The sequence below is a fragment of the Cetorhinus maximus genome, chromosome 1 (genome assembly GCF_964194155.1).
Source record: "Cetorhinus maximus chromosome 1, sCetMax3.hap1.1, whole genome shotgun sequence".
In the NCBI taxonomy this organism is placed as follows: Eukaryota; Metazoa; Chordata; class Chondrichthyes; order Lamniformes; family Cetorhinidae; genus Cetorhinus; species Cetorhinus maximus.
The window spans coordinates 127,266,005-127,410,183 of NC_135879.1; the positions used below are offsets into that span (position 1 = coordinate 127,266,005).

General features: G+C 45.8%; 1 protein-coding gene across 1 annotated transcript; it reads left to right on the forward strand.

Moving 5' to 3' along the window:
• Nucleotides 1-4,868: 4,868 nt before the first annotated feature.
• dthd1 (death domain containing 1) lies at nucleotides 4,869-69,131 on the forward strand. Its single transcript, XM_078559716.1, has 10 exons — nucleotides 4,869-5,160; nucleotides 14,910-15,633; nucleotides 32,860-33,190; nucleotides 33,327-33,506; nucleotides 39,389-39,630; nucleotides 39,843-40,007; nucleotides 41,302-41,591; nucleotides 53,035-53,279; nucleotides 60,493-60,544; nucleotides 68,851-69,131. The coding sequence occupies exons 1-10, from the start codon at nucleotides 4,869-4,871 to the stop codon at nucleotides 69,129-69,131; spliced, it is 2,802 nt and encodes a 933-aa protein (XP_078415842.1).
• Nucleotides 69,132-144,179: the final 75,048 nt, after the last annotated feature.

Sequence of the window (144,179 nt, forward strand, 5' to 3'; positions counted from 1 at the left end):
TGTAACCAGCTTGCTATCCATTCTGTCACTTGTCCCCAGACTGTAAATGTTCTGGTGTGGGGATGGGGGTGTGGTGGTATGGGGATTGGGGTGTGGTGGCGTGGGGATGGGAGTGTGGTGGTGTGGGGATGGGGGTGTGGTGGTGTGGGGATTGGGGTGCAGTGGCGTGGGGATGGGGGTGTGGTGGTGTGTGAATGGGGGTGTGATGGTATGGGGATGGGGGTGTGGTGATGTGGGGATTGGGGTGTGATGGTGTCGGGATGGGGGTGTGGTGGCGTGGGGATGGGGGTGTGGTGGTGTGGGGATTGGGGTGTGGTGGCGTGGGGATGGGGGTGTGGTGGTGTGGGGATTGGGGTGTGATGGTGTGGGGATGGGGGTGCGATGGCGTCGGGATGGGGGTGTAATGGTGTGGGGATGGGGGAGTGTGGTGGTGTGGAGATTGGGTGTGGTGGTGTGGGAATGGGGGTGTGATAGCGTGGGGATGGGGGTGTGGTGATGTGGGGATGGTGGTGTGGTGGTGAGGGGATGGGGGTGTAATACCATGAGAATGGGGGTGTGATAGCGTGGGGGTGTTTGCTGTAAAATCAAATTGAACTGTGTCTGCTGGCAGCGAGTGCCATGTAGGGTGGACATGTGACATCAAGGCAGTGGGACCGCAATTGAGGTATTTAAAAGGCCTATTAAAGGGAATTTTACAGAGTGCAAGAGGACCACAAGGCCTCAGAGCCCCCACCTGGTGAAATGAGATGGCAGCAAAGCAAAGATTGCAAGGAAGTGGGAGATAAGTGCTAGCTTCCCAATAAAATAATTGGGAGAGCCAGCACGTGGTGGCAGGGAAGGCAGTGTGCAAACAATACCGGAATATGTCAGCAAAAAAGGGAAGAAGGTGCCAGGAGAATGGGAGGTGTGTGGCCTGTTGGAAGGCTTGTTGGAAGGCCTAGGATTCAGGGACAGGACATCTGCCATGGGCTTCATTCCAAGGCCTCCTGGCCCCCATTGAGGAGGAGAGGCAGCTCAGAGAGAAGCAGGTCCAGACCTGGGGGGGCACATCACCAACTGCACAACCATCAGGAGAGCCAGCCTCATGGTAGGCATGCTGGAGAAAGGTGCAAAGGGCATGTAAAGCCATGTGTCACAGAAAAGCCCCACACCCAGGAGAGACGTCTATCCCCTGAAGCTGAACTAACTCCAAATGTCCAAGTAGCAGTGCCAGCAAATACTGCTGCTCTCCAGGGAAGCATTGCTGAGCTCTGTGTCAGCTGCAGGACAAGCTGAGACCCATGGGGGTTGGTAGACATGCTATGCCAGTGGCCCTGAAGATCTAATGTGGATAGATTTTGGATTTCCCAGCCTGTGGCCCAATGCTGCATCAAGGTGGTGACCAATGCCCTGTTTAAGAGGGCCAGCAACTATGTGCAGTACCGCACTGATCCAGATAGTCAAGCTGAGAGACCCATTGGGCTCAGGGGCCATCTTTGGATTCCCCCAAGTGGAGAGTATCATTGACTTTTTTAAAAATTTATTCTTTCATGGGGATGTGAGCATCGCTGGCAAGGCCAGCATTTGTTGCCCATCCTTAATTTCCCTTGAACTGGTGGCTTGCTAGGCCATTTCAGAGGGCAGATAAGAGTCAACCACATTGTGTAGGTCTGGAGTCACATGTCAGCCAGACCAGGTAAGGGTGGCAGATTTCTTTCCCTGAAGGACATTAGTGCTCCTAATGGGTTTTTACAACAATTGACAATGGTTTCATGGTCAGTATTACTGAAACTAGTTGGTAATTCAGGATTTTATTTTAAAAATTTAAATTCAACAAGCTGCTGTGGTGAGATTTGAACCTATGTCCCCAGGGCATTAGTCTGGGGACATAGGATTGTTAACCCAGCAACATTACCACTAAGCCACTGCTCCCCCTCTGATAGTGCACATGTAGCCATCAAGGCTCTCACAAACAACTGGTGACCTTCACTAAAGTAAAGGCTTTCCATTCTGTCAATACCTAACTGGTCTTTCACCACTGAGCACAGATCCTTCACATGTGTGCATGACTCCCTGCAAGTAGCCATGACGTCCAAATAATTCAGCAGTCCCAGGTCCCACAGCTTTTCCAAACTCCTGCCTGCCTTCAGGGGTGAGTACTGGGAGACTAATGTTACCCACAAGGGCATGTTTACTCAAGCCTGTGAGAAACCCATGCACGTTTGCAGATGGGAGGCACAACCCCTGCCATGGGTCGACCCAAGCGACAACGAGCTGGCCATTTACCTTTTAAAGATGCTATTCACATGCCTTAATCGATTCGGTGGAGCCCTTCAATATGTCCCAGCAAGGGTCTCGGGTATCGTGGTGGTCTGCTGTGCTTTGCACAGCCTGATACTGCAGAGGGAAGATACGTTGAATAATGAGGACATTGCTGATCGCGATGCTTCCTCTGATGATTGAGGGTGAAGAAGAGCCAGCTGACCATGCAATGCAAGATGAGGAACGCTTTGGATCACAGGCAAGGGGAAATGAGATATGTGCAAGATGACTCAGGATCTCCAATACACAGTCATTTCCTGTGACCCTTGTGCCTTTTCAGAAAGATTCAATTACAGCTTTATGTTTAATCAGCCCTACTGTCACCTCCTTCATTTTGCCTCCATCACCCAGTGCTCAGGTGCACAGCGCACTGTGGCAAGGCTAAGGAGCTGAATGGACATAGCTTTATCCTCCATTTCCAGGGCCTTGATGGAGGAAGGGCGTAGATGAAGTCGTACAGGGCGCCAAGAATTAGAATAAGAATCAGGAAGATTGAGTGAAAGACTTATTGAGGCACACACCAGAAAGGAACCTCAACATCCAATCACTTAAATTACCCATGACCCCCGAGTGCAGCGAGGTGCTCTTCCTAACTCTCTTACATGAGCTCTTATGTGGTGCTCCCGCTGTGCTTTCAGCTGAGGTGCAAGCAGGCTGCTGAGCTTTCTGCCCCTGGCTTGGGATGACCTCGGTGGTCTTCCTCTAGCTTCTTGAGGCCTGGAGAGCCCTGGCATGCTGAGGGGCTTATGCACGGGCACAAGACCCCCCTCCATTCTCATGGCAACCTGAGGCACTGGTGTCACTGGCAGAGAGGCTGTGGAGCCGCTTCGCACACTCTCACCCTGAGGGGAGCCCCGAGAAGCAGAAGGCAGCCACTCCTCCTCCCTTGCTAGTCGCGCTTGTACCATCCTGCTCATCTGAGCAGGACGAGGACCTGGCTCTAAGCACCTTTCCCCCTCTCACCTTGCCATTGCTGCATTGAGCTCATGGGCAAGGTGATGGCATGCAGGTGTGCAGCAGCCACCAACTGGCCTGCTGGGTCTGGCTCTCTATGGGGGTCACCAATCTCTTTATGGAGGAAGCTAAGTGCACACATGCTGGCGACATGATACACTCATGGCCTGCACGGACTCCTCCATCTTCCTCGCATGTCTGCACAGAGCCTCTGGAAGCTCCACAAGTTGTTCCATTTCCCCCTGCTGCAGCTGCAACAGTTGCCTTATTGCTGCCGATTCCAGAGGCCAGTCGTCAGCCTGAGGTTCAGCATGGACCTGGCCTCCGGCAGTCTGCTGACTGTAAGTGGTCCTTGGCTGTCACAGCCTCTATCAACTGCCCAGGCACATCTGTGATGTGTTCACCAGGCTCTGACCCTGGATCTACTTGCAGGAGCATACCCACCAATGTGAAAATATCTGCACTGGTGGAAGGTGCTTGGGAATGATGTGTTGCTGCACCCTCTGAGAATCTCTCCCCTTCCTCAGAGGTGGTGACTGTCCCCCAGCCTCCCAATGTCTTCTGGCCTCAGATTGAATCTGAGTTGCATGAGAGAACATCCACATACATGGGCTATGGTGTCAGCCATGGCTTGGGCTGTGCTCTTGCCTCTGGGTTCAAATCCACCTTCAGGGCTTGAGCACAAAAACCAAGGCTGACACTCCAGTGTATTGCTGAGGGAATTCTGTGCTGTCTTTTGCATGGGATGTTAAATGTTAATCTGCCTGCTTGAGTGCATACAAAAGATCCTATGGCACTATTCTGAAGAAGGGGAGTGTAGCTAACCCCGGTGTCTTGCCCAATATTTATCCCTCAAGGTGGGGGGTGCGGGATGTGGGATTCTGCTAGTACCAAGCAGCTGAGTGGGATGAAGACACCCATCCTCTTGCGGATCTCCTCCACCAGGACCTCTTCAATGCTGCATCCAATAAAAGGGTAGTCCTGGAAGCTTCACCTGCCATCTTCAGAATTACTTTGGCACAAAGGAGCTAAGTTGCAAAATGTCTTTAAATAGCGTTAGAAGTGTTTAATACTCACTGTCCTAATTAGGTGAGTTGCCAATTAGCAGCACGGTGAGTACTCGCAGCTTCTCTATTTAATGATAATGAAGGCCCATGATCAATGTCACCCTCTAATTGGTGCCCACATAATTATTTACATATTGTTCGCACAGTGCTGATTCTGGGCCTGAATTCTTACCCCAATTTATCGAAGGTTACAGGTCGAATGTTGTACTCATATCGGAACACTGACAATGTTTACTTTTTTCCTTTGAAAGAAAGCATATCTCTCTTCAACTATGCTAGGTTAATCTACGAAGCCTTCAAAGCCCAATATCAAGAGCCAAACCATAAAGTGTCCCACCTTCCAGTCACCTCGGTAACATTTATCTGCAGGAAGTAGAGCACAACAGTCAACAGCAAGGAAGAGAACCATTAAGAGGCACTTCAGTTAGTGAATATCACACTATATTTAGTAATTAATCCAAGTTATAGTTGTTTCAAGTTGTTGAGAGGCCCTATTTAAAAAGGTGACAACGATTCTCTGATCTTCAGTTCCAAGAGCTGTGAAGAATGGAGGAGGCTAAGTTTGGAAATGTATCCGAGCCAGGCAACATTTTCAATACAATTGGAATAATTCGGCAAAAAAATCGTGTCCTCAAGACTTTGCTTCAGGAGAAAGGGAAACTCTATGAGAATGATGAAGAGAATATTAAACAGAATCTTGATACCGTTTTGTTCCTAAGCAAACAGATTAGCACCGAACTGGTGGAAAAATTCAAAAGCGCGAAAGAGACACTGCAAACAACAACTGAAATCATCACTGCTCTATGTGATCCATACCGAGCAAATACGAGCCACAGAGGTAAGAACAAAACTATAAAATAGAACAATTTTGTAGTGACAAATGGAATAACTTTGTTTTATGTTTCATTCTTTGTTTGCAAAATAGGGTATTGCATTACAGTACAACACCTATTCCAGTTCCTCAAACTTGCTGTACTCACCAAAAATGATCTTATTGTAATCTACCAGTGCAGAGCATGGAAATGATTTGCCAACAGTTCTGCATGTCCCACCTTTGATAGCTATTGTATTGTTACCGCTCTGATGTGAGGCACTTATAGTGTTTCACTGCCAGTGGGTCTTTTCAGGGTAGATTCTATTCTGGGATAAAAACAAAGAAAGCTGGAAAACTCAGCAGATGATGTAGCATCTGTAAGAGAAACATAGTTAATGGGTGGAGTTGTCCCAGTTTTGCACTAAATGCAGTAGTGAGTGGGGAAACGATGTGATCAGTGATGCTGTTGGACAAAGGATCAGGTGCTTTGAAAGTTTCATGGCTGCATCTCCATGATATGACTCTGATCACAGAGTGCAAGCGAGCTGCCCTCGGCCAGACAGGAGTAAGATATTCACAGAGGCTGAGTGAAGATCTGTGGAGTGTCCTCACTGCATGTCGTCATCATCCTCCTGCAATTGAGCGACTATTTGGGCCTCCACTGTGTCTTCATGACAGGAGCATTATCACAGCGGGTATGTGCGCTGCCATAAGCCAGACTAGAGTCAAACGTTCATAGATGCAATGTGAGGATCTATGGTGTCCTCTCATTGCATGTCGTCATCATCCTCCACAAATCTAGCAGCTATAAAGGCTTCCTAAGCACGTCTGCCTCATCTAGCCAGTGCCAGAGCCTCATTTCAAGGACCTTCTCACCTTCATCCCCGTGGACATCCCCCTCATCCGTGGAGACCTCCAGCTCCTCCATCTCCTCCTCAGCCAGCTCATCTCCCCGTTGCAGCGCCAGGTTGTAAAGCAGCTGGTGACAACGATGCGTGACACCCTGTGTGGATTATATTGCAGGGCTCCACCAGACCGGTCCAGGCAACAGGACCTCATTTTCAACATCTTGATGCTTTGCTCCACCAGGTTGCAAGTTCAGCATGAGCTCTGTTGCAGTCTGAGGCCGCCGCACGGGTGTCATCAGCTATGGCCTCTGTGGGTAACCCTTGTCCTCGATGAGACCTCCCTGCAGCCTCTGTGGACGCTGGAAGAGGTCAGGGGTCTGTGACTGGCTAAGAATGTAGGAGTCATACATAATCCCTGGAAATCGTGCACAGACCTGCAGGATGTATTGGTGGTGGTTGCACACCAGCTTCACATTCAGTGCATGGAATCCCTTGAGGTTGACATAGTTGACCACGTGTTGCGATGGAGATGTGAACACCACATGAGTGCAGTCGATGGCACCCTGTACCTGTGTGAAGCCCAGGGCCTGGGCAAATCCAATCGTTCTTGCATCCTGGCCTTCCTGGTACTGGACGAAATGTACAAAGTTGTTGTCCTTGCAAAGATGGCGTCCGTGACCTCATGGATGAATGTGTGAGTGGAAACTTGTGATATACCACACAGGTCACCTATGGAGCCCTGGCACGGAAATTGAGTGCAGCTGTCACTTTCACAGCCACTGGCAGTGGAAACCCTCCATGTCCACGTGGTGTCAAATCCTGCAGTAGCTGGCAGGTGTGACCAACCAGTTCGCTGGACATGCACAGTCTTCAGCGACACTGGTTCTCGGTCACCTGCAGGAATGAAAGATAGCGTCTATATACACCCTGGGTCTAACGAGGCACTGACCAGCGAAGGCATGCTGAGGCTCGTCAGCAGCATGTGCAGGAGCATGTGAGGGTGCTGCTCATCTCCCTGCGCACCCAGGTGCCTCAGTCGCTCTCTTCCCTGTCATCTTTGCTCTCTGTATGCCACGAGGCATACAGCTAGTTCACTAGGCCCCATGCTCCTGAGATACTTCTCCTGAAGGATGAAGGCGAGAGATGCGCGGGTTAGCTTGGGTGTTCTAAGAACCTGCCCTGGTTAAATATGAAGGCCCCTTAATGCATCGCGGAGAGTGCTGGCCACCACTTGGATGGCCAAAGTTTAGTGTGCTGCATGGCTGCCTGAGACCCCACCCTCCAACTCCCCCCTCCACCTGACTGATTGGCGGTAGTTTTGCCCATTGCTCTCAGCTCAGGCGCAGACATTCTCCTAGCCTGCACTGCAAGGCTGCGCTGTTAGCTTGAATCATGGGGGAGACTAGTCCAAACTGGGATGATGACATTGCAAGGGGCTGTGAGCGCCTCCAGCAGCGACTGTTCCATGACCAGCTTTAGCAAGGAAATTGCACAATGTGCCCAGTTGTCCAATGGTTCTGCAGCCCACTAAAACGCTCATTAGTTTGCAGCCTGTGCCCGAGGGGTGAAAAGCTCTGGAGCACTTAGTGGCACTTTCATGCCTCTGCGATGCTTGAGTGGGCAGATAAGCTAGAGACCTGACTCCACACATGTCATTATGGTTGCGTCTGAACTGTCTCAGCTGTTGTGAAACACGCCAATGTGCAATCGCGCCGACGTGGCCGGGCAATCCAGTGTGGGGGGTTGACACCGGCGGGCTGGGGTTATAATGATGTGCAGATGTATTACAATAAGGTTCCTGACGTCTGATGGCAGGAAATGCGGCCCTCCATTGATTTGTGAGCGGACAATTGCAAACTGGTTTCATGACGTCGTGAAACCGATTTCTGGCCTTATCGCCATATTGTCCGCTCACGCTGCCGAACATGCCCAACACCAGCGGGCACAGAAAATTCCACTCAATGTTTCAGGTCAATGACTTTTCATCAGTACTCTTCTGATGAAAAGAGTTTTGATCAAAGGTTATTGACTGAAATGTTAACTCTGTTTGTCTCCACAGATATTGTCTGACCTGCTGAAATTCTCCAGCTTCTTTTTGTTCTTATTTCAGATTTCCTGCATCCGTATATTTGGCTTTTCTATTCTGAGGCCCCTGATTGGTCCCTTACCAATTGACTGCTCCTCAAGTATCCCATGTCTATGACAAGAAAGGTTCATACTATTTTCATGTCACGGGCCATTTGTATGACCTTCTGTGACCTTTCGGATAACTCCGCAGATCTCCCAACATCTCTACATTCGATTTATCCTGCATAGTATAGACCATGAAGGGCAAAAGGGGATGTGTAAGTGCAGGGTTTTATTGCTTTAAGTTTTTATTTGCATTTGCACTTGTGCCATGTATGCACATATTCCTTGTCGTGGAGGAGGTAAATAAGCTGCTTTGTTGCCTATTTGATTCCAAGCATTTTGGCAACGGAAGGTTGGAGCCAGTTGGACATTAATTGTCAGACCTGGTAACCTGATACCTGAGCAAAGCAGATTCACATTGTCTTGTAGTGCTGTTGCCAAGCAGTTTCATTGAAGCACCCGGAGAGATGGGACTGCCACTGGAGGTTAGGATACTTCAAACTTGAACCCAGATAGCCAATGCTGTCACAAACTTTCCTGGCTGAACAAGTAGCAGGAAGCTTCCTGTTTGTGGTGTACGTTAATGATTTAAATGTGAATATAGGAGGTATGATCAGTAAGTTTGCAGATGACATGAAAATTGGTGGGGTCGTAAATATTGAGGAGGAAAGCCTTAGATTACAGGACGATATAGATGGGCTGGTGAGGTGGACAGAGCAGTGGCAAATGGAATTTAACCCTGAGAAGTGTGAGGTGATGCATTTTGGGAGGACTAACATAGCAAGGGAATACACAATGAATGGTAGGACCCAAGGAAGTACAGAAGATCAGAGGAACCTTGGTGTACATATTCATAGGTCCCTGAAGGCAGCAGCGCAGGTAGTAAAGGTGGTTAAGAAGGCATGTGGGATGCTTGCCTTTATTAGCCGAGACGTAGAGTATAAGAGTAGGGAGGTTATGTTGGAGCTGTATAAAACGCTAGTTAGGCCACAGCTGGAGTACTGTGTGCAGCTCTGGTCGCCACACTATAGGAAGGATGTGATTGCACTGGAGCGGGTGCAGACGAGATTCACCAGGATGTTGCCTGGGCTGGAGCATTTCAGCTCTGAAGAGACTGGATAGGCTAGGGTTGTTTTCCTTAGAGCAGAGAAGGCTGAGGGGAGACTTGATAGAGGTATACAAAATTTTGAGGGGCATAGATAAGGTAGATAGGAAGACATTTAGCAGACTCCCCTTAGCAGAGGTGTCAATAACCAGGGGGCATAGATTTAAGGTAAGGGGAAGGAGGTTTAGAGGGGATTTGAGGAAAATCTTTTTCACCCAGAGGGTGGGGGGGTATCTGGAACTCACTGCCTGAGAGGATGGTAGAGGCAGGAACCCTCACAACATTTAAGAAGTATTTAGATAAGCACTTGAAACGCCATAGCATACAGCGCTACGGGCCAAGTGCTGGAAAATGGGATTAGAATAGATAGGTGCTTGATGGCCGGCACAGATACGATGAGCTGAAGGGCCTGTTACTGTGCTGTATAACTCTATGACTCTATGACTTTATGACTTAACAATGCTCTGTACTGACAAATTATTACAGTTTAGCCTGTTAAACATTAGCAGTGCACATATGCACGCTCAAGGAAATCTAATCTTGGCTCTTTCCAACTCTTGTCTAAGTTCTTTGAATTTAGGTAAGTGAGTGATCAGGATAGTTGGGGTTTACTCATAGAGATTTTGTTTTGGAGGCTCTTAATCATGGTAATAAATTGCAGTATCTGTTAAAGACCTACCATAAAATGTAAGGGCAGGGCTCCAGCACACCTGGCCAATCACAATGCTTTGTTTAGGTGGCCGGAGCAGCTTGCAATACATAGAAAGAAAGAAGTAACTTTCACTTATATGGTGACTTTCACAACCTCAGATGCTTTGCAACCAATTAATTACTCTTTGATGCATCAGCACTGTTATAATGTAGGGGAATGCAGCAGCCAATTTGTATATAGTAAGATGTCCAAACAGCAATGTGATAAATGACCAAGTACATTGTGCTGCTTCATGCTCTCGTCGGGACCTGGAAAAATTTATTAATTTTGCTTCCAATCTCCACCCCTCCATCATCTTCACATGGTCCATCTCTGACACTTCTCTTCCCTTCCTTGACCTCTCTGTCTCAATTTCTGATGATAGACTGTCCACCAATATCCATTACAAGCCTACCGACTCCCACAGCTACCTCGACTACAGCTCCTCACACCCCGCTTCTTGTAAAGACTCCATCCCATTCTCTCAGTTCCTTCGCCTCCGTCGCATCTGTTCTGATGACGCTACCTTCAAAAACAGCTCCTCTGACATGTCCTCCTTCTTCCTTAACCGAGGTTTTCCATCCACGGTCGTTGACAGGGCCCTCAACCGTGTCCGGCCCATATTCCGCGCATCCTCCCTCATGCCTTCTCCTCCTTCCCAGAAACATGATAGGGTCCCCCTTGTCCTCACTTATCACCCCACCAGCCTCCGCATTCAAAGGATCATCCTCCGCCATTTCCGCCAACTCCAGCATGATGCCACCACACACATCTTCCCTTCACCCCCCCTGACGGCATTCCGTAGGGATCGTTCCCTCCGGGACACCCTGGTCCACTCCTCCATCACCCCCTACTCCTCAACCCCCAATTATGGCACCTCCCCATGCCCACACAGAAGATGCAACACCTGCCCCTTCACTTCCTCTCTCCTCACTGTCCAAGGGCCCAAACACTCCTTTCAAGTGAAGCAGCATTTCACTTGCATTTCCCCTAACTTAGTCTACTGCATTCGTTACTCCCAATGCGGTCTCCTCTACATTGGAGAGACCAAACGCAAACTGGGCGACCGTTTTGCGGAACACCTGCGGTCTGTCCGCAAGAAAGACCCAAACCTCCCTGTCGCTTGCCATTTTAACACTCCACCCTGTTCTCTTGCCCACATGTGTGTCCTTGGCTTGCTGCATTGTTCCAGTGAAGCCCAACGCAAACTGGAGGAACAGCACCTCATCTTCCGACTAGGCACTTTACAGCCTTCCGGGCTGAATATTGAATTCAACAACTTTAGATCTTAAACTCCCCCTCCCCCCATCCCCACCCCGTTTCTTCACCCCCCCCCCCAACCCCCGCTTTTTTTTCAATAATTTATATAGATTCTTCTTTCCCCACCTATTTCCATTATTTTTAAATCTAAAACTAAAACCTTGTTAGTCTTTCCACCCCACCCCCACTAGAGCTGTACTTTGAATATCCTGTCTTCCATTCTTAATTAGCACTTTTCTTAGACAAATATCACCACCTTCAACACCTCTTTGACCCTTTTGTCTGTGACATCTTTTGATTAGCTGCTCATCTCCACAATCACCACACCCTCAATGTCTCTCTCTCTCCCCCCACCTCCCCCCACCACCCCCCCACAACCTTAAACCAGTTTATATTTCTCCCTTCTTCTAACTATGCTTCAGTTCTGCCGAAGGGCCATGAAGGCTCGAAACGTTAACTGATTTCTTCTCCGCTGATGCTGCCAGACCTGCTGAGTTTTTCCTGGTAATTCTGTTTTTGTTTTGGATTTCCAGCATCCGCAGTAGCTTTTAGCTTTTTGTTTTTACATTGTTTTTGTGATGTTGGTTGAAGGATAGATGCTGGTGAGCACATCAAGAGAATTCCTCTCCTCTTTGAATATTGCCATATGAGCATACATGATCACCTGAAAGGGTAGTTGGAGTTTTGATTTTCCATTTCAACCAAAAGACAGGACTTCTGGCAATGCAGTAGTCCCTCAGTATCAACCAGGATTATGCACTCAAGACCTGCAGTGGGGCTTGAACCTACAAACCTTCTCACTCAGAGCCAAGCTGGCACATATATGCTATCTCATAATATATGATAGAAGGTTTACTCCAGGCATGTGAGATAATGGCATGAAGTTTCCTGTATCATATTCATGAAAAGATTACACTGAAATTTAAGCTGGTTTCTGCACCAATCTTGCCTGTGGGAAATTCCCTGCATATCATTTACCTATTGCAACCTGAGCATCACCTATTGTTGATTATTTGTGATTCACTTGTAGATACTCAATAAGCAATTTTTAAGTGGTTTATTCTGCTCAGAAATTTTTTTAAAATTGGCCTCTATCTTTCGTCCTGGATGGAAACACAGCAAAGCTTGCTCCTGCTTCTAGGCTTATCTGCCTAGAAGCAGCAGTAAACAGGTGCAGATATTTTAATGAATCGACTTTTCACCCAAGGCAGCCCGCCCATTAAAATCATGCCAGTATTAATGTAAATGGATGTGTGCGAACGGTTGGGGAGGCAATTGGAAATGTCTTGGTTGGGAGGGGGTCAGGAGAGGCCTAGGTTTCCTTTCACAATCTGCAGCAGCACTCTGGTCTCCCTTGCTACAAGGAAACTGAAATAAAACTTAGCTTATTAGGCTTCTTCTGCTTTTGCCCACATTCACCTTTGTGGTGTTCATTCCAACAGAATTAAAGCAAAAAGCCAAAGCCCGAATTATTCAGTGTTAGCTTTTGAGGTTAGCAACTCAACCAGATGTAGTTCCACTGTTGATTTATATTGGCCGGGAAATCTCTCAAAGCAGCTCCTGCTCTGAAAAAATTCCCAGCCAGCGTGCTGCTGCACTGGTGTTTTCACTCTGTCAGTACCTCCTGCCATTGAGCCACTCTTCAGAGCCTCTTGTTTCTCCTACTCCCCTTCCTGCTCCATTATTAAGTAGAACAGGGAAGTGCCCAATGGGGACATTCCAGCTGCTTAGTCCTCCTAGATATTTTGTGGAGGGTGGGTAGCAGTGGCACAAAACATTTTGGGTGCTCTGAGACTGATAGCACTTTACATTACCGAGAATTACCTTGTGTTTACAGCACAGAAACAGGACCAACAGATCAATGCTGGTGTTTATGATCCTCCCAGCTTATTGCATCTAACCTGATCAGCAAATCATTCTACTCCGAATTAAGAAATTTCACTTGAACACCTTTCGTCAATTTTAGTGCGGATCTCAGTAAGAAATTTTTTAAATCACAAAGAATATTGGTGCCAAATTTCAGTTGCACTGATACCAGATGACCTTGAGCCTTGATTTGCCTAATGTCCAAACATAGACATATACCTGTGCATTATTTGTATAAGTGCAGGTCTTTAACATAGGGTGAAGTGATGGTAAAGGAGATATTTCACCGCACTTACCTTGGAAGCATGCAAGCTAATGAGGAAGTTTGCATATACCACTGTTTTGGCATTACTCAGTTATTCACAAATGTCCCTTGGAAAAATATGGCATAGGGTTGCTCTTATGTCATAATTATGCAGAAAATTCCAGGCAAAATTGCCCAAAACTGCTGTCCTTCAGCTACTGATTGTTTAAATCAAACAGGTGTCTGACTCAGTCATAACATTTAGGGAGTGTTCGGTGCAACTATGGCAACTTACTCACTGTGCCTGTAAACAGCCAGATAACATAATCCTCACTGGCAGGAGGTGACTCACAAACAACCTTGTAAAACTGACCGCAAACATATAAATAGAGTAGACTTGAGCAAATAGCACTACTCAGCATTGGCCTAACAAAGCCTGACACATATACTCCTTATTTGAGCCCTCATCTGTGACTAACAGGTGGTAATAACAGGGCCTCCTAGGTGCGACAATTCACTATTCCACACCATGCGACAAACAATGACCATTATTCAAATAACAACATTCTACACATAATAGTCGTGGTTTGTTTTTAATTTTTTTCTGCTTTAACCTAAGCCAAGGAAGTACTTTTGAAGTGTAGTCACTGAAATCAGATAGGAAACACAGTGGCCAGTTTGCAAAAGGAGCTCCCACAAACAACAATACGGTATTAACTAGATAATCTGTTTAGATGATAGACTCCCGAAGTTCCCAGATAATTCAAAAAAGTTGCAAGGCTTGAACATATTCAGATTGGGAGCCGATAGTTCCCCATTGCTTTTACCATGGCAAAGCCTCGGCCAATCAAGAGTCGACTTGCCAATCAATCAGCACCCTTCTTCTGTAATATAAATTGTTATGGTTGTTTGAAATTTGGCATTCTTGCATTTGTCCTGATGAGTGCAAGATGAAAATCTCCATCAAAATGTCTCCCTTTTCAGCAATATTCAAGTCCAGCCACTGCCCTTCTTCAAAATCATATCATGGGATCTATTATGCCAACCTGAGAAGGCCTTGGTTTAACATCTCATCCAGAAACCAGTGCCTCAGACAGGGCAGCACTCCTTCAGTACTACACTGGAGTGTCAGCCTTGATTTTGCAATCAAGTCTTTGAAATGGGATTTAACTTTATGACCTTCTGCCACAAATATAGAAATGCTACCAATTAGTCAAGGCTAACACAAGGACTGAATATCAGGGGTGGGATATAAGGATAGTTTACTACTTTTTATGCATGTGGTAATTGATTTGCAGGATTAGTTACCCAGAAGATGATTAAGAGGAACAATATAAGTAAATTTAATGTTTATGTTTCTTAATGGAGAAAAGATATAATGAGAGAGTGCAATTAAGTTTTGATTGATGAAAGTGAAATAGGATTGCCAGGGAAAATAGATCTTTTCTGTTCAAAAGGAAGTGTGGCCAGAAAGTTCCTGACAGCTGATCCTATTCCGTCACACTTCCAGCAAAGCTACAGTGGAAGAGCAGGAACAGCTAAATGGAAATTGATGGTTTATGTTCTAATTATGGGAAACAAATATCAATTGTCTGATTAACTCTTGCTTTTCCAATTGTCTTTTTACAGTAACTGCCGCTCATTTCAATTACCTGGAAAGGACTAATAATTTTCTAAACCATATTATCATAAGTTTTAAAAGTGCAGAAAACAATCTGTATAATATCAACTGCCGCACAAATAAGGATGTACAAACTCCCCGTGCCTCGGAACAAAATCGGGGATTATCCAACTCAGAACTTGTCCAGCAAAATGGAAATGCAAAAGGAGAGGAAAGTAGGAAAGTTGAAGGAAACCTTCAAACACCTCCTAGTAATTCCAAAAATAATCAGCTAATTGTTGAGGTTAAGAATTGCAGCTTGGGAAGAGAAAAGGGAAGCTGTCTTCAAGTCTCCAGCTGTAGCAATTTTCAACCAGTCCAAGATGAAGGAACTGAGAAAGGACACATTATAGGAATTAAAGATGATTATTTTCAGGCAGCAGATGTGTGCTCTCAAAGCCAAAAGGGAGTGAAGAACCAGCCAGGAATTCAGTCATCAGATGAAATGAAAGATCAGCGTAGAGTAACAAAGGAAATGAATTGCAGCATTGAAGTCAAGGACACTGATGAAATTTTAAAATCTGGGTCAGTAGGTAATAAATGTGGAAGTAAGGAAATTCATCTCACTGCTGTGTCAGAAACTAGTGGAGCCGATGAAAAAATATTGAACAAATTAAATGATAAAAATGAGATTACTGAATGTCCAGCTGAAGCTGTGAAAATCGAAGACCCAAGAGGCTGGTCCCAAAGAGAGTAAGCATCATTCAATCCAGTTCAATTACATTTCATTGACACTGTAGAAGTAATGAGTGTTTCTGGATGCTTAAGCATTTCACATAGCCTTTGGCTTGCCTACATTACTATAAAAATGAATACCATCTTCTATTTCATCAAAGATTTCCATACTTTTATTTAATTAAGATGGGGATGAAATTTTAAAATGAAATTTACTGATAAAATCTTAAGGTACATGATATTATTAAATAATTCTCTGCATCGTACTTTCTAATGAAATAATTGTAATCCCAAAGAAACCTCCAAAACCCTTATTTTAATGGACCAGTTTCCCCAGGGCAGTTGATTGCTCTGCCTGCATGTTGAGCCTCCAATTCAAGCTACACTGGATGCTGGAGAAGCAATGGTGTTCATTGTGCCCAGCATTGCTATGGATATAAATTCAGAAATAACATCACATGCCATCACTTCCAAACTTGAGGCTGCCTGCCCACAAGTAGCCCACAAATCATGACAGGCAGAAAAAATTCTGGCAAAAAAGAGCCGCCATAATGTTCACTCTCACCCACCAGAAATTCGACCTCAACTCTCTTTCCAGAATTTTTCAACTCAAGTATCATTATAATATGAAAGGTACACCTGGCACATCATGCGCCACCTTTGTGGTGACAGTAGGAGCACTCTCACCCCTGAGTTAGAATGGGTTCAAGTCTCAAAACTTGACTATAACATCTAGTCTGACGTAACAGTACTTGGGGAGTCTGGCACTGTCAAAGGTGCTGTCTTTCAAATATGTTAAACTGAAGCTCCACCTGCCTTTTCAAGTGGAAGTAAACGATCTCAGGGAAATTTTGAATTAGCATAGAGGTGCCCTGCCAGAATATATCCCTCCATTAATCATTAAAGCACGGATTATCAGGTCATTATCAGATTGCTGATTGTGGGTGCATGCTATATGCAAACTGGCTGCTGTGCTTCCGACATGACAACAGTGACTACACTTCAAAAAATACTTCATTGGTTGTAAAACTCTTTGGAAAAGCCTGAAGTTATGAAAGGTGCTACACAAAGGCATTTTTCTTTCTGATTTGTTTTTCATTTTAACATTTTGACTGTTGTGCTTTGTTGTTCTGGCATTTTCTTTCTTTTTTAATTAAGAATCTTAAACTTAAACAGGGACAATTTCTTATATATGAGGGGAAAGATGACTAAGTTTGATTGGGTAGTAGACTAAAAGGTATGGCAATAAATAAACAGAGGGAAACATTTAAAGAAACGATTTAAAATATTCAACAAAAGTACATTCCATTAAAAAAAACTCAACAAACGCTTACTTGTTACGATCTCTTAGAGACCAATAACTTTAAAAAAAGAGATTATGAATTTCCTAGTGACGTACGCAATGATCACACAAGATTTTAAGTTGTAAGATTTTCACTGTGACAAACAAACTGAAATCGACATCGATTAAACATTGTATAGGAGGTAATTAATACACTAAACTACAGAAAAAGTATTTCTTAGTAACTTCTTAATACAACTCAAAACCCCGTGCTGAGTTTATACTCTTATCCTAGTGTCCTTTAAAACAAAATCCCCTTCCCTCAACTCTTTTAGCATACTTGAATGGGCTTCCCATTGCAAGGTATCCTTTGGTGATTTTGTGGTCTTATACTCTTCAATAGCATTGTTTCTTGAACATGGGTTCCATCCACACCAACTGTCTGCTTGGTGGTTAACCTAAAAGTAGCCCTTTTCTTCTGCTTGGCATTGTAAAACTGCTGTGAGACCTCTTCTCCAAAGCTTTGACTGCCTCTGGGAGTCTGTGAGTCTGTAAGCAGCAAGAACAGCTGCCTTCTCTTCTGTATTAAGGTATTAAAGCTGGCACCTTACCCTCAATAAGTTTTGACTTGGGCCCCTGTCCCCATGGCAACCAGGTTGCATGGGCTTGTCTCCAGGCAGGCTTCATATGAGGTCATACACCCCTCTCCACTACTGCATTATACCTTGAATTAGAGGAAATAGTTTAAAACATGACAGTCTTATAACACCCAGTGGTCATTGCAAGTTGAAGATCATATTAGATTAAAAGAAGAGGCTCATAATGCTGCCAAGAATAGTAGTATCTTGAAGATTAAGAGTGTTTTAGAAACCAGCAAAGGGCCACCAAAAAGGTGATAAAAGGGAATAGATGAAGTATGAGAGTAAAATAGCCAGGAATATAAAAAACAGTTTGTAAGAGCCTTCACAAGTATATAAAATGGAAGGGGGTATCTAAAGTAAACATTTCAACCTTAGAGACAGAGCACAGGAGAAATTATCCTGGGGAATGAGGCAATGGCAGAGATATTGAACAACTATTTGGTGTCTGTCTTCACTGTACAAGAGACAAAGTACCTTAAGTATCTGAAGTAGAAGGTAACCAAGGAGTTTATAGGGGTGAGGAACTTAAACTAATGTTATCAGCAGAGGTAAAAAATTAGAGATAATGGGACTAAACTCTAACAAATTCACAGGACCTGATGGCCTACAAGTACAGTCCTAAAAGAGGTGCCTGCAGCGAAAGTGAATGCACTGCTTATGATTTCCCAAAGTTCCCTAGGTTCTAGAACAGTCCCAGCAGACTGGAAGTTAGCAAGTGTAACACTGCTATACGTGAAAGGAGGAATAGAGAAAACCTGAAACTACAGACTCTACTAACTACCGTTATCCTGTTATCAGTTGTAGGGAAAGTGCTGGAATCTATCATTAAGGAATTCTTAACAAGGCACTTAAAAAAATCATAGTATGTTCAGACTATTGTGAAATAAGAAATTGTGATTGACAAATTTGTTAAAAGTTTTTTGAGGATGTAATTAATAGGGTAGGTAAAGGGGAACCAATAGATATAATAGATTTGGTTTTCCAAAAGACATTTGATAAGGTGCCACATAAAAGGTTATTATGCAAGACGAGGGATCATGGAGTTGGGGCTAATATATTAGCATGGATAAAGGGCAGGAAGCAGAGAGAAGGGATAAATGGGACATTTTCAAGTTGGCAGATTGTGACTAAAGGAGTGCCACAATGATCAATTCTGGGGCCTTAGCAACCTGTATTGATGATGCTGTATACATATATATATTAATAAGATATAGAACACCCAAACCTAGCAAGACATGTGGAAGATGTGGCCTTCTGCATGCACCAAGGAAATGCTGAACTTTTCATCAATACTACAAGACATGCGGCAGAAAGTGTGATTGGCAGTGGCAGTGCGGTAGAACAAAGGCAGATGCAGCTACAAAGAGCCGTGCACTGATCCACACAGACCATACACAACAGCTACCTTCAAGTAATGAGAATGACCATCCGGTATCCCATCAGAAACATATACATGACGTAATTGATAAGTCAGAAAATGGCGATGATGTGCACGATGAGATGTAGATGGTCAATCTCGTGGAAAACATATTTGCAGTCACGCCGTCTGAAGTGTTTGCCAAGTTTCAAATGATCTGTTCCAAGAAAGTTGGTAACTATTCGTTATTGGCCAAGATTGACACATGGCCAAGTGCCAACACCCGACCTCTGCGATTCTAAAAGACATGTATCCATAGACATGGAAAGCCATGGAGAAACCTACTGCTGTGAAACTCTCAGCGTACAATGGTTCACTAATTCCAGGTGCAGGATCCATAGTCCTGGAGCGCAGGTACAATCAATCCTCCTGGGTGTCACATTGTGGAAACTAAAGATCCAGTGATTGTAGGCCTACTGGCATGTTGAGACCTCACACTAGTGACAAATCCATGGAATCGGTCAGACACCATAAGGCAGATCAACCTCAGAAACTCCTCCTATCACCTCAGTTCATGACCTAACATTGAAATATCCATAATGTTTAGACAAACTTGCCAGTTTCAAGGGAGCCGCAACATTACACTTGCAAGACAATGCGAGTCCGTCAATTGATCTGGCACATGTTGTGCAATGCAAATGTCAGCAGCTGCAAGAAGAATCGGTAAATGATTCTACATCACAGAAACTGTAGAAAAACATCATTGAAGGATGGCCTAATTCAATACAGCATGTCCACGACCACAAGCCCACTTTGGCCTTATTGGGTTGAGCTATGCATCTCCCCGGGAGTCTTTTTTAAAGGCAGGCAGGTCATCATACTGGAATCTTTGCGACCTGATATTCTTCAACAATTTCATCACTCACACATTTACATACATCGGACAAGAAGACTCACAAAAGAGACAGTCTATTGGCCGGGTATGAACAATACCTGACATCAAAAAGTGCGAGGCATGTTAAGAGCATATGCCAAGTCAACAGTAGCAGCAGTGTGTACCATCTATAAGATGCACTGCCGGGATTCACCAAGGCTCCTGAGACAGCACCTCCCAAACCCATGACCACTACCATCTAGAAGGACAAGGGCAGCAGATAGATGGGAAGACCACCACCTAGAGTTTCCCTCAAAGCCACTCACCACCCTGACTTGGAAATATATCGCCGTTCCTTCACTGTCGCTGGATCAAAATCCTGGAACTCCCTTCTTAACAGCACTGTGGGTGTACCTACACCACATGGACTGCAGCAGTTCAAGAAGGCAGCTCACCACCGCCTTCTCAAGGGCAACTAGGGATGGTCAAAAATATGCTGGCCCAGCCAGCAAAGCCCACATCCGATGAATGAATCATAAAAAAACCACAGAGCACCATTGATTCTACATGAGGTTCCATCCTATCCTTGGTCCAAAATAGCATCCAACCTCTTTCATGTCCATGGCACTGACTTCATGATCAAGATTGACTATTTTACCAAGTAGCCCATTATTCGAAAATTGCACAGTACGTCAAGCACAACTGTCATGCACGTTTTAAGTGTTATTTTCAGTTTATTTGGTGTGCCTAAAGAGATCATTATGAATAGCAGTCCACAATTTATTGGTAAGCCATTTCAGGATATGTGTGAGAAATGGAATATCGATCACACTATCTCCTCTTTCCATTACTGTAGATCTAATGGACAAGCTGAATGGATGACACGCACTGTGAAATCCCTGATTCTCAAATATGGACAGACCAAGCAGGACTTGCACACTGCACTGTTACAGCTGAGAGTAACACCTTTAAGTGCAACTATTTTATCAGCGGCAGAGCTCTTATTTGGCAGACCAGTGCTTACAAATTTACTTAGTCTTACCTATTCGATTCTCTCAGAAACTAGAGAGCAACTTTTAAAACTACAAGGGAAGATGACCAATGTGCTGGATAAAAATGCGGGTACAAAATTGCCAAGTTTAAAGTTGGGATAACAAATTTGTGTCCAGGATCCCACAGAAGATTCGTGGCAACAAGCCAAGGTGACAAGGATTTGTTCAGAATCAAGGTCCTATGAAGTTATTACACACAAAGGCGCAATGGTGAGGCATAACCAAGGATAAATCAGATCCATTCCAACTCCTCCACCGTAGCATCCTGTTGCATCTCAGACAAGTTTCCAACTGCAGCCAGGAACAACATCCAAGAATGACAATCCTACAGATCACTGTGAGCAATTAAAGAAACCTCCAGACAAGGTTACTGTTATGAATAATATAAAATTTGTGTGTTAAGAAAGGTAAAATGGTTTGTTGCATTTAAATTATTTGTGAGCCTTGGTGCTTGGGAGTCTGGATAGGCTCCAGGCTAACAGATCAGGTCTTTTGGGTTTGCATATATATACATTTTTAGTAAGATTTTACAGTCCCTAAAGTTAAAGAGATGGGATGAAAGTATACTGAATGTGGGGAGTAAAACATTGTTATGACCCAGCAGTTGGTAAAGTTGAGTTATTGAAAAATCCCAGAAGGAAACTTTAAACAACTATCATAACCTATGTTTTAAGTGGCATGTTTGAGATGCAGCTCCAAATTCAGGAATCAGACCAGCAGATCTTGAGAGGTTTTTATATCAAACTACATGAGACATTTATTAATTTACACAAGTTATATGTATATACATGACTACAAATTACTACTAGTGTAACTTTTAACAAATTCCCAGACTAATCCCCACTAAGGCAACAGCAACCCATAGGCTTTAAGCAGACACCAGGCAAAGCATTTTCACCTTACAAGTTCAAAATGAGGTTCCTTTCACTTTGGTTCCTTTGCAGACACAATGGTAGGCTTACAGACTTTGATCTTACATTGCTTCTGCTCTACACACACAAAACTGCTATTTGTTATACCCAGCACATCTCATTGAATGAAAATTCTCATTATATCGCCAATCCTCTTGAACTCCACCTCTTCTAACAATAAAACCTCTTTCATAGTACCAATTTTATTAGTAATATACACATTGCTTGGTCTCTGCAAGCTAGGTGCCAAATTTCACCCCTTTTCTTGAATGCTGTATTCAACAAAATGCAAATGCATGCTACCTCTCTTAAATCTCAAACTAGTATTCATCAAAGCACCCAGATTAGCTGGTTTTAATCCAATTAAGACACACCCACAGACTAAACCTCTATTTTAAAAGAAAAATAATTTACAAAAATATACATTAATATCTTTATGACAAACACAAAGTTGAAAAAACTTTACTGTTGCCTAGGGACAGTGGCCAAGTGACAAGCCTATTGGGGACAGTAATTGACTGTGGTCAGTTATAGAACTCAGTAACGTTTAGCAGAGGCGCTGCTGGAAGACTGAGTTTAGGGAATTTATTTGTTTGCTCTGCAGTTGAAGAAACAGTGAGTCTGGAGTGTGGTTTGGGTGTCTCTTGGGGAGAGATCTGAGTTGGGTGAAAAGCATCAAGTGCATTTTTAGGAATTCACCAGAAAAAAAACGTCTGCTACTGTGCCAGTCCCAAGCGAGAAGCCTTTGTGTCAAGCTAGTGGCGACTCTTCACTGGTTTATGTGCCTGTAAATAAATTGCTGGAGTGAAGGAATAGCAGGAATTTTAAGTGTCTTGTGTTTGCATTGAGATATTTTCAGCCTTTATATCTGGTGTAATACAGTTCAGTTGTTCTTGTTTAATAAATGTTTTATTCTTTGTGTTAAAATTTCATCGGCAGCTTCCTGTGAATTTGTTCAGTAACCTTTCTCCACAGCTTCTAAAAAATAGTTAGGATCTATCAAGCCAGGTTTCACTCTGGGATCTAACTTGTCCAGTATTAACATTATCTGGGATCATTACAGTTACCATCACAAGATGTGGGCATACCAGTAGATTACCTTTACACTTCAGAGACTCATGGATTCATCAGTTCTATGCACTTATGTAATGATAACTAAACATGAACATTTATTGTAAATAGTTAAATTTCTTTGTTGGGGGTGGGGGGAAGTATCTTTAAAAAGAGAGGGGGATGTTGTAATATATCTTTAAGGGATATCAGCTTGACATCACTAGAAGGGAAATGTGTCATGTAATCCAGTCTTAGTTTCACTTTTGCTTGAGAAGAGCACACACACAGCTCTGATTCCTGCAAGGTTTAACTGTTGTAATGTGTAACTGTTCTCATGTGCCTGGTCTTAGTAAATGAACCCACAATCTATTTACCTAAAGCCTTATGAGCGATTGGTGCTTTGTGTCTTGTACAATAAATACACCCAATGTATTATATCTTTATAATAACAACAGTTCCTGCCTTGTTGAGCTCCCAAAGGTCAGCTCTAAAAACCAGTCCTGAAAATTGGTCACATAATCTTGTGATGCACAAACACTGCTCCTTGGTAATCTATCGAGCATTTGGTTGATACTGTTTCCTGTGTTTAGGCTGTTTGATTCTTGAGTGGCTGCGCAGAGATCAGGAAAGAAGATGAAATGGGGGAATAACTGGAAGACAGCATGAGCTGGTGTGACTGCCTCAATTAAAAAACACAGTTTTAACTGCTTAACTACAGGAGAATGATTACTCACTGGCTGTTAACTACAAGAAGTAGGGGTGCAATCCCGTCTTTCTTCCCCATTAGTGTTCTATGGTGCTTTTTGTTGGTGGGCTTGGGGGGTAGGAGATGGAGCCCACGTACCTTTAATAGCTGCAGATCAAACAGCCATTCATTACCTCATTACCCTGTTATGTTGCCAAGAAATATCTAATTAGAGATATGTCAAAAAGCAAAACAGGCCATAAGGCTTTTCACACAGTCTCCGTGGTTGAATGACTAAAAGTAATAGACAGAGCACCTACTGGCAAGTTGTTTTCATTAGGGGTAGGCCATTTAGTACTGAGTTGAGGAGGAGTTTCTTCATTCAGAGGTCGGTGAACCTTTGGAATTCTCTACCACATAAGGCTGTGGAGGCCCAATCATTGACTATATTCAAGACAGAGATTGACAGATTTTTAGATATTAAAGGGATAGTGCTGGAAAATGACGCTGAGGTAGAAATCAGCCATAATCAAGTTAAATGGCAGAGCACGCTCAAGGGGCCAAATGGCTTAATCCTGCTCCTATTTCCTATGTTCTTAAGTTCGTTGCAAGGATGTCAGGTTGGGAATCGGAGGAAGCCGTTAATAAAATCATAGGGCGGAATCATCCGCTCCCATTTGCAATGGGCAACATGGTGGGTGGGGTGTGGAGAATTCAGCAGGAGGGGCAGAGATCAGTTTCACACCGACGTGAAATCACAGCGGGATTATCGGACGGTGTCCGCCATGACGAACCGCGCTGGAGGCCGGCGTAAACCCGATTTGCATTCTGCTGATGGGATGCAAAGTAAGGCCTGACTGGAATTGTCCCCCCCACGCCCGATTTACCGTTACACCAGCAGGAAAACACACCATACGTCGGACAAGCGTGACATGCAGAAGCCGAAACTTACCTTTTGAGCCTTTCTCAGATCGTGGACATCCGAGGGGAAGATGCTGGAGACCTACAGCTACTAGACCCTGGAGGAACACATGCATCGCATGGTGAGTGGATCCTCATGCACATGGCTCAGCAGTGAAGCAACTCTCGGAAGGCGTGTCGTCTCCACACAGCAGCTTCGACTTTGCTGAGGCTTCGGAGCTTCACGGAGCTTGATATGGCCTTGCACCATCCTCCTTGGTCTCTGTTAATGCTTCGAGCCTGCTATGGAACTTCACGGGCTCTGCCATGGGCTGGGATGGATGATTGGCGAGGGGAGGCAGAGGAGAAGAAGGTCTAGGTGTGAGTGCAAGAGGAAAATGTACTCGGGGGCAGTTGAGGTTGTAAAGTTGGGGGGCCGGGAAGGTGTTGCAGGGGAGCGATTTGCAGGGGGAATGAAGCTGTCAGCAGGATCTGAGGTTGGAGGAGCGCCGAAGGTGTCAGGGAGGTGAGGTTGTGGGGAGGTGGGGGGGGTGGTGAAGGAGTTGGGGAGTGTGAGTTTGGGAGGGGGAAGGAGGGTGTCTGTGGGGTGGAGGGATTACAAGGGGAGAAGGGCATAATGGGGGAGAATGGTGCAAGTGGGGAGGTAGGTGAAATGTGGGGGAAGGTGTAAGTGTGGAGGAAGGTGTTTGAGGGTTGAAATGTCTAGGTGAACGTGCAAGGGAGGGGTCTGTGGAGTCAATATGAGCTTCCTGGGGAGTGAATTCAGGGTGGGTGTGGTAGGATGGATGGTGAGTGTGAGAGGGCGCAGAGGGAGCTGGTAGGGTGGGAGGGTGAGGGTGCATCGGTACTGGTAGAAGGGACAGCGAGGGTGGTTGGTGAGGACACAAAGGCAAACATGGACCCTGGGAGTGGGAAGGAAGAGGTCGGGGAGGTCAATGTGGATGGGGGTGGGATTTTCAGGGAGGTAGTGATTGTACACGTTCACCTCATCTTGTAGTAGAAGAGTTTGGGCTATAGGGTAATGGTGAGGAGGTTGAAGGTAATGCCATGAGGCAGACTGTGATGGGGGAAAGGGAGTGACTTGGGGAGGTGGAAGGATGGGGGAGATTATCTCAAACTTGACAACTGCCATTTCGCAGAAATCGAAAGTGAGCGGAGCCTCGTGTTGGACGGGCAGAGATGCTACATGGGAGTGTGCTCAGTGGGTGGAGATGCAGGTCAGCTCAGATGGACAACTGAAAGTGAACCCCAGCAGGCAGCATTGAAAATGCTCGGGACAGTGAGAAGATGTGTGTTGGATAAAGGCTCTGCTTGGGAGAGTGCTTGCACGAGGCTCCGAAAGGCCCTGCCACACACACACTTGTCCCTCCAGAATCACTCGAAGCCCGACTGCATGCAGCTGAACTGTTAGTTGTGGTGGTGGTGGGTGGCGAATGCAGGCGGAGGACTTGCGAAGCCTATAAATGAAGCTGAAAGATAGCACTACACATTATTCAGTGAAAGTGAATATATTTTCAGATTAAAAAGTGACAAATGTGTTCACCCGTGCAGCCACTTGCGGTCGGGATTTCTTAACTTTTTTAGGCCCATTACTTCTTCTGGATGATGCCCTGACATCCGCAGTAGGGGTGGAGACAGCCTGTGCAATGGTTGGCCCTGTTGCCTCTGATGACTTTGGCATCTGTCCTCTGGAGAACCAAGGCCTTGGGGGTCCCAACTTGCTTTGGATGTCCTCTTGTGGGCCAGCTGCTCCGTCTGCAGTGACAGCGGATGAGCTTGAAGGGGGTGACAGGCAAAGGGGAGCCGGAGGGAGCGGACAGCCTCTGAGATTCCTGAGTGGATGACCCAGGGGTGTACTGCTCCACCGCCCTTCGGGTGCCCAAGGGCCCTGGCCTGACTCCGTATGGGGAAGGAGAACCAGGAGGGACATCGAGGTGCCCCATTTCCACCTCGCGTTGCCACTGTAGGAATTCACCCATGGCTACCGCAATGGAGTGCAGGTCTGTGTGCATCTCCGCGTTTTGCTGGACCAGGATCTCCATAGCGTCTGCCATCATCCCCATGGGAACTTCCATACGGGCACTACTTTATCAGAGAGCAGGTGGACGCACTCCTCTGCCTTGTTTGCCACCCTGTTGAGGGCTTCCACCAGCTCTGCGTGATGTTCTCCTGCCTTACGCTGGCTCTCCACGATGAGTTGGAAGGGCGAATCCAGAGGCTCCTCATCTGACTCGGACCTGACAGCTGACTCTTGCCCAGCACTTCTCCGAGTACCGGGGAGCATGGCTGAGCTTGCCTTTTCCTGTTGTGGACAGATGTTCATGCAGTGGCCACCAGATTGTGAATCTGAGCCTGCTGTAGATCTAGATCCCACCAAGATGTGTGTCTCTGTGTTGGTGCAGGGTGTGGGTAAGCACTGTGACGGGTCTCCCAGGCTGCTTATTTCCACTCCTTTTTTTTCATTCATGGGATGTGGCTGTCTCTGACTAAGCCAGCATTTGTTGCCCATCCCTAATTGCCCTTGAGAAGGTGGTGGTGAGCTGTCTTCTTGAATCGCTGCAGTCCATGTGGTGTAGGTACACCCACTGTGCTGTTAGGAAGAGAGTTCCAGGATTTTGACCCAGTGACAGTGAAGGAACAGTGATATATTTCCGAATCAGGATGGTGTGTGGCTTGGATGTTCCTACGCATCTGCTGCCCTTGTTCAATGGAGGTGAGGACGTGGATGGAACTGAGGGACTGGCTGGCCGAGGGCATCAATCGCTTGGCAGAGCTCCCTGTGAACCAAAGTAGAGATAATTAGTGCAAGGCAGCAGAGTCAAAGCAGGAGAGAGAGCACTCACAGTTGCATTGAGAGAGGGATGATCTGCTGCAGGATCCTCAACATGGGTGTTTATCGCTGACTTCATCGTCGCCTCAGTCATGGTCCACGTTCTCACCAGTCAGTGTGTTGGCACACTCCTCAAAGTGAGTGAAGGGCCTAATGTAGGCCTCTCCACCCCCGGTTTTGGACCTCTCTTCCTTGTTCTGAGCCAGCTCCTCCTGCATGAAAACAGATGACGAGAGTGTGAGCAGGAAGCATGCCACAGCAGATGATAAGGATGCGTGGAATGTTTGTGTGCTGAATGGAGCCATGAACAGGATGAGGACGCGAGCTCCAGAGGATATGAGCCTGATGGAGATGTGAGGGTGTGTGTGAGAGTTAGTGGTGTTGTCCCATGAGGTGTGAGATCCCTGTGGATGTGCGATGGTTTTGGGATTGTGTGTTGAGAGTGATGAGGTGGTTGACTTACCCTGGTGGAACGGATGAGATCATTCATCCTCTTCCTGCACTGCATGGCTGACCTTCCCTGTGCTCTGTTGGTGTTGACTGCTGCTGGCGCTGCCTCACAGGCCGGAGTGATGACTCTGGTGGATTCTCTGCGGCCAAGGCAGGGGTAGAGGAGTTTGCGGCAGCCTTCCACTGCATCCAGCAGGTGCCCCAGAGAGGCGTCACTAAAGGGCTACCATCACCTTTGCTTTCGGGGCCATTTATCGCCAGGAGCAGTCCTGATCTGTAGACATAAAGTAGACTGCACTCTGGTGTGTTTTAAATATGGCACACAAAGTGAGGAAGTTCACATATGGGTTGTAGATAGGGCTTTAAACTAAATAATGGGGGGAAGGGTTCAGTTGCATGGAAATATAAAAAAATCAAAGTTTAAGGAGAGTGTAAGAATGCAGGTTGGTGACGAGGCTGATTGTTACCAAAAAGTGAAAGGAAGGGACAGAGTGTGTAAACACCATATTGCACCAAAGAATCATATAAGAGCAGGGAAAATTGACAATAGGACAAACTTAAAGGCTTTGTATCTGAATGCGTGTAGCATTTGGAATAAAACTAATGCGTTAACAGTGCAAATAGAGCTAAATAGGTATGATTTGGTGGCAAATACTGGGACGTGGTTACAGGGAGAACAGGTATGGGAGTTGAACATCCAAGGGTACTCAGTGTTTCAGAAGGATAGGCAGGAAAGAAAAGGAGGTGGTGTTGCTTTGTTAGTAAAGGAAGAGATCAGTGCTATAGTGAGGAATGATATAAGTACTGGAGAGCAAGACATAGAGTCAGTCTGAGTAGAAATAAAAAACAACAAGGGAAAGAAGTCCTTGGTGGGAGTAATCTATAGGTCCCCAAACAGTAGTTCAGCAGTAGGGCACAGGATACACCAGGAAATACTGGGAGCATGTAAAAAAGGTACGGCAATAATCATGAGTGATTTTAATATGCATATAGACTGGACTAATCAAATAGGCAAGGGTAGCCTCGAGGGAGAGTTCATAGAGTCTATTAGAGATTGTTTCTTGGAGCAATATGTTGTGGAACCAACCAGGGAGCAGGCTATTCTGGATTTGGGTTTTGTGTAATGAGATGGGATTATTTAATGATCTCAGAGTAAAGGATTGTCCAGGGAAGAATGATCATAGCATACTAGAATTTCAAGTTCAGTTCGAGTGCGAGAAACTTGAGTCCCACACTAGTGTTTTGGAGTTAAACAAAGGTAACTACATAGGTATGAGGGCAGATTTGGCCCTAGTGGACTAGGCAGGAAGACTACCAGGTAGGACAGTTGATGAACATTGGCAGATATTTAAGGGGATATTCAGTTCTTCCCAAGTAAAATATATTCCAAAGAAGAAGAAAGATGATGAGGGGGAAAAAAGCATCCATGGTTCAGCAAGGAAGTTAAAGATAACATAAAGGCAAAAACTAAGGCATACCAAATTGCAAAGGTCAGTGGCAGGCTGGAAGATTGGGAAACTTTTAAAGATCAACAAAGGATTACTAAAAAATAATAAAAAGAGCAAAGGTAAATTATGAAAGGAAACTAGCGCAAAATGTAAAAACTGATAGCAAAAGCTTCTACAAGTATATAAAAGGAAAGAGAGTAGCTAAAGTGAATGTTGGTCCCTTGGAAGATGAGACTGCGTAGTTAATAGTGGGGAACGCAGAAATGGCAGAGATGCTTAATTAATATTTTGCCTCAGTTTTCACAGTGGAGGGCACGAGTACCAACCCAATAGTAACAGGTAGAGCAGAGGGTATTGAGAAGGAGGAACTTAGAACAATCACTATCACTGGAGAAAAGTACTGAGCAAACTATTGGGATTAAAAGGTGACAAGTCCCCAGGACCTGATGGCCTACATCCCAGAGTCTTAAAGGAAGTGGCAGCGGAGATAGTGGATGTATTGGTAATAATATTCCAAAATTCCCTGGATTCTGGAAAGGTTCCAGTTAATTGGAAAAATGCTTATTCAAAAAGGGGGGAGGCAGAAAGTAGGAAACTATAGACCAGTTAGTTTAACGTCTGTCATTGGGAAATTGTTGGAATCCATTATTAGGGAAGTAGTAATGGGGCATTTGGAAAGTCAAAATGCAATCCATCAGAGTCAGCATGGTTTTATGAAGAGTAAATCATGTTTGACTAATTTTCTAGGGTTCTTTGAAAATGTGACAAGCAAAGTGGATAATGGGGATCCTGTAGATGTAGTATATCTGGACTTCCAGAAGGCCTTTGATAAGGTGCCGCACAAAAGATTAATACACAAGATAAGATCACATGGAGTTAGGGGTAATATATTAGCTCAGGTAGAGGATTGGCTAACTAACAGAAAGCAGAGTCGGGATAAATGGGTCTTTTTCTGGATGGCAAGCTGTGACTAGTGGGGTGGCACAGGGTTCGGTCCTTGGGCCCCAACTATTTACAATCTATAATAACGACTTGGATTCAGGGATAGCAGGTACTGTAGCTAAATTTTCAGATGACACCAAAATAGGTGGGAAAGTAAGTTGCAATGAAGAAATAAGAAATTTACAAATGGATATGGACAGGTTAGGTGAATGTGCCAAAATTTGGCAGATGGAGTTTAACGTGGATAAGTGTGAGGTTTTCCATTTTGGTTGGAAGAATAAAAAGGTGACTTATTATTTAAATGGAGAGAAACTTCAGAATGCTTTAGTGCAGAGGGATCTGGCTGTCCTCGTGCATGAATCACTGAAAGCTAGTATTCAGGTACAGCAGATAATAAGGAAGGCAAATGGAATTTTGGCATTTAAAGGAATAGAGTGTAAAAATAGAGAAGTGTTGTTGCAACTGTACAAGGCATTGGTGAGACTGCACCTGGAATACTGTGCACAGTTTTGGTCCCCTTACTTGAGGGAGGATGTAGTTGCATTGGAGGCTGTTCGGAGGAGGTTCACTAGATTGATTACAGAGATGCGGGGCTTGTCTTATGAGGAGAGATTGAGCAGTTTAGGCCTATACTTGCTAGAGTTTAGAAGGATGAGAGGAGATCTAATTGAGGTGTATAAGAAGCTAATGGGGATAGACAAAGTAGACATGGAGCGGATGTTTCCCCTTGTGGGGCATTCTAGAACGAGAGGCTATAGTTTTAGGCTAAAGGGTGGTAGATTTAAATCAGAGATGAGGAGGAATTACTTTTCTCAAAGGGTCGTGAATCTGTGGAATTCACTACCTCAGAGTGCAATGGATGCCAGGACGCTGAATAAATTTAAGGAGGAGATAGACAGATTTTAAATTAGTAATGGGTTGAAAGGTTATGGGGAGAGGGCGGGAAATTGGAGTTGAGGCCGAAATGAGATCAGCCATGATCGTATTGAATGGCGGGGCAGGCTCTAGTGGCTGAATTGCCTACTCCTGCTCTTAGTTCTTATGTTGTTATGTTCTCATAAAATTAGTCCCATTCCCCTGAACTTTGCCCAAGCCTGGCAAACTTCTTCTTTTCAAGTATATATCCAATTCTGTTCTGTTTAATGCAATGTGCAACAATTTTACCGGTATATTTTCCTGCTGTTACAAATCTGAAATCTCCCCAGCAGAAGTATAAAGACCCTTACTAAACAGTTTTTGACATTCCATCACTAAGTAGTTTGTGAATACAGCCACTCTGCTCAATTCACTGCTATGGGAATGAACTTCTTTGGCGTGACATCGGGGCAATTCTAACCCCGCCCACTCAACAGAGAGATTCTGGTTGAAAGCTTGTTTTACTAGTTGCCTAATGTTAATCCCCACTGAAGTCAGTGGGGCATAAAATCAGGTCTGATGTAAAATGAACCTCCACCCCAAACAAATCCTGCTTCCGTCAATTGTACCCTAACCTTCTCTGCCTTCATGCACAGTATGGTTGTGAGATAGTTATTTATGTTTTCTTATTCAACCGTTAGCAATCTATAAAATATTGAATTACATTAAATGGAGCTACAAATGGACAGAAACAGGCCATTTGGCCCAAATGGCGTGTGTTGAAGTTCAAACTCCACTGCAGTCTCCTTCCATTCCACCTGCTCATTTCAGCTTTTCAGCATGCCTTTTGATTCCTTTTTCTGTCACATATTCGTTTAGTTTTTTTTTAAGCATCTAGGCTAGTTGCCTCAACCTCTTCTTGTAGTAGCAAGTTCCACATTCTAACCACTCTATGAGTAAAGAAATTTCTCCTCATTATCCTATTTGATTTATTGGTAACTATCTTGTATTTATGGATCCTATTTTTTTATTCTTCCACAAGTGGAAGCACTCTCTCCATATCTACCCTGTCAATTCCTCTATCTAGTCACCTCCAAATCTCCACTTTTCCAAGAAAAAGGCCTCAATACTGTGATCTCAGTTCTGATTCAAATCTTATTTGTATTTGCTTCAGTGCTTCTAGCCCCTTTTTATAATATAGAGACCAGGACCGTGCACACCACTTACTTTAAGTGCAGCCAGACCAGGGTCCTATACAAGTTTAACATATCTTCACTCCCTTGGAGTTCTATCACCACAGAAATAAATCCCAGTGCTCTGTTAATTTTAATTGCTTTTAATGTTTTGTTCACCTGTATCCCTGGATCTGTTTTCCCATTCAGGTGTAGGTGATGAATCTGTTTTTCCTACCAAACTGCATCATCTCATATTTGACTAAGTTAATGTTCATTTGATAATCAACTGCCTAGTCTGTAAGTTTTCTGATGTTTTCTTATATTGTGCTGCATATTTCCTCATTGTTAGCGATATCCCCAAGTTTGAAATTTGATAGCATCTTAAGATTTTATATTGAGTTAATTATTCTAAAGTCCAAATCAGTAATGCAAATTATGATTAACAGTGATTCCAGCATTGATTCTTGTGGCACACTACTTTCTACCTTGCTCAATCTTGAATAGCTACCTGTTACCCTTATTCTCTGCTGTCTTTTTTTAACCAATTTAATTTGTCCCCTAACTCCACAGGCCCTAAACTTTGTCATAAGTCTAGCATTGTACATTATGAATGGCCTTTTGAAAGTTAGATAAGGGGACAACTGTAATATAATTTATACATAAATTAGCGTTAGCCCCAGGGAAGAAGAAAAGTTTTTTTTATATATATCTCACTTTAGACAATTCAGATCATAGGATAACAAGCTTTTCTTTCTGTTTGTTTTTAAGACTCCTTGCAGAATTGGATGATGAAGATGATCCTCAAATTGCCTGTTATGTCACAGCACCTTTTATCATAGCCCAGAAATTGTCGTGCAGAATAATCAATGATAGGAGCTCAATGGTTGTAAGTGATGGTGAAGAACTGGTTAGTAATGTGATCAGCATTGGATGTACAGATTCCAGGATAAAGATCCCATTTCCTGTCAGAGTTGCTATACCATTCACTGCATGCTACCAGGGGAATTATCGTGACATTATGGTAAAGGTGTCAGATGCCACACCACATTCAAGTTATATGAGTCCTATCTCCTTAGAGAGAATGTCCAGTGGACATAAGGTTGGTAAAGTGACATCAGTACACATGTTAGTCAAGTATTCAGTATCTCCTCTACTGTCCACTCTTAAAATATCTTTCTTTTTAAAAATGTAAATTAAGTTTTACTTCAACTAATCACTACTTTATTTTTTTTTAGGGATCGTATGCAGAGGTTAAGATATATAAACTTGGCATCTTTTCAGTTGTGTCTTGTTTTAGAAAAGAGACATTTACGATACCTAGAAAAGGTTTAACCTTGAAGCTGAGCATGGATTCAAGAATTGCACTGACTTACCTCCCTGGATCATTCAGTGTCCCTGTGGTAGTTCAGTCAAAGGTAGGGAAGAATTATCCAATTGTCTTTTCTTCTCCTACTTCTCTCCTCTTTACTCTGCCTCTCTCCTGATGATAATGGGTAGTTTTTATTTCCAAGGGGAGAATTTTCCCCATGAGTGGGAGTGGGCGTGGGCGGGTGCGGACCCGATCACTGCCTGTGATTGGGTCTGCGCCGCCATTTTACGTGGGTGGACCAATTAAGGCCCGCCAAGCGTACTTCATGACTTCTGTGCATAGCGGGAGTGGGCGGGCGGCGGCGGGCCACTCAGCCCGCCGGGTCCAATGACAACCTGGCGGCCTGTATAAAGGAAGGCCTGGTAGACTTGGAAAGGCTGTTCGCAATGGCTGGGCAAAGGGCTCTGCAGAGGGGCAATGGAGGTGATGCAAGTCCTGAGGGTAGGCTCCTCGTTTTTCAAATGAATGCTTAGATGCCCTCCTGGAGGAGGTGTCAGTGCGGTGGGAGGCCCTTCTTCTGTGGGACGGGAGGCAGAGGCCCCCCCACCTGACCAAACGTGTGTGGGAGGAGCTGGCCGAGAGTGTCAGCTCCCATGATATGGTGCGATGCACATGGGTCCAGTGCCAAAAAAGATTCAATGATCTCCTGCACTTGGGAAGGGTGAATACCATGTTGCCTCAAGTCACTTAATGCAGCCGTCACCCTTCCCCCCAAGCCACCCACCCCCACCCCCACACCTCTGCCAACTCTGAGCACAGTAATGGCATTGAATCCCTCATGGCATGTATCCCTCACTGGGTGTGCCAGCAGATATTGCCCATGCCCAGTTCACCCTGAGAGGGTTGAGCTAGGATGTGTTGTGCACCCGCAGCATGTGTGACACTGACACCCAGAGTATAGAATGGGGGTGAAAGTCAAGGATCTGCACCTAGGCAGAGTGCTGGAACTGGGAAGCATGTCAAAGTCAGGGTGGTAACATGCTGGGAGGGGAGCTTCCAGTTGGTGGGGCACCAATCCATCTGCTTGTCTTTGCGTTCCACGTGCTTGTGCCTCCTTGCTTAGCAATGTGACACCTTGTGGTGCCACATGTGAAGGAGGCAGCATTTGGCCAATGGAGTGGGGGGAATGGGAGGCGGGTGGGTGTTGCTCAGCCCTGGCTTGTTTGGGTGAGTGTGCGGCAACAGCTAGGTGACAAAGAACTGGAGTCCTGCAATGTCTCACTCTGGCTGGGTTGGCAGGGATGCGATGGGAATCCAGGTACAGGCTGGACTAATCAATGCTGCTCTCTCCTTTTCAGGAGAAGATTGCACACAATATGTCGGAGCGAATGCGGACTGGCGGAGGGCAGGCCCAGTTGGCCATCCTTACGCCTTTCGAGCAGCAGGCCATAGACCCATGGCTCCAGATCCACCGGTGGCGGTGAGGCTGGGGTGCCACGGGGAGGTATATTTGGCGAGCAGTCAGGTGATGATGGGTGTCACAGAAGCCATGACACGGCTGAATCCTCCGTGATTGAAGTCAGGAACAATGGTTTACCCTTGATTATTGAAGGATGAGCGCATAATGATCTGGGGGAGCGGCATGCACATTGACATTGTCTGCACTGTAACTAATCAAATGTCCTTTCTCTTCCTTTCAGCATCACTGGAGCAGGGCCAGGAGGAGGAGGCAGAGGGCCCACCTCTCACCCCTGAAGCCCCAGAGCAAATGCACTCTCCAGCGTCACACCATCTCAGCCAGGCAGGCACCAGTGCAGACGCTAGGACCTCGGTGGGAATTAGATCTTCGGCTAGTGTCCCGGGGCATGGCGGTGAGGGCACTTCGCACTCGCTTGAGGTGCAGACAGAGGTCATGGTATCTGAGGACTGCTGGGGACCAGGCACTTGCACAGTCAATGGCTGATGATGTGCCTCTGGAGTCGTCCGTGAGGCAGCAAATGCTGGAAGTGCAGCAGGGTATGTGGAACGATCTGGCGGAGATACATGAGGCTATGTGTGGCACGGTGCCCATGTTGGAGGAGTCCACGTGGAGCATCACCGATCCAATGAGCCTCATGGCCAAGCGCCATGCTTCCACCATGGAGATAGTGGCCACTCTCGTGGAGAGGCACCTCCAGGAGAACAATCAGGTCCTCCTGGGGTTGCGCCTGCAAGCGCTCAGTGGCATTGGGCACAGCTGGTCAGTGCCAATATGAGAGATGGTCTGGGCACCAAGTATCCCAGCTCGGTGTCCATCCATCTACGGTGAACAGGGAGGTCCAAAGCGACCTCACATCGATGGAGCAGCTGCTTGTAGTCTCTGCGGGATCCTTTCAGGATGCTTTGGATGAGGGCAGCAGCTCCCCTCCATCCCTCTGCCAGTGACTGTGGCATCCGATGAGGCTGCGGCGACTGGGGAGATGCCAGCTGTGGAGCTGGCCGCTCCCTCCCAGTAGGGCCATCAGATGCTCTGCGGTCCAGAGGAGGCCCGCTAAGGTCATCGAGGCCAACAGGACAGCACAGTGAGCAGGCTGTCTCAGATGCCAGTGCCAGTGAGGGGACAGCACCTAGACGTAGCACCCGTAAGTGTAAATTTAAGGCACCTTAGGCACACCACGGGTTTCTCACTGATGCTTTTATTTTGTCTTATAGTACTTAGTCGAAGGCTCAGTGTGACGTCCAGCACCATTTTTGCTTTGCTTTATGAATTTACTTTTGTTTGCTCAATAAATTTTGACATGTTGCCATGCCTCAGGGTGATTCCTTAATTCTGCAGGCGTATGGGAAGCCATGATGTTATGAGTGAGTTGTTGGACATTGAGCTTTATTGTCAAGGGCCTTAGTTAATGATAGTATCCAGACTGATTTAGCACTCAGGTATCGAGTGTAGAACCTGCAGCCCTGGTGTGTGCTGAAGGTCCATCTGTGGTGGGCTAGCTGAAGGTTCTTTGGATTAAAGCCTTCTGGGTGACCCTACCTCCCTGGAGTATGCCTGGTTCAGCGTCTACCCCCTCAGCATTCTCCTGTGCGTGCTCATCCTCGGACTCACTGCTGGACTCATCATGTGTATCTGGAGCAACTGCGTCTATGCCTTTCTCGTCCACTGCGTCACCCCTTTCCAGCGCCAGATTGTGGAGAGCACAGCATGTAACCACTATCAGTGACACACGATCTGGGGGGTACTGGAGAGCACCCCCTGAGCAGTCCGGGCATTGGAAGCGCATCTTGAGAAGACTGATGGCTCTCTCCGCCACAGCCCTTGTGGAGGCTCCCATTGTACCGCTGCTTAGCTTCTGTTCTTGGATGGCGGAGAGGCGTCATGAGCCACCTTCTGAGGGGATAGCCCTTGTCACCCAGCAGCCATCCATCCAGCCGGGCTGGAGCACTGAAGAGCCTTAGCACCTGGGAGTGTCTGAGTATGTAAGCGTCGTGGGAGCTGCTTGGGTACCTTGCACAGACTTGCAGAATCTGCATCCTGTGATCACACACTATCTGCACGTTCATGGAGTGGAAGCCCTTCATATTGATGAAGGCACCGGGCTCACCCACTAGTGCCTTGATGGCCACATGTGTGCAGTCTATAGCACCCTGGACGCGGGGGAAGCCAGCAATCGCTGTGAAGCCTCTAGCTCGCTCTGCCTGGCTGGCCTGGTCCCAGTGGTAGTGGATGAAAGTCAATGCATGCCTGAACAGAGCGCCTGTCACCTGCTTGACACAAGTGTAGACAGCTGATTGGAAGACTCCACCAACCCCTGGAAAGAGCTGGAGGCATAGAAGTTGAGAGCAGCTGTGACCTTTAGAGCCACTGGCATGGGGTGTCCACACACACTGTTAGCGGAGATCTCAGGCCCAATCATCTGACAGATGAAGTTGACTGTCTCCTTTGAGAGACAGAGCCTCCTTTGGCACTGGACCTCAGACATATTGAAGTAGCTGTTTCACCACCTGTATACCCTGGCAGCAGGATAGTGGTGTCTTCTGCAGCCCCTTCTGCCTTGGACTACTTCTTGGCCCTGCGCCCCTTGTGCCTGTGCCTGTACTCCCAAAGGTGGCTCCCCTGGAGGCTGAATGTGGACTCCTGGCCTACTTCCCCTTCTGGCCCTCCCTTCCTCCTCAGAGGGGGTGCCTCCAGTGGAGAGCACAACTCCCATTCCCAGGCTAACGGAAGGCTTCCTGAAAGCTGCAGGTTCCAGAAATGATTTCTACTGTAGAGTCCTGACCAAGGCTTTCATTTCTGTCCAAGCAGCTGGCATGAGTTTTGAAGTCTTCCTGCTTGCTCAGGCAAGTAAAAGTTACTTTCACACTGAAATACCTGAAAGGTCACATTCGCGACCCCGTTCACTCCTCTTACCCTGCCCGTGGATGAGGTTTATACAAATGTCTCCTACCCGCCTGCCTGTTGCGCCCGTGCGACGTCCTGAAGATTGCACGGGCCCCGAAAAATCGAATTCAATTGCTGTCTCAAGGGCCTTAACTGGCCTGTCAATTGATGGCGGGCGCGCATCTGAACTTATAGCGCGCCCGCCTTCCCAAATATCGCGATGGCGCGCAGTGATGCTAGGATGCTCGCCCGTCATCATCGAGCGTCATTTTACGCGCAGGCTTGGGGGGCCCGCCCCTGCATGCCAGCGGGAAAATTCTGGCCCATGGTCTGGAGAGCAATTTGATGGAGCAAATCACCAGCGCTTTATAGAGCCTGTTTGATCTTCATTTCACTGATTTAAATGGAATGATAATGAAGTGACACCCATAATAGTTCAAAGATTTGCTCTGTCAGATTCTCCTCCAGCTGATGAAGACAAACATTTAGCCCTGTGAAATATGCTGTTAGATGGTTTCATGGATACCAGAAACCTTCCATTACTTTGACTTAATTTGCTTCTCCAATGCAAGAAAAGATTCCAATGTAAACCACAACAAAAGGTAAAATATGAAATTCTTAAGTCAATAATTTGTTTGAAGCTAAATGATCCATTATCTGGACTACATTTGGGAACTTCATTGGACCTCATCCAGAACTAAACTGCTCCAAGTGACCAACTTACTACCTCCCATATGGTTTGGCCCTGAGGGAATGTAAGAATTTTTTAAAAACTGTGAGCAGTTAGGTAAATTTTCCGTTCTTTATTGTTTTTAAAAAATATCATCAAACAAACTCAGAATCCAACTGGAGTAGCTGGGACCTAAAACTATGGATGTTCCCTTACATGAGCACCACAATTCCAGTAGGATTGCGTCAGAAGGGCTGGGAACTTAGCTGCCTTAGAGGTCACCTCTGGCCCACAAATATAATCTACCAGCCCATGTTGTCCACCCTCCGCCATCAGGATATTCCCTTTCCACCACACTTTATGATCTTTGAGGAGGCCTAATGTTGTAAATACCTTCAGAAACAGCAACAAAATACTGCTAACAAATCTTAATTTGGGCTGTTTTACTGTACTTCCACATGCAGCAGCCTGGCTGCCCATTTTATATAAGTAAGCAGATGACTAATCACTCTGCAGTTATAAATATGGTTATGTGGAAGTTTAATTAATGACATTGGAGTGTAAAATTTAATGGGGTAGAATTTCAATGGGGGTTCCATATCTCCCACCACATCTCTACTTATATGTCTCTCCGGGGTTTTTGCAATCCACTATCACTATGCTGGGGAGGAAGATCAGGAGAAATCTCACAGAAATTACTGGCATGTACAAATAATTGAAAACAGCCTGATGATTCTGAGTCACGAAAGTAATTGGCTGAAAAATTAGTTGGGGCACTTAATAAGTGGTAATCTGATGTAATGAATTTTCACCCATTTTTCCAATTGACTCTGTTTATCTTACACCATGTTAATTTGGCTAAATTGATCAGAAACTGCCTTCTTCACCCCCTCAGAAATGAAACAGGTTGAAAATGTGCCAGGTTATTTACTTGTGCACTGCTTATTTGTTTTCATAGGTTCAGCCAATTGATTCAACACTGTTGTCTGGAATGAAATCAAGACAAGATATATATCATCCCATAATCTCCACCAGCCCCCTTGTTCATATCAAACATCCATCAACTCAGCAGTTTCGGAAATCAATTACAGTCACTTTGCCCTGTCCACCAAACCCAGACAAGAAGAGATTAGGTGACGAAACAGACCATGCTCGAGCAGCCACGGCCATGGTACAGAGAAGCCTCAGCCATCGCATTCGGTAAATTGAGAGATTAACTGCGATACCCTGGTATTAACAGCTGTAAAAGCTTTACACATACTTAATTCCACAGCTGCAAAACAGACCAAAGAAATAGAGCTTCGATTAAATTACTTTTGCACATCAAAATAATATTAACAACTGCAAAATAAGTACATTTGATCCCAGTAATGCTATTTTATATATTTACTTTGTCACTTATCCCTTTCTAGATTAATGAGTGCCCCTGTGAAAAAACATGGAGAGGCAATCAATGAATCTTTAAGACTGTTAGGTTTTAACTCCAAGGATGAGGAATGGCTGGTGATGGACAATGTAGCTGTGAAAGATGTGCAAAATGGGCTGGTCGCATTTGAAATTGCTGAACATCTAGACAGGTATGAAACTACTCTCGCTTGACTCTGATGCCAGACTATGCATAACTTTTTTAAACAAGACTCCAATAAAAATCCAATCTGCTAGAAATGTGCAGTAGTTTGACTGAGGACTAACACTTTGCAGGTGGCTCTAAATTAGAAGATTCAGTGAAAATGCCATCAGTAACTTTCATTTGTCTTTCTCTTTCAAATGCTACTTAACCTGTTCTGCGTTTCTGACATTCTCCGATTCTGTTTCAGATTTTGCTTACTTGTGGTTTATCTTATTAGGTCTAGTTTGAGATTCTTTTGGATTCTTCCATAATTGTTTCTATGCATTGTCACCAGCTTTTGTGAATTCTCAATTATCCTGAACTAGTATGACGATGTTGAAGTGACTCCTTGATATAAAGGTGTTGGTTAAGTTGGGAAACCAGTGGCGAGAATCATGCAGGATAGCACCAAATATAAAAAGTGTGCGAAGTTGAGGTAACTGAGCAAAAACTTTTAAATGATGCTAAGGTTAGATTTTGAAAGGCTGATGATTGTAGATGGATGACTGAGAGAAGTCAGGAGTTCTATCCTTTTGAGATCCTGGGAAAGAATGAATTGTGCGATGAATTATGAGCTCTGAATCCCCAAACCCTCTCAAAAAGTAAGTCACAGTAAGCACTTGTGAGGAAATTACTGACCTGCAACCCTACACGTTAATATAGATAGACCAAAAATGTAGGTGAAATCAGATACTGTGTAAAATGATTTAGTTTTATGATAAAATAAGCATGAGCTACAAAAGTTGTTCAACAGCCTGTAACTTATTTCAAGCTAATATGTATTATAGAGCACTAAGATAAAAGCAAAAAACTGCGGATGCTGGAAATCCAAAACAAAAACAAAAATACCTGGAAAAACTCAGCAGGTCTGGCAGCATCTGCGGATAGGAGCACAGTTAACGTTTCGAGTCCGAATGACCCTTTTCAAGGAATTCGGACTCGAAACGTTAACTGTGCTCCTATCCGCAGATGCTGCCAGACCTGCTGAGTTTTTCCAGGTATTTTTGTTTTTGTTTTGTATTATAGAGCAGTAAGTTTACTCTGGTGCTTCTCAATAGTTTGAATGCTGTATCATCTGCTGTGGTCTGCTATGATAATCTTTACGATTTCTGTCAGAAAGGAGTTAAGACAGCAATGAAACTGCATAACATTATGTGACAGGGTGGATTAGGGATGTATATAAAAAAAAACATTTGCTCCTATAAAATTAGTAGTATTATACTATCTTGTAAATTTGATTTAGTTTTCTTTTCCTTAAGCAGATTTATAGTCCTTCGCTTATCATCTTCAGTGGATAATAGCTGTTTGATTCCTTTCATACATGATCTGGAAGAAGCAATCCGATTCACTATGGTTAATGTTATTATGTATCACAAAAGAGACAATTTCCACCACATCGTAGTCCAGATGGTGCCTTCCAAAGATCTACAATGGGAACTATTGAAGCTCCGTGAAGAGGGATACAGAGGCCCACCAGAGCCATCTGAAGAGTTCCCAATGAGAGAGGGCGAGCAGCTTAGCCTCAAGCTTAGTGGCAACATTAAATCATTAGGTATGTTACCAGTAATTTTAACTTTAAATGCCTGGTTTCCAGATATGGATATTTAGTTAATCTTTGTATCTGTATTTCTCTCAAATTTCTCCCCTCCAATCCTGAATCCATTGTCTCATGCTGGAAACAGTTTCAAAGATACTGGCAGCCCTCTCCCAAACTCCAGATATTAAATTAAAGCAGTGCTGTGGGGAAGGTATTTTGTGTTTTTTTTTATTCATTCATGGGATGTAGGCCTTGTTGGCTGGGCCAGCATTTATTGTCCATCCCGAGTTGCCCTCGAGAAGGTGGTGGTGAGCTGCCTTCTTGAACCACTGCAGTCCATGTGGTGTAGGTACACCCACAGTGCTGTTGGAAGGGAGTTCCAGGATTTTGACCCAGCGACAGTGAAGAAACAGCGATATATTTCCAAGTCAGAATGGTGAGGGACTTTGGAGGGCAACTTCCAGGTGGTGGTGTTCCCATCTATCTGGTGCCCTTGTCCTTCTAGGTGGTAGTGGTCGTGGGTTTGGAAGGTGCTGTCTCAGGAGGCTTGGTGAATTCCTGCAGTGCATCTTGTAGATGGTACACACTGCTGCTATTGTGCTTCGGTGGTGGAGGGAGTGAATGTTTGTGGGTGTGGTGCCAGTCAAGCAGCCTGCTTTGTCCTGGATGGTGTCAAGTTTCTTTAGTGTTGAAGGAGCTGCACTCATCCAGGCAAGTGGAGAATATTCCATCACACTCCTGACAGGTGCCTTTTTTTTGTTTTGTCTTTATCTTGCTGTGTTGATTGTACCCTTCTTCAGATGCACAGGCTGGAATTTTCTAGCCTACCGCACCCCGCCCCCCTCCCTCGCACCATGGTGTGTTCCCCCATGGCGGGGCCGGCAAGCCATGGAAATCTCCGTTCACATCAGCAAGACTGGAAGATCCTGCCGGTGCGAGGGGTTGGAAAACTCTGGCCACAGTGGCTGACTGCATCAAAGGAGGAAATGTTGGGTAATGTTTGGAGTTTAGAGCCTTCAGTTTTTTTTGCCTCTCTTTAGCACTTAATTGTTCTAATAAAGTATCCAAAAAGCATTTATGTCTTATGGGTTATTTTCCAAAGATAACAGTGGCTCTTCCACTTCATGAAATTTCTTGACAAATGCCAGAGCACATTAGATCAACTTGAATTCCACTTTGAATATTTGGTCAATGATTTGAAATGGTAATTTTGCAATAACAGGCAGAATCTTGTGCTCTCCCCATGGCGAGTTTGGCGGTGGGTGGGTATTTAATCGGGTGGGAGGTTCCAGGTGGAGACCCTGCAACCTTCTCTCCTCGACCCTGATTAAGTCTGTAGTGAGAAGGCCTGTGGACAGCCTTCGCCCCCGCCACCAATTGAGGCCCTTTAAGAGAGCAATTAATGCCCACTTTAATGACCTCATCACGCCGCCACTGTTATTAACCCAGCGACAGGTGGGGTGCTTGTAGGGACAATGACGAGCAAACCCTGGTGTGTTTGCTTGCAGGCTTCAGGGAGAGGCCTTGTTCAAAGGCACTCTGTGTCTGATTGAGGGACCAGGCATCAGGAAGGTGGGGGGCACAGTGGGCCAGCTGAGAGCTACACTCTGCTCTTGCTCTTGCTTGATATGCCCTCCCTTGCAACCTCCTTTCCGTGAACCCCCCCTCATCATCACTCACCTATGACTGGCATCCAGCCACAGTCTGAGGTCTCAGGTGGGTGCCATGCTGGCAGCAGCCACCGCCTCCCCAGTGGTGCTGCTGAGTGCAGAGCTGCTGGCCTCTGATTGGCCAGTGGGACTGGCACTCGGCAGGTGGGACTTCTACCCTGGGTCCTTATTGCTGTGGGAAGGCCCGCTTCTGGCTTGTCACGTGCCTGAGTTGCACAAGATGCGGCGAGCTTTCCCTAAAAGAGGCGACAGGGTGGTCCCGCCAACTCTCCAGCCATCATCAAAAACTGCCATTGCTACTGTCCAACATTTTCCTCATGGGGCAGAATTATCTGGTCCCATTGGCGCGGGCGTCATGGCGGGCATGAGCCAGATATGGCAAGGAGACCAAAAATCAGTTTTACGCCGTCGTGAAACCAGGTTACGATCACCTGCTCCACCCATCAATGGTGGGCCATGTTTCCCATCGCCGTACGTCTGCAACCTAATTTCAATACTTTAGCATCTCATTATAAGCTCTGCTCGCTGGAATCATCCGCCCACATCAAATTTACCACCCACGTCGACGTCATTCAGAATGGTGTGCTTCACGACTGCCTTTTAAAGGTGTGCACGTGGTGAGATGAACTTTGAAAGGAACTCGGAGGTGAGTGCAGACAACCTTCTGTAGCGCTCACGAACATCACCTGTAGGACATCAAGGAAGAGGCAACATGCAGTTGTGGGGGCATAGACAAGCTGCTTTTTCCCAGCTGGCTTTCAGAGAGGTGCCAGGGCAAGGGCTCCAATGGGGATGTGGCTGGGGAAGTGATGGGGACGAGGCAGCACAGGCAGAAGAGAGAACAAAAACATATGCCGGGAGTTGGGGGGGCAGTGAGGGGAAATGGGGTGAGGGAAGCGGCCGTGCATTTGGAAAAGCTTGTCAAAAGTGAGCATTCTTCCGTAGCTGAGACCATTCAGCTGCAGCTCTATTGATGTGCTTGGAGTTGGGCCTCTGAAGCTTTTGTGCCCACTCAAGCACCAAATGCTCCAGAACTTTTCACCCCTCAGGTGCAGACTACAAATTAATGTGCATTTTAAGGGACAGCACAACAATTGGCCAACTGGGCAAGTTATAGAATCCCCTTGTGAAAAGTGGCCATGGTGCAGTCACTGGTGGAGACAGTCACAGCCCCTTGCAATGTCTTAATTAAGGTTTGGTCAAGAATCACTCATTGTTCAAGCTAACAGCGCAGCCTTGCAGTGTGGGTAAGGAGAATGCCTGCACCTGAGCTGAGAGCACAGCATGCAGTCCAATGGCTGAAGCTGCCGGCAATCGGTCAAGTGGAGTAGGGAGGAGGTTGATGGGGTTTTGGACAGCCAGTGAGTGCTCTACACACTGGCCATCCAAGTGATGGCCAACAGTCTCCTGCATGTGTGAAGGGGCCTCAGACGTAACCAAGGCAGGTCCTTAGGACGCTTATGCTAACCCACACATCTCTCTCTTTGATCCTGCAGGAGGAAAACATCAGGATCATGAAGCCTGGTGATTAGCGGTATGCCTCTTGGCCTACAGAGAGCAGAGAAGAAGGAGAAAAAGAAGAAGAGTGTGATGTAGGCACCTGGCTCAGCGCAGGGAGGGGAAGCAGGGCCTGCTGCACATGCAACTGAAGATCCACAGAGACCCATCGTTCGTTGGCACTTCACTAGGCCCAGGGTCTATAGACAGGTCTATAGTCATTCCTGCAGATGACTGAGAACCAGTGTCACCAAAGACAGCACATATCTAGGGAACATCTGCCACCTGTTTAAGGATTTGGCATCATGGCGACATGGAGGTCATTCACTGCCAGTGGCCATGAAAGTGATTGCAGCACCCAATTTTTATGCCAGCGGCTTCATCCAGGGCTCCACAGGTGACCTGTGTGGAATCTCACAAACCTCCATGTACAGGTGTATCCAGGTGGTCTCGGGCGCCACCTTCATGAAGGTACAGAACTTTGGCCCAGGATCAGGAAAGCTAGGAAGCAAGAGCGCTGGGATTTGCACAGATCTCTGGTTTTCTACGAGTGCAGGGTGCCATCGACTGCACTCAGCAGTGGCGCTTAGATCTCCATGGCAACAAGTAGTCAACTACGTCAACCGTAAATACTTCCACTTGCTGCATGTTCAGTTAGTGCGCGACCACCACAAACACATCCTACAGGTCTGCGCACGATTCCCAGGGAGTGTCCATGATTGCTACATCCTTAGAAGGCCTCAGATCCCTAATATCTTCGAGGGTCGAGAGAGGCTGCACGGATGGCTCCACGGGGACAAGGGCTACCCACAGAGGATGTGGCTGATGACGCCCGTGCAGCAGCCTCAGACTGCAGCAGAGCGATGCTATAATGAGGCTCATGCTGCAACCCGGACTTTGGTGGAGCAAACAACAGGAATTTTGAAAATGAGGCTCTGGTGCCTCGACAGATCCGATGGAGCACTGCAATACAGTCCCTGGAGGGTGTCGCACCTCATCGCCGCTTGCTGCGTGCTCCACAACCTGATGCTGCAACAGGGGGAGGCCCTGGATGAGAAGGAGATGGAAGACCTGCACATCTCCTCCAGTGAGGAGGGCGTCGAAGGGGATGAGGTCCTCGAAAGTGAGGATGCCAGTCATGAGGCTATCCCACTGGCCAGGCGAGGCAGGCACGCTTGGGAGGCCTTTATAGATGCCAGAATCATGGAGAAGCAGCGAGGACAGTTCTGACATCCTCACCATGCATCTATGAACGTTTGACTGCTGTGTGACTGGTGGCAGGTCACACGCCCTCAGTGCTCAGGTTCATGTCATGGAGATGCAGTGGAGGCCCTCATAGTCGCTAGATTCCTAGAGGATGATGATGACATGGAGTGAGGACACTCCATAGATATTCACATTGCCTCTGTGAATGTCTGACTCCTGTCTGGCTGAGGGCAGCTCGCTTGTGCTCTGTGATCAGGGTCATATCATGGAGATGCAGCTGTGAAACTTTAAATGCACCTGATCCTTTGTCAGCCTTCAGCGCCTGACCCCTCCAGGAGCACAGCGTCATCAGTCACAGGTGCTGAAAAAATGAGAAGCCAGCCCCACCTCAAAGATGCTGATGGCAAACAGAGAGAATGATGGAACTCCGTGATGCCTGTCCACAACATTCTTGAACAATCTCCAGCACCATCGAGGTGCAGACATCACTAATGTGTCCAGTGAGTGTGAAGCCAGACCATTACTTTGGTCTGAAGGTTACACACTGCACAGGGAAGAGGCCCTGGACTGAAACACCTGCATTTACCTTATGCAGGAATCAAAGTTTCACATCTGAGTGACACAAACACTGCTCATCATAACAAGGAGCCATAGGCAAGGAGACATTCTTGGGAGTTTATTTACAGTAGCGAACATTATGTACCAGTAATTAACACCCATGCCCAGGCTGTGCAATTACATCTTCTTAAGCTTCCTAACCTAAGCTACATCTTGGTGCTCCCCCGACATCCACAGTGGAGGTGGAAGTAGCCTGCAGATTGCTACGCCCTGTCTATGATGACTTCAGCTGGCGTCCTCTGGAGGGCTGAGACCTGGAGAACCCCGGCCTGTTTTGGGTGTCCTGCTGTGGACTAGCTGCATCCTCCTCGGCATGTGGAGATGGAGCTGCGGGGGTCACAGGAAGAGGGAATTTGGATCAGCTAGACATTCCCAGAGTCACCTGGGTGGATAGCCCCAAGATGGCTAGCTGCTGCCCTCCTCCCTATGAGTGCCTGACAACCCCTGGCTGACTGCTTGAGGAGAAAGGGAAGCTGGAGTGAGATTGAGTTGGCCCGCACCCCTCTTGTGTACACACTGTTGGAGGCCAACAATGGCATCAGCAATGGAATTCAGCCCACGCAGCAGTGTAGGAACAATGTCCTGGGCCAAGTTCTCCATGATGGCCACCATCCTGCCAGTGTTGACCTCGGTGCGTTGGTGTGCTGGCGCTATCAACTCGGCCTGAAAGTGGACAGACTCCTCCATCATGCCTTGCAATTTGACAAGTGCACCAGACATACCTTCCTGATGTTCCTGTTATTGCCTTTGCAGCTCCTGATTGAGGACCGAATCCAGAGGCTCATCATCTGGTTCGGACTCAACAGATTGTTGATTGTGCGTGACCTTGTCCTGCATAAAGACAGATGGAGAGTGTGAGCAAGGCGCATGCCAGGCCAAATGAGAAGGATGCCAGGTGTGCGTGTGTGCTGAGTGAAGCCATGGGCAGGATAAGGAGGCAGTCTCCAGAGGAGGTGAGGCCAGGTGGAGATGTGAGGGTGTGTGTGTGAGAGAATGGGTGGTGATGTCCCTTGAGCTGGCAGTGAGTGAGATGCCAGAGAACATGTAAGTGTGTGAGTTGAGATTAATGAGATGTTTGACTTACCCTGGTGGCACGGATGAGATCATTGATCCACTTTCTGCACTGGATGGCTGCTCTCTTGTGTGCAGCGTTGGCACTAACCACCTCTGCCACTGCCTGCCAAGCCGGAGTGGTGAGATTGATGGGCCTCCTATGGCTGGAGTGGGTGAAGAGGACATCACGGTGGGCCTCCATGGTGGTCAGAAGGCATCCCAGGGATGCATCACTGAATTGGGGGCTGCACTCTTCTTGGTTTTGGGGCCATGTCTTCACTGGAGCAGTTCTGGACTGCAAGCATTGAGAATTATGCGTGCGGCTGCATTTTAAACATGGTGCTTGGCATGAGGAAGCAGTGAGGTATTGGTGTGGTGGGCCAAATGAAAGCCACCTGCCAGCAGACCTGGCGTGTTTCCCGTGACTGCATAATTTATGAGGCAGGAAGGGGGATGATATGATGTGAAACCCGCCATTGCGGCCAGTGGGTAAGACTTCTTTCTTCATCCCACTGCTGCACTGGGAAGATTCTGCCTTTAGCTTTCAGATTGTTCCAACATAAAGGTCAAAATCTTCTCTGCCATGTGGAAGTGCGTTGGGAGGTGAGACGGGAGCAAAATTTGAAACTTGTGCATAGGGTTGGCTCCCTGAGGTGTTCCTGCTTCTGAATGATCTCGTTGGAGATGGAGTTAATGACCAACAGCGGCAGGTTGCCAAATAGGCTATTTAAGGGGCCAACTGGTGCAAGTTAATGATGCCGCTGGGACCTTCCCAGTGTCTGACTAGCCCTCCACTCAGCCAGGAGGCCAGCAGTAGCTTGGAGGCTGCAGGCGAGACAACCATTGATACCTTCTATCACTGCTCCATGAATGCATCTCTGAAGTTCAAAAGCCACAGCATTGGCCATAACCCGTCATGTGGAGGGGTTTCCTCCTTCACATTGACTGCCCTGTGAGTTGTGAGCCTTCCATTTTTCATTTATTAATTAGGTTTCCAGGAGTAGCTCCATTTTGAGGCATCTTTGCGTGCACCTACCTGCCTCAGCTGCACCTACCTCTGCTAGAAGGGCTGCCCATCCATTCAGTGCTACCGGCCCTCTGATTGGGCCTGCCACCTACCGCCCTTAATTGGGTGGTGAACACGGAGGCTGCCTGTTAATTGACTGCCTTGCTGAAGATTCCAACTGTCGGTGCACCTCTGGTCCGTGAGGCATTTGGAGGACCTTAAAATGGACCTGACGGCTGAAACTTTTCAAAGAGCTTACAAAGTTCCACTCAGAGTGTGCAATAATTTATCAATATTAATACTGATTTTGTGCGGCATTCTCTCTCTAGTTTGCCCTGAATCCTGGTTATCAAATCATTCTTTCTCACCATTCTGCAAGTACTTTTGTTTCTAGTATTTTCACACCTAAATCTATTTTAATAGGATCTGCATTATCGCTGTTATCTTAATGTACATTTACTATTGTAGTTTACATCAGTTGGAAGGTTTTTCCTGTATTTTTCTATCCTTACATGAAGCCTGCTTCTTTTCTATGATACTGGTCTTAAGCATTTTGTAGACAGTGGTGGTTTCAATCTGAAAGTACCATTTTTGTCTTTCAACATTATCTACTTGCTTTATAATCTGTGAATTACTTTCTGAAATGGATTCTATTACTCCATTGATTACAAATTTTGTACAAACAAAAGCAAAAAATGCTGAAAGTGTGCAACAGGCTACTCAGCATCCGTGGAGAAAGGACCTGTTAACATTTCAAGCAGTGTCCATCGAAACTGAAGCAGCAGTGTTATGTGTTTTAACAATCAGTCAATCTTTTCTTCGTTATGTCGGAATTATCCTTGTTTAAGCCCAAAACCTTGATTTGTAATCACATCATAACCTTTTTTTTCGCCTTCAAGCCTATTAGTGAATTCATCCATGCCTTGGTGACTATTCCCAAACTACTCAATTACTCGCAGGTATATAACAATTTCTGAGTGACTCTCATTATTGTAAATAGCCATTTGGTAGTACAGAACTTGAGTATTGCTAAAAAAAAAAGCCACCATTAGCTGGTGGATTCTCCATGGCAATGGCTCTACCAATCAGTGTCCACTTGCCAACCAATCAGCACTCTCTTCTCATACAGTATAAAGTTGTTGCTCCCCCGACACAGGTATTCGTGCGATTGTCCTGATGAGTGTAAGATGAAAATCTTCAACAAAATGTCTTTTCTCATCATTGTGCCAAGAATTCTCCCTTTGTCAAGTTGAAGATATGGACCCCAAAATTTCAATCAAAATTAAGAATCTCTAGATAAAAGCAAAATACTGCAGATGCTGGAAATCTAGAGCAAAAAAAATATACCTGGAAAAACTAGCAGGTCTGACAACATCTGCGGAGAGGGATACAGTTGACATTTCGAGTCCGTATGACCCTCCATCAGAACTAAGACATATAGAAATGAGATGAAATATAAGCTGGTAGAGGGGGGTGGGTGGGACAGGTAGAGCTCGATAGGGGGCCAGTGATAGGTGGAGGCCAAGAAGAGACTGCCAAAGATGTCATAGACAAAAGGACAAAGGGGTGTTGATGGTGGTGATATTATCTAAAGGATGTGCTAATGGGGACATGAAGGGTAGAAAGCAGGATGAGCAAGTGACAAATGGCCCTAGTGGGGATGGGGTGGGAGCTCTACCTGTCCCACCCACCCCCCTCTACCAGCTTATATTTCATCTCATTTCTATATGTCTTAGTTCTGATGAAGGGTCATACGGACTCGAAACATCAACTGTATCCCTCTCTGCAGATGCTGTCAGACCTGCTGAGTTTTTCCAGGTTTTTTTTTGTTTAAGAATCTCTAACCTGGAACTAGAAGTTGAAACAAAACGCAGTTTAACTGAGACTCCACCCTCAAGAAAAAATCTGGTGTGGAGCAAAGACAAAACTTCTGCCTGCTCCTCTTATGTTAGGGGTGCATGTCTTGGGGAAGGTTAGACTCACTATGGAGTTGTTCCCACATGGCCTTTTAAGACCTCAGTGAACCTCAAGCCTGTGGAAAGCTGGCATCGGTCCCACTGAGGTTCAGGAAAGGCACAAAATTCTTTTGGTTAAAGGATTGTAGAAAGTATCCTTCATTTCCAAAAGGCACTGTTGGGAGATGAAGATACAAAAAGTGGCCCTTTTTGCTGGAGCTTTCCTGGGTTGCCTTTCCCCTGTTGGAGAGGCAAGTAGCTTTGACGTTGTCCTGCCAGTTTCAAGCCGGCTCTGCTGATGCCCTCTTACTGGAATGGGGAGTCTCCTCTAAATATGCAGATTGTCCCAGCCAGATCACCTGCAACTTTGGTGGACTTACAGCCTCTGTTTCCCTTCAGTTGGCAGACCGGACCGATTGGAATTAAATGCGTTTGATAAATCCGTTTTCTTTTCTACTTGGCTTGCTTCTTAGTTTCCTATCTCTACGCAAGTTATAAATTTTATTTATTACCACATTTTTTATTTTGATAAGCCTCTCAGATCGGCACAGACATTCCATTAAGCCTTCACAGACAGAAGGTCTGTGAAATACTCCCACCAATGTTTTGCACCTGCCTGTTTTCTTGTCCTTGATCATTGTGATAGGAAAAATACTTCAAGTAAATTCCATTGGACACATTTGAATTTATAGAAATGCAGATGGGGTGGAATTTGATTGTGTGTAATGTGCAAATACTGAAAAGATTGTGTTAACAACTGAAGGAAACACCAGAAGTACAGAGATAGTAAAAACATGAGCACTCGAACTTCTCTGGCTCATAACTGAATGTTCTGCAAAAAACAATAATGCCATCAAACCACAGGGAGGTAGCTCTGTAGTTATTTGTACAATACCTTCTAATTCAATTCATTAAAGAACAAGTTCAAAATGTCTTTTCAGAACAATTTGGGCTGATTGCTGCAAAGAAATTAAATGTTTCAGTGCAAATTTGTTTTCCATTGTGCACCAGCATGGTCAGAGATAGAGCTCGCAATTTTTATTTATTCATTCAAGGAATGTGGGCATCACTTGCAAGACCAGTATTCATTGCCATCCTTGGCAAGTTGCTGCTTTGCATCTTCTAGATGACACTGTGCTTGTAGTGAAGGCAATGTATATTTAAGGTGCTGGTTGGGTTATTAGTCAAGCATATTGCTTTGTCCTGAATACTGTCTAGCTTCTTGAGTGTTGTGGGATATGCACTCATCCTGGCAAATGGAGGGTTTTCCATCACACTCCTGACTTGTGCCTTGCAGATGGTGGACAGGCTTTGGGGAGTCAGGAGGTGAGTTACTGGCCACAGAATTCCCAGCCTTTGACCTGCTCTTGCAGTCACAGTATTTATGTGGCTGATCCAGTTAAGTTTCTGATCGATGGTGACCCGTAGGATGTTAATGTTGGTGTTAATTGTAAAGGGGGGATCATTACCTGACACTCGTTTGGCACAAATATTACTTTCCACTTATTATCCCAAGCCTGACTGTTTCCCAAATCTTGCTGCATTTGGACCTGGACTGCTTCAGTGGCTGAAGAGTCATGAATAGTGCTGAACATTGTGCAATCATCAGTGAACATCCCCGCTTCTGACCTTATGATGAAGGGAAGGTCATTGATGAAGCCGCTGAAGATGGTTGGGCCTAGGACACAACCCTGAAGAACTCCTGCAGCGATGTCCTGAGGTTGAGATGACTGGCCTCCAACAATCAGAACCATCTTCCTTTGTGCTAGGCATTCCCCCAGCAGTGATGAGTTTTCCTCTGGCTTCCGACTGACTTCAGTTCTGTTCCTGGGCTCCTTGATGCCACATTCAGTCAAATGCTGGCTTGATGCCAAGGACAGTCACTGTCACCTCACCTCTGGAATTCAGCTTTTTTGTCCATGTTTGAACTAAGGCCGTGATGCCCATACAAATTAGGGGCAGCAGTAGGCCATTCGGCCCCTAGAGCCTGCTCCACCATTCAATAAGATCATGGCTGATGTGATTGGAGCCTCAGCTCTACATTCACCTACCCCTGATAGCCTTTACATACTTTATTTCCTAAAGCATGAAATATAGTAAGTGCAGCCACTATATTTTATAAACATGACTTAATTAACGTATTTTAATCAAATTGCAGATGTTAGAAATGCAGATACTAAATTTCAATACTAGCATTTAAGAGATCTTGTGAACAGAGATTGCATCTGAGGGTTAAATCATTTGTAGTTGGGTCCTAAAATTAGTGCCACCATTATTTGTTTTTGGTTGTTTGACACGAGAACTTGATTACAGCTGATAAGGTAGGCTTTCTTTTCATGTGCATACCATGAGGTCAGGAGTCAAGTTGTCTTGGTGGATCCCAAATTGGCCATTGATAAGATCAATACCAATCAAAAAAAATCATGTAATGTTTTCTTTACATCTTGATTTAGGTAATGACCAAAACATGATTCAAGGATACCCATTAATATTTCACTCTCAGAGGAAAGCCAGACTGGAACTTGATCTAACTGAAGTAGATGAGTTTGGCAACTACTGCTCTCCTCACTTCAAAGGGATGGCAATATTTTACAAAATAACCAAAGAAGAGCTAACCCAGCAATGGGATGGGGCCTATCACATGGCGGATAACCAGCAGTACAATCCTGTGAGCAAACTGGCACTAACATTGCCCAAGGTAAGGCACAATAAGTTAAACATAATGTTCATTGAACTGATTTATGCAGTAGGACTGTGATACTGGGTGATAAAGTTATAGATACTTTCAGCAAAGTCAGGTATGCAAGTGGGAACATAGCCATTATTTATGATAATGTCAAAATAAAGAACTTGTTCATTTTCATACTCTTTTGTTCATCATTCTTTTTCCCATCATCTTTATTTCTGTTTTTTTCTGCTGTTATTGTTATTCTTCCTTCTGTTTTTTAAGGGAGCTGTGTGTACAGATACTTCAGTACTCTTCACAACACACAACACATATCAAGGCAAATATTGTCTTTGAAAGCACTTTTCAAGGTCTCTTTTGGATAGTTCACATGTTAGCATGAAAAAGAGATCTGGATCTCCATTTGTCAGTCACAATGAGGAAATTCTCAGGTTTGATCCCTGCACGGTGCTGCGTTAACTGATGTCAGTTAGGAATGCAGTGGGGTGCTATAATCAAAAGGAAGATAACATCCAGGGTGTCCACTGCTGCTTGAGTTCAAACAATCCCTGCTGGAAAATATTTGCTTGCAGAGGTAGTAAGAGGACAGGATCAGGTTCAGTCGTAATATGTACCATCGTCAATTAGGACCCAATTGACACAGGATACTAGCGCTCATAAATTGGACTCCCACATGAGAATGGCCATTTAGGTGAAGCACTAAAGAAGTGTAGTCCATCAGGACAGCTCTCCCAATGCCCCAGCACTCATCTGGCACCATGAGAATCAGATCAGCTATTCCTTTAAATCACTAGTGTGAGGTTTCTTTCTTTTATGACATAAGCCATCAGGCCTGATTTTCTTGCAATAGTCTAAGGCAGGAGTGAATACTTAAAAACTGACCCTAATCCTGTCAGGATGGTAAAATATACTCAAATTTCCCAGATTAACTGTTTGTGTAATTAGTTACAGATCTGGGTGCAGATTTGGGCAGCTATAGAAACTAAGCGAGTGACGAGGTTGGACAATTGTCTGATAACACTTCAAGTGCCTTGGGACATTGTGTTAAGATACAGGTGCTATATAAATAAAAGCTTTTGTAAATGCATTTTTAATTGAGTGAAACAATCAGAAATCAGTATCACAATATGGTTCCTGAACGTCTTTTCAAAGGCATTGAATTTTGAAAGCCTTTTGAGAGACATAAGTTGGAAGGCCTATTAGTTGCAATTGTCAATGCGGAAGAGGCTGAAGTTACATGCAAAAATGAAGGTGAAGGAAAGCCAAAGGGCAGAATCGTCCCAGATTTGCAATGAGTGTGGTAACGGGCATGAATAAAAATACGTTTTACCTGCCGGCCGTATTGGCAGGCTTTCACGCCATATTGTTCCCTTCCTGGTGCATCCTGCCTCACTTATATTGCTTTCATGAGAAACATGCCAGATAGCTGGCGGGCGGGCTCGGATTTGCCTGCCACGTCATAACCTCAGCGCTTCCTTGCTCCGGCTGCCATATTTAAAGTGTACGAAAGCACAGCCTACTTCATGCCTACAGACCAGGCTTGCTCCAGGCAACAGATGGCCCCGAAATCTAGGAAGATGGCAACCCCCAAATTTAGTGACACCTCTCTGGGGTGCCTGCTGGACACAGTGCGAGGGCTGCTGCGATGTCCCCTACCCCCCGCTTGGCCACAGGAGGTCCACCAGAGTCATCAATCTGGCCTGAGAGGTGGTGGTGGTGGCGGTCAGCATCACCGGAGCACAGAGGAGGCCCAGTGCAGGGAGAGGATGAATGGTCTCGTCCATTCCACCAGGGTAAGTCACTCGTCTCATCATTCTCAACTCACACTCACAAACCCATCACATATCCATAGGGGTCTCACATGTCAAGGGACAGCAGTGCTAACTCTCACACACACCGTCACATCTCCATCAGGCTCATATCCTCTGGAGCTCACATCCTCATCCTGTCCATGGCTCCACTCATCACACAAACATTCCACACAGTGCCATGTGTCCTGCTCACTCTATCTCCCTCTGTTTTCATGCAGGAGAAGATGGCTCAAAGCAGCAGGTGAGGTCCCAGATCAGGCATGGAGTGGCCTACATTAGGCCCTTCACTCACTTTGCGGACTGTGCCAACACGCTGACTGGTGAGGACGTGGACTGTGAATGTGATGATGATGAGGATGGTGGCGAACACCCATGTGAGGGTCCTGCACCAGATCATCCCTCTCAACACAACTGAGTATCCTCTTTCCTGTTTTTCACTCTGCTGACATGCACCAATTATCTCTACTTTGGTTCACGGGGAGCTCTGCCAAATGACTGATGCCTTCAGCCAGCCATTCAGGTCCTCACCTCCTGTCAAGAGGACACCTCCTCCATTGAAGAGCTGGAAATAAGCAGCCTGGAAGACCCATCACAGCGCTTACCCACACCCTCCACCAGCGCAGAGATACACACCTTGGTGGGACCTAGATCTAGAGCAGCCTCAGGTTCACAATCTGGTGGTCACCACATTGACACGCGTTTGCAGCAGGAGGAGGCAGGTTCAGCTGAGCTCCCCAGCCCTCGGAGGACTGATGGGCATCAGGTATCTGTGAGGAGCGAGTCAGATGACGAGCCTCAGGATTCGGCCTTCCAACTCATCCTGGAGAGTCAGCCAAAGGCTGGGGAATATCATGCAGAGCTGTTGGAAGCCCTCAACAGAGGGGATTGTGAATCAGAGGAATGCGTCCGCCTGCTCTTTGATGAAGTAGCACCCACATGTGTGCGTATGGAGGTCTCCATGGGAAGGATAGTGGACGCCATAGAGACCCTGGTCCTGCAGAACGTGATGATGCGCACAGACCTGCACTCCATCTCGGTAGTTATGGGTGAGTTCCTGCAATGGCAATGCAAGAGGGAAATGGGGCACCTTAATATCCCTCCAGGTGCTCCTTCCTCTCAAGGAGTCAGGCTAGGGCCCTCAGGCACCTGAAGGGAGGAGGAGCAGCAGCTGGACACCCCTGGGTCATCTACTCAGGAATCTCAAAAGCTCTCCTCATCCTCTGAGTATCCTTTGCCTGTGATCCCCTCAGCCTTGTCCTCTGTCACTGGAGAGGGAGCAGCTGGCCCACAGGAGGACAGACAAAGCAAACTGAGACCCTCAAGGACTCGGCACTCCAGGGGAAGCACGCCAAAGTCATCAGAGGCAACATGGCCAACCATTGCACAGGCTGTCTCCACCCTTGCTGCGGATGTCAGGGCAGCACCTAGAAGAAGTGATAGGCCTAGGAAAGTTAGGAAATTCTGATCACAAGCGGTTGCACGGGCAAACACATTTTTCACTTTCTAATCTGAAAATATATTCACTTTCACTGAATAATGTGTAATGTGTTTGTAACGTAATGTATTTCAGCTTCATTGACAGGCTTCGTGAGTCCTCCTCTTGCATCCCCACCCTGACCAGCAGTTCAGTTGCACGCAGCAGGACCATGAGAGCTTCTGGAGGGAGAGGTGTGTGTGTTTGCGTGGCAGGGCCTTTTGGAGTTTTGTGCAAGCATTCTCCCATGCATGTAGAGCCTTCATCCTTCACACTCATCTCACTGTGCTGAGAATTTTCAATGCTGCCTGCTGGGGCTCTCTTTCAGTTGTCTATCTGAGCTGACCTGCATCTCCACCCACCCACTGACTGCACTCCCATGCAGCACCTGTGTCCATCCAACACAGGGCTCCGCTCACTTTGGATTTGACAAACATGGTTGTGGTAAAGTTCTTGATTAGCTCCGCCGACCTTTCCCCTCATGCAGTCACCCATGCCCTTTCCCCCATCACTGTGGACCCTCCCCACCCCCCGGCCCGGCATCACCTTCCACCTCTCCACCGTCACCTACCAACCCAAACCCTTGTCATTCCACGATGTCCAGGTAAATGTGCATGTTCTCTACCTCCCGGAGAACCCCAGCCCATTCACATTAACTTCCCCGACCTCCTCCTTCCCACCCCCAGGGTCTGTGTCCCCAACAGTGACCCCCGCCACCTCTTCTACTGTACCCTCACCCTCCCACTCTACCAGCTCCCTCTGCCCCCTCTCACACTTCCAATTCCTTCCTACCACACCCACCCTCAGTTCGCTCCCCAGGAAGCAGTCATTGACTCCACAAACTCCTCCCTTGCACATTCACCTGGACATCCCCCTCCCCTTACTCCCTCCTCCGCCCTTACTCCCCCCTCCACCCGGACACTTTCCCCTTTCCGGACTCCCTCCCCCCTGAACACCTTCCCATCTCCGAGCTCCCTCCTCCCCCGGACACCTTCCCCTCTCGGAACTCCCTCCTCTCATTGAACACTTTCCCCTCTCTGAATTCCCTCCTCCCTCTTACACTTCCCCCCACCATGAACCCATTCCCTTACACCCTAACCTCCCCCTTTACACATACCTCCCCAGTTGCAGCATTCTCCACCATTACATCCTCTTCCCCAGTACTTTCTTGAACCCCCCTTACACCTTCCATCCCCCTCCAACCTTACCCCCTGACACCTTCATTCCCCCCCACCTGACCCCCCCAACACTTTCGTTCTCCACGCCAACCTCACCCCTCGACACTTTTCATTACCCCCCGCGACCTCACTCCCACTAAAACCTTTTGTGCCTCCCAACTTCGCCACCGCCCCCATACGCCTTCTATTCTCACTCGCACCTAGAGCTTCCTCTCCCGCTGCTTCACCGATCATCTGTAGCAGCCCATGGCCAAGATCGTGACGTTCCGAAGCAGGCCCGAAGCATCAACGGAAACCTCCCACTTCCTGGGAGCTGTTTTGTGGTGGAGCCACATGCATGAGGATCCACCCAGCATGCGATGCATGTGTTTGTCCAGGGTCTGGTAGCTGTAGGCCTCCAGCATCATCTCCTTCTCAGATGCCAGCAACCTCAGCAAAGCCCTAAAGGTAAGTCCCGGCTTCTGCACGTCACGTTTCTCCAGACTTATTCTGGGCCGGCTTGTTTTCCTGCAGGTGTAACGGTGAATCGGGTGTGGGGGGAGAATTCCAACCGGGCCTTACCTTGCATCTCATTAGTGGGATGCAAATTGGGTTCACACCGGCCTCCAGCGGGATTCGCTTTCCACCATGGCAGACACCATCGGATGACCCCACTGTGATTTTACCCTGGTGTGAAACCGATTTTTGCCCCCACGCCGAATTCTTCCACCCCCCCACCACCCCCACCATGATACCCACCGCCAACAGGACCAGATGATTCTGCCCATAGTCTGCAGGCAAGTAAGGGATCAATTCAGCAATTGACACCCTACTTGAGGGCTAATGATATCGAGATGGTGCTGCATTGGATTATTGTGAAGATAATCATCCTTTGGGCTGCTCCGTGACACAATCTCTATAATTCTCCATTGAACCATGCCTGGAAGGAAGCAGAGACTGCCTTGAGGTTGCGGTCGACCTGCAGTTGTCCTATGGTGAACCAATCCCTACACCAAATGGCACAGATCTGCAGCTGGCTTGCTGCTGAGCTGGAACATGTGAACACAATTGTGTCATTTCCTGGATGGCACAAAGCTGCCTGTAAATATTGGCCTGGGCCATCTGCAGAGCGGCAATTAGCCACACCAGTCGAACTTTTCCATGCCTTAACGCTGCTTTGCATTTTTTGCCGGATCTTCCAAGCCTAGCTTCTCCAGAAATACAGAGTGTGGCACCCCTCAAACAACTCCACCGTAGTGTTTGCATTTGGGGGCGGGGGGAAGATAGGGCACGCCCCCTTTTTACAGCACGAGCTGCAGTAAGGTAAGTTTATATGTCTAGTATGAATGTTAGTGAATGGATGAATGGGTGAGTAGATGAATGAGTGAATGGGTAGGACCGTCGGGTGTCTAAGTGGGTGAGGTAAGTAGCTAGGATGGGTGAGCTAAGTGAATAGGGTGGCAGGTGGGTGAGGTGGCAGTTGAGTAGGGTGGTAGGCGGGCTGACTGGTAGGCAAGCTGGTTGGTTGTTGTGCAGGTTGGCAGTTGGGTAGGGTGGCAGGTGAGTTAAGTGGGTAGGTGGGTGAGTGTGTAAGTGTTTTGTGGGTAGTCAGGTTGGGAGGGGTAGTCAGGTCGTTGGCTAGTCAGGTCAGGTTGGGGGGTAATTGGGTTGGATCAGGTCATGGGTAGTCGGGGGTTAACGGGGCGGTTGAGAGGGTTGGAGGGTAGTCGGGTCGGGTGGTGGTAGTCGGGGATCAGGTGAGTAGTTGGAGGTTCACACCTTGACATGTCGTCTTTCATGCAATACCAAGTAAAACATGGAACGTTATGATCGGGATACCTATGGTTCAGGGAGGTAGTCTGGGAGTCAGGGGGCATAGTTGGGTCTGGTCAGGGGGCAGAGGGGGGAGTCAGTTGACCAGTAAGAGCGATTGAGCAGTCAGTTCTAGAGTTACCCAGGAGTTAGACTAGTTTTTAATCTGTCTAATGTTTCTTGGGTAACTACCCAGGCAATTGCTGCGGACCTGCCTGAAGTCTTGAACTCTAGCTCAGAGTCAAAGACATTTGCTGGGGGCCCCAGGGAGCAGGGGAAATTGCTCATTGGAAATTCAAACTGTCCAGGTAATTCCCTTGTAGACTTCCGTGGGATCCCGAGGCACACGCCCTGCATCTGGTCCCCAGAGATTGGAAGATCTGGGCCATTGTTTATGGCATCATGGGCAGTTCAGCCAATCAAGCTTTGTTGGTTGGAATTCGCCCTGATATGTCGTCTTTCATGCAATACCAAATATTTGAATATTATGATCGAATATTATGAATATTATAAAGAATCACTCAACAAAATAGCCAGGCCTCCACACACCTCTTCCATCAGACCTGTGGCCACAACATCTATTTGCAGGTATGGCTGTTGTGCACTAATGGCTGGGCAGCTTGACTGTGTCCTTCTCGACTTCATCCAAGTATCTCAGTTAGGAGCACACAAAAAAAGAAAATGATCAGAAAAGCAAAAATGAAAGGAAAAAAAAGAAAGAATATGCATTTATAAAGCATCCTTCAGGGACTCAGGCAACTCCCAAGCATTTCACAGCTAGTGAACTATTTTTGAAGTGCAGTGACTGCTGCAGTGTAGAGAGATGTAACATGCAGGACAGGAAAATTGCCTCCAGGAGAGGAAGAGTAAAGGGAAATTCTTCAAAAGACATTTTCTGCGGCAATTTAGCTTCACTTGTTTTATTTTGACTTTTGTTCGTGTTATTCCATTATGCTCTATTTTTATTACAGAGAGAAAAGCTTCTTAGTCATTCAACAGCTGTGAACAAAGTTACTTCACTGGGTAAGGAAAAGAAGTGGCGTTACTGGCTTGGAATTTCCTCACAGCCATCTCCAATTTGGCCGGCATTATAGGAGCAGCTCTGAGGAAATTATTGGCCGTTATTTATTAAACGTAATGGCGGTACGTGAGTCATGGGAATTTTAGCATAGGTGAGGGTATGGGATTGGGTGTGGGTGGGCGATAAAGGGGGAAAAATTCCAAGGGTGTTAGGAAGCTGGCTCCAACAAGCAAACCTCTGGGTTTTACTGAGACAGAATAAGGGATAGGCAGCCAACTTGCTCCAGGTTGGGGGCCTTACCCACATGCAACTTCTCTAGATTCCTCCCCACCCAGTGGAAGTGAATCCTGTCACTCAGGCCAATTTCTACCCTGAACCTGTCAATGATGAAAAATGCATGTGGGGCAAAAAGGACCTCTGGGTTTCCCATCTAAAACTGCTCCCATCCACCTTGATTATCTATATAACTTGCCTCAGTAAATACCTAGCCCTTTGTTTCAAAGTCCTGTCACAGTCTAAAAGGAATGGGCCTCAAGAAAGGTTAAAGGTAAAGAAAATATTTCTGTGAATTATTCATAAACTTGACATGGTAAAAACAGTTTTTTTCTCCCTGGGGGTTCTCAAACCTGCCCCCATGCAGCCAGAAAATCAAAATGCACATGCTTTTTTCCCATTCCACAATTTAAGTCATTTCCTTTATTCTTGTGCTTATTGTCAGGCTCCCCATTTTTTTCTCATCATCCCATTCTCCTGAGCAAACCTGTTCCCTAATCCTCTAATACAAAATATATTTTATTTCCTTAATCAAATGATACAGTAATGATAATGTCCATTTTCCTGAACCCACTTTCAGGGTTCCTTGTGGGATTGTGCTTCTTTCAATTTAATATTCTGCATTCTCTTTCACATTACACTGGGAAGACTGTATGTAGATTGGGTGACCGCTTTGTGGAACACCTCAGTCAGTCCGCAAGTGTGCCCCCAAGCTTCTAGTCACCTGTCATTTTAACTCTCCACCTCGCTCCCGACCTGATCTCTACCCCCAGCCTCTTACACTGTTCCAGTGAAACTCATCCAAAGCTTGAGGACCAGCGCCTCATCTCTTATTTAGGCACTTTACTTCCTACTTGATTTAGCACCATGTTCAACAACTTTCGATCGTATCTCCATCCCTATTTTCTTTTTGGATGGCTTCTGTTGGTGATGATTCTGCTAGTGACATTTATACCTCCAGGCCGGTCATTTGTTCCTTTACTTATTCCATTAATATCTCCTTTTGTCTTGCACCATCACCCCTTTTGTCATTTCATCTCTCCTGCCTTCCAGACTATCACAGTTCTCCTTTTTTGTTCTTCACCTCTCCCCCCCAGCCCACTATCCCTGTTTTGGTGTTTGTTTACAATCTGTTACATCTCTAACTTTTCCAGTTCCGGCTCCAAGGCCAATGACCTGGAACAGTAACTCTGATTCTCTCTCCATCCACAGATGCTTCCTGACCAGCTGACTATTGCCAACATTTTCTGTCTTTAGCTCAGGTTTCCTTTCCAGCTCTTGAGCCTGCCAACTCTATCCTTTCTCCAAAGTCTGAGGAATCCTCCCCCTAGATTGATGGCTATAATTTCTGGAGATGAAGAATTCAAAATAAAGTAGAAGTGAAGGAAAGGAGAGAACAAGAAAATGAAGGAACAAGTAACAGGAATATGTGGAAAGAAGTGAAAGGGCTTGTGCAAAATTTTGTAGCTACATGGGTACTTGAGCCATATATCATTAAAAAAATAATGTGCAGCAGGCTCAAAAGTATGGAATTGGATTTTTAAATTGTTACCCTAACATAAATATGACAGTAAAAAACTCATACATTGTATGCTATATAATTCAAAATAAAATCAATATGTTTATATATATATATATATATTACTGATACATACAGTATATGTTAGGACCTCTGACACACTGCAAATTGAAATGTTCTGAAACAAATTCAAATCTAAACTGGGCTGTTAATCCCCAATCATCCTGGTTCTTCCCTAAAAGAAACCCTGTGACTATTGTGCATTACAATACATCTCCTTTTGCCAATGCATTTATTCTACTTCCCTGCTTTGTTGGCCAGTACCATTTCAGTTTGTCACAAGGTCTTGCAGGAAAACAAAACTAACTCAGCCCTGCTCTTGAATTAGACCCAAAATCTCAGTGCAATGCTGACTTAAAATACTTCCATTCTGCTTTTGAATAACACAGCATCCCAAGTTTCCCTTTTCTTTTGCATTTTCTACATCTGATGAGGATGCAGAAATGTAAATTGTATGAAACTGATTGTCAGATTGTACATTAATTCCTCTAATAACACTAGGTGTGGCTCAGGAATAAACTGCTGCCAGGAAAAAAACACCCTGGCATTTATGCTTCCTGATCTGCTGTTTAAGTCATAAGTGGACAGATTGGTATCATCATGATGGTTCTTTATTTCTGACTTTTGGATAGAAAGTAGTTTACTTTTTGCAGAACACTGTTAGTTCTTTAGATTTAATGATGGAGGCTGTGTTCAGTAATGTGCTTTCCCCCACCACCATCTTGTGATGTATTGGAGGTCGATGGAGGAGAAAGAACAACCTGCCTTGGCAGCTGCTGAAAACCTTTACCTGGTCATCACCTGGGCTATTGATGGACTACCATGCTAAATTAAATAAAAATAGAACTCTCACATACAAACCTCTTTCAATTTTCATACCATTGTTCCACTTTTCCATACTTTTATTCTCCTGTTCTTTCAGCTATTGATTGGCATGATGGTGCTGTCCCTTCCACTTCCACTTCTACTGGATGCCTTTTATGCCAAATATGCACTCAGGCCTCTTCCTCTCTTCGTGGCTGCAGCCAATGTCGTACCCTTACCTTCTCCCTTTAGTCTGATAGGATGCTTGGACCCTGAGTTCTGAGTCACAAAGGGGCTCAGTTCTGGAGCACTTTGCATTAATGACTAGGAAAGGCAAAACCGCTCTTAGTGCTGCAGAGTGTCACATTCAGAAACAAAAACGACAACAACTTGCATTCATATATTGCCTTAAATGTGGTAAAATGTCGCAAAGCAATTCTCAGGCGTGTAAGCAAAAAAAGTTTGACTCTGAACCATATAAGGGAATATTAGGGCAGATTACCAAAATCTTGGTGAAAGAGGTAGGTTTTAGGGACGTCTTAAAGGAGGAAAGAGAGACAGAGAGGCAGAAAGGTTTAGGGAAGATATTGCAGAGTTTAGAGCCTTGGCAGCCAATGGTGAAGCAATTGAAATGGGGATGATCAAGAGGCCACATATCTTGGGGGGTTTTGGGTCACATATCTTGGGGTTTTGGAGGGTACTGGAGAGTGGAGGGCCATGAGAGGATTTGTAAACAAGGAATGATCATTTTAAAACTGACCTGTTGCTCAAATGGGTGCCAATATTGGTCAGTGATCACAGGGGTCATGGGCAACAAGACTTCATGTGAGATAGGACACAGGAAGCAGAGAACATAGCAACAGGGAAAAGGCCATTCAGCCCCTCAAGCCTGTTCCACTATTCAATGAGATCATTCAGCCTAACTCCACATATAACAAAAATCTATCAATCTCAGATTTAAAATTCACAATTGACCTAGCATCAATCACCATTTGTAAAACAGATTTCCAAAGTTCTACTACCCTTTGTGTACTGAAGTAGGATCTGGTTCTACTTATAAAATCATAAGATCATAAGAGAAAGGAGCTGGAGTAGGTGATTCAGCCCACCGAGGCTGCTCTGCCATTCAATAAGATCATGGTTGATTTGAATGTGACCTTAAATCCATTTTCCTGCCTGTCCCCCATAACCCTTGACTTCCTTGTTGATCAAAATCTGTCTGACTCAGCTTTGAATATATTCAATGACCCAGCCTCCACTGCTCTCTGGGTAAGAGAATTCCTAAGACTAACAACTTTTTGAGAGAAGAAATTCCACCTCATCTTGGTCTTAAAAGGGAAGCCCCTTATTTGTAAACTGTGCCGCCTATTTCTACATTCCCCCACGAGAGGAAACATTCTCCCAGCATCTACTATGTCAAGCCCCCTCAGAATCTTCTTGGCAGAATTTTCTGCTCATTGGGTGGGTGCACGCCCAACTCAAATGAATGTAAAATGATGTGCGATATTTCGGTCGGTGGGTGCGCGTGGGAATTGGCAGCACACCCGTCGGAAATTAACAGGCCTATTAAAGCCATTAAAGTACCAATTGAATTAAATTTTTTGCTACTCGTCCGACCTTATGGTTGGCGGGCAGGCGAAAAGGCCGAGTGGCCACGGTTGGGATGAGGTTTCGTACAGTGATTTTAAAACAACAAAAATTTTTCAAGCTAATTTCTAATATGTCCCTGCTCATGTGACAGAGTCACATGAGTGGACATGTTATAAACATTTATAAACTCTTTATTTTCATTGTTCAGAATCTTCATCTCCCTGAGGCAGTTCTATGCTTCAGGGAGTGTTCCTGCACACACCCACACATGCGCGAACTTGTACGCTTGCCCCCCTCGCAACACTCAACCCCCCTGCCCCACCCCCCACAAAGACAGCGCTGAGCGCATTTCATGCTGGGCGGGCGTTAATTGGACCACCAGTGTGAAACCGTGGTCGGGCCCCGATTGCGGGCAGCGGGCGGCTTCCTGACGGCTCCCACTTGCCTCCGCCGAGTCAGCCGATGAGGGCAAATTTCTGCCCTATATGTTTCAGTTAGATTGCCTCTCATTCTTCGAAGCACCACTGAGTATGGGCCAAATCTGCTCAACCTCTTTACTGCATGAATCAGCCTAGTGAACCTTCTCTAAACTTCTCCCAATGCATGCATATCCATTCTAAAGTGAGGAGACCAGAACTGTCATAGTACTCCAAGTGAAGTCTCACCAATGTTCTGTACCATTGCTGCAAGTCCATTCCATCATCCTTGCATAAAGGCCAGCATTCCATTTGCCTTCCTAATTACTCGCTGTACCTTTCTTTTTTGGTTATTTATTCTTTAATAGGGTGTAGGTTTGCTGGCTGGACCAGCATTTATTTCCCATCCTTAATTGCCCTTGAGAAGGTGGAGCTGTCTTCTTGAATTGCTGAAGTCCCTGTGGTGTAGGTACACCCACAGTGCTGTTAGGGAGGAGGTTCCAGGATTTTGACCCAGCGATAATGAAGGAAAAGTGATATATTTTCAAGTCAGGATGGTGAGTGACTTGGAGGGGAACTTCCAGGTGGTGATGTTCCCATGAGTTTGCTGCCCTTGTCCTTCTAGGTGGTAGAGATCGCAGCTTTGGAAGGTGCTGCTGAAGGAGCCTTGATGAGTTGCTGCGGTGCCTCTTATAGCTGGTATACACTGCTGCCACTGTGTGTCACTGGTGGGGAATTGAATGTTTAAAGTGGTGGAAGGGGTGCCACACAGGTTGCTTTGTCTTAGATGGTGTCAAGCTTCTTAAGTGTAGTTGGAGCTGCACTCATCCAGGCAAGGGGAGAGTATTCCATCACACTCCTGACTTCTGCCTTGCAGATGGTGGGCAGGCTTTGGGGGGTCAGGAGGTGAGTTACTCACCGCAGGATTCCTATCCACTGACTTGTTCTTGTAGCCACAGTATTTATATGGCTGGTCCAGTTCAGCTTCTGGTCAATGGTAACTCCCAGGGTGTTGATAGTGGGGGATTCAGCAATGGTGATGCCCTTGTCAAAGGGAGATGGTTAGATTTGCTCTTGTTGGAGCTGGTCATTGCCTGACACTTGTGTGGCGTGAATGTTACTTGCCACTTGTCAACCCAAGTCTGAATGCTGTGCGGGTCTTCCTGCATATGAACGCTGGCTGTTTCAGTATCTGAGGAGTCACAAATGGTGCTGAGCACTATGCAATCATCAGCGAATATCCCCACTTCTCACCTTTTGATGGAAGGAAGGTCATTGATGAAGCAGCTGACGATGGTTGGGCCTAGGACGCTAACCTGAGGAACTCCTGAAGTGATGTTCCCATGAGTCTTTCACCTCTCCCTGCAGCAGCACTGCCGCACTGTATTTCTAAGTTGCCCGTGCCGCCAGTTTCATTTTATTCTTCGTCTCATCGGACGCCTCAACAAGAAACTTTGTCTCTTTCTTTCAGGTGCAAAGGAACGCAAGCTCCAACAACTCATCAACATCAACACCTATCCAGGACCCTCCACTCCTGCCTGTCCCTCCGTCCCATCCCGTCTTCCAATCCCAGCCCCGGCTGTGTGTTCACCATACCCCCTGACCTTCCCCTCTCCGATGCTGAATGTTCAGTGCTCAGCAAAGGACTCAGTTTCATACCCTTACGCCCTCATCTCAATGAATTTCGGGCTCGGCACGATGCTGAACTCTTCTTCCGCCGCCTTTGTTTCCGTGCTCACTTCATTGGGCAGAAGTCCTCTCCCCGTTCAACGGATCCTTTTACCCGCCTCCAATATTCTCCCTCCACCTGGACCCCTCCCTCTGGATTCTTACCTTCTCTTGATCTTTTCATTGAGAACTGTCAGCGTGACATTAGTCGTCTCAATTTCTCTTCTCCTCTCACCCACTCTAACCTGTCTCTCTCTGAACTTGCCGCACTCCATTCTCTCAGGTCCAACCCTGACATTGTCATCAAACCTGCTGACAAGAGTGGAGCCGGTTTTATCTGGCGCATTGACCTCTACCTCGCAGAGGCTGAGCGCCAACTCGCAGACACTTGCTCCTACCTCCCCCTGGACCATGACCCCACCACTGAACATCAAGCCATTGTTTCCAGGACTGTTACTGACCTCATCTCCTCTGGAGATCTTCCTTCCACAGCTTCCAACCTCATAGTCTCCCAACCTCGGACGGCCCGCTTCTACCTCCTACCCAAAATCCACAAACAGGACTGTCCCGGCAGACCGATCGTGTCAGCCTGTTCCTGCCCCACGGAACTCATTTCTCGCTACCTTGACTCCATTCTCTCTCCCCTTGTCCAGTCCCTTCCCACCTACATCCGTGATTCCTCTGACACCCTACATCATATCAACAATTTCCAGTTCCCTGGCCCCAACCGCCTCCTCTTCACCATGGACATCCAATCCCGCTACACCTCCATCCCCCACTGGGATGGTCTGAGGGCTCTCCGCTTCTTCCTCGAACAGAGGCCCAAACAATTCCCATCCACCACTACTCTCCTCCATCTGGCTGAACTTGTTCTCACACTGAACGATTTCTCCTTAAACTCCTCTCGCTTCCTCCAAATAAAAGGTATGGCTATGGGTACACGCATGGGCCCCAGTTATGCCTTTCTCTTTATGGGGTATGTGAAACATTCCTTGTTCCAGTCCTACTCCAGCCCCCTCCCACAACTCTTTCTCCGGTACATCAATGATTACTTTGGTGCTGCTTCATGCTCTCGTCTGGACCTGGAAAAATTTATTAATTTTGCTTCCAATTTCCACCCCTCCATCATTTTCACATGGTCCATCTCTGACACTTCCCTTCCCTTCCTTGACTTCTCTGTCTCAATTTCTGGTGATAGACAGTCCACCAATATTCATTACAAGCCTACCGACTCCCACAGCTACCTCGACTACAGCTCCTCACACCCCACTTCCTGTAAGGACTCCATCCCAATCTCTCAGTTCCTTCCCCTCCATCGCATCTGTTCTGATGATGCCACTTTCAAAAACAATTCCTCTGACATGTCTTCCTTCTTCCTTAATCGAGGTTTTCCACCCAAGGTCCCTCAAACGTGTCCGGCCCATCTCCTGTGCATCTGCCCTCACACCTTTTTCTCCCTCCCAGAACCATGATAGGGACCCCTTGTCCTCGTTTATCACCCCACCAGCCTCTACATTCAAAGGATCATCCTCCGCCATTTCCGCCAACTCCAGCATGATGCCACCACCAAACACATCTTCCCTTCACCCCCCCGGCGGCATTCCTCAGGGATCGTTCCCTCCGGGACACCCTGGTCCACTCCTCCATCTCCCCCTACACTTCAACCCCCTCTGACGCACCTTCACATGCGACTGCAGAAGGTGCAACACCTGCCCCTTTACTTCCCCTCTCCTCACCGTCCAAGGGCCCAAACACTCCTTTTAAGTGAAGCAACATTTCACTTGCACTTCTCTCAATTTAGTCTACTCAGAAATGGGCCTTAGCAAACTATGCAGTTGTCTAAAAGGCAACTCATCACCACCTCCTCAAGGGCACTTATGGGCAATAATTGCTGGCCTTACCAGCAACATTCAAATGATACAAATGAATAAAAATAAAATCCTGTTCGTTAATCATGTCTGAACTCTTTCACTTACAGAAACAACATCTGAGAATCTGTTTTATTGGCTGGCTTCAGAACTTTCTGAAGAAGATGCCATAACGCTTGTGACATCCCTTTGCATTCGGCGAAGCGCCATTCAGCTTGTTAAGCTGACCAACCCTGATCATTTAACAGATCAGATTTTCAAACTTCTCAACATGTGGAAAAAGAATCTACCAACATCGACAAATAAAATACAGATCCTATCCCGACATTTGAAAAGGTGCGGAAGGGAAGATTTAGCAGAACAGTTATGGTCAAAACAGGATTCTGGATGAGAAAATAGCAGGGAGGCATAATGAAAACTTTATAAGTTAAACTTTCTACTCGTATGCTCCCAATATGAACCCTCAGCTGTCTTGACTGTATAATCAGTAAAAATTGTGCACACTGTCCATGATTTCCTATCCATTAAAATGAATGGATGGAAAAACATGGTGCACATAAGTGTGATTTCCTGATAGAGCTCCTAGTGGATGAAGCCACATGCCAAAAGTGCCGAGTCAGAAAACATATCCTGGTGTTCAAACTAAATTGGTGACGCCTCCCTTTGAGTTAACCTCCTTGGCATTATGAAAGCAATGTATTAGATAAATAGTGACACAAATATGGTTTTCAACAATGTTTTTGATGAACCCAAGAGAGTGGGTCACCTTTCCAAAGAAAATATACCTAACCAAACAAGATTGTTTATTATTCTAGAACTGTTTCTTTGATATTTCTTCCACAATACGTAGTGTAGCTGTGCATGACAACTTTAAGGAATCAGTAATGTGTTAATCAGCGACTAGACTGAATTATTTTCAATTGTAATACAGGTGCTTTGGTACACTGACATGCAGCTCCAGACAAAAGCAAAATACTGTGGCTGCTGAAAATCTGAAATGAAAACCAAAAATGCTCGAAATGCTCAATAGGTCTGGCAGCATCTGCGGAGAGAGAAACAGAGTTAACGGGCTGGATTTTCCTAGCCCCATGGAGAATGTTTGGAGGCAGGGAGGGGGAGCCGGGAAAGTAGAGGAGAGCTATGTCAGGTCATAAGCCCTGTCACTGAGGAAGTTTCCCAGAGATGGGTTGGGAAGAGGATTAACAGCATGCAACCCAAAAGCAGGCAACTGATTAAGGTCATTGTCACCCTCATTAGGGATAATTTGTGGCCTCCCTGGCATTTGCCATTGGCAGAGGACCACCCCCTGCCCCCGCCCCGCTGTTCACAAAGGCCATCAGTATAACTGGGCTCTGATGAATTCTGATAAAAGGTCCTTGACCTGAAATGCTTGCTTTGTTCCTCTCTTTTGGTTTTACGCAGACTTCTGGATTTGATTTCTAGAAAATATATAATTGTCAATATATATAATAAAGATACATATCTATATAAAGAGAAACCATAGATTAGTGTTGGGATCATAAGCAATTGGAAGCAGTATTCATATCGCATAAATTTCTCTAATCCTCATCACCTAATATGTATTTTCTGTTCAATACATTAGCCCGTGTCATTCCACATTTAGTCACAAATGCAATTCTGTTTCTTCCTCAATACTAAAGTTGTTTTATTTTATTAGGTAGAGTGCTTTGCATCTTCATTTATTTGTGCTGTGGGCTTTGAATAGAAATGATGAAATGAGGATTATAAAGGATGGCAGTCAGTAATAAAGACTCAGACACAAAAAAGAGGGCGAGACTCAGGAATACAAGCATTCTAAATAGTCCCAATAGTATTTAATGGAAATGTCACACAAGGTCCAGAACCATCAGGTGTGAACTGTACCTAAAAGCATATCATGTGGTATATTACTTACACATGATCGAAGGAAACTAGGGAATGTTTAGTTAAGTCTGAAGGACAATTCTCTCTGAATGCAATTTCTGATAAATGCAAAAACAAGTGTTATCAATGGTTAGGGGCCTGAAATTCTGTTCCTATGCACCATTGGTATAAAGAGGGAGTGGAAAACCAAGGGTAGAGGCCAATGGAGATGATTTTAACCCCAAACTGGGAATGGTGCACCCCCACAGCCAATGAAAATGTTCTCAAAGCTGACTCTTTGCTGTGATTTCTGGAACTTATTTTTTGTGTGTTTTTGCTTTCTTTGCTTTGCACTTATAATTTCTCATTGTTTGTTTAATTTGAATTGAATTCTTCCTCTCCTATTGCTCAAGATAATTTGCTTGAACTAGGCAACATCATCATGTCAAATGCATGGCATTCTTCTGGAAATTCCATTTATCCATAGGGAGATGAAGGATAGCAGAGCAGTTATTGCCATTCTTCAGTAAGGATCGTGGATTGACAATCTACAATGCAGGATCAGTTCTTCAAGACACAGGCCAGAATTTTACATGTTACTTTCGGGTGTGCAGCCAACCCAGAAGAATGCTCAATTGTTTGTGATGACGTTGGGCACGCGTCCTGACATCATCACACAGCCACATGACATTACAGTCGGCAGGCACGCACAGGAGTCAGCAGTGAGCAACTAATCAGCCACTTAAGTCAATTAAAAGGACAATTGACTGGAATATTACACTACCGGTGTGATTTGTCATTTGGCACACGGGCAACACGGGCAGCCTGCCATCCCATTTTCTCACTTATTCCATCCAAGGTCAGGATAAAAGGGAGCAAGAGCATTGCCTGTGTGAGTTGTTAGGAGTTCAGGTGAGAGTTTGCTGTTGCTTTACTGTTGAGACTTCTGACCTTTTCCCCTGGCTTCTTGTGAAGTAATTGCTTTGTTAGCCTTATTTTGAGGGCTCTTTTGTTTTGTCAGATCTGTTGAAGCTTTTCTGCCCAGTGCAGCCATCAGTGCGTGAGGCAGTGCCATTTACATCTCAGCAGATGGGGACTGTGTACTCAGCTGGGGGCTCCTCCTCTGAGGAGGAAAAGAGGGACAGAGAGGAGAGGAAGCCAGGTGTCTGCTGGCAGCATCGCAGGGAGAGATCCGTGGGAGGAGATGCGCAGGCACAGGGGTGCAGGGCCAGCAAGTCAGACAGGAGCGATCCAGCTACCTCAACATGTCTGAGGTCCAGTGCCGCAGGAAGCTATGCCTCTCCAGACGTGACATCATTAGGACCTTTGATTGGACCAGAGATTGCCTCCAACTGTTCAGGTGGGCACATAATGCCAGTGGCCCTGAAGGTCACAGTAGCCCTCAATATATACATGCATCTGGATCTTTCCAAGGGTCAGTGGACAAATTGTGTGGATTATCCCAATCAGCTGTTCACAGTTGTGTCAGTGTTGTTACAGACACTCTGTTCAGATAGGTCATGACATTCATTCATTACTGGATGGACCAAGCCAGCCAGGTTGAGAAAGCCACAGGCTTAGCAGTTATTGCTGGGTTCCCCTGCATCCAAGGTGCCATAGACTGCACTCATGTAGCCATCAAGTCACCTAAGGGTCAGCTGAGTGTCTTTGTGAATAGAAAGGGTTACCACTCCGTGAACATCCAGATAGTTTGTGACCACGAGACCCAGATTCTGCAAGTCTGTGCAAGGTACCCTCGCAACTCCCATGATGCATACATCCTCAGATACTCACAGGTACTGAGGTTCTTTGTGGCTCTAGCTCAGCCGGGTGGTTGGCTATTGGGTGACAAAGGATATCCCTTGAAAAGGTGGCTCAAGATGCCACACTGGCACCCTAGGAAAGAGGCAGAGGAGAGTACCGATAGGAGTCATGCCTCCACAAGGGCATTAGGAAGTTCTGAGGAACAAAGGGACGTTGGCATGTGTGTCCATAGATCTTTGAAGGTGGAGGGGGCATGTTAGTGGGGTGGTGAAAAAGGCATATGGCCTTTATCAATCGAGGCATAGATTACAAAAGTAGGAAGGCCATTTTGGAGTTGTATAGAACCTTGGTGAGGCCACAGCTGGAGTACTGTGTGCAGTTCTGGTCGCTATATTATAGGAAGGATGTGATTGCACTGGAGGGGTTGCAGAGGAGATTCACCAGGATGTTGCGTGGGATGAAACTTTTAAGTTATGAAAAGAGGTTGGGTAGACTTGGGTTGTTTTTGATGGAGCAGAGAAGACTGAGGAGCGACCCGATCGAGGTGTACAAGATTATGAGGGGCATGGACAGGGTGGATAGGGAACAGCTGTCCCCCTTAGTTGAAGGGTCAGTCACAAGGGGACATAAGTTCAAGGTGAGGGGCAGGAGGTGTAGGGGGGATGTGAGGAAAACCCTTTTTACCCAGAGGGTGGTGATGGTCTGGAATGTGCTGCCTGGGAGGGTGGTGGAGGCGGGTTGCCTCACATCCTTTAAAAAGTACCTGGATGAGCACTTGGCATGTCATAACATTCAAGGCTATGGGCCAAGTGCTGGTAAATGGGATTAGGTAGGTAGGCCAGGTGTTTCTCACGTGTCAGTGCAGACTCGAAGGGCCGAAGAGCCTCTTCTGCACTGTGTGGTTCTGTGATTCTGTGATTCTGTGATACCTATGTCCACTTCCATGTTTTATGACAATGCCACCAAGCGACCACTTCGACCCTCCACTGAAATTCCTTACATATATTGCTTCTCCAAAAGTAAATTGTCACTCAGGACTATGCAAATCATGAGCCACTTTTTGGCTCCCTTGGCTTTTCTCCAGCTTCTCCAAATTGGGAAGTATTAGGCTTAGTCTTGTCTGTAGATGGCATCTCGTCAATAATTCAGCAGGCATTGCTCCTGTCGTAGTGGGGGTGGCGTGGTGGTGGGGTGGGGGTGGGTTGCTTTGTGGTGAAGTAGAAAACAAGCAAGTTTGGTCTCCAATGAATCACCTGTTAACTTTTCATTCCTGCCTTAAAAGGTTGTACTGCCCTTTCCGCCAGCCCATTTGATGACGGATGGTATGGCGCAGTTTTCATGTGATTGATATAGTTGAGGCTGATAAATCATTGGAACTCAGCGCTTGTAAATGTAGCACCATTATCTGAGATGATTACCTCTGGCAATCCGTGGATGGCGAATCTCTGGCGTAGTTTTTCTACAGTAGCGCCTGACGTTGTCGACTTTACCTCATAAACACCTAATCACTTGGAATGAGCATCTAAATTCAGTAGAAACATGGTTCCAGGGAAAGGACCGATGTAATCAATGTGCAATCACGCCCAGGGTCTACAAGGCCACTCCTATGAGTGTAATGAGGTTGCCAACGGCAACATTTGTAGCTGCTGACACTGCATACAACATTTGGCCACCTTTTCAATATCGCCATCCATCCATGGCCACCATAGATAACTTTGCGCTATTGACTTCATTCAGGAGATCCCTGGATGGGCACTGTGCAGCTCTACTAATAGTGGTTTCCTTCCTTGTAGAGGGACTACTACCCCTGCACCCCATAATAGAATACCATCTTGACTGCTCATCTCTTGCCTTAGGTTGAAAAACGGCTTCAATTCATCAGAGACTGTTTCCTGCAATCAACAATGTAACACTTGGTCTCTCACTCAAGATGGGACTGGATCACAATTTGTCCACTTTCTTATCTGCCTGGCACAGGCTGGTGAGGAATCTAGAAAATTCATCATTAATACCAGCTCTTGTGGGATTGGGACATGTTCATTGTTCTCTTGCAAAGGAAGGTGACTTAGGACATCGGCATTTGCTAAATGAATCCCTGGTCAATGCGCAAAGGTATATTCATATGCTGCCAAAATTAGGGCCCATCTCTGTACTCTTGCAGAAGCCTTTTCTTTGCTAAACAGACTCAAAAGTGGTTTGTGGTCTGATGCTATTGTGAAATGTCACCCATGCACGTATTGGTGGAGGGTTTTACACCAAAAATAATCAACAGGCCTTCCTTTTCGATCTGAGAATATCCTTTTTCAGCTGTGGTAAGTGTCCTGGATACATAGGCTAATGGCCTCTCTGTGCCGTCGTTCGTTTTGTGAGATGGTACCGCTCCCACTCCATATGGGTATGCATCGCAGGCTTGCACTAATTCCTTCATCTGGTCATAATGCACTAACAGATTGGAAGAGTATAAGAGCTGTTTTACTTTCATGAAGGCTTCTTTTTGGGGTGCCTCCCGAAACCAACATTTCTTTTCTTAGCAGTAAATGTAGAGGGGATAGAACTGTGGATAAATTTGGTAGAAATCGCCCATAATAATTTATCATTCCTAAATGATTTAAGTTCAGAGGTTTTCTTGGGTGCAGATGCCTCTCTTATTGCTTTAACCTTCTTTTCAACCAGGTGTAACCCTTGGGCATCTACCCAGTGGCCAAAATAAATGACTTCATTTCCTTGAAAAGTGCATTTTTCCTTCTTTGGGCGCACTCCTGCTTCTAAAACTTGTTTCAGGGCTTCCTCTAGGTTACCAAGTATTCCTTCTGTGGCAAAAATAACATCCTACTTTGTAAAATTGTCAATCGCTAGGAAACTGATTATTTCCACCTTGTTGAAAATTATTTTTTGATTTATTTGTTAAGCTGTTTCCTCTCATTTTTCAGTTAACAGGTGTAGTTTCCCTCTCCGTGGTGGAGTCCTGGCTTTTTGCGCCACTTTCGGCTGACTGTTCCTGCCCGACTAGGAGAACGGTGCATTTTACACCCTTTGAGTTACTTGTGAATCCCCTACAGTGCTTTTCATCACCCGCACTTCCTTAAAATCAAGATTCACTTCAGCCAGTAAGCTTTGCTGAGTCGTGTCTTCCTGCACGCCACATACTAAATGATCTCTGTGCAAATCATTCAGGGCTTCACTGAAATCACAATATTCCACTAGTTGTTTTAATTTCACCACGTAGGTAGCAATTGTATCCCCTGGAATAGTTCCGTGAATTGAACCTGAACCTCTGTATTTTGACTAAGGGCTTGGGTTGTCGATGTCCCTTAACGAGGTTTACTAATTCACTGAAAATCTTGGAATCTGGGCACTAGGGGCCGTCGAGCTTCTAATGTAGATCTTGTTCCCACAAATACTCAGGAGAATCGCTCTCCTCTTTTCCTCCCCAGTGATTTTGTTTGCTTTAAAGACGTTCTATATATTGAGACCAATCGTCTGTGGCTGGCTCAAAGGGATCGATTCTGCCAAACTTTGGCATTTCATATGAGTGTATCTTTTATTTTTAATGAACTTAGGTACTCATAATTGCAGGGCAAGGTATAGCATTGAATATGATCTATCCTCATCGCCAGTTTGTTATATGGTTGATTTCCCAGGCAACTTTTCTTGGTGGAAACATTGAACTTTATTTACAAGACAGCAGCAGCAACTACATGTATGCATCAAACTCTATAACTAAAGAAAAACTATCCTGTAGAGGTTCTCCGCGCCGTTCACCCATTGGCTTACACAGATCATGTGATCTTACAATACAGCGTTATTCTTAAAGCTACAGTCCTACTTTTACCAAAACTATAATTACCACACAAAGAATCTCAGGGATCTCTGCTAGATATTCCCATGCATCCCGCTGGACATCCAGCATCTGCCGCCTGATGGACGACTCCAGAGGCTCATCATCTGCCTTGGACTCAGTATGGCCCTGGTCTCCAACAGTCCTCCAAATGCCTTTGCCCTGGGCACTCTCAGCCTCTGCCAGCTCCTCATGTGAATGTGATGTGCTCTCACTGCAATGCACTCCAATCAGAGCCGACGCACTATTGCCCACCGATGTGCCTGTTTCTGCACTGGTGCTTGGAGCAGAGAGCAGATGTGACGCGGGTGCATCGCTCAGCGGTTCCTCCTCAGGCGTCAAGGGGGGGGCCCTTGGGATCCATGACAAATCCAGACGATAGTGCTTCTGAGAGAGAAACGGAATATGTCAGCTAAGAACAAGATCACTAAGTGTCTGTGCAAACATGACGGTTGCTTGCCACAATGGACAACTGCCTCACTGAGGCACTGAGGGTCGCCAAGTGATGGATACTCTGGATTTGAACTTCTCTTTAGAGACCCCCTCAGTCTCTCATCTGCCCACTGGACTCTTACCATCCTCCGAGACTCCTGCATCTCCAAGACCTGGGGACCTTGCTCTTCGCTCGCATTCCGTGCCCAGGGCGTCCATCTCAAACCTGGACAGGAACAGGATGTTGGGCACCCACCACCCACTCATGCACGCTCCAGTGCATTATGGGTTCTCTTCTCTTATACAGAGACAGGTGCATCCATTAGTCCATCGTCTACCTGCAACACCAGTCCAGCCTCATGACCCATCGCATTTCCAGAAAGCTAGCTTGAGGTGTCTGTCAGATTGGCACTCCTCACCCTTCTATATGCACCAGATGAGTGGCAACATCTCCCATCTTTGGCAGGCACAGGGATATGTGTCATTTGGCACTATGCATCTCACACCCCTAAGCACCGTGACTTATGACCACCCTCCAAGACATCTGTACTCAGTTCCATCCCAAGTTGGTACTCACCCTTGTGAAGCGCAGAACCACTTCCAGCACTGGGCCTAGGTGCAGCGCACCATATCATGCCCGCTCACCTGGACAGCCACCTCCGTCCAGGCCTTCTTCTGGTGGGGTGGCCTCCCCTTGCCATCCTGCAGCATCAGTATTTCACGCCAGGCACTCACTGCCCCCACTAGAACGAGCAGGCAGTCATCTGAGAATCATGGGGCAGAGTGTCCACCAGTATTGGCATCCTGCTTGCCATGCCCATTGGTTGCTGAAGCCATTACATAATCCAAATTTTCCAATTTCTTGTTGACAGCCCCGTTAGGCTCCTCCCCAACTCCTGGCTGCCTTCAGGGATCTGCCTGGGCTCGATTTTACCTCTCCACAGGTCACTATTTGACCCTGCGCCTGCCACGCTCCCACCCCCGCCATCAGCGCTGCACCAATGCACCAGGCGTGTTTCATGCTGGCTGGCCTTAAGTTTAGCAGTGTAACCAGCACCTGCACAGATTGGGTGCAGGTTGTTTGCTAAATTGATATGTTATGTGCTTGTTTTCCACCCACAGATTTGAATGAGACATGTAAACATCTTGTAAATATTCAGAAATGTCATAAAATTCACCAAATTGTGTTAATCTATTTACACAGCTTATGCATATTCCAAGTCAAGTGTTGCATTTTTCCTGGATAATTAACTGTGGATATTCATGCAGTGATTTCTAGTGGTCCGATTCCATTTCAATACTGGGTTTGTATGCATTTGAAATTTCTGCCATTCTATAAGTTAAACAACTCTGCTAAAGCAGCTCAATTATGCTTTGTTACCAGATTATTTTAATTTGTAATTAAAAGGTAAGTTTTTTATATCCAACTATATACTTTGGGCAAAATTTTAAAAAAGGAAAATGATCAATCACCATATTTAAGAGAAATCTATGAAAACTTTTGGGAAATAAAACGAACAATGAGAGATGATCAGATCCTGCCGTGCGCACTGTTTCAGCTTTGACAATTAACAATGCTATCTGTCTAATTACTGGTGCCTGCGCTGAGTCAAATTAATAAATGTGCCCTCATGTAATTGAAGCACTTTGATTATCTACACTGTGCAGCAGGGTTTGTAAAATCAATTCTGGAAAACATCAAAGATGAGGAAAAACAATTACATTTTCCTCTATTCAATTGTCGCTATTGAATATAGTCTACGGCTTAAAACGAATGCCCTGCTAGTTGCAGCCAAGCAAATGCTTTTAACAAACTAATGGGAGCAATGGGTAAAGCAGAAATCACAAGTGAGGAGGAGATGATAAGAGGTGGTTCTGGATGAACAGCATGCACTGGCCTAAGGCCTTCAGCCTGTGGCATCCCTTAGCTTCACGGGCAAGGGTTATCCGACTGGGCCTTCATTGAGAACACAGCTGATTGAGAATGCATCCCGATTTCTTTTGGGATACTGTACCTCAGTGTCCTTTCAAGTTGGTGCTTCCATTCCAAATGGAAAGTGGGTGAATGTGTTGCCCTTAGCGAACACTGCCATGCTGGGATTTCTGTGGGGGGTCTCCGATCACGTGGTCTTGCGTCAGCAGAAATCCCGGAGATATGCCATAAACGGCTGATGTATCGATAGTCTGGAAAGATGCGGCAGTGTAAAAGCTGAAAGCTGTGGGAACCTTCACAGCAATGGGAAACATCCTCCATCTTCTTCGATTTGTGTCTGCATATCAGCCTGCAGCAGATGACAAAGTTCAGTGACAGCCTCTCTGTGAGGCAGATATGGCAAAACCTAGTTACAAATGTATGACGTTGTAGTCCTGAGGCAATGACTGACACAGATATAACACCTCACTAGTTTTGTGCCTTTCTGTACCCACATCATCTTTTCCTCACCTAAGTCATGGAACACAATAGAAACCCCAAAGGAATGCCAGTCCTCAGCAATTTGCTGCAGTTTCCTTTGCTGCAGCAATGACAAATCTTGTATAAATCTGGAGCCATAGAACCATTGACAGTTATAGCACAGAAAGAGGCCATTCAGCACATTCTGTCCACACCAGCCAAAAAAAAGAGAAAAAAAGAAACTAGCCACTCATTTTTAATCCCACTTTCCAGAACCTGGCCTGTACCCTTGCAGGTTACAGCACTTCAGGTGCAGATCCAGATATCTTTTAAATGAGTTGAGCATTTCAGCCTCAACCAGCAACTTAGGCAGTGAATTTCAGATGCTCACCGCCCTCTGGGTGAAAAAGTTTTCTCATATCCCATCTAATCCTTCTACCACTGACCTTAAATCTATGCCCCCTGGTAATTGATCCCTCAGGTAGGGGAAACAGGTCTTCCTGTCTACCCTATCTAGGTGCCTCAGGAATAAAAAGAAATTTAATGATGCAAATATTGTGCCCTCCACAACATAAAATCACAATTGAGGGAGTTAATTGAAACAAATTAGTGCCTAATTTTTGAATATTTTCTCCCAGTGTGAGGCATTCTGTACCTGAACCAAGAAATTGGAATATCAGCCCTACGACCGGCAATTTTAATTGCTGTAGGACTTTGCTGATCTATCCTCTTTCCAGCTCAAAGTTACTTAAGGATACAATCCAAATCCTATCTTTCTTTGCATTCAGTCTTGGAAGATGCTCATAGGAACAGGAGTAGGCCAATCAGCCCCTCGAGCCTAAGCTGGCATTTGCCCGACCAATTTGGATCGAGATTAAACAGCCGAGATTTCTTCTTTTATTATATCAGCTCCCTGGCATATAACACAGATGGAATGGAGGTAAAAATTCTTTGGGAGCTGCTCTGGCTCCTGCAACTTCTGGTATCTTCACTAAGACATTGGCAACATAAAGCACCTGCCCAAATATGTGTGTGTTTTATGGACGTAAAGCACCATGGACATAAAATTGGAATTCTCTGATTTTTGGGAATGAGGCTGCGATGACTGGAGATGCCAGCTGTGGAACCGGCCGCTCCATCTCAGGCAGGACCACCAAAGGCTCCACGGGCCAGAGGACAGTCGCCAAGGTCATCGTGGCCAACAGGACAGCACATTGAGCAGGCTGTCTCAGATACCAGTACGAGTGAGGGGACAGCATCTAGATGCAGCACCTGAAAGCGTAAGTTTAAGGCACCTTAGGCACACCATGGGTTTCTCACTGGTGCCTTTGTGTTACTCAGCAGTGAGGTCATGATTAGTTGGTGTGCTGTTTAACACCTTTGTTATTTTGTTTCCTTAAGTTCATTTGTTATATCATTAAATTAAGACATGCGACCATTGCTGGGGGAGCCTCTTTTCCTCTGCAGGTGGATGGTTACCCATGATGTTATGAGTCACACTGAGCTTTATTAACAAGACCCTTAGTTAATGTTCCTATCCAGGCAGATTTAGCACTCAGGCATCGAGTATGGAGCTTGCAACCCTGGCTTTTGTTGAAGGTCCATCTGTGGTGTGCAAGCTGAAGGTTTGTTAGATTAAAGCCTCCCGGGTGTCCCTGCCTACCTGGAGTATGCCCGGGTCAGCGTCTACCCCCTCAGCATTTCCCTGTGCATGCTCATCCTCGGACTCACTGCTGGACTCATCGTGTGCAGCCGCAGCCACTGCGTCTATGTCTTCATCGTCCGCAGCGTCCCCTCTTTCCAGCGCCAGATTGTGGAGAGCACAGCATGTAACCACTATCAGTGACACACGATCTGGAGGGGTACTGGAGTGCACCCCCGAACAGTCCAGGCATCAGAAGCACATCTTGAGAAGACCGATGATTCTCTCCATCACAGCCCTTGTGGAGGCAAGGCTCCGATTGTACCGCTGCTCAGCCTAATTTCTTGGATGGCGGAGAAGCGTCATGAGCCACCTGCTGAGAGGATAGCCCTTGTCACCCAGCAGCCATCCATCCAGCCGGGCTGGAGCACTGAAGAGACTTGGCTCCTGGGAGTGTCTGAGGATGTAGGCGTCGTGGGAGCTGCCTGGGTAACTTGCACAGACTTGTAGAATCAGCATCCTGTGATCACACACTATCTGCACGTTCATGGAGTGGAAGCCCTTCCTGTTGACGAAGGCACCGGGCTCACCTGCTGGCGCCTTGATGGCCACATGTGTACAGCCTATTGCACCCTGGACACGGGGGAAACCAGCAATGGCCGCGAAGCCTCTGGCTCATTGTATCTGGCTTGCCTGGTCCTAGCCATAGCGAATGAATGTCAATGCACGCCTGAACAGAGCATCTATCACCTGCTTAACACAAGTGCAGACAGCAGATTGGGAAACACCGCAAAGATCATCCACCGGGCCCTGGAAAAAGCTGGAGGCATAGAGGTTGAGGGCAGCTGTGACCTTTACTGGCATGGGGTATCCACCCACACAGTTTGCGGAGATCTTGGGGCCTATCATCTGACAGATAGAGTTGACTGTCTCCCTTGAGAGACAGAACCTCCTTCAGCACTGCACCTCAGACATATTGAGGTAGCTGCTTCACCACCTGTATACCATGGTAGCAGGATAGTGGCGCCTTCTGCAGCCCCTTCCCTCTTGGACTTGTTGGCCCTGTGCCCCTTATGCCTGTGCCTCTCCTCTCAAAAGTGGCTCACCTAGAGGCTGAATGTGTACTCCTGGCCTCCTCTCCCTTTTGGCCCTCCCTTCCTCCTCAAAGGAGGTGCCTCCAGTAAAGAGCACAACTCCCATTCCCAGGGTAAGGGAAGGCTTCCTGAAACCTGCCCCAGAAAAGATCTTCACTGTCGAGAGCTGACCTGAAGGTTGTGAGTCCTGTCTAAGCAGCTGGTATGAGTTTTGAAGTATTTCTGCTCATACAGGCAAGTATCAGTAACTTTCCAAATTAAATATCTGACTGAGAACATTCGCAATCCCACTGACCCCTCTTGTCCCGCCTATGGATGAAGTTTATACAAATGTGTCCTACCTGCCTGCCCGTTGTGCCCGTGCGACGACCTGAAGATCGCACGGGCGTTAAAAAATCACAATCAATTGGTGCCCCAAGGGCCTTAAATGCCCCGTTAATTAGTGGTGGGCACGCATCGGAGATCATCACGCGCCCGCCCACCAAAATATCGCGACAGCACGCCGTGACATTGGGACACTCGCCAACGTCACCGCGTGTCATTTTATGCACCGGCGTGTGGGGCCCCACACGCCAACGGGAAAATTCTGTCCCTGCTGTTACATCAGCCGGTCAGGCTGAATGACATCAGGAAAGTGCCAAATGAATGCCTTCCAATTCGTACACGGGAGGCGCCAGTGTGCACCCTTATCCTCAAAGAGCACCACACGGCCCATGTAGCAAGTGGCTGGAGGGTGAACAATACATGAAAAGTGGTGCAATATCTCCGTTGCACTGCTACAAGCAGCTCCATGCCAGGCAATATTGAACCCTGTTTGACATATTTCTCATTGTTTGTGTCTCAGTGATGCCAAGCATTCCTGTTGTTGACAAGCCTGCTCAATTGAATATATGGTAATTGAATACATAGGTGAAAGGAATTTTCTTAAAAAAAATCATAAACACTTTCCCAATTTGTACTCTTGATTTCTTCAGTCTTTTTATATCGTGAGAATATAGAAGAACATAGAGGAAGCTAGCTAGAAATGTAAACACAGATAGCAAGAGTTTATACAGGTATTTAAAAAGGAAAAAAAGTAAAGTGAGTGTTGGTCCTCTAGTGACAGTGGGGAGTTGATTGTAGATAATAAGGAAATGGTGGAAGAAATGAACAAATATTTTGCTTCTGTGTTCACTATAGAGAATGCAAAAAACATTCCAGTAAGAGCTGCAAACCAGGAGGTGAAATGGAGAGAGAAACCTGGTGAAACTGAAATCACTGGGGAAGCGGTACTGAGGAAATTGATGGAGCTGCAGACTGGCAAATCTCCGGGTCCCGATGGACTACATCCTAGGCCAGAATCTTCGGCGTATGGGGGTGGGCCCCGCTCGCTGACGTGTAAAATGATGCGTGGTGATGCTGTCACATGAGGTGACATGTCTTAAATTTTTTTTTCTTTATTGAAATTTCTGAAAACCAAACTAATCTCCCTGAGGCGACTCTGTGCCTCAGGGAGATTTCTGCACTCTTTTGCCTGCAGGCCCCGACTCAAACAACACCAACACCACCCCCCACCCGCCCACACCCCCGCCGCCCCGCACAGGGAGTGCTCAGTGTTTCTGGGTGCACGTCACACTGGGCGGGCCTTAATTGGGCCGCCCACGTAAATGGCAGCACGCAGCCAATCGCAGGCAGCGACCGGCTGCGTGCCCACCCGCATCTGCTCCCACTCAGCACCCCCCGCCCCGGATGAGGTGGCCAATGAGCTGGTCGATACGCTGGTGTTAATTTTCCAAAATTCACTAGATTATGCAAAGGTTCCATCAGACTGGAAAGTAGCAAATATAACCCCTCTATTCAAGAAGGGAGGGAGGCAGAAAACAGGAAACTATAGGTCAGTTAGCTTGACGTCTGTTATTAGAATGGGTCATTAAGGAGATGTTAGCTGGGCACTTAGAAGAGCTCAAAGCAATCGGGAAGAGTCAGCATGGTTTTGTGAAAGTAAAATCATATTTAGCTAATTTATTGGAGTTTTTTGAAGGAGTAACTTACGCGGTGGATAAAGAGGAGCCTGTAGATGTACTGTACTTAGATTTCCAGAAGGCATTTGATAAAGCGCCACATCAAAGGTTATTATGAAAAATAAAAGCGCATATTGTAGTGGGTAACATATTAGCATGGGTGGAAGATTGGCTGGCTGGCAGAAAGCAGAGAGTATGCATAAATGGGTCTTTTTTTGGATTGGCAGGATGTGACGAGGGGTCTATACTGGGGCCTCAACTTTTTACAATTTACATCAATGACTTAGATGAGGGGAGTGAAGACATGGCAGCTAAATTTGCAGATGACATAAAGATATGTTGTGAAGAGGACATGAGGAGGCTGCAGATGGGTATCGATAGGCTTAGTGAGTGGGCAAAGATCAGGCAAATAGAGTTTTTAATGTGGGAAAATATGAAATTCTTCACTTTGGCAGAAAGAACAAAAAAGCAGAGCATTACTTATTACTTATTAATTCTGAGGCGCAGAGGGATCTAGATTTTTTAGTGCATGAGTCACAAAATGTTAGTATACAGGTACAACAAGAAATTAAGAAAGCTAATGGAATGCTATCCTTTATTACGAGAGGGATTGAACTTAAAAGTAGGGACGTTGTGCTTCAGTTATACAGAGCATTGGTGAGACCACACCTCGAATATTATGTGCAGTTCCTTATTTAAGGAAGGATGCAAATGCATTGGAGGCAGTTCAAAGGAGGTTTACTAGATTGATACCTGGAATGAGTGGGTTGTTTTATGAGGAAAGGTTGGGCAGACTGGGCTTGTTTTTACTTGGGTTTAGAAGAGCGAGGAGTAATTTGATTGAAGTGTACAAGATCCTGAATGGCCTTGAAAAGATGGAAGTCGAAAGATATATCCTCTGGTGGGTGAGTTCAGAACAAGGTGGAACTGTTTTAAAATTAGGGGTCGCCCTTTTACGACAGAGGTCAGGAGAATTTTTTTCTTTCAGAGGGTTGTGTGACTTTGGAACTCACTGCCTCAGAAGGCAGAGCTAGATAGATTCTTGTTAGGCAAGGGAATCAAAGGTTATCGGGGTTAGATGGGGATGTGGAAATCGAAGCGCAAGAAGATCAGTCATGATCTTTGAATGACAGAGCAGGCTCGAGGGGCCGAATGGTCTACTCCTGTTCCTATTTCTTATGTTCTTATGTTCTTATAGAGGGTGTAGATTTTGATCTCCAGGTACCACCATGTTTTGTTGGGTTGTCACTACCCTTGGTGTGTACTGCTTAGATACTGCTTAAGCAGTCTTGTAGAAGTTATCAAGAAGCCTTTATTAACACTACTCAGCTATGTACATATTTACAGTAGAGGGTATAGGTATCGGGAGGACACCATGGCACATACTTACATGTTGCTACCTAGCTGTACACTGTTGACATAAGCTCTAGGGCATGTGCCTTCTTGCATCACCAGTGGGTGGCACTGTACTCAGTGTCAGGCTCACCCCCTAATGTACCGGATCCTTCTATGGCACTTTTCCCCAAGTCTTTATCCCCTGGATATAGACTGACAATAGTTACAGTTTGATTCAAACCTTATGTTGTCATAAGGCTTGTGTACTTAACTTCAGTGTTGCAAGCAGAACTACTCTAACTCTAAACTATTTCCTGATTAACATTACAACATTAACAACATGCATTAACAGAGTTGATGCTATCCCACCTCCCCTCTTCAAGTCTTTGAATCAGGGTTTGAGGAGGTATGGAGGTCCTGGATCTCTGCCACGTCTCATTTGCTGTCCGGTCGGGAGAGTGGTCAGATCTAGGGGCTGTTGATCTTGGTGGTGGATCGTTGGTTGGAGCTGGGTTGGAGCAGGCATGGCTTCATGAACTTTTCCACTGGTGAGTGTTGCACCACACCTGGTCGGTCAGGTTGCTGCGGCAGTGGTTTGGCACTGTAAGTGGTGGTCTGGGAGGATGGCAGTGGTATCTGTCCGGCTGTTAGTTATATCCTTCTTCTTCTTCCTCCTTATCCGGTGTCTGGAAGCCTTCTGGGTTGAGGGGGAGCCTTCCTGTGGATGTAAGAAGAGCGTAGAGGCAGCTCACCTTTGTTGAGTAGTGTTTGCGTCAAGCTGCTACCTGGTTCCAGTGGACTCTGTGGTTTTATCACACTGGCTGGTAGTTGCTGGGGCCGTATATAGGTCGTCACCTTGACCGTGGTCACAGCTGGAGGCAGAGGCTCTCTGGAAGTCGTTCTGGCTCTGCTGTCACCTCCACTGGGGGTGCTGTGGTGATGTCCTGAGCTGTGGTTGGTCTGGTCCTTGGTTCAGTTCAGGGACCTGAAAAGGAGAACAGACCTGCTCCGCGAACAGGGAAGAGAGGCAATAAACAAATTCAACATTGGGTTGCTGCTTTGTAGTTGGCCTTTCGGGAGGATGGGGTTCTGGCTGCATGGAGACTGAAGGGTTCTCAAAATTCCCACATTTTTCATATCATCAACAAGGATATTACTTTTGGACTTTTATGGCAGAGGACCCAGCTGCTGGGTTAAGTGTAGAACCCTGCAGACAGACGGCTAGGACAAGAGGAGACAGAATATGCATTCTTCCCTTTAAAACAATCAACCCAGAGAAAGACTTCATCTTACACGAAACTAAAGCCCATCAAAACCTTGCATAAATAATCGCTACTAACTACTAAGGCAGGAAGGCTGCAATCAATGCAGTTATGCGAACCCATCAATACTCCACATATACAATGGCTTTCAGTTCAAAACTAGTTACGGGGACAGGAAGACAACGATAAACATCATGCGAGCCCATTAAAAACAATGAGACAACAATCACCCGGGGAAGCCCACCAAAATCAAACAAAGAACTAACCTTGATTTGGATTGAGATAAGAAATTCGAAAAAAAAACTGTATAACTGTGCCACCAGTTACGGAAGGGAGCAGATCTGAAGTGAGCAGATTTTTTTTGGGCAGTGAGCAGTTGGGGACGGTTGAAGCCGAGTTTAAACAGGGAGCTGAGCCAAGAGGAGGAAGGAGATCTGGAGGTTTTCAGGCCCGCAGGCAACATCGCGGCGAGGGGCACGGGGTGGCAGGCTCAACCGAAGACAACAAGGCCACAACCGCAGCCCTCCATGAAGATCGACCACCCACAAACGCGCCCTCCACCCAACTGAAGAACCTTCACAGATTCCACAGACCAGGACCACGTGGGGACGGCAGATCCCAGAGGACACAAAAAGCGTACCCCAAAACCGCAACCAGCTTACCTGGCTGGATTTCGAACTGTCAAGGAACCCTGGTTGATGAGCATGATCCCTGACCTCTCCTAGTTTAATCTAGTTAGGTTTTGGGGGTGGGACAAGGGTAAGGGGATTAGTAGCGTGATTTTCCCTCGTTATGCCATGTGTTCCCCATTCTTAACTAAGTGTACTTTGTAGGTCTGTATAATCTCAGTGTAATCCTAATGTTATAAGTTCATTTGTGACTTCAATAAACCCAGTTTTGTTTCTTGCACCAAAACCAGTTGTCTGCTGCACTTTGTCACAACCCCCAAATAAGTCCAAGGTCTAGAACCCAGGGAGTGGGAGCGATTTGAACTGCTCAGAAGTCAGAGGTGAAGCTGATACACACACCACTGCCTACATAATGGCGACCACGGCACGACCTCGGCAAAAGGGATGCGATGCAGTGGACACTGATTTGGAAGAGAGAACTGTAATGGAAGAGAGGATTTCAAATTATGTGTTCAGTAAGGTGAATATGGAAAAAAAATGGGTCACTAACCTGTTAAATCTGGGCGCCTGGTAGATGCTGCAGCTAAATGGACAGAAGGGAAGGATCATTAAAAATCCATAGAAAAGGCAGTCTGGCTGATGTGCTTCAAGAAACAGATCCAGCTTTTGGACAGGCTCATTGAAGCACAGGCAGCTGAGACTCGGGAGTCAGCCCTGGAAGTCCAAACAAAGGCCCGAGCAGGGGAGAAGTTACTGTTAGCATTGCAGGCTCTGAACCAGGAAAGGGCGCAGTTAGTGAGGGAGCATAAGACCCAGCAGGAATATTTACAGTGTCAGGTCACCGAGGCCAAGAACAATGAGCTAGGGTTGCGGCAAAAGAATGTCCGCCTAGCAAGACAAGTAAGAGAGCAGGAGGAGAAAGTAAAAGGCTTACAGGCAGCCTATAAGATAGTGAGCGCACAGGGGTTTGAGGATGCAGACCATGGCCCCTGCCAGAAGCAGATAGAGAGTCTGAACCTTGCTCTAAGGATGGCAAAAGGAATGGTGTGCCTCATAAGCCCTAGGGCAGCCCAGGTCGACTTCACAGGGAACCTGCAGAGGACGGTTCAGACACCACAGGTAGTGCCAAGGGACTACCTGGTTGAGGAGCAGGAGGGCCCATGACCACCACCCGTAGCACCAAGCTTTAGCGAAATCTGGCAGGAGGAGGGAATGGAATTAGGGGCAGAAGTTGAGGAGGAAAGCCCCCAGCAAGAGAGGCTGGGACTGGGGCCGATGTGCCCGGCCCGGCAGCAAAGGTTCGGCCCGCCCGCTGATAATGGGGATGAGGGACCCCTCCAAAACCAGTTTGTAGTTCCCCACGGCACCCAACAGCTTAGGGCCATGGTAAGCCACTTAACTAAACTTGCAGCAAATGAGAATCCCTCAGTCCACTTCAGGGAAGTGGAACAAGCAGCAATCATCAAAGAGTGCAATGATGCTGAACAGGCCAAAATGCTGCTATTCTCCCTGGAGAGTAAGCTCTTCCAGTCCCTCTTTGACCAATGTAAGATGGGACAGTGTGATTATGGGGAGCTCAAGGAGGAAGTTCTTGAGGCCATGGGGATGAATGAGGGAAGTCCTTTCTCCTGGGTGGAAAAAACAGTGAAGCTTGTAGGAGAACCCCCACAGGCTTTTGCAGACAGGTTGTGGCCGGTGTATAGGAGCGCATGCAGTGGGACGCCTAACCAGGCTAACCCGGACCAGGATCAGCGGGCCCACTGGCTCCGTTGTCTGGTGGCAAACAGTTTGCCACAGATCAGGGCCGTGACAGGAATGTGGTTTGACCCAAAGAATCCCCTGACTACCGAACCCACAGTGATCAGACAATTGACCATAGCTTACCGTAATGGTAAAGGAATCGATGCACACCCACCTAAAGGGAAATTGCATGAAATGAAACCCGGCCAGGGTAGGAAGGAGTGGCATCAGGAAGGGAATAACCCTTCCAGCACAAAGCTCAACTGTTATGGGTGTGGGAAGAATGGACACTGGAGGAAGGAGTGTAAGAATCCTTGGAAAGATAACAAGGGAAAGAATTCCTCAACCCCAGCCCAAAAGACAGAGACAGGAATCCCTCCTGCGTAATTTTTGGACGCCATGAGAACCCTATTGACTGGCCCAGGGAAGGTAGCAGCCACCACCATCAGCCCCATCTAACCCACAACCCTGACTAGAGCCAGCGCAGCCTGTTTACTATGTTCCCTTACCTACGACTTATGGAAGAGACCCCTCGTTGAGATGGAGGTAGAAGAGGTAAAGAGGACTTATCTGTTGGACACAGGAGCATTATGTACTATGATCCATTCAGCTAACCCCACCAACTCACCTCTGTCTAATGGGGTCCCATACAGTCTGTCGGGATTCACAGGTAAAGAACAGGCTGGCTCATTTTCCATCCTACTGACCATTCATTTAGGAACACTCTGCTCTAAGTGGACCTGTATCCTAATGAAGTGGGAAGTGGAGGGTGGAAAAGGGATCCTGGGAGCTGATTTTATTGTAGGCCACATGATCCTAGTGGATTTGAGGAATCACTGCCTATGGGGGGCAAAAACAGGAAAGGAAGGTGGAGTAGTAGTCATCCCAGGGAAACAGGGGAAGGGGACCCTGTGCACCATGAAGCCTAAAGAGGGTTATAATCTCGAACTCATGGTCAGTAATACCCCAAGGGAGTTCCAGGCATTTGTGCAAGTCCACCTAGCCACATTTGCCACACACAAACACGACTGTGGGAGGGTCAACGGGTTCGAGGTCAGTGTAGACGGGGACCCTATGGTCCAACCACAAAAGCAATATAACTTCCCCAGGGAAGCGGAGCCAGACATGGAAGCAGCCATGTCCTCCTTAGTGCAACAGGAGGTCCTGAGACCGATAACCATGTGAACTCTCCACTGTGGCCGGTTAGAAAACTGGACAACACCTGGAGGGCCACAGTGGTCTATCGGGTGCTCAACAGTAACATCCCAGCCTGTGCACTCACGATAGCAGCAGTTGCCGACCTGAGAGGAAGTATCCCAGCATCCGCGACCACTTTCACGGTGCTGGATATTTCCAACGGGTTTTGGTCCATCCCTTTAAGGAGAGAGGATCAGTACAAGTTTGCCTTTACCTTTTAAGGGCAACAGTACACCTGGAACTGTCTGCCTCAGGGCTTCCACAGTAGCCCCATCATTTTCCACCAATGCATGACAAACAGTTTAAAGGGCTTCAGCCAGCTCAGGCAGTTGGTACAATACGTGGATGACCTGCTCCTATTCACCGATTCGAGAGAGGAGCATGGTCCACTTCTGGCCGAACTGCTGGAACTGCTCGGACAGGAAGGTTTTAAACTGAACCCAAAGAAAGCGCAGATCGGCCAGCAGGAGGTGAAATTCCTGGGCCTGACAATACGCGCTGGGGAAAGGGCCATAGATAAAGCTAGACGGGAAGCAGTACAGGAGTTACCAGTCCCCAACACAGTCACGGGAGTGAGATCATTTCTAGGGCTAACCGGGTACTGCAGAGACTTCATTGAGGACTATGCAGCCACAGCAGCCCCTCTACTCTGACTCATTATAAGGGAGTGGAGTGGGTTTGGGATGAGGGGCGCCAGGCAGCATTTGTCAGGCTCAAGAAAGATCTGCAGACCGCACCAGCTCTAGGGGCCATAGATGGAGGGAAAGAGTTCTTCCTGAATGTAGCAGCCAGCAGGGACAGCCTGAGTGCTGTGCTGCTCCCAGAGCGGCATGGCAAGCTGAGATCAGTGGTCTACTCCTCCAGGATATTCACAGATGTGGAGAAGAGCTACTCCAATTGTGAAAGGCACCTCTTGGCCACACATTGGGCTGCGAAAAGATTGCTGATCTTCACAGTGACCTCTCCCCTCACGCTCCTCATCCATCACACGCCCACCCAAATGTTCCTGGTCGGGAGAATCAAGGATGGGACAGTGAGCAGTGCCCGCATTGCTCGCTGGACCCTGCTTCTCTCACAGATGGACCTAAAAGTAAAAGGGCTCTGTGAGCCAAAGCTCGCAGCTAATCTGGTATATCCTGGAACAGCCCACCAGTATTCCATAGAAGGGGGAATTAGACATAGGTTTACAGGCCGGGATACACCCCACAGGCCGTGAAATCTATGTGGATGGCTCCAGCACAGTATCTACTGGTGAGCGACTCACGGGGTGTGGAGTTTATGACCCAGCGGCAAACCTTGCCCTGGCAATTAAGCTCCCCAGCACCATGAGCGCCCAGCAGGCTGAACTGTCCGCGGTAGTGTACGTGGTTACACACCTCGAGATCTTCCCCACCCCATACACGATTTGCTCGGACAGGATGTTCACATGCAATTCATGTACGGAGTATCTGGCCATCTGGTCCCGCTGCAGATACACCTCTGCTGACGGGAGACCCCTCACAGTGAAACCCTTGCTGGAGAAAATCTTAGCAGCAGTGGGGGAGGAAGGGGAGGTTTTCATCCATTAGGTGAAAGCCCATTCCTCTGCAGAACCCCGGAGTGAGGGCAACCGGCAGTTCGACGTGCTAGCTAAGGAGGGTGCACGCACAGGCATTTTCTGGGACCCATATGGGTCCCGTCCTATAGCAGCAGTCACGGGTAGGAATGGGACATGGGGGAGTGCAGGGGTAGCTTTAACCCCAGACCTTTAGACGGTCCAAACCTAAGATCCCGTCCTTAAGGCAGTCCTCAGTGCAGTGGCAGAAGGGAAAAGGGTAGAGGGCCCTTACAGCACAGCAGCCCTCTCTGTAAAGGGAGGCATGCTGTTTAAGGGAGAGCAATGGGTAGTACGGCAGCAGCACGGGAGGGAATTCCTTCAACTGGTCCATGAGGATCCAGGAGCAGGGCATCCCGGGCCTGAGACCACCTGGCAGCGGGTGGAACAGGCAGGATGGTGGCCAGGACTCAGGGAAGATGTCCGCGAGTTCTGTGCCAGCTGTCTGGTGTGTGCTGCTAACAACCCTGACCCGCACAAAAGGAAGGTACCTATGGGACACATCAGGAGGGTAGAGGGACCATGGCAGTCAATCCAGGTCGACTACATTGGGCCCCTACCCACCGCCCAGGGAGGCTATAAGTACTGCCTAGTCCTGGTGGATGTGTTCACAAGGTGGGTAGAAGCCTTCCCCTGCCGAACAGCCACGGCTCTGAGTACAGCCAGGATCCTGGTCAGCGAGGTGTTCTCACGATGGGGGCTACCACAGTATGTGGAGTCCGACCAAGGGAGCCACTTTACCGGGCAGGTCATGCAGAAAACCCTTATGGTACTCGGCATAGAGGGGAAATGGCACATTGCACACAACCCACAGTCCTCAGGGATTGTAGAGAGGATGAACAGAACCTTGAAAGAAAGGCTGAGGAAAGAGACGGTAGACTCACCTAGTAAGTGGGTAGAAGTCTTACCGTTGGTCCTAATGGGGATCCAATCCAGCCAGTCAAAAAGCACAGGGTATTCCCCACACGAGCTCATGACTGGTAGGGTTATGCGGACCCCAACCCATGTGCCAGCCCCAGTGCTCACGGAGGGTCAGCTCAGAGAGGTGAACAGGGACAGCTTCATCAGGAATCTGTTTGAACACCTTAAGCAGGTTCACTGACAGGCTGCTAGCAACATGGGAAAACAGCATCGGAGTAACCGGCTGCTGCTAGAACCCCGTATGCACCACGAGTGGGAGATAGGGGATCAGGTTATGGTTAGGAATTATGCTCGGGTAGGCAGTCTAGAACCATTATACATGGGGCCCTACAGCATTGTAGATAAGGCAAGCCCCATGGTATACGCCATAAAGCTGCCTCGGCGCACCAAATGGTTCCACATTAACTAATGTAAGTTGTTTAAATTCGAGAGAAGGGAAGAGCCAGTTGGGGCAAGGTCTGAGGATAAAAATCCTCAGCCTGCAGCAGGAGCAAACTCACAGACTGCACAAGCAGGTGCAGTGGCTTGTTTTAAGGGAAGGGCCATCCCACCCAGCGTTTGGGACACTCCCCCGCTCATCTGGGACTCAGACGAGGTGGGACCTGAGGGCAGAGAGTTACCTGCCCATGACACAGGTTTAGAAGAGGTACAGCCTGAGGATAGAAATCCCCAGCCAGCGGCAGTGGAGATTCCCCAGACCGCACAAGAGGGGACAGTGGCTCGGGTTGAAGACCCACCAGCCAGAAAACCCCCACCAGCCAGAGTCCCTAGAAGGTCCCCACGAACGCCACGGCCAAAGAAACCGTGGTCACCGGCTCCCCAGTTTAAAAGGGCAGCCCCTCAAGTTAGGGATCGATCTGAGGACAGAGGTCCCCAGCCAGCAGCCGCAGGCTGCGAGGGACCAAAGGTAAAGGACAGGGCGGCCACACCGAAGGGAGTAGTGTGCTGTATCCCGAACAGGGATTAACCTGGCCGCCCGGGGACGGGCGGTGGATGTACATAGCTTCTGTTATTTAATTTTGAGATTGTTAAGTTTGGGTGTTTTAGTTAAATTTTAAATAAGATGGTTGGTAGTTTAAGTATTATTGTTTAAGAGTGTTTGTATTGAGTCGAGGTCGCAAGACTCGACTATGCTTTACCCAAGCCAGCGAATCTGTTTGGGACCTGGCTATATGCTCTTATGTCTCCCTACAGAAAGGATTTCAATAGGATGGGGGGCATACTCCTACTCGCCCTGATAGGAATGACCACTGGGAGGCGAGGTGACGTGGAGGACTCCCACATTTTTGGGTGCTCTGGGGAAAGAGCACCGGTTGTGACTGCAAGGGGCAGCGAAGGTAACATGGAGGAGATCACTACCTATTCCCATGTGGGAAGATGCCAGGGAGGCTGAGATCTATCTCCACCCGATACTCCAGTCAGACCGGGTTCACCTACAGGGAGGCCTCCCTCCCCTGCCCCAGCATACAGGTTGTGGCCACACGGGTCGGTGTCACTGAGGGGAAATGCGTGTGCCTGACCTGCAGAGGACAGATTCCCCTGGGAAGGTGGTGGTGGCTCAGGAAGCTGGGCGGAGACATGGGGGATGGTACAGCTGACTGGGAGCAACTGGGGAACGACACCCATCGGACCATTACCGGGAACCATGGGGGGTGAGCGTGTGCTGGGACAAGTGATGGAAATCGGAACAGGGAATCTATGTCTGCATGTGGGGATTGTGGAAGACCTGCCCCACGGGCGTATCCATTATCTTTTCCGCAGCATGGCTGGACAAGGGGAAGGGGGTGGAATGGGATTCCCACCTACTCACTTGCATAACCCCATCCTCTTCAGCTTCAGTTAAGGCCACTGAACTCATGGCACGCACCCAAAAGCCCCTGCCCACGGCCCCGACAGTAAGGACACATATGGAGAAGTGCCCTCCCACCACCAAGGGACCAGGGAATGGGCTGGTACTAGTGCGGACAGAAAAGCTCCTATACCGGGGGTACACTACGCGGTAGCTTCCGTGATTCTAAACCTCACAGAGGTACACTTACCTAAGTGGTGCCCTAAGGAGACAGAACAGCTATACCAGGCCCTGTTAAGAGAAATGTTCAGGAAATTCTACGAGTTCGATTTTGCCGATGTAGACAAAACAGAACTGTACACTACCCACACTGAGTACTTTAGCAATGCAGGGAGACAAAAAAGGGGAACCTGGAATGATGTTTTCACAGCATATAATACAGGACCCTCTGTGATAAACAGTCTGGATGACATAGAATTGCAGACACAAATAAATGGTTTAAAAACACAATTATGAAAAATCTTAACAGAGGAGAACACAGTGATAGGCTCAGAGCTACACGAGGACCAGGCCATGACGGTCCATTTAAAGGAGATTATTGCTGAGTTGGAAAGGCACACCAAAACAGTGAATGAACTCATTCGAGAGGATAGGGATGCATCAGACCAGGCTGCACAGAATGAGGTGTGCGTGCTGTATGGGGCATGGTTGCTGGGCGAGGGCCGCAGCAACCTGGAGGATTTAAAGCAAGGTTTAGTCTCCTCCTGGATCAGCAACACACACCTCGCAACCTTCCACCCATTTGAGAATTCACTAAGCCCGTGTCAGTTCCGCCTAGCCTCTGAAGCCTACCCTGTCCCAGTAGATTGTGGGTGCTCCAACCACACCATCATGATTATAGTAGTGAGGATGCCAGTCATGGGTGGGACAGCCTGACCTGCACCGGTATATAGGGTGGAGAACATTGGAGTCATTCAAGGGGGTGCACACGTCCGTTTTGCAGCGTTCCCACCTTACGTCATAAAGTGGGAGCACATGATGACAGGTACAGACCTCTCTGGGTATCGGAGCCGGGGTGCACACGTAGTACTGTGTCCCCAGCACTTGAACGCCTATTCCAGATCACAGTGCGGGTTTAAAACTGCTGGTGCACGGCCTATAAACTGTACCATGGTGGTAATGGCAGAATGCCATGTTCCCCCACAGGTAGCATATATAGGGGGTGGGACATATTGTGTCACCACAAGTGCGCCCCACTACCAGCTTGGACAGCACATCCGGTGTCCGGTAAGTGACAGCAGTTTTTGTTTTAAACCCGAGGCAGAAGTTCAAGTGGCCCAGGAACGGATTGTCCCCATTCCCGAACCCTCCCCTGTTCACCTCACTGTTAGGGAAAACATTACCAACCTGCAGAGCTCTGCCACACATTTCGGTTACAAAATTCCCCCTCTACCAGAACATCTTACTAAACTACTAAAAGCTGTAGAGTTACCACAAAAATATTTCTATAATTTGGAACAGAAATCACACGAGGTAGAGGGAGAGATTCAAGTTATCACAGTCCCACCCTGTTGGGACATTTTTGAAAACATAGAGGTCCCTTCATGGGTCAGAATGGCTTACCACATCCTCGTGGTTTGCCAGTTGGGAATAGTGTTGTACCTGTTGTGCTCTCAGTGCAAGGGAAAAGACAAAATCCTAGAGTTCCAAAATGAAAGGACCTGGAAGAAGCATTATGCTAAGGTGGAGAGAGTTTGAACCTTTCATATTTTTTTTACGTTCCTGAATAAAGATTGTTGTTTTTTTTTGTGTTCGGTTATTTTTAAGAAAGACTTTTACGTATTGGACCCCCTATATGTTTGGATGTATGTAAATAACTGTATTTTGCCTATGCATGCTTACATACACCACATTTTAAAGAATGGGGAATGTATGTGTCATGAGATCTTAGATAGGTAATTACAGGGGAGGATTGACTATGGAGGGTCGGGAATTTTGTTTTTTTTTTTCCGTATGATACTTGAAGCAAGGTTTAAGTATCACGGAGGGGGGGCGCTGAAGGGTTCTCAAAATTCCCACATTTTTCATATCATCAACAAGGATATGACTTTTGGACTTTTATGGCACAGGACCCAACTGCTGGGTTAAGTGTAGAACCCTGCAGACAGGAGGCTAGGACGAGAGGAGACAGAATATGCATTCTTCCCTTTAAAACAATCAACCCAGAGAAAGACTTCATCTTACACAAAACAAAACCCATCAAAATCTTGCATAAATAATCGCTACTAACTACTAAGGCAGGAAGACCACAATCTATGCAATTATGCGAACTCATCAATTCTCCACATATAAAATGGCTTTCAGTTCAAAACTAGTTACAGGGACAAGAAGACAACGATAAACATCATGCGATCCCATTAAAAACAACGAGACAACAATCATGTGGGGAAGCCCACCAAAATCAAACAAAGAACTAACCTTGATTTGGATTGAAATAAGAAATTTGAAAAAACTGTATAACTGTGCCACCAGTTACGGAAGGGAGCAGATCTGAAGTGAGCAGTTGTTTTTTGGGCAGTGAGCAGTTGGGAGCGGTTGAAGCAGAGTTTAAGCAGGGAGCTGAGCCAAGAGGAGGAAGGAGATCTGGAGGTTTGCAGGCCCGCAGGCGACATCACGGCGAGGGGCACGGTTTGGCAGGCTCAGCCGAAGACAACAAGGCCGTAACCACAGCCCTCCACGAAGATCGAGCACCACAACTGCGCCCTCCACCCAACTGAAGAACCTTCGCAGATTCCACAGACCAGGACCACATGGGGACGGCTGGCCCCAGAGGACACAAAGAGCGTACCCCCAAACTGCAACCGGCTTACCTGGCTGGATTTCGAACTGTCAAGGAACCCTGGTTGGTGAACATGATCCCTGACCCCTCCTAGTTCAATTTAGTTAGGTTTTTGGGGGTGGGACAAGGGTAAGGGAATTAGTAGCATGATTTTCCCTCATTATGCCGTGTGTTCCCCATTCTTAACTAAGTGTATTTGTAGGTCTGTATAATCTCAGTGTAATCCTAATGTTTTAAGTTCATTTGTGACTTCAATTAACCCAGTTTTGTTTCTTGCACCAAAACCAGTTGTCTGCTGTGCTTTGTCACAACCCCCAAATAAGACCGAGGTCTAGAACCCAGGGAGTGGGAGTGATTCGAACCACTCAGAAGTCAGAGGTGAAGCTGACACACACACCACCACCCCCTACAGGACCATGGCTGTCTTCACATCTTCTGCCTGTTGAAGTAGGCCAAGAGCTATGCAGGCATCTCAACTGAGGAGTGAAAAGGGCTGATTTTGTATGATGTACATAACTCCTGTGATCTGTTTGTTGCCATACCTTAATAGCTCTTGAATCATTCCAATAACCAGGATTTGAACTCCCCTTGCACTGTAGAGTGGGGAGTCCGTGGTTAAGACCCAGCGGCCTTGGAGCTGCGGTTCTGCATCCAATAAGACAATCACTCCAGTGCTGGAATCTAACTTAAAATTGGTCAGGTGGCCATTAATGAGATGCCCACATTCCAGAAGAAGGAGCCGCATTGTCTGATGTTGCCCAGGAAGAACGGCTGCGTGTCCCTCGGCCGGTGGCCTTGACTTCGTGGATGGCTCTCAGGTTGTCTGTGTGGTGTGGGGAACGTGACTGGCCTAGCCTGCTGAACTGCCCCTGCCCCTGTTTGTGAGAGTGAAAGCATTTAGCAACATTGGCCGAACATTGGTCCTTCCTGTGGGTGCGCTTTGCCTTGCAGTGCTGGCACGTTTGGCAGGGTGGTTGGAGGTTGGCTTACCCTGGTCCAGACGGTCTCTGTGTTTCTGTGGCTGGATGTTGTGGACCAAGGTGTGGCTTCTGCCCTATGAAGTGCCCTCATCTCTAAGAATGGTCCAATGTAGGTCTCGCAGCTCAGGCAGCCTGATGAGTTGGACAGCCTTGTCAGGGATGAGGCCTTCGTTGACTTGGGGAAAGCCAGGGAACGAATCGTCCGTGACCTCCACAATGATTTTGTCTCGAATGGGTTCTGATTTCAGATCTCTGTATCCGCATCATTCTGCCATGCGGTAAAGATCATTGATAAAGGAATTGACAGGCTCTCCAGGCTGTTGGACCCTTCTGTTAAATTTAGTGCATTCTAAGATCTTGTTGGATCGCGGGTTTAAAAAGAGGTCTAAAGATTTTTTGAAAATCTTCAATCTTAGCAGATTGCCTGGTGATGATATTGTCTGCAGTCAGCCCAACTGAATGAAGTAATATGCTAACTTGTTCTGCCAACGTTTTATTTAATCGTGTTGCTGTACTATATCTGAGGAACCTTTCCCTCCAATAACCTCAAATATGAGATTGGTCCAGGCCATGGGTAAGGCACATTGTGAACAATTGTGATCATGGTTGAAAAAATTTTAAAGCGTGGGTGTCCCTTTAAGAGATCAGAGGATTTCAACATTGTGCCGCCAGTATTGCTGCAGAGAAGATTTTTGCGCGTTTCAGGCTTTTGGCACAACCTTTAAAATGGCAGTGACAGGCTGGGAGGAGAAAGAAACTGCAAAATGGCCGTGGGTCAGGTTGCGCCTGTGGGTCAGTTGGATGGCAGAGACCTGCTGCGGACTGTGTTTAAGTTGGGGGTGCAGACATTTTGCAGGCTGGGAGGCGGAAAATTTTGCGAGGCACTCGGGCTTTCGTTTAAACGGGAGTTTCTGCGTGTTTGATTTTTTTTTTTCTCCATTCCCAGAGGGGGCATTGAGCCAGAGGTTGGGCTAGTGATGAGTTTTCTGAGCAGAGCCTTTTGATTTTAGAAAACTTAGAATTCTTCTTAGATCTACACGTACAAATGTAGAAAGACAAAATTTCTATTTCAAGCAAGGGAGCTTATTTGAGGTTTGGGGAGGCAAAAGTAACTTCTTTAGTGGTCACTGAAGTATTGATTGTCATGAGTCAAATTGGAATTTTAGGCATTCAATGTTACTTTTAAGCACTGTTGTCAAATCTAAGATATTGAAAATTTCAAACTACTGTGACAGGCTTATTTTGGCAGGAGGGGAGTTTTGCGGTCCACCATGAAATATTTGAAAAATTTAACACAATAATGTGTTGCTCAAGTGTAATACTTCACAGTTGACACAGGGTGGCAGGATATTCATATGAATGTTTTCCTGGATTTTCTCAGCCCAAGGACATGGGTAGCTATTGTAAAGCTCTGCCTATCTTTTCAGTGTGCTCGTCAAGATGAGGGCTAATAGTATTTGGGCAACTTTTCCAGCCCAAGCAACCTTCATTAGGAGGCATAGTACAATCAGTTTGAGAGTATTATTTCACTCTTGATTACTTTTCTAGCAAAGTAATGCAGTTACATTCCGTTATGTAGCTGATTTGCCAGAGGGATACTCCTCACCATAATGAAAGAGTTCATTGGGAGGATTGTTTGGAAAATTGTGGGCATGTAAACACTGATTTTCCATCCATTTTAATTAATTAACGGAAAATCAATTCCGTAGTCTCACATTTCCTGGTCAGCATTCTTTTTGGGGGATGTTCCTCACTGGAAAATCAAACCAAGTGATTTTTTAGAACATAAAGTGCATTTGTTTTCCAGTAGCAAAGATAATTGTGTTATTTTACCAGGGTCAGAGTGCTTTTATCTTATCTGATTAAAACATACTAGAGTGGAAGTTCAGCAGACTTGGCTCTGCACAGGCAGCGCACATCCTTAAGTGAGAGGCCTGAGGCTGACTCCAAAACGGTCCTTGTGCCTCATTAATATTTTACAACTGAGCTGCTGGAACCCACTGTGCCTCCATAGGCAGCTTACTCATGGAAGATTACAAGTGTTGGACCACTTACCTCACCAGCAGATGCATGAAGGTAAATACTAGGAGGATGGTTGGAGTGGGGGAGGGATGATTGTGAATTTGGGTAGCACTCCTGCTCCTCCTGGTTCAACAGGAAGTTCTTTCAAAAGAGAGCAAGATGAAAAAAAGTAATGTTACGCCACCAGTTTGAAAGAAGTTATCTCGAGAAACACAATAATAGGTGTTGTGTCCTAATGAATACATATAAGAGGCCTAATGCCTGTTTTCAGCAGCTACCCGTGATGTCTAAAAAAAGTGAAAATGCCCAATTTAACCTTAGCCCAAATGCATGTGTAGGCTGAGCACAGGCTATCCCACAGCTAAATTTGTGAGCATTGTGCCTGTTTTAAACTCGAACAGTTAGTGCAATATACACCAACCACCAATCCCTAAAGACCCTCCACAAAATGTAGCATTCATATGCAAAACAAATTAAAAGTTGAACTGGACAAAACAGAGCAGGATTTCCAGATTGTAATGTTACATCTAAGGGTAAGACCATTGAGTGCAAGTGTACCCTCACCAGCTGAACTTATGTTTGGGGTAAGTCTGAATGACTCATCCAAGCCATCACCTATCCAAGTTTCCATTTGTATGAGATGAGCTCCTTTAAAAACAGGAGCAGATGAAGAATATGCATGACTGACGTGCAGGTAAAGATTTGCCAAATTTGGCCATAGAACAAAAAGTTTGGGCTCTACATCCAGTGCCTTCAGCCATTTCTTGATATCACGTGGACTGAATCGAATTGGCTGAAGACTGGCATCTGTGATGCTGGGGAACTCCGGAGGAGGCTGAGATGGATCATCCACCCAGCACTTCTGGATGAAGATTGTAGCCAATGCTTCAGCCTTATCTTTTGAATCTCGCACTATCAACATCCTGGGGGGGTTACTATTGACCAGAACGTGAACAGGACTAACCAGATAAATACTGAGGTTATAAGAACAGGTCAGAGGCTAGGAACCCTGTGGCGAGTAACTCACCTCCTAACTCCCTAAAGCCTGTCCACAATCTCCAAGGCACAAGTCAGGAGTGTGATGGAATACTCCCCAATTGCCTGGATGAGTGCAGCTCCAACAATACTCAAGAAGCTGGACACCATCCAGGACAAAGCAGCTCACTTGATTGGCACCCCATCGACAAACATTCACCCCCTTCACCACCAATGCACTGTAGCAGCAATGTGCGCCATCTACAAAATGCACTGCAGGAACTCACAAAGCCCCCTAGGACAACACCTTCCAAACCCACAACCTCCACCATCTAGAAGAACAAGGACAGCAGAGACATGGGAACACGACCAACTGGACGTTCCCCTCCAAGTCTTGACTTGCAACTATATCGCTGTTTCTTCACTGTCGCTGGGTCAAAATCCTGGAACTCCCTCCCTAACAGCACTGTGGATGTACCTACACCACATGGACTGCAGCGATTCGAGAAGGCAGCTCACCACCACCTTCTCAAGGGCAATTAGGGATAGACAATAAATGCAACCTAGCCAGCGATGCCCACATCCAATGAATAAATTTTTAAAATTAAGGTGTTTATCATCCTTGGAAATAGATAAATCACCAGGCCCAAATAAAATGTATTCCAGGCTGCTAGGAGAGGCATGGAAAAATAAAAAGCAGAGGCTCTGACCATCTTTTTCCAAAATCTCTGGCTTTAAACCTGGTGTCCAAGGACTGGAGGATTGCTGACATTCTATTGTTATTTATAAAGGGAACAAGGGATACTCCAAGCAATTACAAGCTAGTCAACCTCACCTTGGTGAATAAATTATTGGAAAAGGTTCTGAGAGATGGCATAAAGCATCATTTGGTGAGGCACCAATTAATCAAAGACAGTCAACATGGATTTGTTAAGGGAAGGTCGTGTCTGACCAACTTGCTTAAATATTTTAAGGTGGCAACAAGGAGGATTGATCATGGTCACTGATGTATTCTACATGGAATTTAGCAATGCTTTGGGCAAGGCCCCACATGGCAAACTGATCAGTAAATTTAAAGCTCATGGGATTCAAGAGAAATTGGCAAGTTGGATCCAAAATTGGCTCAGAGGTATGGAAGAAAGGGTAATGGTTGAATGGTGTTTTTGTGACTGGAAGATTGGTGCTAATGGGGTTCTGCAGGGCTCAGTACTTTGTCCCTTGCTTGTACATGGTATATTAATGATTTAGACTTCAACATTGAGGGCATGATTAAGAATTTTACAGATACAAAATTTAGCTGTGCGGTGGATAATGAGGAAGAAAGCTGTGGACTGCAGCAAGATATCAATGGACTGGTCATGTCGGCAGAGAAGTGGCAAATGGAATTCAATCTGGATAAGTGTGAAGCAATGTATTTGGGGAGGATAAACAAGACCGCAGATAGAGTTCTGCGTACAGTGCTGGTCACCGCATTACAGGAAGAATGAGATCATATTAGAAAGGGTACAGAAGAGAATTACAATGATGCTGTCAGGAATGGAGATTTCTATCTGTGAGAGAAGATTGCAGAGGATGGTTTTGTTTTCTTTGGAACAGAGGAGGCTGAGGGGTGATTTAATTGAGGTCTATAAACTTATGAGGAACCTGGATAAAGCGGATAGGAAGGACCTATTTCTGTTAGCAGAGAGGTTAGTAACCAAGGGGCATAAATTTAACACAATTGGTACAAGCATTAGAGGGGAATTGAGGAGAATTTCTTTCACACAGAGGGTGGTGAGAATCTGGAATCTGGTGCCTGAAAGGATGGTTGAGGTAAAAACTCTCATCACATTTAAAAAAGAATTAATTAGTCATTTGAGGTGCCTGACCTACAGGGCTATGGACCAGGAACTGGAAAGTGGGATTAAGCTGGATAGTACTTTCTCGGCCAGCAGGGCTCAAGGGGCCCAGTGGCCTCCTTCTGTGCTGAAAATCTTTCTATGTTTCTATGTACAGAAATCTATACCACCACTTGAGGAACAAGTTCAGTGCCCAAGTTGTGTCCCTCCTGTCATGCGAACCAACAATGGGTCCAACAATGGTTTCCAAATGAAGGAATCTGTCAATAATCCCCATGCTTTGGCAAGGTCAGCGATGGAGCTTTTGGTACAGCCTTGACCTGGTTTCAGTGCTGGATTTTTGTGAGGAAGATGTGCTTTTCTGATTGTATAGAGTAGTCAAAGAAGTTCCCGTACTTGACTATAGATACATAATTACAACTATATTGTTCCCAATTTGATGACAGTGCTTACGTGCACCATATGCGACTTGATTGAAACATATAAGATCCTCAGGGGCCGTGACAAGATGGATGTGAAGAGGATGTTTCATCTTGTGAGAGAACCCAGAACTTGGGGTCACTGTTTAAAAATAAGGGGTAGAATTTTGCCCTTGGCAGGCGGGCTCGGCGGGGGTGGGCGGGGGTGGGTGGGAAGCTGACCATCACCCGTGATCGGCACTGGACCACGATTTCATGCTGGTGGGCCAATTAAGGCTTGCCCAGCATGAAACAGGAGTGGCAGCACTGAGCGCTGTCTGTGCAGGTAGGGGGAGGAGTGCAAGCGGGCCAAGTTTGAGCTTTGTGCATGCATGTGAGTGAAGTGCTTCATAATCTCTCTGAGGCACTGAGCTGCCTCAGGGAGATGAAGAGATATGAAAAAAATAATAAAGTAAATAAAATTGTAAGGAAACATGTCCCCTCATGTGTCTCTGTCTTCTTAATAAAAGATCAAAGATTTTGAAGTTTATTTTTATTTGCTCTCGGAAACCTTATCCCACCAGTGGATGAGGTTTCCAAAAAAATGCAAAGGCCGCTTGGCCTTTTCGCCTGCCCGCCAACTATTAGGTTGGACAGGCAGTGAAAAATTTAAGTTAATTGATTACTTAATGGCCTTAACAGGCCTTTGAGTTGTTGGTGGGTGCGCTGCTGATTCCGGCGCGTGCCTGCCAACCAAACTATTGCGCGACTGCGCATTGACGTCGGCACAATAGGTCGACATCAACGAGCGTAATTTCATACTCGAGCAGGTCAGGCGTGCACCCGCCCGCCAATTGAAATTTTCTGTCCAAGGGGTTGTCCATTTAAGGCAGAGATGAGGAGAATTTTTTTTCTCTCAGGGGGTCGTGAGTCTTTGGAACTCTCTTCCTCAAAAGGGGTGGAAGCAGGGTCTTTGAATATTTTTAAGGCATAGTTAGATAGATTCTAGATAATCAAGGGGATGAAAGGCTTTTGGGGGTAAGTGGGAATGTGGTTTTGAGGTTACAATCAGATCAGCTATGATCTTATTAAATGGTGGAGTAGGTTCGAGGGGCCGAGCGTTCTAATCCTGCTCCTAATTCGTACGTTTGTAGTATGTAAGTTTGTTTTTGATTTATGGCTTTTCAAATTTAATCATTAATTTTTCTTAGGTTAGCAGAGAACAGATGTCCATTCTCCCTGGCCACAGAAAATTACATAGCCAGCAGTAGAACTTGAGTCAGCTATCAGCAGGCACTGACCTCAAAGTGGTACTTGTAGTGGAACAATCCTGAAAACTCAAACTGCAGTGTAAGAAATGGGTTGAGGGGGTTGAGGAAGAAATACATCTGATTTGTATAAGAATCCTGAAAGCACTTTGCATTGTTTTCCTCTCTGTGGTATTTTTTGGAATTCTTATTTTTTTATAAAAGCTCCCATTGTCCTCTTTGAATTTTATTGCAATGCTATTATTATAGGTCGCTCTGGTGCATTTTGACAGGTACTTGGTGATATTTTAAGTTCTCCTACTCATTAACTCAAAAATAATAGCTGGTGGTGGTAGATAGACAACATTTGTATCTCTTTGGTCCCTTTCCTCTCATGTGTGATGTAGAAAACTGTCATTTTTCCCCAATAGGATCATGTGCTGTTCTTAACACTGCTGCACTGTTTGTAATATGATGTACTTATCAACAATACCTCCTGTGAGAATATTCTTCTTGCCCACCAAATATATACAAGGCATGAAAGTAGAGCAAAATGAATACTGAGCTCTTATTAGCAAACTTATTGGAAATCATTAACCTCAAACGTGCATTTCCTCCATAAGTGATTATGAATTATGAATTATGGTGTTAGGAGGCATAGCACACTAATATTGGAAACACTGAAGATAAATATACCTGGCAGGATGACAAAGCAAATCAAACAAATGAAAGATGTACAGAGTCTGCAGATAACAAATTGGATTTGGTTTAGTCCTTGAGAGTAGTGCTATTCTCAGTCTGTGAGGTTTCAAATGAGCCTTCTGTCAGACTGGTTTTAGCTTTGTGTTCACACAACAGCTTGTTAGCCCAAAGTTACATTTCTTTTTTTGTTTCTTTTATAGAACAGCCAAGTAAATTCGAAAGGATTATCATATTGATTGGGGAGAGCATAATTTAACTTTACAGGAAACAAACCATCTTGGCTTCTAAAGTACATTATAGACAGCTCTTTTAGCATTGCTGTTGTGAGCACTGTTGAAATCATTCTGTAACAGTGAAGCCAAAATCATCTTGAATCATTGGTTACATTGGAGGATTATCTGGGGACGCAGGCCGAGACACATTTGTATTATATTAAAGTAAAAAGTAATGGTAAAAGTTGTTAAATAATTACTATCTAATACACACACATCTGAGAGTACATAAATAAATGTTTGGATGTACAGTAGTTAAATTATCTCTATATTATTTCTCAGAGGGTTTTCTAAAAGTGTAATACCACCCTTTAAGGCCATTTGTGTATGTGTGCATATATAGCCAAAGCTGGACTAAACTAGTTTCAGCTGGTACTTTATTTTTACGTGGGACACTGTCTTTTCTGTCCTGCAAAGGTATCACAGTCTGGCAATGAGGATAGGATTTTGGATTCTCTAGCGAAACAAATTTGGTTGGAGAAGCTTCTGGCAAGCCAATAGAGGAATTTTGTCATTTTTTTTTTGCTGAGAATTAGTCTTATAAATCTGGCTTTAGAGAAAATGCTGTTTGTACAAGTGGCTGCTGACCTTCAAAGATGGCTACATCAACACGTATTTTTGGGTGTCTGGAAGAGTATAGCCATGATCAAGAGTATTTTGGTGCATATGTGGAGTGACTAGAGATGTTTCTCATGGCTAACAATACCCTTGATGATCCTCATAATCCAGCTGTTAATCATGGAAGTGGAAGAAAGGAACTTGGAGATATTGTGATGGAAGTAAGCCCAGAAATGTATGAAATGCTCAAGAATTTGCTTGCCCCTGTAAAGCCAAAAGACACGCTGCTGTTGGACATTTTGTGTAAGCTTGAGCAGCACTACAACCCCAAGCCATTGGAGATTGCTGGAAGCTATCGGTTTGGAACAAGGAATCAGTTGCTCAGTGAGGACATTGGATAATTTATCGTGGCCTTGAAAATGCTGTCCATTGATTGTAATTTTGAAGAATTTCGAGAACGTTGTAGAACTGATTTGTGTGCGGTTTAAAAAGTGAACTGACAAGTGGCAAGTAATATTCATGCCAAACAAGTGTCGGCAATGGCCATCTACAACAAAAGAGAATCTAACCATCGCCTCTTGACATTCAATGGCACCACCATCACCAAATCGCCCACTATCAACATCCTGGATGTTACCATTGACCAGAAACTGAACTGGACTAGCCATATAAATACTGTGGCTACAACGCAGGTCAGAGGCTAGGAATCCTGTGACGAGTAACTCACCTCCTGACTCCCCAAAGCCTGTCCACCATTCACAAGGCACAAGTCAGGAGTGTGATGGAATGCTCCCCACCTGCCTGGATGAGTGCAGCTCCCACAACACTCAAGAAACTTGACACCATCCAGGACAAAGCAGCCTGCTTGATTGACACCACATGCACAAACATTCACTCCCTCCAGCACCGCCGCAATGGCAGTAGTGTGCACCATCTACAAGATGCACTGCAGGGATTCACCAAGGCTTCTTAGACAACACCTTCCAAACCCATGACCATTGCCATCTAGAAGGACAAGGGCAGTAGATAGATGGGATCACCACTACCTGGAGGTTCCCCTCTAATCACTCACCATCCTGACTTGGAAATATATCACTGTTCCTTCACTGTCGCTGGATCAAAATGCTGGAACTCCCTTCCTAACAGCACTGTGAGTGTACCTACATCACATGGACAGTTCAAGAAGGCAGCTCACCATCACATTCTCAAGAGCAGCTAGGGGTGGGCAATAAATGCTGGCCCAGCCAGCAAAGCCCAATGTCCCATTAAAGAATAATAAGAAAAGAATTGTCCATTTGTGAAGACAGTGTGCTACAGCTGCAAGAAGGGTCATCTTGCTAAGGAAAGAATGTGCTGGTTGGAGGAAACGGCACTGCATACAATTGTTAAATAGCACCAGGTCAATGAGGGGTCAGTTGAGACCCAAATGATCCAAAGCACAAGAATGTCTATTGGAAATTCGCAGGACATCGTAGTCCAAATAGTGTTGGATGGAGCTTTGGTAAATATGGAGGCTAACATGGGTGCATCAGTCAGCGTGATTCCTGAATTGCTATACTGTGAAAAGTTGAGTCAACATCAACTGAAGAAATCAGACATAGAATTATGAAGTTATGGAGGGAAAAAATTCCCATAATGGACTGTGTGTCAGTTCCAGTGACATACAAGGAGCAATGTGCAAAATAGCTCATCATTGTGGTGAAGGATGACCAACCTTGTTCGTAAGAAACTGGTTAACAGTGCTTAAGTTCAATTGGAACAAGTTTTATCATGTAGAAGCAACGCAAGACAACATGATCACTAAGCACCTTCAAGTGATTAGTGAAACCAGCAAACCAATTCAAGGATTTGAGGTCAATGTATGGGTTCGGAGGAATGTAAGACCAGTACATTACAGGCCTCGTCCAGTACCTTATACTCGAACAGAGGAAGTAGAACAAGAACTGAAAAGACTTTGAGACTGAGAACATTATCCTTAAATTAGAACAGAGTAATTCCCACAGTGGTAGCGCCGAAGTCAGAAGGTGGACAAGAATATGTGGGGGTTATAAGGTAACTGTACATCAGGTACTGGAATGTAATCCACCCGATACTTTGCCAAACATGGAGGATCAGGTCACAATGTTGTCAGGAGGCCAGATTTTTTTCAAAGTTAGATTTGACGAATGCCTAAGTTAGATCATGAGGCAAAGTCATATTTGACTATTAATGCACCAATGGGTCTATTTCAGTTTCATGGGCTGCCATTTGGTGTTTTTTTAGCCCTCAGAATATTCCAAAGGGTAGTAAACCAAATTTTGCAAGGAATTCTGGGAGCAGTGTGCTACTTGGATGACATTCTTATTGCAGCTCCAAACGAGCAGACCCATGATGAAAGGCTGATAAGGCGCTCCAACATTTGGAGAGGCATGGAGTTCAGGACAAGGCACACAAATGTGAAATGTTTCAAATCTCTATAGAGTATTTGGATCACAGCGCAGACAAAGATGGGTTACATCCTATCAAGAGTAAGGTTCAAACAATAAGAAATGTGCCATGCCCTCAGAATATTTCTGAGCTTAGATCCTTTTTGGGCTTATTGAATTTATAAATTCATATCAAATCTGGCAATCTTACTGTGCATCCATTGAATGAGCTCTTCAGGAAGGGTGTTCTGTGGAATTGGACAAGAGAGTTTGACAGGGCATTCCAGTTGTGTAGAAGTAAATTGGTAGATGGTACAATGCTTGCACACTGTGCTGTGCACAAAAAGATTAAGTTAGCATGATGCCTGTCCATATGGAGCAAGTGCTGTGATCTCTCATGTGTTGGATAATCGTGAGGCGAGACCAATTGCATTTGCTCACACAAGCTCAGTGCCTGTGAGAGGAATTATGCTCAGATAGAATGTGAAGCATTGCCTTTGATTTTTGGAGCAAGAAGATTTCATAAATACTTGTATGGTCGTAGTTCCATGATCGAAACTGATTATAAGCCACTGACGGCTATTTTGAATCCAAAGTTTCCAATACCTATTTAAGCTGCAGCCTGAATGCAGAGATGGGCTTCGATTTTGTCTGTTTATCAATACGACATTAAGTACAGATGCTCAGAAGATCATTGTAATGCCGATACAATGTCTGGATAATCATCCCCGTCAGAGATAGAGCCCCACAGGGAAGAAGTATGTTTCTTTTCACAGGTAGATGAGTTGCCACTCACAGCAGATAACATCGGTAGAACAACTCGTAGGGATCCTGTATTGGCAAGGCTATACGACTATATCACAAATGGGTGGCTAACACAGATACAGGATTGAGAAATCAGACCATTTTTATGCGTAAGAATGAGCTGTCCATTGATAAATGTTGTGTTACGTATGGAGCCAGAGTTATAAGTCCTGAAAGGCAGTGACCTTCGTGATCAACACTTAGGTATGAGCTTGACTAAGAGTCTAGAGTAAAGCTATCTTTGGTAGCCAGGTTAAGATAAGGACATAGAAGACACAGTGAAGCAGTGTAGAACGTGTCAAGCTGTAGAAAAGAAGCCGCCATCGGTACCTTTGCAACCGTGGAAGTGACCAGCTAGAGTCTGGCAGAGCCTGCATGAAGATTTTTCAGAATTTGATGGGCAGAGGCTGTTCATTGTGACAGATGGCCATGAAAAATGGGTCGAGGGGATTCCAATGAATTGAACAACGATTAACAAAACTCTTTATATTTTGCTTGGTTTGTTTGCTGCTTATGGGCTTCCTGAGGAAATTGTGTCTAATAACGATCCTCATTTTTGTTCATTAGAGTTCCACTGTATCGTATTGCTTCAAATGGAGCAGCAGAATGCACCGTACAAATGATTAAGAATGAGCCTGAATTTTACACTCCCCTGTCGGCGGATTTTTAGGCGGGGAGGGGAGTGTGAAATTGAAGGAACGGGATTCCCTCCGCGTTCCCGTGTGCCCCGACCATACAGTGATTTTATGCTGGGCCGGTCAAGGCTTCGGACAGGAAGTCTGCTCTTGCCCCAGTTGAGGTCCTTAAGTGGGCAATTATTGGCCACTTAAGGACCGTTTCCCACCCAGCCTCAATTTTTAGGCTGGCAAGAGGATTGACCTTGCGTAGGGCATTCCTGAAAATCAACTAACTTAGATCTCGGCCGGGAAGGGGGGTGGGTGGGTGGGAGGATGCCTCCATCAGATGGCCCCTTCTGAAGTCGGACGCCCAACCCTTTAAGGTCCGGTGACCTCCGGACCTCCCTCCCCACCACTGTCTCTCCCTGAGATACTGATTCCCCCTTCATGCACCCCCTCCCCCCCAACACCCAGGTCTTCCCTCCCCTCCCCACCCTGGAACGCTGTAAACTTACCTGGGTCTCCGGTGTCCGGACTTAGCCTCAGGCATCCTCATGCACTTCCTCTTCAGTCCACTGCAGCTCTTGCCACTGCAGGGACTGGAGAGCTGCCGGCCAATCAGATTGGCTTGCAGCTCTCTAAGGCAGGACTTTCTCCTGAGTGAGGGCGAAAGTCCCGCCTGCAGCCACATAACGGTCATTTGAGTGTGGCATGGCTGCAGGGCACTTGAAGTTGACTCTTTGGATGGTGGGAAGTAAGAATCTGCCATCCAAAAAATTCAGGCCATGGTCTTGTTAAACAAGTGCTGGATACAAATTGGAAGAAATGTCAGCTGTCTTTGAATCACAAACTGGCGATTTTCTTGTTTATTTATCATAGCACACCTTCCACTACTTCCGGCAGACTGCCACCTGAATTGTTTCTTTGAAGACAACCTAGAATGAGGTTTTCATTGCTAAAGCCAGGTTTAGCACAGTCAGTAGAAGAGAAATAGTTCAGGCAGAAAGAGAGTCACAATAGGGGTGAAGTGAGAGAAAGGGTCTGAAGTTGAACCAGAAAGATAAGGTGGAAGAACATTATAATAAATGGTTGAAGTGACTACCAGGAACAGTTGTGAAACTATGTTGTGATCGCACATATTTGGTAAAGATGTTTGGGAGTGGAAAGGTTAAGTTTGTACATATAGATCATGTTTTACCTTCAGAAGTTAACGAAGAAGAAGGGAGTTGGGAAGAAACAAATGAGTTTGATGAATTGGATAGTTGGGATATGAGTTGAGTACCAATAGTTACTCCAACATAAGCTGCACCTGAACCTAGGTTAGATCTGAATCAGAGTCTGACAGGCATGTCTGACAAAATGGAAATTTCAATTGAAGTTCAAGGGTAAAATCAGTCATTGTTGGGGAAAACTTCCTCTCAGACTCAGGCCCAGATGGGTCAAGGCCCTTCCCCAAGTTCTGAAAGTTTGGGTTAAGAAAGGATTAAGAAAGGAGGTATCTTCTTAGGAATAGGAAACAGTAGTTAAGTTGGATTTATGAATAAATGAAAAACAAGAAATATATAGAAGTTGTATGGAAATTAAACTTCTGTGTAACTTTTTCATTAAGGAGGGTGGAGTGTAATAGCACCTGCATGTGGCCAGGTGTGCATGTATGTATAAAAAGCCAAAACCAGATTAAAGTAGTTTTAGTTGGCACTTGACTTTCCCTGTGTCACACTGTCTTTTTTCTGTCCTGCAAAGTTATCACAGGTTTAGTCTTTTGTGCATATAAAAATATTTATACCATAAAAGGATAGAATACAAGGAAAATAATGAGCTCAAGAAAATTACCGACCATGACATAGCAGCACTGATTGAGCACGAAATTCATTTTGAAGAGACCAATTTCCAAGCATGATATCCTTAAATCCAATCTTTCCACTCTGTAGGGGGTGGTGGTGTGTGTGTCAGCTTCACCTCTGACTTCTGAGCGGTTCGAAACGCTCCCATTCCCTGGGTTTTAGACCTTGGACTTGTTTGGAGGTTGTGACAAAGTGCAGCAGACAACTGCTTTTGGTGCAAGAAAAAAAAAACTGAGTTTATTGAAGTCACAAATGAATTTAAAACATTAGGATTACACTGAGATTATACAGACCTACAAAGTACACTTAGTGAAGAATGGGGAACACACGGCATAATGAGGGAAAATCGTGCTACTAATCCCCTTACCCTTGTCCCACCCCCAAAACCTAACTAAATTGAACTAGGAGAGGTCAGGGATCATGCTCACCAACCAGGGTTCCTTGACAGTTCGAAATCCAGCCAGGTAAACTGGTTGCAGTTTTGGGGTACGCTCTTTGTGTCCTCTGGGGCCTGCCGTCCCCATGTGGTCCTGGTCTGTGGAATCTGTGAAGGTTCATCAGTTTGGTGGAGGGCACAGTTGTGGGTGGTTGACTTCGTGGAAGGCTGCGGTTGCGGCCTTGTTGTCTTCGGTTGAGCCTGCCACCCCGTGCCCCTCGCCGTGATGTTGCCTGCGGACCTGCAAACTTCCAGATCTCCTCCCTCCACTTGGCTCAGCTGCCTCTCCCTGCTTAAACTCTGCTTCAACCGCTCAAAAACTGCTCACCCTCCTGCTTCGTAACTGGTGGCCCAGTTATACTGTTTTTCGAATTTCTTATCTGATCAAGGTTAGTTCTTTGTCTGATTTTGGTGGGCTTCTTCAGGTGATTGTTGTCTCATTGTTTTTAATGGGCTCGCATGATGTTTATCATTGTCTTCCTGCCCCTGTAACTAGTCTTGAACTGCAAGCCATTGTATATGTGGAGTATTGATAGGTTCGCATAATTGCATTGATGGCTGCCTTCCTGCCTAAGTAGTTAGTAGCCATTATTTATGCAAGATTTTTATGGGCTTTAGTTTCGTGTAAGATGAAGTCTTTCTCTGGGTTGATTGTTTTAAAGTGAAGAATGCGTATTCTGTCTCCTCTTGTTGTCTGGTTTAGGCAACAATCCACACTGCACTCAACAAGCCCGGGCATGTCCAGTCCCAGGCCTTCATGGGCCCAGCCTCCTGTCTGCAGGGTTCTACACTTAACTTAGCAGTTGGGTCCTCTGCCATAAAAGTCCAAAAGTCATATCCTTGTTGATGATATGAAAAATGTGGGAATTTTGAGAACCCTTCAACTCCTTACCTTGGAAGTTACTGATATTGCAGTCTCAAGCTGCAGTTAGGTTCCTTGGATATGTTTTTTCATTCTTTCATGGGACATGAGTGTTGCTGGAAAGGCCAGCATTTGGTACCCAGCCCTAATACGAACATCCGAACAAAGAGCAGAAGTAGACCATTCTCCTCAAGCCTGCTCCACCATTTAATAAGATCAAGGCTGCTCTGATAATAACCTCAAATCTGTATCCAGCCTACCCCCAATAACCAATCACCCCCTTGCTTACCAAGAATTTATCCAGCTCTGCCTTAAAAATATTCAAAGACTCTGCTTCCAATGGCATTTCAGGAAGAGAGTTCCAAAGATTCACGACCCTCTGAGAGAAAAAATTTCACCTCATCTCTGTTTTAAATGGGCGATGCCTTATTTTTAAACAGTGACTGTTCTAGATTTTTACACAAGAAAAAGCATCCTCTCCACATCCACCCTGACAAAATCCCTCAGGATCTTATATGGGCTGAATTCTTCGGTCGGCGAGTGGAGGCGGGGCCCGCTCGCCGATGTGTAAAATGATGCGCAGTGACGTCAGCGAGCGAACTGTCTAAGGCCTATTAAGGCCTGTTAAAAACTAATTTAAGTAATTAAATGACCTTAAGGTTGGCGGGCAGGCTAAGAGCCCTTAACATTTTTCATGAAACCTCATCCGCGGGCAGGATGAGGTTTCATGAAGTATTTTAAAATTCAATAAAATTTTTAAAAATAATTCTTTGACATGTCCCAGATCATGTGGCCACGTCAAATAAGAGGACATGTTTTAAAAGTTTTTAATTACTTTATTTCAGTTTTTAAATATCAAACTGATCTCCCTGTGACACCACTGTGTCTCAGGGAGATTTCTGCACTCTTTTGCGCAAATGCACGAAAGAGCACAGGGAACCACTCAGGGAATCCCCCCCACTGCCTGCACAGGGAGCGCTCAGCGCTTCCCGGTGAGCATCACGATGGGTGGGCCTTAATTGGCCCGCCCACGTAAAATGGCTGCCCATTCCTGATCGGGGGCACCAATCGGGTTCATGCCCACCCCCACCTGCCACCGCACACCCCTCCCCGACAGGGGGAAAATTTTCCCCTATGTTTCAATCAAATCGCCTCTATTCTTCTAAACTCCAGTGGTACAAGATTAGCTTGTCCAACCTTTCCTCGAAAGACAACCTGCCTATTCCAGGAATTGGTCTGGTAAACATTCTCGGAACTGCTTCCAACACATTTACATCTTGCTTAAAAAAAGGTAACCAATAATTGTCACCCTTGCCACCCTCCCACTCAAATGACACTATACCCACCCACCTCCCTACACTCTACCTCCACCACTCCATCCTGCAAATTTACTTGATTGCTGGGTCAGAGTTTAAATCAGTTTATCTTATCAAGAACTCAACTGTTGAGCTCCATCAGGGTGCTCGGTTGGTATTATGGGAAAGAGGCCTGAGACCCAACATGCAGTGAGCCTCAGACCATGTCTTCAAAATAAATTTCTTCCCATTAACTGAAAAATACAGTTGAATATTAAATCCTATCTCATTTTGAATTATTTCAGTACACCTCCTCATAGCATAGAAATTAACAGAAGTGCCACACTGTCCCTCTTTGAACAGCTCTATCTTAGGGAATGCTTGACTGTGCCTCTCAGCAAACCATCTAGTATAGAGTTACCATCTCCACCAACCATGCTGTCCCAGTTTATCCTCAACAGTCAGCTATACAGGCAAATGGTGCCAACTGTTTGCCATTTTCACAGAAGTCAATTACAGAGACAGCATTTAAACCATTGTTGTAGGCCAGCTATCTTGGACAATTTAGGAGTTGTTCACACTTTGGGCAGAATGATCCCAGATTTGCATTAAGTGTGGTAGCGGATGGGAAAAAGGACATTGTACCCGGCAGCCACAATGGCAGGTTTTTGCACCATATCATCCAAATCCTGCCTCATTAATCATGCATTCCCAGGGATCACGCCGTTTCACTGGTGGGCAGCCTCCGATTCGCCCACCATGCCGTCACCTCACTGCTTCCTCATGCCAGGCACCATATTTAAAGTCCAGCCCCACACACACCTCTCAGTGTTTCCAGCCCAAGGACAGCTGCACAGAAGACATAGCCCCAAAAGGCAAGAAGACTGTAGCCGCCTGATGCAGCGACACATCCCTGGAATGCCTTTAGCACACCACTGGAGCCCGCCGCAATGTCCTCTACACCTGCTCTGGCCACAGGAGGTCCATCAGTGTCACCACCCTGGCTGGGAGGCAGTGGCACTGGTGGTCAGTGCCAATGCTGCACAGAAGAGGTTGGTCATCCAGTGCAAAAAGAGGACGAATGATCTCATCCATGCCACCATGGGCAACCATCTCATCATTCTAAATGCACACACCCACAAGCCCATCAGACATTCACTGGCACTTCACTCACTGCCAGCTCAAGGGACATCACCGCTCACTCTCTCATACACACCCTCACATGTCCATCTGGCCTCATCTTCTCTGGAGACTGCCCCCTCAGCCCTCACCATCTTGAGGCCACTTGTACAAATCAACATGTGTCCCCACGCAGACCCTGGGATATTCCCCTTTCCCAGTAATGCCCTATACCTGCAGCCCCTTCCCTTGCCTGAAGCCATTTCTCCCCCTTCCCCAAGCAAGCCCTAGCCCAGCAGCCATTGAAAAACCACCCCCACCTTATGGCTGGTCTGGTAGGTAGACACCAGCCTGTGATCTCCCCTAAAAGTGATGTGGTGCTGCCTGCGAAGCCTGGTGCTGATGACTGTGGGTGCTGGCTGAAGCAAGGTAGACAAACAAACCTCAAAGCCCTGAGCGAAGTGCAGCTCATCAGGTGCACGTTGCTTATGTACAATTGTAAAACATATCAGCGTGCAATCACGTTGACGTGCCCGGATGATCCATCGTGGGGGAACAATTCCAGCGAGGAGAACTTATAATGATATGCAGGCGTATTAAAATGAAGTTCCTGATGCCCGTTGGTGGAGCCGACGAGCGCAAACTGGTTTCACGACGTCGTGAAACCGATTTTTGGTCTTCCTGCCATATTTTCCACTCATGCCCACCATGATACCCAATGCCAATGGGCACAGAAAATTCCCCCCTTTGTTAAAGTGCAGCTACCTGTCATTAAGTCCTTTCTGGCAACACCAGTGCCTGCAGGACATTTTACATGAGTATTTTGGCTTAAACCAAAATTCCATTCTAAAATAAATTTAACTTAATTGCTGTCATATAAATTTCGCCAAGATCCATCCTTGGCCAAATAGCTGCATCACAAAATATGAAAGGAGTGAGCGACATTGATGGTAGATAAGAAATGCTAGACTCCTTTTGTTCTTTCTCGCCACAGCTTGTTACTGGGTTGATCATATTGTACACAAGCTAGTGCACTTAAGATCAATTTAGATATGTTTAACTTTTACTCTACAAATTATGTTATGAGCCTTATGTATAAATCAATCTCACTTTAACGAAAATCTTTCATTTATAGACTGCTTTTCACGATGTCAAATGTCCCAAAATGCTTTTGTCAACTGAGTACTTCTGAAGTCTCGCCAATGTAAAAGTGTATGGAATATGGCAGTCAACTTATGCACAGGAAGCTCCTGCAAATAGCATTAAATTAATTAAATTATTTTTGGTGTTGGTTGAGAGTTTGGCCAGACACTGGGACAACTTCCCTGTTCTTCTTTGAATGGTGTCAAAGGATATTCAATGCTCACCTGATCTTTAAAATATACTTTATTCATAAAGCTTGTAAAAATGCAATACAAAACTTTTCAATATAAAAATTACAGAAAGTACCATAAAATTCAACTTGTTTCCATACAGTCTGTTCCATTCTTAGGTGCTTCTATACAATTGTAATTCTTTTGATATTTTCAATAAACATCCAGGTCAGGCATACAGCCTGGGGGCAAAGCATTTCAAAATGACAAATTGCAAAAAGTGCAATAGAATTCAACTTTCCTTTATACAACGTCCTCCACTCTGGGGTGCCTCAATACAATTTCAATACTTCTGTATTCACATTCAGTGTCAGGCATACAGCCCAAAGGGCTCTACAAATTTTCCAGCCCCTCAGTGTTCTATGGCTGAAAGGCATTAAACAGTCACATTTCCCCATTGCACCTCTGTGGCGCCTCCCCAAACCTTCAGTGCATCCCTCAGCACGTAGCCCTTGACCTCAGAATGTGTCAGTCTACAACACTCGGTCAAGGACATCCCTTTGCACTGGAAGACCAGCAAGCTTCGGGCAGGCCAAAGACTGTCTTTCACTGAGTTGATGATCCTCCAGCCATGGCTGATATTTGTCTCAGTGTGCGTCCCTGGGAACAGCCCATAGAACACAGAATCCTCCATCACAGAACTGCTTGGGGTGAAACTCGACAAAAATCATTGCATCTTTTTTCAAAACATCTATGCAAAGGCACATTCCAGGAGGAGGTGAACAATGGGTCTCTTCCCCATGACAGGCACCTTGAGGGAAACATGCAGGGGGGGTGAGATTCTGGATGTGTAGGAAGGATCTGATGGGGAGGGCCTTTCTCACCACCAGCCAAACGACATCTTGGTGCTGTAGGAAAGCTCTGGCAACGAGGCATTCTGCCAAATGACTTCTACGGTCTGTTCAGGGAACTATCTGAAGGAGCTGCCATTTCCTTTTCCCACAGGGCCTCGAGGACGTTGCTTGCAGACCACTGCCTGATGGGCCAATACGCACCTGATGGAGCAGTCAGGAGCTCGTTTTAATGTTTTAGATGCAAGATGGAATCCCCAAAAGTACATTGCTCCCTCAGTTATGCACTGGAGATTCAGCCTGGTTTATGTGCTTAAATCGTTGGTGTGGGGATTGAACAAGGAACTGGTTACTCAGAGACACGGGCCACAGCTAAAACTTAAAGGGCAGAATTTTACAGCCCCGTTTCGGCAGGGATGGGGCCGTAAAACGCGGCGGGCCGTTATAAATGCCATTGACGACAGCGGGAACGTAAAATCCCGCCGTCATAAAATTCTGCCCAAAATTTCTATTACATTCCTATTGAGAGTACTTTTTCTTTAATGAAGCGTATTTGCATGTTTTTGTGGTAGCTTCATTTTAATTCTATGATCTACGCTAACACTAACATTTGCATATGTCTATTTTGTTTTGCTTTGCTAATTGTACAAAATTCCCTTACCTGTTATTTATTAGTTGAGGATATTGACTGCATATGGACCTCCTGTCACAGCAGAATCAGTTGAAGGATGAGATACAACACATTCAACCTTTTGAAGGACACTACCCGTTACAGGTAAATTTCCAAGAAAACAGATCTCTGTGATATTTCCATCCACACACCATCAGTGAACAAACAAATAAAACAAGGAAACAAAACAAATGCTAGAAATCTGAAATTTGAAAATGCTGGCAAATACACAGCAGTTTAGTTAGTATACTGAATGATAAAAGGCAGATTAATTCCATCAGTAATATTCCATAAATAACTCATCCATAGTGCCATCAGTGCATAAGAAGCTTAACTGATGGTGTAATAAAAGCAAAATACTGCTGATGCTGTGAATCTGAAATAAAAACAGGAAATGCTGGAAAAGTGCAACAGGACTGGCACCATTTGTGAAGAGAGAAACAAGAGTTAATGGGCTGAATTTTCCCCCCGTCGGAGTGGGGGGGAGGAAGTTGATGGGCGGGTGCGTACAGGTGTGCTTCCAATCGGCATCCCCGATCGGAGGTGTGCCGCCATTTTACATGGGTGGGCCAGTTAAGGCTTGCTCAGCATGACTTCCACACAGAAGCGCTATATGCTCCCTGTGCGGCAGGGGGGGAATCCCAAAATCGAGAGTGCGCTCTTTCGCGCATGCGCACGAGAGAGCGCGCTCATTTCCCTGAGGCTAAGTGTTGCCTCAGGGAGATCAGCTGTACATGTAAAAAAGATAAAAATAGAAAAATAAAATTTTTCTTACATGTCCCCTCATGTGACAATGTCACATGAGTTGGGACATGTCCATAATTTTTACAAAATCTTTATTAAAATTTTTAAAAGCCTACATGACACCTCATTCTGCCCGTGGATGAGGTTTCCTGTTTTTTCTAGTTCCTGCCAGGGCTCTTGGCCTGCCCGTCAACCTTAAGGTTGGATGGGCAGGTCCTTTAATTACTTAATTAACCCTGTCAATGGCCTCAATGGCCATTGACAGGTTGGCGGGCGCACAGCTGATTTCGCTGCGCCTCCGCCTACCAGAAAATTTAAATCGGGCGCGGTGATGTCGGGAGTTCCCCCCGACATCACCGCATGTCCCCCCACCGCTCGCCGAGTCGTAAAATCCTGCCCAATGTTTTGAGCTGAATATGACTCATCACCAATGCTGTTAGACAGGGAATTCCAGGATTTTGACTGAGTGACCATGAAGGAATAACGATATAGTTCCAAGATAGGATGGTGTGTGGTTTGGAGGGGAACTTCTTTTGGTGGTGATGTTCCCACGTATCTTCTACCCTTGTCCTTCCAAGTGGTAGAGGTTGCTGGTTTGGAAGGTGCTGTCGAAGAAGCATTGGTGAATTTCTGCAGTGCATCTTGCAGATGGTACACACTGCTGCTCCTGTGCATCAGTAGTGGAGGGAATGAATGTTTGTGGATGGGGTACCAATCAAGTGGCTGCATTGTCCTGGATGGCGTTGAGCTTCTTGAATGTTATTAGAGCCACACTCATCCAGGCAAGTGGACAGTATTTCATCACACTCCTGACTTGTGCCTTGTAGATAGTGGACAGGCTTTGAGGAATCAGGAAGTGAGTTACTCACCTCAGGATCTCTAGCCTCTGACCAGCTCTTGAGCCACAGTATTTATATGGCTGGTCCAGGTAATCTTAAAATGAACTATTAAAAAGAAGAGTTGTGAGCCTTGACCATTCTCTCTACCTGGATGGGTTCAGGCTGAACATTAGAGTTAGGAGTATAAGAGGGGCAGTGAGGGGTCACCTGCCTACAAGGGATAGCATCAAAGCAACATTCTCTGGTTAGAGCCATTGGAAAACTAAAAGTGTGATGGTGGAGGACAATAGTTTGAGACCAGGGGGCTGAAGTTTTGTTTCTGGGCCAGGGCTCTGATGTGGGTAGTATTTTCCTGTCCTGACCCTGCATTGGGTCACGCCTGAAACAATTTTCATGAAGATGGACAATTATCACTGTCCAATTAAGGCCAGAAGGCCAAGATGGAGACTCCCTCTGATGAGTTTTCAAAGCTTACAACAAGAGTCAACAGCTGTCACGCCATCATTGTAGAGAGGGAACCTTTCCACTGAAGGGCCTGTGGCTGCAGTTGTAGTTTTCTGGCAATTGTGGCTGTGGGGGGCATTGGGGTGGTGGTGGGCATTAAGGTGCATGCTGCAGTGTTGGCCTCCCATTTTGTCACTGGGTGGGCCACCTCATTCATTGGTCATTTTGCAGCCCCAGCAATGGGCCTGTCAGGAGAGTAACCTGGATAAGCCCTTTAAGTGACCTAATTGGCCACCTGCTGCTTGTAGTGGGTAGCTGCCTGCCCCCGGAATCAACCTCTTACAAATAGCCTGAGACGGGACCATGGTGACAGACTGGCACACCAGCCATGTAGTAGGGTGGCCAAGTTGTACTATTAATGATAGAGTTGAACTGCAGACACTTCTTGGGTGGAAACATTAAGTTTATTTACAATATACATAGCAGCAACTACATGTGTGCTTTCAACTCCAACTCTGTCTCTATACTGACTGCTGAGGTAGCCCGTGTTACTCTCCTATTGGTTACTACAGATCATATGATCTTCCGTAACAAGTATTATTCTTAAAAGTACATTGCACACTGAATAAAGCCTTAATTCCCTCAAGCCAGAAGCAGGAAATTGCTAGCAAGCCTGCCTCCAGTCCTGCCTCTGCATCCCCACAAAAATTCAACCCCAGGTTATAAAATGGACAATGAAGATATACCAGGAATAATTAATAGTAAGTAGAAATACAGACTCACCATTATTATCAACTAGCCAGAATTAAGAAGTTAAATTACCTCAAATGACCCATTTTTTCTGCCGAAAATGTATCTTTATCATGACTATGTGCTGTCATTGCGAAATGCAAGATAAGCTGATAGGAAGATTAGTCATAAGGGACCTAAAGAAAAGTTATTACAGTGTCAAGGAGAAAATATGAGCTGGTATGCACAATTGAATGTGAGGAAGTGAAATTTGAAGAAGGATTATCTCTGAATAGCAACCTCTGTGTGACTATTCACCTGCTTGCATTTGTAGATAGCAGGGAGTGCAATTCAGAGACCAAGAGAGTGGTGAGGAAAGAAGAAAAATTCCTTTCAAATAAAATGTCACGTATACTTCCAACAGAGAGAGAAAAAAACATCATCAGTGGGGAGTTAATAACCTTTGCATTTGTTGAGTGCCAGAATCATTTGCATGTCATATATATTCTGACTGAATGGCCCTGTAGGCATCCAGTTGCACAATGTTTGCCATCCAATAAATTATCTGAAAATTAGCATGTTTGTTTGAGAGCAGCATTTTCCTCACAAACTATTTCATTTTCTTTACATTTAACATTTAATAGGAACAATGGGACAAAGTAATGGTTTTGCTTGTCAGCAAGGCATGTATGTTTATAACTTACAATAGTTCAACCAGATTCAAAAAAGGTGCAAAACCAAAATTTCTGAACTCGCTTGACTAATTGTAAAAGGATGAATATAATTTTCTGGGAGCGGGTTGGGAGACAGGAAGGGCACAAAGAATCGAGAGGGAAGAGTGAGGTGGAGTGCCCTTCGCCTTCCCAACTCCCTCCGATTAAGGCAGGGCTGGAGAAGGTCAAGAATGGCCTTCCTGCTTGTTCGCAAATTAAGGCCCAGACTCCATGGCCTCTTAGGGGCCTCATTCTGCTGCCAGTGGCATTGTATCAGCTGCGGGTGGGTGGGGCGGGCGTTGTGGTGTGTGTACACCATGTTAGGAGGCCACTTAGTAAATGTTTACGGCCTTCCTGTGGGCTCAGTGGGGAAGTTGGCCGGGGTGGGGGGTGGTATGCCTTCTTGATCTTGCATCCTGCATTCCTGGCAGCAAGGATGACCACACTGTTACAGCAACCCACTCCATCCTCCTCAACGAGTGCCCCCCTCACCTTTGTTGAGCCTGGCACCGGTGGGTCCAGCTAACTTACCTGCAGTCCGGGGCTGCTCCATGCTGTCTGCTCCCAGATCTTCTGCAGTAGCTGCAGTGGCCACTGCTCCTGGTGCTGAAAATGGCTGCTGCAGTTTTGCTGCTGGCTTTCCAGTTGTTGGGTGGAGCCACTACTGCGGTCATCAAATTCAGCCCAAGGCAAGCCAACAAAGTCCTTGTAAGTTAGGATAAGTTATGTCAGTTGTGTCCCACAGCTCATAAGGGTTTGCAGAGGTCAGTTCATGATACTGTATACCAAAATAAAACCATGGAGACAGAAGCCATAGCTACTGCAGATGCTGGAAATTTGAAACACCAACAGAAAATGCTGAAGGCAGCACCTGTGGGGCAGAAATGGGGTGTTTGGAAATAGAGACAGTTTGCGTAAGCTATATTTGTATTTTTATGGGTGTTAGGAATGAGTTTTATCTTTAAAATTTAAGCTTGATTTGTATTACTGTATTTGTGTGTTAAGAAAAGGTCAGACTGAGTTTAAGTTCACTTTAAAAGGTGCCTGCATTTCTAATGAGAGGTTTATGACTGTTGCAGCTAAACAAGAGTAGAGAAACCAGGCTGTTGCCTAAGGGGCCCAGAGTGGCAGGTTCCTCCCACAGACAGAAAAACTAAAGAAACAACAGTTTTGAGTTCAGTTTGAAGCCATCTCTCCAGAGAGACTGGGCATTGGGAGAGGGAAGAGCAGATTTCCCAAAAGAACCAGAAGGCCCCAAGGCCAAAGGAGTGAGACAGAAACAGGGGAAAGCCCCAAGCAGACCTTCTAGTCAAAGGAAGGACAGGAACCTGGAAAAGATCCTGTAAATGAAGTTAAGAGTGAGGGGTAGAGAGAAAGGCTCCAAGCTTCATATTTAAAGAGACAAAAGCTGCAGAAAGCAGATTTAAAGTGAGAACAGCTTGCAAGAGGCTAGTACGTCCAAAGAGATGGTTGAAGGTTTGTAACTCATTGCTATGGACAAAGCAGTGGTACTGTTGACGGCTGAGTTGGTGAGAGAAAGTATATGGAAGACAGCTTGAATACTTGTGGTGGCTCAGAGAAGAGGAACAACAGAAGAAGAGTTCAAAACCTTGGAGGTGAACCCTTGCGGAAGGCATCTGAGAGAAAGTGTCAATTTGGGATTGATTGATAAGATTCCAAGGTGAGTTCTTGGAAAGTGGTGATTAGAAACCCTTGTGTGAAAGACAGAGTGCAGTGAGACTGGTTGGATCATGGTGTGACAAGCGTCTGGGGTGAGTTGAGGAGATATCCATAGCATCTGTGTGGAGTGGCATCTGTCGCTTGGTTTCAGAGTGTGGTGTATCTAACCACAGGTCGTAATTAGTTTACACGGACTGTGAACTTACAGTGAACATTAGAGTACATGATAATTTTTGTAACTTGTGCTATCCTTACAAATTTATATATAACTGTAAAGGTATAGTTGTGGTATATTGTAATATAATTCATCCTTTCTTGTTTAATAAATGTTTAACGTTTTTGTTAAAAGTTTATTAGCTGACCCCTGCGACTTTGTTCAGTGGCCCCTCTCCACATATCTAAACAAACAAATAAAAGTTAGGATCTATCAAGCTGGGTTCCACCCTGGGATCAGGCTTGTCCAGTGGTAACCTCAGCTGGAGATCATAACAAGAGTTATTGGGCAAAATTTAATGCTGGCTAAGGATATGGAGGAAAGGCAGGAAGCAAAGATTCAAGTTCCAGATGTCAGGATAAAAGCTTGGAATTCTCCCGGTGGCGGGTTGGAAGCGGAATGGCAGTGCCAGTGGCACACAGTGGGAAACTAATTGCCATAGATTTGCATGCAATGAATGCTCATTAAGCACAAGTTTTTGTGATTTGCGATTAAGTTGGAGGCACATGGGAAACATGGGCCTTCACTTTGATCATTGGTTAAAGCTGGAGTGACGCAGATGAGGCAATCTCCAAGGCAGAAGGTGAGAAAGCTGGAGCTGTCAGTCATCACTGGGAGAGTTTGTTGGAAGAGGGGAGAGGAGGCTGAGAAGCATCCAACGGAAGGCCAGGTGATTGAGGGAAGGTCTAAGGTGACCGATGGAGTGCTAAGGGTGATGAGGGAAGGTCAAAGGTGACTGACGGAGGGCGGAAAGTGATTGAGGAAAAGTTGAGGTTGACTGAGGGACTGTCAACGGTGGTGGGCCTGTCATTCCATCCGTGACCAGAGGCTTATCATCAGTCTGGGAACTTTCCCACTGGTGGAGCGGCTGTCTGCTATGTGCAGTGACTGCCAGCTCATTGGAGGAAGCCTCTATGCATCAGGCCTCAGGGATAATGGAAGCAGAAGATCCATGCCCCATGGATAGAACAGCTTGGGTGAAAGGCCACAATTGCAGTCACATCCAATCCTGCAGAGGGATTTTCCTTCCATCCCAATTGCCCTACCAGCTTCAGGAGTCTCCAGTGCAGGCTTTTGTGAAGGGTATTGTGATATCTTCCTGCAATGGGTTGATAAATTGCAGGTGGTGGTCAACACAGTATGATATTACTACAATGTGAACTATGCTGTCATGTATTGTAACACAAATTATGTAGATTATGTTTACATACACAGAAAAATGTTTACCAAAAACCTTTTCATTCAGCCATTACCAATGTTCCCTTTCAAATTTTGTTGTTGTGCACAGCCAGTTTTTACAATGCATGGTACCTTTAAATTTTTTTGCATGCCCGTGAACCATGGCGCTGAACACAGAACATGGCCTGCGCAGTACCTTCCTGGTTGCTGCACAACAGCACACATGTGCAGCTTATCAGGAAGATTGGATATTACCCCATTAAGCAGACTCCACTATATATCTCAACTCAGTTTGCAAGAGTCATGACCAATTATTACACATCTGCTCTATTAGATCTTAATCAGTTAAATTGAATTCTGAGCATCTTGTCTGAGTAAATTTGTCTAAAATGAAAATACAACTTTTTCATAGTAAATACATCATTTGTTTTCTCTGAAGGTCAATTAGTTTAAGTTGGGTTGTTTAATTTCTAACAGATGAATCGGACATGTAATTTAATGTGGTAGTTTTTTAATGGATCAATTACCTTAATAACCATCATCAGGCAAAGTGAATTGGGAAAGGGTGGCACGTTATGGTCACAGACACAAAGGTTGTCATTGGTGACTTTGAATAAGGCTGTTTCAGTGCATTGGGCAGAGTGGAAGCTGGAATGTGAATATGTGTAGAGGGATTGACCGGTAGAAATAAATATGTAGGTGGGTAAGAACAAACTTGGTGAATTTAGAGAGGTTTAAAATATACTAATAGGTAGACAGAATTGTGGAATAACACACACATCATCTGTGCAGCATGCCAACTCATCTCTGAGAGCATTGAATGCCAAATTTACAAGATGGAGGCACAACATCCTACCTCCTAAGCAATACAGTGGATAATGTTTTTGAGAAAAGAGAACATGCTACAAAAGACTGTTAATGTTTACAGTTTAATTATAAAAGTCAATTGTTAAACTTAGCTTAGATATTAAAAAAAACTTAACAATTGGAATAGTTATGTTGACATAGAGACATTATATTTTTTTAAAGAAAGATGGATGTTATATTGTCACATCATTCATAAAGAGATAGGAAGTGCCATGGATTGCAGTGTATAAGCTGAACCAGTGTATAAGATATCCCTATTTTTCCAGTCCCAAAAATCGTGTTTTTGCATATACTTGGCATATATGTCAACACTCCTACCCCTTTTGAACCACAACATGCTACACTCTCATTAGTAGTCAGCCTCAATTTTTTGCTTCACAAATGCATATTTTACTTACCTTATAACTGGGTGCAAAGAATCGAGCAAGCGATATGTTTCCTAGATTGGTCCTTCTTGTCTTGGACTCATGGCATGGGCCTTGGTTCTTAGACAGGCAGTAGACACACTCTAGTATCTGCTTAACACTTGTTTATTAGCACTAATTTTAAGTAGGTTACCGAGTAGGCACATACCTCTTAGGCATGACTCCAACATCTCTGTCGAGAGTCTAACATATGACTGAGTAGTGTCAGTAGTACATCATTATCTACATCATATATTAGCATACCCCGTCCGTTAATCCTTTATACTACAATATAAGCTGTGTTGCAAGATGGGTGGGAGTTTAAGCTTTACCCACACAGAGCAGACCCTATATGGTGAACAAATAGAACTAAGCCTTCCAACTAAACAAATGAACTGGTTTCAAGTTAAATGTTGTAACATTTGCTAACTTGTCAAATAACTGTGCTACGGCAAGGAAATTTGATGTCAGTGAAAAACGGGTGCAAGAATGGCTGAAGAAAGAATCTGCCCTGAAGAAGATGCTCAAGACCAAATGCACTATGAGAACAGGGACCAGCTACTGGCTTGATCTTGAGAAGCGTGTATAGGAGTGTGTCCTCAAAAATCTCTGAAAGGTTACTTAGTCACAAGAAATGCAATGCATATATATGTATTTAAGTGGGTCAAATCAAAACCTGAGACCAGCAAAGATTTGAGAGATTCCAGCAGATTCAACTGCTAATTGATATAGCTACTTTATGGACCAAAAATGTCTGGTTGTAGCAAAAGGCCAAGATTGCTCAGACTGTCAAAATACCTTGATGCCAAAATTCCTAGTTTCCAATGATTCATTATCAGACAGCGGCCAGTGGCATAAATACAAGTACCCATTATCCCACATCAGCAATATGGGTAAAACACCCATGAATTTCAATATGCCTAGCAACCAAATTGAGGAGTGGAAAGATTTGAAAACAGTTCTCGTGAAAATCCCAGGACATGAACAGACAAGGTTCACAGTGGCGCTAGCCCTGCATGGTCAACGGAATGAAAATAAACCATGCCAAAAATCAAGTTGCCTGCAGCAGTTTTTGTACATGTCCATGACAATGGTTGGATGGGTGAAGTTGGAGTGAAGTTCTGGATCGATGACGTGTGACCTGCACAAAGAATGCAGCTTATTAGTATTGGACATGATCATATTCTATACAATTGATGAGATCAAGAGGCACCTGTGAAGAAATAACACCTACTGTAAGACTTTGATAATAACATTAAATTCTTAGAGGTTTTATATTGATTTGAAGTAACAGTCATAAAAATTCTATGGATTTTATTTTAACCATCTTTTAAATAGTTCAGTTTGAATTTCTGTCTGCTGAGTAAGATAATTAAACAGTTAAGAGCATACTGAGAAAAAGAAAGCAGCTGTGTATGTGAGAATTGCTATTTTTCTTGATAACTTAATGACCTTAAAAGGTGCCAAAATGTCTAGGAAATTTAAAGCCTTAAAGAAATAAGTACATTTTGAACTCAACAGTTTGAACTCAACGTGGCTTCTTTATCTTGATATTTGTTAGACAAAACCCTTTTTTGAATTAGACTTAGGTTTGCTAACACCTTGATCTATTAACCATATCTACGGTTTGAGAATACCTATATTTCATGAACATATCTTGCTAGGAGTCACTGCTAGCATTTGTTCCTATTTTTCTTAGTAGCTGTGGGAAGGTTAATGTGTTTATGTGAATTATTTACAACTGTTTGTATTAATGATAAAAAGATTATTTATTTAACAGCAATCTATATCTAAAAAGGAGTATCATTTGTTCATAATGGAATGCAACTCTTGGGCCCCAGGAAATGAGGTGGATATTTGACTTTCACCTGCATGACTTTTGTTACAGAGGTGGGTTGGCACCAGTGACCCTCATCCTTACCCAATGAAAGGGGTTCATTCAGATTATTTCCTATTAAGGGAAGAGGAACAGTCAGAATTAGGGATAAAAGTTAAAAATCCAGAGTCTTCTTCAGCACATTTCACCGTTGTTTCTCTGGTGTAATTCTTCAGTGGCACAGTTCAATGTAGCATCACTTCGGAAAAGAAGAAAGACACAATCTATGTTGGGACAATACAAGGAAGCCTGGGCATTGAGGGATAAGAATTTTACATGCTGTTTTCATTGCTTTTGTTAAGTATATATAATATCTTGCTTAATAAATTCTACTAGATTCATGAATAATGACCAATTGTACTGTACTAGATCAGGCACAACTGAGGACCCCATTGTTATAGATTAAGAATTTGGAACTTGGATATTTGAACTAAAATGGTTTTATACCTCAAAACCCCTCAATTTTTTACGCCACATTGCAGTTATACAGGGGGTCTAACATCTGTAGTTCAAACTTTGGATGTGTGCCTCAACAAGCCAATCAAAGATCATGTTCATGCCAGATGGAATAGGTGGATGATTGATGGAAAAAAAGCCTTGACAAAAAGTGGACATATGTGCGCTGCCCCATTCGATGTTTTGTGTGCTTTCATTATCAAATTGTGGGATGCTATTAGTGCATCAAATATCAACAAATCACTCAAAAATGTGGAATATCCAGTTCAATGGATGGAGAGGAAGATGATTTATTGTGGAGGGATGATTCTGAAACCAAAAGCACTGCATCTGAACCAGAGTGGGATCTTTACAATCACACCAAAGCCAAAGGGAATTAGAATGAATTTGATGAACTCTGCGTCGGGTGCCAAAGACAATGAATTTGACAGGTTTTATAACATTTTCACTGTGGTTAGAAATATCTTTCTATAATTTATTTATTCGTGCCACATTATTTCAATATGAATTACTAATGTTATAATTTGCTGCTCATTCGCAGAACAACAAAGAATCTGGAACCAGTCTTCCCTTAACATAAGTTTATTCACAAAACCCAGAGAACGCAGACACAGACCTCCTTTCCCTCTCCACACAGGTGGAAACCAGCACACATACGAAGATACGAGTTAGGAGCAGGAGTAGGCCACTCAGTGCTTCAAGCCTGCTCCACCATTCAATAAGATCATCGCTGATCTGATTGTAACCTCAACTCCACACTCCTGCTCACCCCCCGATAACCTTTTACCCCCTTGCTTATCAAGAATCTATCTGCCTCTGCCTGAATAATATTCAAAGGCTCTGTTTCCAACACCTTTTGAGGAAGAGAGTTCCAAACGCTCATGACCCTCTGAGAGAAAAACATTCTCCTAATTTCTGTCCGAAATGGGCAACCCCTTATTTTTAAACAGTGGCCCCAGTACTAGGTTCTCCTACAATAGGAAACATCCTCCCCACATTCACCCTATCAAGACACTTCAAGATTTTATATGTTTCAATCAAGTCACATCTTGCTCTTCTAAACTTCAGCGGATACAAACCTAGCCTGTCCAAACTTTCCTCATAAGACAACCAACCATTCTAGGTAATAGCCTAGTAAAGGAAGGTCTTGCCTCACAAATTTGATTGAATTCTTTGAGGAAGTGACAAGAAGGGTTGATGAAGTTAGTGCAGTGGATGTTGTGTACATGGATTTTAGCAAGGCATTTGACAAGGTCCCATATGGCAGATTGGTCAGGAAAGTAAAAGCCCATGGCAAACTGGATAAAAGGTTGGCTTTGTAACAGGGAACAAAGGGTAATGGTCGATGGATGCCCTTGCGAATGGAAAGTTGTCTCAAGTGGTGTTCCACAGGGCTCGGTGTTGGGACCCTTGCTGTTTGTGTTATATATTAACGATTTGGACGTGAACGTGGGGGGCACGATTGGGTAATTTGCAGATGACACAAAGATTGGCCGAGTAGTGGATAGTGTAGAGGATAGCCATAATCTCCAAAACGATATAGATGGGTTGATAGAATGGGCAGTAAAGTGGCAGATGGATTTTAACATAGAGAAGTGTGAGGTCATACATTTAGGGAGGTCAGTTACATGGATTACACAATAAATGGGAATATACTAAGAGGGGTAGATGAAGTGAGAGATCTTGGCGTACAAGTACACAGGTCTCTGAAAGCAGCAGTTCAAGTAGACAAGGTTGTAAAGAGGTTATATGGAATGCTCTCCTTCATTGGCAGAGGTATAGAATATAAAAGTAAGGATATAATGTTAGAATTGTATAAAACACTGGTGAGGCCACAACTGGAGTATTGTGTGCAGTTCTGGTCGCCACATTACAGGAAGGACTTAATAGCTCTGGAGAGAGTGCAGAGGAGGTTTACAAGAATGTCGCCAGGGTTATAAAAGTGTAGCTACGAGGAGAGATTGGATAGGTTGGGGTTATTTTCCTTAGAACAAAGAAGGCTGAGAGGTGACTTGATTGAGGTGAACACAATTATGAGGGGAATAGATAGAGTGGACAGGATAAAATTGTTTCCCTTAATGGAGAATTCTAGAACCAGGGGCACATAGATTCAAGATAAGTGGCAGAAGGTGCAGGGGGGACATGGGGAATAACTTTTTTACGCAGAGGGCAGTGGGTGTCTGGAATTCGCTGCCCAAGTTGGTGGTAGAGGCAGAAACTTTAAACTCTTTTAAAAAGTATCTGGATCTGCACCTAAAGTGCTGTAAACTGCAGGGCTATGGGCCGGGTGCAGGAAGGTGGGATTAGAAAGGGCACCTGGGTGTCCTTGGGCTGGTATGGACAAGATGGGCCGAATGGCCTCCTTTTGTGCTGTAACTTTTCTATGGCTCTAAACCTTCTCTAAACTGTTTCCAATGCATCTACATCCTTCCTTAAATAAGGTGACCAATAATGTACACAGTGCTCCAGATGTGTTCTCACCAATGTCCTGTATAACTGAAGCATAATCTCCCTACTTTTGTATTAAATTCCCTTCACAATAAATGATAACATTCTAGTAGCTTTCCTAAACACTTGCTGTACCTGCATACTAGCCTTTTGTGAGTCATGCACAAGGACATCTAGTCCCTCTGCATCTCATAGCTTTGCAATCTATCATCATTTAGATAACATGCTTATTTCTTATTTTTCCTGCCAACATGGCCAATTTTGCACTTTTCCACAATATACTCCATTTGCCAGGTCTTTTCCCACTCACTTAACTTACTTATATCCCTTTGTAGCCTACTTGTGTGCTCTTCACACCTTATTATCCTACCTGTTTCGAGCTCAAAGACTACAGTGCTTCTCAGAGGAAAGTCTTCATTCAGCTGATTGTAAACTGGCTGCTTACAAAGATTCCCTCATAGCAGAGGTCACATGACTACAGCAAGCCAGATAGGACATTTCAACACCTACACATCCCCCTTTTCATAATGAATAAAATACACAAATGTCCCTTTTTTTCTAATAAACAAAAGATCCAAGCATCCCTTTTCCTAATGAATACAGACATTTTTGCATGCACAATCATGTGTAACTATGAGTTACACAAGTTACCCGCTATACACTAACTCTTCTCATGCATTAAGAACTGTTTGTTCTACTATTCAGTCTCTGTGCCTGCATTGCACACATAGGGTGGAATTATCCGTGCTCGCTGGAGTTGGGCGTGCTTGGTGGCGTGAGTGAACAATATGGTGAGAAGGCCAAGAATCGGTTTCATGACTTCATGAAACCAGTTTGCGATCGTATATATATATATATATATATATATATATGAGGAGTGAAGACCAGGGCTGCCCTGTGGTTGAGGCGACTTGGGGGTGGAGGCAAGGACTGCACTGCAGTTGAAGGTAATGCACAAGCATGTGGGTGGTCGGGGGAGGCAGCCACATATTAGGGAAACCTTGTATAAAGTGACCATTCCTCTGCAGCTGAGACAGTTCAGGCACAGCCAGATTGACATGTGAGGAGTCAGGCCTCTACCTGCCTCCTCGAGTAACGGAGAGGCATGAAAGTACCACCAAGTGCTCCAGAACGTTTCACCCCTTTGGCACAGACTGCAAACTAATGACCGTTTTAGTGGACTGCAGAACAGTCGGATGACTGGGCATATTGTACAATCTCCTTGCTAAAGTTGGCCATGGAGCAGTCACTGGTGGAGGCGCTCACAGCTCCTTGCAATGTCACCATCCCAGTTTGGACCAGTATCCCCAATGGTTCAAGCTAACAGTGCAGCCTTGCAGCGCGGGTTAGGAGAATGCCTGTGCCTGAGCTGAGAGCGCAGCATGCAATCCAATGGGAAAATCTGCTGCCAATTGGTCAGGTGGAGTCGGGTGGAGGTGGTTGACGTTTCACGCAGCCATGCAGTGCACTAAACACTGGCCATCCAAGTGATGGCCAGCACTCTGCAGGATGCGTTAAGGGGCCTTCAGACTTACCCAAGAGTGGTTCTTAGTACACCCAAGCTAACCCACGCGTACAGTGCTACTATCTATCCCAGGGGTCCTGCAGGAGGAATACATCAGGAGCATGGAGGCTGGTGAATTAGCTGCATGCCTTGTGGTGTACAGAGAGCGGAGACGACAGAGAAGAGAGCAATGGAGGCACCTGGCTGAGCAGAGGGAGGAGCATCTCCCTCAGGAAGAAGGGGCGTCTAGGGCTCCCACACACGCCACCGAAGAGCCACAGTGAGCCATCATTGGTCGGCGCCTAGGTGGACTCAGGATCTACAGATGCCACCTTTTTTCCTGCAGATGAGCGAGAACCAGTGTCGCCAAAGGCTGCGCACGTCTGGGGAACTAGTCAGTCACATCTGTGGGATTTAGTGCCATGGGACATGGAGCGCATTAACTGCACGTGGCTGTGAAAGTGACAGCGGCGCTCAATTTTTACGCCAGTGGCTCCTTTCTGGGCTCCACAGGTAGCCTCTGTGGGATCTCAAGCCGCCATCCATAAATGCATCCATGAGGTTACGGAACCTCGAGGGCACACAACTTTGTGCATTTCACCCGGGACTGGGACAGCCAGGAAGCAAGAGCGATTGGATTCGCCCAAATCTCGGGTTTCCCACAGGTGCAGGATGCATGTGACCGCACTCACGTGGCGCTCAAATCTCTGTCTCAGCAAGGGGTCAACTATGTCAACTGCAAAGGCTTCTGTTCTCTGAATGAGCAGCCGGTGTGCGACCACAAACGCAACCTGCAGGCCTGCACACAGTTTCCAGGGAGTCTCCGTGACTTCTACATTCTCAGTCACTCACAGATCCCTGAAATCTTCCAGGGTCAATGGAGGCTGCATGGTTGGCTCCTCGGGGACAGGGGCTACCCTCAGAGGGTGTGGCTGATGACACCCGTGTGACGGCCTCAGACTGCAGCAGAGCGACGGTATAACAAGGCTCATGCAGCAACTCGTAACTTGGTGGAGCAGACCATCGAGATGCTGGTACTGAGGTTCCGGTGCTGGTGGAGCCCTGCAATACAGTCCACAGAGGGTGTCACGCATCGTCATCGATTGCTGCGCCCTTTACAACCTGGTGTTGCAAAGGGGAGAAGAGCTGGCTGAGGAGGAGATAGAGGTGTTGCACGTCTCCTCTGATGAGGAGGACGTCGATGGTGATGAGGGTGAGGAGGTCCTCGAAGGCGACGACGATGGCAATGAGGCTCTCGTACTGGCTAGACCGGGCAGGTGCGCTCGGAAGGCCCTCATAGCTGCTAGATATGCGGAGGATGATGACGGCATGCAGTGAGGAGACACTGTAGACCCTCACATTGCATCTGTGAATGTTTGACTCCAGTCTGGCTTCTGGCAGATCACATACCTTCTATGTTAATGTTCCTATCATAGAGATGCAGTTGAGGGCCTAATAGTCACTCAGTTGCAGGAGGATGATGACAACATGCAGTGGGGACACTCCAAAGATCTTCACATTGTCTGAATGTCTGAATTCTGTTTGACCGAGGGCAGCTGGCTTGTGCTCTGTGTGATAAGGGTAATATCATGGAGACGCAGCCATGAAACTTTAAACCATCTGATCCTTTGTCACCTTCAGCACCTGACCACTTCTGGAGCACAGCATCACTGGTCACAGATGCTGAAGAGAGTTGGGTGCCAGCCACACCTTAAAGATGCTGAGAGCACACAGAGAGAATGACAGAAATCTGTGGCGCCTGCCCACGACATCCTGGCAGCAATGACAAGCATCATTAAGGTGCAGGTGTCTCTAATGTGTCCAGTGAGTTTGAGGCTCAGCCTGAAGGCTGCACAAAGCACAGGGAAGAGGCCCTGGGCTGAGACACCTGCCTTTATCTTGTGCAGAAAGGTTTCTCATCTGAGTGACATGAACACTGCTCATCAGAACAAGGAGCCTTAGGCAGGGAGACATTCTTGGGAGTTTATTTACAATAGTGAACATTATGTACAAGTGATTAAGACCTGTGTCCAGGCTGTGTAACTACATCTTCTTAACTTTCCTAACCCTGCTGCCATGCCTTGGTGCTCCCCCGACATCCACAGCGGAGGTGGAGGCAGCCTACTGACTGCTACGTCCTGTTGTCTGTGATGACCTTGGCTGGTGTTCTCTGGAGGGCTGAGACCTGGAGGGCCCCAGCCTGCTTTCGGGGTCCTGCTGTGTGGTAGTGGCACCCTCCTTGAACTGTGAAGCTGGAGGTGCTGAGGTCACAGGAAGAGGGGACGCATCAGTTACTTCCGGAATTACCTGGATGGATGGCTACACGATGTGTACCTGCTGATCCTCCTCCCTATGGGTGCCCAATGGCTCCTAGCTGGCTCCTTGAGTAGAAGGGGTAGCTGGAGTGAGATCAGGCTGCCCTGGGCCATTTTTTCATACACACTGTTGGAGGCCAACTATGGCACTGGCAATGGAGTTCAGCTTATGCAGCAGTGCAGGAGTGATGTCCTGGACCAAGGTCTGCATGGCAGCCGGCATCCTGCCAGTGTTGACCTCAGTGGGTTGGCATGCCAGTGCTATCCCCTCAGACTGAAGGCTGATGGACTCCTCCACCGTGCCTTGCAATCTGAGAAATGCAGTGGACATCCCTTCCTGCTTCTCCCGAGCTTGCCTTTGCAGCTCCAGCAACTGTGACTTGACCAAGTCCAGAGGCTCATCATCTGACTCGGACTCAGCAAACTTCTGGTCTCCAGCAGTTCTCCAAGTGCCGGAAAACTGGGAGGTCCCTGCTGTTGCCTATTGTGGATCAGAACGTGCGACATGCTCACCAGATTGTGATCTTGAGGCTACTCTAAAGCTAGGTCCCACCGAAGTGTGTGTCTCCACATTGGTGGAGGGTGTCGATGAGCGCAGTGATGGGTCTTCAGGGAGGATTTCAGTGGGTTGCTCTTCTGAGCTTCCCTCGGGGCTTGATTGGAGGTCCTAGGTCATGCACTCTCTTGACTGTTTCCCAGGTGTGCCTGCGAAAGCAAAGGCAGTGGCCTGTGAAAGAGGACACATCACTCACAGCATGGTTGTCTGATGGATGTTGCACTGCTGGATCTCACTTGGTAGAGCACCGCCGACTTCAACATCAGCACAGGAACAGTCCAAATCCTCGCCAGCCAGCTGGATGGCTCTGTTTTCAAAGTCTGTGAGGACCTTGATTTCATGCATTCCTTCACCAGTCTGCGACCTCTCCCTCTTGTTGTGTGCCAGCTTGTCCTGTTTAAAGGGAGATGGAGAAAGTGTAAGCAGGACGCCTGCCAGGCCAAGTGATAAGTGATAAGTATGCCTGGCATGTGTGGGTAGTGATGGTCCCATGGATGGGATGAGGACAATGAAAGTGTGTATTAGAGAGTGAATGGTGATGTCCCTTGCATTGGCAATGAGTGAGAGCCATGTGGATGTGTGATGGGTTTGTGAGTTTGTGAGTTGAGAGTGATGAGAAAAGTGACTTACACTGGCGGAACGGCAGAGATCGTTCATCCTCTAGTGGCACTGGGTGGCTGTCCTCTTTTTCACGATGTTGGCTCTGACCACCACTGCCACCATCTCCCAAGCTGGATTGGTGATGTTGCTGCCCCTCCTGCAGCCAGAGTGGGGGTAGAGGACATCACCACGAGCCTCTACGTCCAACAAGCGCTCGAGGGATGCGTCATTGAACCTAGTTCCTGCAGCCTTTTTGCCTTTTGGGGCCATGTCTTCCATGCAACAGTCATGGGCTGGAAGCATTGAGAGGTGTTGTGCGGCTGCACTCTAATTATGGCACCTGGCATGATGAAGCGGCGAGGTGATGGCGTGGTGGGCAAATGAGCGCCATGGAAACGGCATGTTTCCTGCGAATGCATAATTAATGTGATGGGTTTGGGTTGATACAGCATGAAAATCTGCCATTGCAGCCAGAGGCTAAAACAATGTTTTAGCAGCCGCTACTGCACTTAGTGCAAATCTAGGACGATTCTACCCATAGTCTTTAAATTTGTAGATCTCTTAATGGAATGCGTGCGCATTGTCATTGGCTGTTCATCTAGGTGACATTCCTTCTCCGGAGAGTGTCGCTCCCATGGCACTTGTTGCTGTGGTGACTGTTGTTGTTCCATTGCCGTTGTTGGGAACACGTGGACCCCTGGGATTGATAGTAGTTTTGTACTCAGTACAGCTGGCAAGATCCTTTCTTCCTGATTGGCTGACTGCGGTGAAAGAATAGCTTCACTAGTTGCTTGTTCATGCCTGTGGTTGCGCCGGTATATTTGATTGTTCACTTCCGCTGCGTACGATCAAAATAACAACTTCTCTATGCATGCCCCACACGAGCTGAATCCTGTTGAGAGTGTTGAAGGTTTGCACCCTGACTGGCTCTCCAATGCTCAGCTCTGGCAGTGGTTTGCCAGTCTTGTCAAAATGAAACTTGGCTTTCTGCTGTTTCACCTTGGTCTTTTTCACTCAAGCCTGTTACTCCTTCAGGTTTCAGTAGTTTTTTTGCTATTGGAAAAGCAGTTTGGGTGCAGCGTGACATTAGCCTTTGGACTGGGCTACTTCCCATGCCTGAAGTAGTTGTGTTTCCCCACTCCTGGATTGCCTTGTATACATCTGTGCTAGATTTGCTCAATTTCTTGATCGTTCCTTTGGCGATTTTCACCACCGCGTCAGCCTTATCATTTGACTCGTGATAGTGCACAGATGATGTGTATTGTTGGGTTTCCCAATTTTTTGTGAAGCAGCTGAATTCTTCACTTGTGAACTGAGGGCCATTGTTATTCATCACAATGTCTGGAATGCAATAACAACTGAAGTGTGCTTTCAGGCATTCTGCTATTTCTCCAGTCACTGTTGAAGTCAGCTGGTCTAAGTAATCAGATAGTCAGTTCCTGCTATAGTGACGAGATCTACTCCCAGCTTCATCTGGGATGTCATGTGTCATCAACAACTCTCTAGCTTGTTTAGCTTGGTACTCATTACAAGTACTGCACTGGCCGATGTGGTCTTTATCTTCATTGCTCATGTTTGGCCAGTAGAGCACTTAACTTGCCTTTCTCAGACTCAATTCAATTCCTTGATGGCTTTCATGGGTGTACTTCAGCATCTCTTCTCTCATTACCTCAGGGATGATGACTCTCTTTCCTCTGTACAAGATACCATCTTGGGCTGTCAATGTATCCCAGTATGCCCAATATGCTCTTGGGACCACAGGTGTGTCCTTGATGCCCTCAGACCATTCTTTCATCACTTCTTCTTGTAGCACTTGGAGAGTTGCATCATGTTAGGTAGTTCACTAGATTTGAGGAAGGTGTTTGACTGTCAGATTCAATGTTTCTGCTGGGTTGTTGACTCCCAGATCATGGCAAGCTGCTGCTTCACATTGAATCTGGAAGATTTCACATTCTGTTGTAGCATCCTCAACTTTCTTCATTTGGAGCACTTCTCTTGACAGCATGCCTGCAATGTACATCTGTTTCTCCTCCTTATATTTCATGTCCAGATGATATCTTTGTCAACGAAGTAGCATTCTTTACAGACGCTTTGGAGCAGATAGTAGTGGCTTGCGAAAAATGCTTTGAAGCAGCTTGTGGTCGGACTCCACTGTTACTCTGTCTCTCCCAAGCAGGTATTGATGAAAATGCTTACAAGCAAAAACAATAGCCAGGCACTGTTTTTTGATCTGAGTGTAGTGAAGTTCCATTTGTATCAGTGCGCTGGATACAAATGTGATTGGTTGTCCTTGCTGCATTAGGGTTACTTCAAGACCTGTCTCACTGGTATCGCAGTGCAAGGTGACTTCATCATTGACGCCATAGTACTTCAGCACTGGCGTTGTTGTCATTAGTTGTTGATTTTAGTGAACATTGCTTCTTGTTCTGTGCCCCAATGCCACTGCACACCCTTGGCAGTGAGCTTGCGTAATGGTTCATGATCAGATGACAAATTAGGCAAAGATTTTGGTAAATAGTTCACGAATCCAACAAATCGTTGCACTGCTTTCGCATCTTTTGGTTGCTGCATCGCTGCTACAGCTCTCACCTTGTCAGGATCCAGGTGAAGATATTTGCTGTCAGTACATGACCAATGTTCTTGACTTCAGGCATTTGCAACTGCAATTTATTCTTGTTCAGCTTCAGGTTCATCTGTCAAGCTCTCTCTAGCAGTCATATTAAATTCTGAACATGATCAGCTGTGGCTTCTTCCATCATGTCTCCATATCCATAGACTAGTAGGTCATCTACAATGGCTTACACTTCAAGAAGATCCCTGGCTATCCCATGCTGTCTGCATTAATACTCTTCTGGAGATGTGGAAATGGCAAAAACCAGGCGCAAATATCTGTATTTCCCGAACGGCATCCAGAATGTAGTTAGGAAACTACTGTTTTCATCCAGTTCACTTGCCATTAACCATTGTTTGCATCTAGGGTAGTTAAGATCTTTGCCTTGGCAAGTTGTGGCAAAATTCCTTCAATGGTTAGCATGGGGTAGTGAGATCTCTTCAGTGCTTCATTTAGATCCTTTGGGTCTAGGCATACTCTCAGCTTCCCAGGTTGTTTCACTGCTACCATGCTACTAATGCAGATTGTAGGAGCTGTAACTTTCTTGGTTATTCCCTTCTTTTCCAGTTCTTCTATCTTGTCTCATAGGCTTAACTTGAGGGCAGCTGGAACTCTTCTCAGCAGATGCTGAATTAATCTTACACTCTCATCTACTTCGAGATGATATTCTCCAGGTAGACGTCCCAACCCTGTAAACACGGTTACAAGTATAAAAGGGATCTTTGTTATTTCAGACTGTTCCAATTTAGCTGTGCACTACCTAACATTGGAACTCAAATTTCCCTTTCAAGCTATTTGAATTTGACAGAGATATAACCATCAGGCAAAGACCCAGACACCACATCAGTAAATAATATTGAAGTTGATTATAAGCAAGTATTAGAAACTTATCGACTAACCAACAGAGGCAGTCATGTATTGATCAATCGGTTCCTTTCCACCTTGAGCTCTAGTATTTAAAACATAGCATTCATAAGTTAGTTTCACTTTCAAAGTATGTGTGCAAGGCTTTCAAAATTTCTGTTTTCTATTTCCTATGTTTGTTGTATAGGTTTAGGGTGGAATACAATTTGTAATAGCCTCTCCCCAGCAGTTTCAGAAGTATGGTTAATTGTATTGGCTCTGGTTATTAATTAAATCAGTTGCAATCTTGTAGTTTTGCCATTGCAAGTGGAAAAACTGCCAGTGCTGTCACACATTCTCTTTTACTTCTACAGGAGCAGGGAGTTGAAAGTTTACAGCTGTTTTAACTCACCTAGTATTTTAGTTGCAGTCTTTGGTTTTGTTTGCTTTTCCCTATCCCCTTTCAGCAGCTTTTAGCAGACTTGAGCCTCTCTGTGTTCCATTTTTTAGTAGCTGTGGTTTCTCTGCAGCTTTTCCAGGCTTTCAGACTCTAAGTTAGCTCCACTTTGACACCATGTTTCGAGCTTCTAAGAGGAAAGTCTTCATTGAACTGATTGTAAAATGGCAGAGGTCACATGCCTATAACAAGTTAGATAGGACATGTAGTAATATTGCATATCAAAACACAAACACTACCTACCTTTGTGTCATCAGCTAATTTAGCAATCCTTCATCATAACTGATTCTTATATATACTTAAGAATAATACCCTAACCTTCCCCAATTAGGATCAGCTGCTCCCACTTACAACTAGAACATGCATTTCATTATGACAGGATTGCAACATTAACAGTGCCTTAGTTCACAATTCTAAATGCAATCACCCACACTATAAGCTCACAGTCTGCGCTGGAGTGCTGACCTCTGCACTGGAGCACTGCTCGGGGCTGCTTAGAGTACTTAAGTTGGAATTTGGTATGAGGCAGACTTTTAAGAGTTAATTTCTATCTAAAGTCTAGTCTTTCTTTAATTTAGCTATTAACTAAAAGTTGCTTTTAGGGTTTGGAGAAGGTGAGTTTTAGTCCAGCTTTAAAACAAGGGTTATACAGGACCTGCTTGCAGCTGCAGCTAGTTAATTAGATAACTGGTTTAAATAAGTATTCAGAACCTAGATTGAAAGAGCATAAAAGTGGGCCATCTACAGTGCTACTTTTGTCTGCCATGGAGTGCTGCTTTGGGCTGCTTTAGAGTGCTTAAGTTAGAGCTTGGTGAGAGAGGGAGTTCGGTGAAGAGGGAAGGAGGTGATTCTTTCATTTTCCACCTTTCCTCAGAAAGAAGAGCACTGGCATTGGTAAGTAGGACCTGGCAAGAATTTCTTCTGTCCTTAATATTCTCTAAAGTAGAGGAAATAAAAATAGTTTAAGGGTAAGTCATGGCAGGGCAGCTCAGCCAAATGGAATGCTCCTCCTGTGCGATGTGGGATGTCAGAGAAACTTCTAGTGTCCAGGGTGACCATGAGTGCATGACGTACCTCCTAATGAGGGAAATACGTGGCAGAAGCTGTATAACGTGGATAATTGTGAAGCTATCCACTTCAGTAGGAAAAACAGATTGGCAGAGTATTATTTAAATTGTGATAGAATGGGAAATGTTGATGTACAAAGGGACCTGGGTGTCCTTGAACACCAATCACTGAAAGAAAGCATGCAGGTGCAGCAAGCAATTAAGAAGGCAAATGGTATATTGGCCTTCATTGCGAGAGAACAGAAGCAAGGATGTCTTACTGCAGCTGTACAGGGCCTTGGTGAGACCACACCTGGAGTATTGCGTGCAGTTTTGGTTGCCTTACCTAAGAAAGGATATATTTGCCATAGAGGGAGTACAGTGAAGGTTAACCAGACTGATTCCTGGGGTGGCAGGATTATCGTATGAGGAGAGGTTGGGTCAACTAGGCCTATATTCACTAGAGTTTAGAAGAATGAGACGGGATCTCATTGAAATGTATAAAATTCTGACAGGGCTGGACAGACTGGGTGGAGGGATGATATTTCCTCTGGCTGGGGAGCCTAGAACAAGGGGTCACTATCTCAGGATACGGGGAAGGCCATTGAGGACTGAGATGAGGATAAATGTCTTCACTTAGAGGGTGGCGAACCTGTGAAATTCTCTTCCACAGAGGGTTGTCGAGGCCAAGTCACTGAATATTTTTAAGAAGGAAATCAATAGATTTCTAAACTCTAAAGGCATAAAGGGGTATGGGGAGAGAGCGGGAGTACGGAGTTGAGATAAAGGATCAGCCATGATCATATTGAATCGCGGAGCAGGCTTGAGGGGCCGAATGACCTACCCCTGCCCTTATTTTCTATGTTTCTATGTTGTTATAGTCAGCATGTAAGTTGACTCCCCCCAACCCCGACCACCCTGCTTTTTGGAACAATTTTTGGAGGCTTCAAAGGCCGACTTATATGCCATTATCTACAGTAATTGTTGTGTAAATGTACGTCCATAGTGCCACGTTCACTGTCGCACTGCAGTCACATGCTGAGCAGCCATGTGTCAGTCCACCAGCCACTCGGAGAGCTGCAAGAATTGCACTTGATGAAGCTCCAACATTTTGAGTCTAAAAGTGTGATTATTTCTAACTTATGGGAATCAGAAGACATAACACAGATATTGCTGGCTGTGGCGATCAGACATTGTGGAGGAATCAAACATCAGTGTGGTGCGATTGGAGTTGGGGGGGTAGACTGAAATTGTGATGGGAGGCATTGCAAATCACATGGGCATCGAACATCATGGAAAGTGGAGCAGTGGGCATTATGGGAGCAATTGGACAGTTGGCAGGGTGAGGGAGGTCAGTCAGACATGATTTGCCCAATTTGTCAGACAAGTCCTGCTCTTCTGCAGAAAAGAGATCTGAGCTGCAGCCGAGGACATTTGTTGTGGAGCTGAAAAGATAAATCAACACAGAAATAATGGGAAGGATTTTATCTCCCGTGGGTGGGCATGCGCCCAACATGATTGGTCATAAAATAACATGCAATATTTTGGTCGGCGGGCACGTGCGAGAGTGGGCAGCATGCCACCTGACAATTAAAAGGCCTGTTAAGGCCCTTAATCAATTCATTAAAGGCAATTTTTTGCTGCCTGTCCAACCCTATGTTTGGCGGGCGGGCAAATCGGCCAGGCGGCCACTGGATTTTTTATGAAATCTCATCCACAGGTGGGATGAGGTACCCAGCAGTAATTTAAAAGAAAGTAAACATTTTTAGACATCATTTTTAATATGTGCTTGTTCATGTGACTGAGTCATATGTGGGACATGTTTCTCTCACTTTTAAAATCTTTATCTCTGTTTTTACAAATCTTCAGCTCCCTGAGGCAGCTTCAGGGGGCTTTTGGTGCACGCTCCCCTGCACATGCGCAGACTTCGCGCTCACCCTCCTCTCGCCCCCACCCCAGCAACGCTGAGCTGCTCAACAGCCTTTCACGATGGCTGGCCATTAATTGGCCAGCCAGCGTGAAATTGCAGTCAGGGGCTGATCACGGGTGGTGGGCCGTTTTGCGGCTGCTCCTGGGCCTGCCTGTCGCGCCCATCCAACGCCCGGAAAGTCTTGCCCAATAATTTTGCTGGGAGTTTACTTCATGTGTCCACTTCTCTGTATGAAGAATATCTCACCATGTTGCCGAATCTTATCAATCCCATAAAATTATCTTCAGTTCATTAATTTTTCTTCCTTAATAACCACTGGGGAAATTATCTGGTGGGAGTGCTTAAGGTCCTTGCAACAAAATCTTCCCTGCTGTGTTCAGTCAAACAGTAAGTCATTTATGTAAAATAAAGATGGAAAATTCTGAAAAGGCACTGTAGGCCAGTCAGCATCTACAAAGTGTCATGTTTTACATTTCGACCCTTCATGAGAACCTGTCTGTTCTCATTACAGTTATCAACTGACCTGCCATAAACTTCAAGTGTATTCAATTTTATTTCAGATTTCCAGCATTTCCAGCTCTGTTCTTTTATTTATCCCATTTAATTAACTTGATTAATCTCTGCCTTAACATATTTCCTCTTATTCTAGTTCATAATGGAACAAATAAGTAGCGAAGAAAATTGGAAAAATAGAAAAGTAGGAATCCTCAAAAAGGCTTTGCCTCACAAAAAAACCCTCAGACAATTCAGTGCAGAACAAATTCTATATCTGCCCATCAAATGAATAATTCACCCAAGAGAAACCATCTTTTTTCTCTTGGATTCTGTACATTTCATCCACACAGACCAACTCATTTGACATATGAGGAGAGAGTGAGTTGGTTAGGATTATATTCGCTGGAGTTCAGAAGAATGAGGGGAGATCTCATAGAAACATATAAAATTCTAACAGGAATAGAGAAGGTAGATGCAGGAAGGATGTTCCTGATGGTGGGGGAGTCCAGAACCAGGGGTCACAGTCTGAAGATACGGGGTAGACCATATAGGACTGAAATTAGGAGAAATTTCTTCAACCAGAGAGTGATGAGCCTGTGGAATTCGCTACCACAGAAAGTAGTTGAGGCCAAAACATTGTATATTTTCAAGAAGGAGTTAGATATAGCTCTTGGGGCGAAAGGGATCAAAGGGTAGGGGGAGAAAGCGGGACCAGGCTTTTGAGTTGGATGATCAGCCATGATCATAATGAATGGCGGAGCAGGCTCGACGGGCCGAATGGCCTACTCCTGCTCCTATTTTCTATGTTTCTATGTTTGTGTTTGATGAAAGTACCTTCTCCTTTCAGAGTCCAGCCTTTACAACAAGAAGATGTGGTTTGGCGGAGCAGATAGCCTTGCACCTTCCTTAATTGGCAGATGCCTGCAATGTGTCCCCAGTAATTTAAAGAC

Coding starts and splice junctions, on each gene's coding strand:
- dthd1 (XM_078559716.1), top strand. CDS start 4,869: ATGGAGGAGGCTAAGTTTGGAAATGTATCCGAGCCAGGCAACATTTTC. Junction 5,161..14,909: donor AGCAAATACGAGCCACAGAG/GTAAGAACAAAA, acceptor GTCTTTTTACAG/TAACTGCCGCTCATTTCAAT. Junction 53,280..60,492: donor TGGCACTAACATTGCCCAAG/GTAAGGCACAAT, acceptor TTTTTATTACAG/AGAGAAAAGCTTCTTAGTCA.